Raw genomic sequence first — 144,131 nt, 5'->3', positions numbered from 1 at the left:
TATACCACTGACACCTGGTGTGCTCGGTGCAGAACTCGGCCCATAGAGCCATGGTGGAGAGCCAGAAGATGTTCGAGGACATGGTCCGCTCCATTGAGAGGATGAGGTCAGAGGTGACCAAGCTGATTGGTATCAACGAGAAGGCTGCTTTCAACCAGGCCGAGGCTTTGGTCGAGCGGCTGGAACTAGAGATCGACGAACTGAAGAAAAAGGAGACGGGCCTCAAGCAGCTGTACAGCACTGAGGACCACATCCACTTTTTGCAGGTGAGTAACAGCTCAGGAGCAACTGTTGGAAGAAGAACTTCATATCTGGGTCTGATTTGGGCCTAAATGCTGAAGTAATTAGTGTATGGGTGTGGTTTTTAATAAGACTGACTGACGCTCTTCTTCATAATAACGATGACAGTATAACGTCATGTAAAGTTCTTTGTATCATTTTGGGTGTGAGCATTTGAAGATGCATTGAAGAGGCATTAATAGCTTATTGCACAAAAGTAATCCCTTTATATGAATCAGTCTCTGAAGCCAGTTCCTAGTGTGTCAAATATATTAGTTCAACTTGCATTGATGTAGTCTTCATCGTCGTCACAATAGTTTTTTTTAATCTTCACCTCAGAACTTCCACTACCTCTGCACCCCCACCGATGACGGCTTCATACCCAGAGTGACGGTGAACCCTGACTTCTCCTTCGGGTCGGTCAGGAAAGCTGTAGCTGAGATCAAAGACCGCCTGGAGGAGTTTGGCAGACAGGAGCTGCTGAAGATCTCCAAGTCAGGTGTGAGCTAAGCAGCAGAATACACAATGCATGATGGGCCGGAATGAACCCACCATAAAACCTGCTAAATATGAATGTTTCTGTCTTACAGTGAATGAGGTCCCAGTGTATACCACGGAGAGTCGAACATTGGACAGAAGGAGCAGAGGTGAGTGCCGTCACGTCCTAGAGCAGTGTAAGACGGCAGGAAGTTAATTATTATTGAGGCAGACAGTGTGGTCGCCGTGAATGGGCGACTGTGGGTCAGTGGTTAGCAGGTCGTCTTTTAATCAGAGGGTTGGCGGTTCACGCGCCCTCGTCGATGTGTCCTTGAGCAAGACACTTAACCCTGAACTGTTCCCTGTAGCTGTGTCTACGCTGTATGAATGTAACATGATTGTAAGTCGCTTTGGATAAAAGCGTCAGCTAATTGACATGTAATGTAATGTCATACATCTTAGGAGGAAAACACAGAGTGAGTTTATTGTTAGAAGCAAATCCACAAAAGAATTAAAGGCATGTGTGTGGGTGTATGAGCGCTGACCTAACGCACTGCTTCTTCATGTGCAGGCAAAGAAATGGTGGACAATGCCCCCCCTTCTCTTCCAGAGCCAAAGAGCAGAGCAGATTTTGTGAAATGTAAGTATCGGGGTGTATTTAAACCGAAGACCATTTAACTCCAACACAATTTGGTTGCTAATTAATCATCCTGGATATGTATTGATTCTGCTCCACAGACTTCTGCCAGCTGAAAATGGACCCCAGCACAGCCTACAAGGAGCTGTACGTCTCTGAAAACAACAGAAAAGTCATCCGCACTAGGGACCTGCAGCCCTACGGGGACAACCTGGAGAGGTTCGACAGCTTTGCCCAGGTGCTGTGCCGAGAGGCCCTGTCCGGAGGCCGCTTCTACTGGGAGATCGAATGGAATGGGGAGTTCTCCATCGGGGTGACCTACAGGGGCATCAGCCGGAAAGGCAAAGGCTCGCTGAGTCTGCTGGGCTACAACGACAAATCCTGGAGCCTGCTCTGCTCCGACACGGGCTACTCCGCCTGGCACAACCGGGTGGACAAAGCCGTCAGTGGCCCCCACTCCCCCAGGATAGGCGTGTACCTGGACCACTCGGCGGGGGTGCTGGCATTTTACAGCATCGGCAACTCCATGAGCCTCCTGTACAGGTTTGAGACCACATTTGTTGAGCCCCTCTATCCGGGCTTCGGAGTTGGAACCTCAGTCAAGATCTGCAACGTCAAGTGAACCCCTTGATATTTGAGGTCTGAAAATCTGAAAGCATTTTTCACGTGTTTCATACATCAGTGCTTTTGGAATATATATATTTGCAATATTTTCAAACTATCCCAAACCACAGGTTATATCGTTCATATTTTTAAAGAAAGATTTCCTGTCCAACGTGTATACACTTTGTTTTTTAACACTACACACCACATCTTTGCGATGTGCTCTCAAATCACATGTTCATGTGTTTTCTAAGACATTATTGAAATACATATTTACTATTTAATCACACAAGTACAATATAGTGTTTTAGCATCTGAGCAGAACTGCTGGATAATATTATAACATGACAGTATCACATTTTACACATAGTTCATAAAGGGTGCGTCATATCTCAAGTGATGATGTCATTAAAGGTCGTAATGGACGTTCTTTGAGATAAGGATCATTTTATTATGATAGGTCGACATTGTCGGCCAATATCCTTTTCAATATCAAAGGTGCATCATTTATGCACCCTTGGTATTGATCAGTATGAGTAATACAATACCATTTGTTTAGGTGCATCAGGATTAGTATTATTATGGTTTCAACCCATGGAGAGGAATATTTCATAGTCATTTCATTGTCATGTTTTGATATTATCAGAGTTGTTGAGAGTTCTTACTGTTTTTATTCACTTGAACTAACCCTTATTTAATTTGTATCTACTGTTTACTTATGTAATGGACAACCAAAGGATAGTTGATCTCACAAAAAGACTTGTTTTGTAACAAAAGTGTTTATTGGCAGTTCTAAATAAAGAGCTAAATGAATTAATAAATGTTGGTGTTGAGATTATTTATCTATTCCTCTACAAGAATATGTAAAGACCAGAGTGTGTTATTTCTATATTGATAAATGAATGGTCTATCTATTGGATAACTAATATGGATTTAAATGAGAAGACAGGACTACTTTTCTTGTATGTTGTGTGCATTAACAAAGCTGTATTTGTCCTTTTTAAGGACTGATAGTGTGTGAACCATTACGTTATTAATGACCAAACCACCTGCTCTCAAACTAATTACAGCTCCTGAACATCGACATGAATGGCTCCCTCTGTTGCTTGATTAAAGGAACTGAACGGTCATAAAAAGTAAATGACTAGGACAGCATCTTGTTTCTTCATACATTGCATCTGGAAAGTATTCACAGCGCTTAACTTTTTCCACTTTGTTATATTACGTCCTTATTCCAAAACAGATTAAATTAATCTTGCACCTCAAAATTCTAGACACAATATCCTATAATGTCGTGAAATTTTTTTGGGGGAAAGTTTTGCAAATCTATTAAAAAAAACCTGTAAAAGAAATATATGACATGTACATAAGTATTTACAGCATTTGCCATTACACTAATTGAGCTCAGGTGCATCCTGTTTTCACCGATCATCCTTGAAGTGTTTCTACAACTTGATTAGAGTCAACATGTGGTGAATTCATTTGATTGGACATGAATTTTTTTTTTTAAAGGCCATGAAGTTGTCTGTAGACCACCGAGACAGGATTGTATCGAGGCATAGATCTGGGGAAGGCACAGACAAATATCTGCAACATTGAAGGTCCCAATGAGTAGTGGCCTCCATCTGTAAATGGAAGATGTTTGGAACCACCAGGATTCTTCCTAGAGTTGGCCGCCAGGATAAACTGAGTGATCGGGGGAGAAGGTTCTTAGTCAGGGTGGTGACCAGGAACCCGATTGTCACTGAAAGAGCTCCTTCGACCATGAGAAACTCAATTCTTCTGATGAAACAAAAAGGGACAACTGAATTTCCTTGACTGGCCCAGCAAGAGCAGACTTGAAACTGATCTGAAAATGTCTGTGCACCGACACTCCCCAGACAACTTGATGGAGGTCCTGCAAAGAATCGGAGAAACTGCCCAAATCTTGTAGCAACAAACTCAAGACTTGAGGCTGTAATTGCTGCCAAAGTTGCTTCAAAGTATTGAGAAAAGGCTGTGAATACTTATGTACATGTTATATTTATTAAGAGTTGCAAAAATGTCAACCTGTCATTTTGGGGTATTGTGTGAGTGTAGATTGAGGACAGCAATAATTTAATCAATTTTGGAATAAGGCTGTAACATAACATTTTAAGTGAAGCGCTGTGATACTTTCCAGATGTACTGTACAATCACCTGATTTCAGATTTTTACAGATATGCAAATCGGTTTTCCAGGTACATAGTAAAATCCGTTTGAGGTTCCTTATGAAAGCCATTTTTCCCAGAAGACATTTTAACTGGCTGAAAAAGAACAGTTAGTAAAACCAAGCGCACTGTCACTTGTCCAACTATGAGCAGGTAGTTCCCACAAGACCACACTCCTGAATAAGCCAAACAAATGTATTATTTACACCCGAGTGTTTCCTACTGTGTCAAAATGTCCTGAGAAAAAGGATCATTACACTGTGTATAGTCTATACAAGAACACATTTGTCAAATACATGCATGTATTCTAAAAGACAAGACAAGGAGTCCCAAAACAAGTTATTTTAAACAATAGATATACATCCGTTTATTGGTTCCCAGGATTCTTGCAGGAAGTTGAGCATACAACGCTCAAATGGAAAATAAAAGAAGCATGACAGTCCAAATTTCAGACATCATAACCAACGATGCCTCCTTTGCCAATGCACTCTCCAATGTAAAACCACATCAACACTTCAGTTGCCACCAGTCCATTCCTTACAGCATCCTGTGAGGAAACAAAATGTTTAATTAGATTTGCTGCAGAAATGTAAAACGTCATATTAGCTACCAATGAAAATATTGTCAATATTATTGTTTACTTTGAGAATTGCTTCATCATGTTTTGATTTTGTACAGCACAGACTCTCAATGACAAGAGAATATTTACTTTTGTCAGGTTCCAAGATTTAAAAATATTTACGTGTAGCATGTCTTAATTCTTTCACAAAATAACGATGTAGTTGTTAATGGGTCACCGAGTGCCGTTACATATACCTGCGAATAACATAATTACAAAAGGAAAGTAGAGTATATAAGTACACGCTAACCTCCGAATTGGAACCGATTTTCCAAGACTTTGGCGGTGTCTTGCTAATTACTTGGCCTCCAACAATAACAGTTTGGCATAAAATATTTTCTATGATAGCTTAATAGAGAAAGATGTTATCAGTTAGGTCTGTTAGTGTCAGAAACATTTTTTAAAAATCTAATTAAAACAATTTGAATGCTTTAAGCCTGCGAGGAATCAGATGATAACATTGTCATTTAAGTAAACATTGTATTAAACCTTTAAAATGAAGGACACGTACAATGATGTTGTTAAAGTTATATTCTGATCTTGTTAACGGTTCTCAGTCAAACCTTTATAGCAATTTATTATGTCTATTCCGACAACAACCTCGTGTGTCCGACAGAAATAAACCGCGCATGCTTGCATTAGGCTTTCTAATGGAATTGCATGTCACGATAGTTTTTGATAACATATACTTGCTATCAGGCACATGCACAGATAGAGCCCTAGTGGTGCTCAAGCACCAGCCCTTTTGCCCTGGATGAGAAAAGTGCCCTTTTTGCTGGAGCCACTTTTTTTCTTCATTAATAAGTATTTAAGAATAAAAATAGCCTCTGTCATCAAGTCCTCCCAAATGTGTTTGGATATCTGTCAGGGCATTTATTGGAGTTCTTGTGAGAATTTCGCCCCGACATGCTCATGCGCTCACGAGCCCCAGCCGCGCCCTCGCCGCGCCCCCGCCGCGCCCCTCCCTCCTCCACGCCCTCCTCGCGCCACCAAACGGGTGCACCTCCTTCTCCTCTGACCCGCAGCATCAGACACACAGGTCATGAGTCATGACGGTGTTTGTCCCCTGACGTTGTTTGGTGATAAATTAACCACAACTGAAAATATTACGTCACAACTGGTCCGTTTCCTAAAAAAAATAAACAAACACAAATTCCCGAAATCCGTGATTTCAAAGCCTAGTCCAGCTGTTTACTGATGTCATGTTTGAGAGAGAGATAGAAATAGATAGATAGAGAGAGAGAGATAAATAGATAGATAGAGAGAGAGAGATCTGTTTTATCAATGCCATTTAGACAATTTCAATAGTATGTTGAATTTATTAATTAATTTTATAAATGTCACAATAATTCACAGCTAGAACAGAGCAGCTAAACTATGCTAACAATAGCTCTCGGTGTCATGCTATCCATGTGCCACATTGTTTTATGTGGTATGTTTCTCTTTGTTTTGTCTGTTCCAGTTTTACAAAGATCAATCATGTATCAGTAATTGCAGAGGGTGAAAAGAGTAAACGCAAGAAAAAACAACACTTGTAATAGCTTCTTACTAACCAAGAGTGATGTTATGCTGGGAAATATCAGATTGAGGCCTTATAACGTTTTTACAGAAGTTTGATATTTCCCGGCATGACCGAACGGTCGAGGTTAGTACGTTGTTTATTATATGGCATTTTTGGCTCCTATTATTTTGTAAATGAAAATAAATTGTAATTGTTAATAGAAAACATGTCATTTTGTTCAACTCTCATGTCTTCTCACGACACAATGCGTTTCAAGTGTTACTAGCAACCAACTCCGTAACTTTGAAAAATCATTTTGGCGATGGGTGCCCTTTTTTTTGGTTTCAGCACCTGCCCCCCAAAATGTCTGTGCACGTGCCTGCTTGCTATATTGTGTACCGATCGCGAGGAGACACAGGTTCTCTTTCTACGCACACACAACAAGGTCTTCCTGTCAATAACACACGCACCTTCACTGTGGTTTGACCGACACCTCCTGACTGGAAACCCTTGATGATGTTTTTAGCCCCCTCGATGGCCTTGGGGATCTCGGCAGGGGAAGGTGGGACGAGTTCAACACGGGCATAGTACCAGAAGGTAGCTAGCCGAGGTTTTGAGAAGGTGACAGCAGCTATGGCAGAAGAAATACTGAAATTAGGGGTCAGGTGCAACTTTCCTACCAAGCTACGTTGCGGCTGCGGTTAGCTTTGAGCTACGGAGCTCATCGCATGTGGATTTGTAGCTGTAGCCACCTAGCTATCGTTATATGGCTTATTCTTAATGGGTGTAAACAATACAAGTCACGCGTATTAGTTGGCTGAAACAAAAATGTAGTTAGACAAAAGGAAAGCAACATTACATCTCACTTGATTGTCCCTATTAGCATTATCTAGCTAACCGTATACCCCCTTCATTCAATGGATGGCTGTCTCGGTGTCGCTGACAGCATCGGCCTAGCTCACGTCACGTCTTGTCCATAAAGATTAAACTACCCTGTGCCTACTATTCAGTCCGCATTGTTAAATACTTGCTAAGATTAATAACACAATAAATCAACTTACCGCTGAGCAGTGTTGGTACTTTAGCGACCAGTTGTTTCGCTGCCTGTGCCATGTTGAAGCGTTTGTCGTGTATCTGCGCCCCTGGTTTCTGCTAGCCGAATGAATGTCACCTCCAGACGAAGGACCCCTGACTTTAACCGACCGCACAAATGCCTGTACAGAAAAGGCCCGCTTCTCTATAATTATGGGTCGCATTTTAAATTCTGTTTGTGTGGCGCAAGTAACATTTGAACTTCTCCAGAATTTCAATATAATTAGATTCTCCTTTTCCTACCTTTTTTAAATAAATCACTTACATAATACAGCTCATTAGAGCTACGGTAAACAGCTACATGTTTCAAACATGATGTTTGCAACATTGCCACTAGACATTGCCACTAGAATGGGCAATGTTTTGATAGTTCACACACTTACAAAAATATATAATTGTTAATAAGAGACATTTAAATAGAGATACAAGTGTATGAGTGACAGACATTTTATTTAAATAGTTATCCCAGTTAAGGTGTTGGCTATTCACCAAAAAGATGTGAGATATGTATGAGAGTCGTTCTTGTCCATAGGCCTACGTACCTTTCAAGGCCACACAACTGTCAAATTATGAAATCAACAACTCACAGACTGTTATAAGAATGAAGAACTCAACATCACCAAATTATGTTATGGTCAAATAGACTATTAGGCTTCTAAACATTTGGTCAGATCAGTTAGATATACATCTTCAATTGTGGTTACATTTTGCTGAAACAATTGTTTTTGTGTTATGTATTCAGCTAGATTATATTTGGTTGGTCAATATTCAGAAACACAGATGTTGCACAACATAATAACGTAGTTTCTCCCCCCATGACTAGTATATTTGTAGTTAGCTTATATCTCAATAAAAAAAACGTATACTGTCAGTAAAACACACATACACAACCCTTTATTCTAATGACAACAATACAAGTAACCCTTTGATATAACATAGGGAGAGTATACCAAATTGTATTTTCATTTATCACCAGTTACTTTACATTACTGTACATAAATGATGGCTTTTTAAATTGACAAATCTCAACTGATTATATTTCCTCAAAGCAACTGGTTTCCATTCATATTTGAACAATAAGCAATATGATGGTCCTTTTAGACATGCATCATTTTGTATTTCATCTGATTGAGAATAAATGTGGCAATTGTTGGCTAAATGTTTTACATCACTGGATGTATAATACTGTACCATAATACATGTAAATATCATAAACAAATACACATTAGAACATTTCTTTAACAGACACAATTGCAGTTTGGCTTATTTTATGTTTCATCTTTTGATTACTTTGTAAAACCTGATTTAATTAAGGCAATCTTGACCAATATAAGAATAATAATAATACGTTTAACTTCAGTAGACATATAGGATAATAATAATAAACATTTTATTTATAAGGCGCCTTTCAAGGCACTCAAGGTTGCCGTACAACACATTAAAACAGTTACAGTTAAGACAACCGGAGAGCAGCGGCAGCTCAACGCGCCAGCGTTCACTCCTGGACGTGACGTAAAGGATGAAAGATTACAGCACAACATGAGGGTAGAGAGGCGAGAAGAACAGCCCGCAGACTTTGATCAACCACGCAGATGGTTGAATATCTTGAGAATGTCTTTGACGCTCACAAAATAGATATCTCATAATTATCTTCCTCCTGCTGAGATACAAACCAGAAGATGTATGTTAAATATTGTGGACACTAATGAATTGATAAACGTATCAACACAATAAGTGTAAATAAAAGTTGTTTACCTTACTGTCACTGATATCTTGAGTAGGTGTTTCAGTCTGCTTCAACCTGTTGTAGCCATTCTTCTCCATGACTAGTAAGGAAATAAATTGCCCTCGTTCCTTCACAAGCATAATCACATCTTCCAGGTACTTCTCCTCCACATTTTGTCCATTGACTTCCATCACCACATCACCCTCAAGCAATCCGGCACTCTGCCCTGAGCCCCCAAAAGCCACCTACAGGGGGCAGAAAAGCTCATTATACCACCACATTTAACCATCAATAATAATATCTTCTGCTCTCTTCTGGTTCTTTTTGCCTCAGTATCTAGATAATGTTGTATTTTATCCCTACCTGGCTGATGAAGCTCCCAGGACCCTGTGGGAAACAGCCCAGGTTAAAGCCAAATCCCAGGGGGCCTTTTTGGAGAGAACAGTGCCGGGGCTTGCACGAGCCGTCCACTTCCTTTTGTGGAGACTGCTCTGCTGCAGAGGCTGATAAGCTGCTCTCCTTTTCTCTCTCAACAGCACCATCTTCACTAAAGAGAAGAGGGGACAGACCCAACTGCAAAATAAAGCAAAGAAATGGTGAACACTGATCTTTATCAGGATTTTACTCAGCTATGGTCTCCAATCATTGTGAATGTATTCATCTTGGAAAAGACACGTATCCGGGAAGCCCACCTGGGTGTAAAACTCCAGCCCCTGGAGAGTGATGGTGGTGAGGGTGACCTGTTGTCCACTCAGCTTCACCCTGTTTACAATCTCCTCATGCATCAGTGACTCCACTGACTCTCCATTGACCTCCAGCAGCATCTCTCCATCCCGCATGCCCGCCTGCTCAGCTGGACTGCCATTGTCCATCTCACGCAGCACATGAACTATTATTAAATAAATACGCAGATATTTACTTGAACGACTTGAGTCGAGAAGGCCCGTGTTTGACTATTGCACCCCCTTTTTCCAGCCTCTTACATGTGCGTCCTGATGGCGCCTTCTCCAGCTGAAGGAGGAAGCCGTACCCCTCAGGCCCAGACACCAGGTGCAGCTTTTTGGCCCTGTAAGGCAGGTTATGTGGAACGGCCATGGTGGGCAGGATGGGCATCCTCTGTCGCGTGTAGTTTTTCTCACTCTCACTGCCGATCACTAAGATGGTGATGTGATCGCCACATTTTTTCATCTACAGCACAACGAAATTGACAAGTATTTAAGTCGACAAGGCTGATCATGAGGAGTTTGATCTTGTCACGGTAAACAGCAAAACAAAGTACGGCAAAACAGTTTTCAAAATGAGAAAAGGCTGACTTCATACCATCCTGCTGAGAGCAGAGTGTGTGAGGTCGGACACCGTTGCTCCGTTCATCCAAACCAGGCGATCTCCCTTACACACCCCGGCCTTATCAGCTGCACCTCCCAGGACCAGGCTCACAGAGAAGCGGCCTTTCTCACCTAGAGAGCACAAAAAGGAGGAGCAACTGAATAACACACGTCCTTCTGTCATTTATCTAATCCCGAATCTTGGGCTTGTCGTTTTACCTTCCACAGGCGTGAAGTTGATGCCCAGACCTGAGACGGGATCCCTGGTGATGTGGCAGAGTCTGGGTGGTTTGCAGCTCTCCCACTTGTGAGCTCTGCCCAGACTTCGGAGGTCTTGACCTCGGGACACAGCCTGCTCGTACTGCTCCCCACCCAACACTAATAAACATAACTGCTGTCCACTTAGCTTTATTTTCTTAGCCACCTGATTCATTCAAAAGAAGAAACAGCTCCAGTTAAAAGCAATCCAATCCTGTCACTTAGATAATAAAGGAAGCTCATCTTACCTCAGGGTGAGGGACATCATCAACATGGTAGTTGTTGACTTCCAGAAGCCTGTCTCCATCTTGAAGGCCGCTGCACCCCGCCACCCCTCCTGACACAATATTTCTGATTATGTGGCCCTGGCGTCCCTTCTCCACCCGCAGATGGAAGCCATAGGACTCCGCCTCCTCTTGTTTAAGAATGCACAGACGCGGGCTGAGTGTCCACACAGAGTCTGAGCCGAGAAGAGAAAAAGAAGTGTCGTCAGAGCAGAGTTACCTCACGGTCTGGTACACAGAAGATATTCAGAAATGTGTCTACCTGTGTCTTCTGTGGTGACCATCACTGGGTTGTCTATTCCCTCTTTTGGATTAAATGTAAATTTACTGCAAAATGAGAAGTTAAAGAAATTTGACTTTGAGTTTGTTGTGAACTAATGACTATTAAATGTGATCATTTGGTAGGTACAAGAAAAAAGATTTTCCTTTTGTTAATGACCCTCTAAACTTGACGTTTTAAGCAGAACATTTTTTTTAAATGCCCAATTTTCTTTTCTAAATTTTAAGGAAAGGTACCAGTCAATTTCATCAATTACAAATAGATTATACTAACTGTGCATATTAGTGGCACAACTTCAAACCTGTTATTATCACTACAATGACAGCATGTATATGTGAAAAGCAGGCAAAGTTCATGACCAGCTGTATAGTTAATATATGTTTTTCAGATTAAATATCCGACTCTGCTCTACGCTGTGCCTGATCATCTTAACATTGTTCTTTAGTAGCAGTATAGTGTCCACGTTTACATTTGAACCAACACTAAAATAATGAGGGTATCTCAAAATGTATAAACATTGGACAAACAATTAGATGACGAGAAGACTTACTCTGTCAAATCTGTGATTTCCACCAAACCTTGAAAAACAGATGGATAAAATAGCTTTAGCAACGTGACATTCAGGTTGTGAAATGAATTTGTCATATGTTTCTGTATTTACAATATTTACCAACAATATAGCTCATAACACACCCCAGATCAAATATTTAGCAAATTTAGCATCTGATTTCAGATATGATCATTAACTGTCAATCACATGATGGTATACGATTTTGAACTTACAACTCTGTGAACGTCTGCGAGGTTTCATCCACTAAACTGTGAGGCATCAGCTTCCCACTCTGATTAGCGTCTGAGCCTCAGATGACATGGCTGCTGACTTTAACTATCAGGGAAGGTGCCATAAAACCGTGGTTGACTTTATGTAACTATCTTTAGTCCTTGGCCTCCCCCAGAGGGGAGGGAGTCAAACAACATTCAAAACCTTAAAGTTGCAAATGTCAAACAAATATGTGATGGATAAATAATCAAAACTTGGCAAGACCTGCAGTCAGTCAGCATTTTGACATAAATGGATTATTAATGGTAGCAGGGTATTTTAGATACTTGAGCTCTCAAAAACAATGTTTTTGTCAGTTCATGTGGTTGAAAGACAAATAAAGGGATGTGACACTTGTATTGAATAATTTAGTCATTCATTTTCTAATATCCAGGTTGTGTGCCGCTTGTCTCTTCTCTGTCTAAGTGTAAAATTCACGTTTACACAGATAATATTGTATAATTCCGTTTTTCTGAATCTGTTCAATTAATCATAGATCAATTGTAACTCTCCTTTAATGCCCTGCAAGATGCAAGACGTGTTCAAACTAAATTGTTAATGAATGAGAATAAAACACAACTCATGCTATTCTCAAAATGCAAACATATATACATTACAATAACATTTATATTTCCACTCATCCAGTCATAGAATACAAATGTGTTAGTATTTGGCTGAATAATACATTTACATCAAAATATCATGTGTGTTGCCTCTGAACTTAATGATACATCATTTGTTGAACCAAAACAGAAGCTGGAGAGAGAGAGAGAAATTGTTGAGGCAACTTTGCTCCCAGATCCAGATTATGGGGATGTCAACATGCCTGCATCCTGAGGCCTGGTTCATTGCTGGCGGACATTATACCACTCACTGCAACCTGTATTGTGATGCTGGTCGGCCCTCCCTGCCTGAGAGAAGTAACACCAGTGGCCCTTGAATTTGCTCATGCTTTCTCATCTGCCCAAAGTGGCAGCGAGCAGGAGGACAGCTGACGCACTGAGCTGCCACTGTCCTCACGCTGTTTATCTATTTGGTTCATCATGTCAGTGACACTGAGTCCTTGTTGCGCTGACACAGTGTCCTATAAAAAAAAAACTGTTATGATAATGTCACACAATTAGTAACTCTTTGCTCCCAGAAGAATTCCATCTCTCAGGTCTAAGTGGAACAGTTTATACCACAGACATGACTCACTGTTTGCTTTTCCTGACCATAAACCTTTTAATGTACTAGAGCATAGTGGTCCTCTATATTAACACAAAGACAAGCTGCTGAAGCTTGATGAGATGTGCGTTTTGAGCTGTAAATTATGGTCACAATTGGAAATATCCTTTTTGGTCTTCATTCTTTTAAGCGCTGTCCGATCAATTTAATTTCAACAAGCCAAACTCTAGAAATCTGTAGAGTGTTCTATTTAAAATCTATATTTCATTCGACATATAGGCAATGGTTGTTTACACTGCAATCTCCCAACTCCTAAATGCAGCACGGTAGAATACCAAGATAACACAAGCATGAGAAGAACTAATAAGCAGGAGGAAATTTACGGACAGAAAGGACAACATGAGATAACTGGACAACAAAGATTAGAAAATGTCGAAAGGTTTTACGTATATTACCTGCACTTGATCTCATTTTGTGTCTCTTCCCCATCTGGTCAGCAGTCTCCCACACAGAGGAATGGAACAGAGCGACTGCTGTACGTTCAAACATGTATTTGGACCACAGAGAGACTCCTCCTTTTGTGGGACGCTTAGTGTTTAATCTGTGTGTGAAATTTTGAGCACACACATTTATACATACAGATCTGATTTGCATTGCTCTGTGGACTGCAAGTACAAGACACAAAACAGGGTTATTCCTTATACTGTTCTTTTATTGTTGCTCTGTGAAAGTTGGAGCTCTCTGTACATGTGGGCCATGTTCCCATCAGAATTACATCCAGGACTGGCCGTCGGTGTCAATGCTAAAAGCTTGGTGACAAGTCGCACAAACAGACAACAAGCCCATAAAAGTAACACAGGAGGGATTTATAGGTCGGTCAGTGGAGCGGAAGGAGCGGTGCTGATGAACATGGCGAGCATGACTAAGAACTGAGTGACTGGAAGTGCAAGGAAGAAGGCGGATGATGAGAAAATCAAAACATTATTCTAGGTCATATTTATTTCACCTCAAGGGTTCCAGGAAGCCGTGCAACACGTAGAGACACTGCATGGGAGATATTTTCAGTTTATTGTGATGCATTTTCAAGAGAAACAGTTGGCCCTCATACTTCTCTGGCTATACAAGAGATACAATGTTAAAGGGATGACTTCCAGTATATTTAATGTTCACATGAGCTCCAGATTCTAGATATGGCAATGAGTGATAAACGGCCTGTTTTAAACATGCAAATCTGAAAATGTACGCCAGACTTTAGTCGTTACTTTTAAGACCAATACGAGTTGTAAAGACTAACGATGACTCGTAGAGGTTTTTGAGGGGAGAGCATCCTGCAATTCAAGGTGAACTTGTACAGAGTCAAACTGACATTGCTACCTTTGAGCATGGCAAGCATTCCGATGCTGATAGGGGAGTACAGTACTCCCATGTCACAAAGTCAAAGGAGGTGAAGATAAGCTTGCCATCCCCTTGAGAGTGCACGGTCCTCAAGGTCCAACAGGTGGCACTGCAGCATCTCCTAAATAATCTCCTGCCAGAAAATGACATTGCTCTGTTTAATGATACCACCATGAAGGATGGGCATTCATTGATAGGGGACTTATAGTTGTCCCCTATTAAACTGCACCAAAGCATACAGTTCTGTTAATAATGTCACTAATTTTTTCACAGGAGAATGGATGCTTGTCAACAAATTAAAGGGTCAGTGTGTGTGAGAATATCACTACTTTTCATTAGTGTATAATCAACCAATATTAAGATTAATTGAGTTAGAATGAGCCCGTCATATCTACACGGGGAGTGGGTCCTCTTCACAGAGTCCTCCATGTTTCTACAGGAGCCTAGAAGGAACGAACCAAACATTGGCTTTAGAGAGAGCCTTTCACCCGAAGGCCACCGTAGGTTCTCTGACACGCTTGGAAAGGGAGGAGTGAGACAAGGGGTGTTTGTTGTGCAACCAGACCACGAGATGAGACTAAATCCCACACACTGCTGGTTTAAAAGTGTATATAAACCAATAATATCTCATTGAAGCCTCAGTCCACTAGATGGTCACAAATTCCAAATTATGTATGTATGCACTGAAAACAGTTTGACCGTTTGCATCACAATTACATTACATACATAAGTTCAATTACAAATGGAAAAAATTTATTTGTCGGAACTTGAACATATTTTAGTTTTTGTCAAGCCCTGAAACTTTCTTATGGAAAATAAGTTTGAACTCTCTATTATAGGTTTTGAATCGTGGCACTCAGTACAATGAGGACAGCTGACGAATACATACCAGTGCAAAGACAGCGACAGGTATAAACATTGAGCAGCTCACCATCCAGATCTTAAATCAAAATGATTTCATTGGTCCCTCCTCAGACTGGCATTAGTGACCAATGACAATTCTTCCTCTTGCTTGCAAGGTGCAAAGGCCCACTCACAGTCAATTAGTAACTTCCCCTCCACTGACGTTCAAAGGTTAGGCTCCTATATTCTAGTTTGTGAAAATTAATGTGCAAGCATTTGGCATGTGTGTGTTATTGTTCAACTCAGACAGACGAAATATTTACTAGTTTACAAGAGTGAAATGTATCCCCATGTGAAACGGAAAGAGGAAGAAAATGATTGAACTTGAACCTACTAAAATACAGACAGAAAGAGAGAAGAAATAACAGACACTGTATGTTTCTACAGTATGTTGGTGTTCTAACCCCTCCTTTCTTAAAATAGACCGGAGAGAACGAGAGAGAGGGGAGAGAAGGAAAGAGAGAAAAAAAGAGGAGACAAGCCAATCGGCTTCTAAGGGACTTTTCAACCCTGGTTTCCGGATCCATGTGTCAGTCCCGCTCAGTCATCCCTGATGGGCTCCTCCCAGCCACAGGAAGACACGGAGCTCCCATCTGTGCCGAAATCCTTGCCAAAGCACTGGAGTGTACTAACGGTCAGAAATCTGTAAAAGAGACAGTTACCTTTTTGTGACCATGACACGGTTTGCTGCACATATCGCAAGTCCGAGCATGGCTGCTCCTCTGTGGGCCTCAATTGACTCCAAGCTTAAATAAAGATGGGGACATGTTTGTTGGAGAGTCGGCTGCAGAACCACCAGCACTGGCCTTCATTCTGCATGGAGCCTGGGGCTAAGCTCGGCCTTAGCGAGCCTGTGTGACATCCTTGCAGTGAATCCAAAGGCCACTCTTTTATCGTGATACACATGGTTCTCTGTTAGTGCCGGAGTCTTGCGTTTCCTCGGCCTGTGAATCCATAGCAACAGCAGCGTGAATGGTCTATTCAGGACAGCCTGCACTGCACCCTCTGCCTCTGAGACTATAAGCAAACAAATTACATGGTTGATTTGGTCCAGGTGTTTTTAGAATCGGTCCCAGGTGGAAAAACAACAATTACATTTAAGAAGAAGACGAATAGGGAAACTGTTGTTTATGCTCCATGCAATCCTCTCTCGTCTGAGCAGTGCCTCAGTGTCTCCTTTGCTAATAGTTCTTATATCTTTAACACAAATATGACAATGCAGCTTTATGATGCAGGAATTCCTTTTTGAACAATTAAAAAAAATTATAACCTGGTGCCCCAACACTTCCCCTCTGCATATGATTGTGAAATGTTTGGTTCTGTTTTGTCCAGGGGGTAATTCTGGACAGCTCACACTCCAGATGTTGTTTGGTAGGACACTAACGCTATTGGGACAATACATTATCATCACACGACAGAAAATAGAAAAGGTCAACATCAACACAGGGAATTTCAACATCATCTCTAGCCCAATCAAATAACATTCAGTGTGTGTATTTGAACCTAACTTGATTTGTTGTCTGTTAATTGATCTGAAATGAAATTGTCTTGATGCACAGCCCGACAACGGGGCATTTGTATAAGCAGTTGTTGTGAAGGAGTTCTGGTGTTTATTTAATAATTTAAAATTGTTTGTTTCTCTCTTCATAAATCGAGAGCTTTTATACCTGAAATAAATGTTCATGTTATTTATCCTAAAGAAACTCTTTGAACAACGCAGAAACATGTGTCTGCACTGCTTATTTGCAACTGTTTATTTGGCTGGGGTCTCTTTACTAATGTTTTTAACGGATTTAATTAATTTTGCTGTTATCATTTTCTAGATATGCATGCAATGAAACATAAAAAAAATGTTTACTGAAATTGTGGTGGTTTTATTGCCTCTCTATTTATCATAGATACAAACCACAATAATCAGTTGACCAAGATGTGAAGGCAACCTTCTTTACGATGTGGTCTATTTTATATGTAGTATCTACATCACGGTGGCCTTGCAGGGAAAAGTAATGCATTCTTCAGGCATCATGATATGAGATTGACCAATTCCGCATACACCAATAGCCACTGGCTCAGCATAATGATATATGCAATGAGTTCATCTTGTTTGAGGATATAATTCTAAACATCAGACAAGCCATAAATATTTCCATGTTAAACAAAAAAATGATATCACCACTACAGTCACACAAAAGTAGTTTAATAAATATGACACAGTTTAATCAAAACTCTGGATACACTTCTTAAATTGACTACAAAACTTTGGAGGAAACTGTGCAACTTCTTAAGCAACAGACTTACTGCAAATCTACCTTTCTCCCAAGCTTTTTTAACAGTTTACTTTGGCATTTTTCCAAAGGCTTTGAAAACAGCAGTTATTAAGCCTCTACTAAAGAAATGTAACCTAGACGCTACTGTACTTAGCAACTACAGACCTATATCAAATCTACCCTTTATAAGTAAAATAATAGAAAAGGTCGTCTATCAGCAACTTAGCAACTTTTTAACCTCAAATGGTATCTTAGACAAATACCAATCCGGATTTCGACCCCATCACAGCACTGAAACTGCTCTGACTAAGGTTCTAAATGATATTCGCATAAACACTGATTCTGGCAAAATTTCTATCCTAGTGTTATTGGATCTTAGCGCTGCATTTGATACTGTCGACCATTCAATACTTCTAGACAGACTAAAAAACTGGGTTGGACTCTCTGGTACGGTCCTAGACTGGTTCAAGTCCTACCTACAAGACAGGGACTATTTTGTCTCCATTGGCAACTATGTATCTGAGCGGACTAACATGACGTGTGGAGTTCCACAAGGTTCAATCCTTGGGCCTCTTCTATTCAACCTCTACATGCTCCCCCTAGGCAGAATTTTGCAAAATAACAAAATCGCTTACCATAATTATGCGGACGACACTCAACTATACAGGACTGTCTCAGAAAATTAGAATATTGTGATGAAGTTCTTTATTTTCTGTAATGCAATTAAAAAAACAAAAATGTCATGCATTCTGGATTCATTACAAATCAACTGAAATATTGCAAGCCTTTTATTCTGATTTATTGCTGATTATGGCTTACAGCTTAAGAAAACTCAAATATCCTATCTCTAAATATTAGAATATCATGAAAAAGTATACTAGTAGGGTATTAAACAAATCACTTGAATTGTCTAATTAACTCGAAACACCTGCAAGGGTTTCCTGAGCCTTGACAAACACTCAGCTGTTATAAATCTTTTTTTTACTTGGTCTGAGGAAATATTAAAATTTTATGAGATAGGATTTTAGAGTTTTCTTAAGCTGTAAGCCATAATCAGCAATATTAAAAGAATAAAAGGCTTGCAATATTTCAGTTGATTTGTAATGAATCCAGAATGCATGACATTTTTGTTTTTTTAATTGCATTACAGAAAATAAAGAACTTTATCACAATATTCTAATTTTCTGAGACAGTCCTGTACATAGCTCTCTCACCAAGTGACTATGCTCCCATAGACTTACTGCGTCAGTGCACAGACCAAATCAATGATTGGATGTGCCAAAATTTCCTCCAACTAAATGAAAATAAAACCGAGATAATTGTGTTTGGTGCTAAAGAAGAAAGGCTGAAAGTTTGTGCTCATCTGGACTCCCTTTCTTTAAAGTCGAAAAATCAAGTCAAAAATGTAGGTGTTATAATTGATTCGGATCTGAATTTTAATACCCACATCAAATCAATAACAAAATCAGCCTATTACCATCTAAAAAATATAGCAAGAATTAGAGGATTTATGTCCAAACAAGATTTAGAAAAACTAATTCACGCCTTCATCTCCAGTAGGTTAGACTATTGTAATAGTCTTAATTCAGGTCTCTCCCAAAAAGCACTTGACAGCTACAACTTATTCAGAATGCCGCTGCCAGAGTCCTAACAAAGACTAAGAAAGTTGAACACATTACACCCATTCTCAGGTCTCTGCATTGGCTACCAGTACGTCAGAGAATCGACTTCAAAATACTGCTGCTCGTTTATAAATCTCTAAATGGTGTAGGTCCAAAATATATCTCTGACTTGCTTCCACCTTATGAACCCTCTAGGCCTCTTAGGTCATCTGGGGCGGTCTGCTAACTGTTCCCAGGGTTAAAACAAAACATGGTGAAGCAGCATTCAGTTATTATGCCACACACAGTTGGAACAAACTTCCGGAAGAGCTTAGATCTGCACCAACTCTTACTACTTTCAAAAACAGGCTAAAACGTTTATGTTCTCCATTGGCTTAAATTGAATCTTGTATTAATCCTGAAATAATAAGACAACGACAGAAGGAATGATTCTTTGCACTTAGATTTTTATCTTTATTTTTTCTTTTATTAATCTTCTTTTATGCTTTTATGCCTTTTTAAATTGTTTCTTTGATGCACTTTGTATTCCTCTTTTTTAATTTCTTATTCTTGATCTATTTTTTGTAAAGCACTTTGAATTGCATTCATGTATGAAATGTGCTATATAAATAAACTTGCCTTGCCTTGCCTTGCCTTGCATTCTTCAGGCATCATGATATGAGATTGACCAATTCCGCATACACATTTTCTTCAGTAGCCATAGTTGCTGGCTCAGCATAATGACATATCTGCTAAAAGGTCATCTTGTTTGAGGAACAGTTTCCCCTAACATTCAGTTTTACATTGAGCAATAAAGTCACATCCTCTGCCAACAGAAATTGTGGATGTAAAAAAGGGAAATGATCACTCGGGTGCATATCCCAACACATTTCATTTGTTTGCACTACACATACACACACATTTCATTTCATCTGCACATATACACACACTTTGCTTTTTGCACACTGTCTATATTTAATATTTTTGTATTTGATTTGATTTGTCATTGGTGTTGTGTGTTGTGTATGCATGTGTGTTGTATATGTACATATATATTTTGTTTTGTTTTGTATTTTACTTTTATTTTACTTTGTATCTTTCATCCCTGTTTCTTATATTTTGTGTTTTGTTTTTTATTCTTGTGTGTTTGGTTTATTGGTGCTGCTACTGTCACGACAAATTTCCCCTTGGGGATTAATAAAGTATATATCTATCTATCTATCTATATTGCATCATTCTGACCAAAATCTGCATTACAGACATTAGAGAAGATGTCATTATTCTGTGGAACTAATTTTTGAATGAACAGATTGTCTTGAGAAAATGACATGGCGCTCATTTTTTATTTATTTGTTTACATTACAAGTAACATTCCAGTGTAAGACAATGAAAGTTATCAAAGAGTAGCTACATCATCATAAATTGATTTGCTAGCAAAGTTTTAGAGGAATATTTTGTGTTGGACAACTATATTCAGTAAGAATCTTTCTGCGTATCTACCTGTGTCCCAAGAACAGTTAAAAAAAGTTCTACAGTGTATGTTGAAGTACATTACAATACACATACTGCGGAGACAAATTTATCTACAAAAGGTGTGTTGCCAATATGTGTGTCGAAACCATCAGCATTGATGAAAGTTAATTTCTTTACAGTAAATTATGGACCAGCAATGTCTAACATAAGACTAAATTGTAATTTAGGATCATATGATAATAGAGGGTGTGAGTCATACTGACGATAAGCATATGGAAACTAATTTAAATAAAATGATATTGTCATTGAGAACAAGATTAATGAACGCTTAGCTTGAGTTCAGTGTTCTGATTGGCTGAGAGGAACAAGTGTATCACACGTAGGACTGACGTTAATTTACAAAGACGAATGATGTGGCAAAAATCAAAGGGCGAATAGAAAGAAGTAGTTCCAGTTTGACATTTATTTGTGCATATATTTGTATGTATAGGTCTTATGTCACTGTTTGGTAATTCAAAGAGAATATTACATGAATTAAATATTTCCAAATGTACCAGTTAAATAGTGATCAGACACGCCGTGATGCACTTTTATAAAGTGTGACTGCGTATTCATCCACCTCATTGAGTGAACTTCCATTTCCGGGATGTTTTCGATGCAGACCAACCTCCACCGCCATTGCAGAGAGTCGGTGTAGTGGCAGTCCGTTGTTAGCCAGGGGAAGCCCGCAAGTAAACAGTTCAGGGACGAATTAAAAAGTGCCACCTTGCCGACAGCAGGTTTTACACAAGGCTTAAAATCAATTCATTTGGACTTTAGACGACAACCCCTCTGGCTGTCCGGCTAACAGCTGAGAGAAGAAGCTGTAATTTGTTAGCATTCGAAGAAACCGGAGCAGAGTGAGAGAGGAAGCGCCATGGCTCAGATCCTGCCTATACGCTTTCAGGAGCACCTGCAGGTACGTGGATGAATGAATGGTTGACTTGTTGGGTAGAGTTGTCTTTCAGTCTTAATCACTGCGTGGTTGTAAGTGGCTCAAGGGGCTTTTCAAACACAAGCTAAGGCTCGCTAACAAGCTGAGTTAGCTAGCTAACGCGAGCTATGCTAACTAGCTTGCCAGGGTGGATGACGTTTATCTTAGTTAGCATCTAGCCTTCTTGCTAACACTTTGACGAACCACCCTGGTTCGTGATATAGCGTTAAATGACGGAAGCCTGCCGCTGCAATGCACGAACACACTGTTTAAACGAAGGCTATCGAGTCTTAATCAGAACGGTTGTATTATCCCGGCCTGTTCTTATGAGTTAATGTCACGTATGTCTTTAACGTGAGTTAACTATCGGCAATGAACACATTCTCAGAAAGTGTCCCTTTTCTCAGAGTAACGTGAACGTCACACGTTGATATAATATTAGTGCAAACGGTCACTGCCAATGCTTATTTAAGGATAATTGTAAGAATAACGTACGTTCTACAATTAATGTGTTCATTACCGAATTACCTGCACTGACCGGTTTGAACCGTACGTGGTGCACGAACTGCATAGTAACGTGACGGCTGACTGTGAAGTTGAACACTAATTCCACTTTTACATTTAACCAAACTACTTGTTTAGCGTTTACACATTGAAGAGTATGCACCGTCCTGTAACTTTGAACGTGATTCTCCGACCACGGAAGGGTAATGACTGGCAGGTTGTAGATCTAGTCATGCGGGCTGTCGATAGCAATCTGACAAAGGTTAGCCATGTTAAACGACTTCGCCTAAGTGGGCCCGGGCTCACGTATTAACCAAGAAGGACTTCTGTCAGGCTTTATCTTCCCGTGATATGGAAGTGATTCAGCAGGTATCACATTGTGTAATATTATAAAACAGGTGGGTTCATGTGCAGGTCTATGCACTATATGGACTGCAGTTGCTATTTGTTTTAAATGGCCACACCTTTACTTTAACACTAATACAACTGCCAGTTGGTCAATTTGAGGAAGTAGAAAGTCAGGGCTCTTGAAGTATGACTTTCATGAAGTAATGGATACATTATAGTGACTTTTGGTGTTTCATTCAAGCCTCAGATGAGATGTATGATCTCGCCACCTATTGGCTTTAAGAATGTCATTTGTTTACTCAAACTTTATTGGTTTTCTAGCCTGTTCTGAAAACACACAAAGCGTTGGGCTCCACAGGCTTATGTGACCTATGATGACTGAGCTAAATGTAGATAATTTACCAGTTATCCAGGCTGTTTTGTTTGCTCTCATTTTCCTTAATTTCCAAGAGGTCCCATCTTAGTCAAACACTTAGTAATATCAACAATGTTTAGACACTGGTCACTGATGTGAGGTCAGGGTCAGTACTACTGGAGTAGATTGTGACTTTCAGTATCTTTTTTTAGTGGCTGCTCAGCAGACAGATGTTTGAACTAAGGCCTACTTCTATTATTATTTCTTACTGCTACTATGAAACTCATTTCTTGCATATCCTGTTAGGTTGGTCTCAAGGTTGGCTTCTTGTTCAAAGCAGGTGGATGCTGTCAGATTTGTTTTGTTTGCTTTTGATGAAAGGCAATTACATTTCCAGTGCTGCATTGCAGCCTGTGTTATTGCCATCTTAGTTTATGTGACGGCAGTTAATATGTAGGCCTATCACAAGAGATTATGGATGATGGAATGATTTCTTACTCGTTAAGTCTTCTTTGTGGAAGTGCCCAAAAAGAGCAATGCAGAAGTGGCGAATTACTGTGGGTACTATAATTGATATAATAGTAATTCATCAGCAAAGTAAAAGTCTGTTCGACACAAAATCTTTGTAATTAAATTATACAGATTGTAGCTTTTGAATTGAATATACTTCTTTTATTCAGGGAACCAGTATTTCTCACATTTAACTTAAAGTAGTTTCTTCTCATTCATACTTGTTGATATGTTTTAGTTTAGTTTTGTTTTTAAAAAGTGGTGCAACAACTTTTTGTATTTTATTCAGAATACATTTACACATCACACGTCATTTTATGTGACTAATTGATTCCCAAGTGCTCTCCAGCAACTATCACGAATGCATGGCCTGCATATGCTGTTGGATGCATGTATCACTTGAGCAGAATATTAAAAAGACGAATGGCCACTGTAGTCTACAATCTGTCAAGACAAATTGTCACAATTACCTCAGTATTTACAAATTGATCCCAATTGTTTCATCTTGTGTTTGCTCATTTATGATAAGTTTGTTCTGGGGAGTCCATTCATCTTGTTAATAAGTTTAGATGGTACAATAAGATTCCAGGTTCACCCTGGTAGCAGGAAGGAAGTTATCCTTGTTTGATGTCTTTTGAGGATTCTGTTATGTTGGGTCAATGAGAGGTGATATGAAGATTTTGTGCAGTTGGTTTGAAGTAAATCTCTCATTTGCACCAAGTCTCGTAAGACCTAGGCCTGTGCTCTCTTTCTCTCTCTCTGCCACCCGCTGAAAAATTTGCAATTGTGCGTCCTCTCTCATCCGGTCAACTTGCATAGCTTGCATTTTTATATGTCATCCATTTATATAGTGTAGTGCAGGCTCCAGTTTAATACATATAATTGCACAAGTGTCACGTAAAATACCTGAAACTTGGTGTTAACATTCTTCCTTGACAAAGGCTTCCCTTGCATATCATTTTTAGTAAGCAAGGTTTGTCAATCCATGCTTCCTTTCCTGGGCGAAAAAAGCCCTTTTTATGATTTGTGTAGGAAAAAGCCTCACCGTATACAATATTGTGTTAATTCAGTATTTCAAATGTCCATAATAACATGTTACTGTTAATTTACTTTCTTTGCTCATGTGGATGTTTTTTTTAGTAAACACAGTAATCTGTTATATTTACAAAACATGTCCGACTGCCCCCATGAACCTTATTGTTGAATGTCTAAAGTTAAGTTTATATTTTCTCTGGAACAACTGGCATTTGTTGTATCATACATAAAGTGTATATTTTGGTATATTTAATGCTATGATTTCATGGCGTCACTTTTCTCTTTTTGTTTCTTACCTCTAACACTTGAGAACTTTTTACTCGCACACTTCATCAACCTGGGATAGCCACATGAGCAGAGGATCACACAAACCCAGAGTTATTAAAACTTTAAAAAGAGGAAACAAAATCACGCACTTAATATACATTATTACCCTTACTTTTAATTGTAAACACCCATTAGTAGTCATTAGATTGTGGTGCCATGCTCTAAAGATATAGCCTTACAAGGGTACGGTTATATCCTTGGATGGTGCACTTTGAACTGACCAGCTGATATCTCGTGACCGGTGAGGATACAGAACTGCTGAACACTTGACATTCTGCAGCACTGACTAAATGTAAGATAAAGTGTGCAATTGTGAGAAAGGAAACTGCAGTCCCAAAACCACCTCAGCAGAACAGGACTGGAGTGGGGAGGGATAAGCTCCAGAAATGCACGCATTCCTTCCTGCCCCCTTTTGCTTTATCAGTAACAGTAAAGGCCTCGTGCGCCTCACCCCTGGGCTGGTCACATGTCTCCCACCAGTGTCACATGGTAGTGGAGGAGGCAGTATTGGCCAGGCCTGTTGTTTCAGTCCTGGTAGACAATGGCTCCCTGGTTTCCTGTTGTGGAGCGCTGCAATGAAGTGCTGCAAGCCTCAGCACATTACAGAGCACATCCTTCCCAGGCCTCCCTTGAACTTCACATGTGCAGGACACACAGGGGCTTTTATTCTGCTGAGCAAGACACTGCCTTTGAAGAAGCAGCGTGCAGGTTAGATCAACAAATGGGACTCTCCTGGTGTTTCCAATAGTTCAAATCTGTTGGCTGATTCCTTTAAAGCAGTGGTTCTCAAACTGGGTCGCCATGTCATTACAAGTAGGGCGCGAGGGGAAATGCTGATTTTTTATTTAGAACTTCACATATTACAAAGTACAGACATAAAGTTAAGTCATTGATAAATAAAGAGCGAAATGCCTGTACTTAAGTGGCAATGTTTACATTCTGGCGTTAACAGGTTACGCAGCGCGTGCATGACGGCCAAAATTGAGCTTTAATTGAGAGTGGCATCAGTGGCGTATCACGTTTTAAAAAGTTTAAAAAGAGGTGTAGTGGAAAGCTCATTGCTTTGTTTTGCAAAGGTTGCACATTATTGTTTTGATAGCAATTCAGCCTCCTCGGCGCACTGGTTAGCAGCCTCTTGTCTTCTGTCTGGGAGTGGACTGGCTGGACTCATTGCACAGGTTCATTGCACATTGCGGCATTATGTTTTTCAGACTGGCGTGTGTGTTTGATCAGCGTGTGTGTTTTAATTGTGTAGTGCCAGTCTTATCAGCACATTTCGTTCCCAGCATGTTGTGGGAATCGACAGCAGAATGTACAGTTCATTGAATTGGTCTCCTGAAATACCTCAGCCAGGTGAACTCGCGCAGCCACTCATCAAAGCTGAATTTCCTGCCTTTTTCGCCACCTCTTCTCAAAAACTGAGTCGGACTCATTCTCGGGATTTGTCTTCTCTATCATTAGGTTTCGGAAGAAAACTGATAGTCCCTGATAGTCCCCATTGTCCATTGTTTACAGGAGACACCGCTAAAATCTTTGGATTCGCCACAACCCCAAGACCCGCCTCTTTTCACACATTAGCCTATAACCGTGGTCATCCCCCCTCTCCACTCACACAGGCCAGCCTTCTTCTTCTGTTTTTTCTTTCTTCTTCTTCTTCTGGAGTTAATGTCGGTTAGCAAACCAGGCATTACCGCTAACTATAGTGGGCTGAAGTGTAGAACAAGTTTGTCAGCAACAAAAATATTTAATAACAACAACAAAAAATCTGCTCATTTACTGGTCGCGCATGCGCGAGTTGATGAAAAATGTACTCGCACTGTGTCTAATTTTAGGCGCAAAATACGACCATTTGGTCGCAGTCTGGAGCCCTGCAGGTTGCACTTTCTTGTTATTATCTTAAAGATATTCAGTCAAAATAGGTTGATTGCAGCCAAAATAAGCAATTTTTTGCCAAATATTAATAATTTTTTGCACAAATAGAGCTTGTATTTGTATTCTAATAAAGTGATTGAAAATATATTCATATATATTTTCTGATGGAGCAATCTGGTTTCATTGAAATTGATTGCAAGAATATTAGGAGTTATTTCAAGAAAAATTCAGCATGGACCATTTTGTTGGGGCGGTGGGGCACGAACATCTTTCTGCCAAAGTGGGGCGCGACAAAACGTTTGAGAACCACTGCTTTAAAGCTACCATCAGCTACATTTTTACTGAATTCATAAAGTTTTAACGCGCTTTCTTTCCAGAGAACGTGTGTCTTCTAAGCTGCATGACTGGCTATGGATCCTCTCAAATGAGCCAGTAAACATCCTCACTAGGGCTGCATGATGCATCGGTTATTTGCATTTGGCAAGATTAGCATAAACAAGTGTTGGGATTTTGGGACCCATACCAAATGTATGCCTGTTAATACACCAGTTGCAGGGAAGCTCTCATGGTTCCACATGCTGAAGAAAAATACAAACATGTTCAAGTTATTTAATGGCCAATAATTTTGGACACGTCCTGCAATAATGATGCGATTGAAGACACAGTTTTGAAAGTGATGAGAATGGAGTGAGGTATCGAGTTTGACTTGCGGTTATGTCGAGTGACGAAGGCTAATGCATAGTGTATAATAGAAACACACTCTTGCTGCCATTTATCTGGCTACCTGGCCTTGTCTCTGCAACATTATCGTTTAGGCCCTCATGTAAATTAATTTTTTCTCCCCTTGAATTTGCTTTGTTCTCTTTAAATTAACAAGCTTTTTGCTCCACGTGTTGATCAGTCACCAGATTAGTCTGTTGATCAGCATGATGGAGTAACAGGACATTCCTTCTCGCTCAGATTTCTGTCCAGTCTCCATTGTGCTCTCCTCTTGCTGAACTGTTGTTAATTAATTGCAGATGGATTTCTAGGCGTTAGGCTCGCATCTGCCCATGAATCCTCTGGCCCGATCCCCGGCTCCTTGTCTGCATGTCAAAGCGTCCTTGAGGGAGACCTTGAACCCCGAGTTGCTCCCTGGGTGGTTTACAGCAGCCCACTGCTCCTCATGCTTAGTAGATTAAAGGCAGAGGTTAAATTGTGTTTTATGTTTTAAAAGAAAGTGTAACAGCTGAGCCAAATGCAGCACCAAGGCTAGACTAAATGACTAAATTATTTGTATTGGTTGTCGGGCCACTGGTTTGACCTGCCTTAACCCACATTCCTGCTCATTGATGCCTCTGAAGCATTGGCACACAAGCAGTGTGTTACTATAAGGTTTCCATAGCAGACCAGTCTCACAGGCCAAACTATGCTGTGGTCCATCTTCCAGAATTGTTGAACCATCCGTCCAATTGTCGGTATTTATTCCAGGAGACATTGTGATTCGGCTGTGCTGTAGTTTCCCATGTCTGTTTTACAAATGCTTTTCATTGTGAATGAAAGCGCTTCCTGCCGATCCCAGAATAGAGTGAGAGAGTAAGTAAATCTGTCTAGAAAACTATCGTGTCATGATGGAGGATAGCCTCCTCTCCTGCTTAATACAGAGGCACTACCTCTGGTATTCTAGAGATTAGAGAGGCGATTTAAAGAGTCACTGTCTTCGGTCTCATGGCTACTAATTGTTTTCTAACAGTAAATTCATTCCAAGGAACATGGGATATTTTTGATAGTAATCTGAAAGCAAAGTGTTTGCTAGTTAGTAACGCATTTTCCCTCTGCGTGTGTTTCTCTTTGAGTGGTGTTGGTTTTTATGTTGGTTGAGTAAACGAGGCTTCTGTTCCAGACAATGGACGCTCCAATGACATTACTGTATGATGTCACCCTCCACAGTAATGAAGAAACATTACAACGGGTGAACGCTTGTTACAGACCACTTGTTAGTTCTTTCTCCATAACTGGTAGTAACACTTGTTCTGTGAGGTCATTAATCGCAGTGTCATTGAGAGGGAACGGGTTTACACACAAGTGAAAGAATGTGGGTGGGGCAGGCTGAGGGAGGGTGTGTCCTGTCACTGATAAAAGGTGTTCCCACTTCGTTGAGCATTTCCTGGAACTGTGGTTTCTGTTTGCTGATTAGGACTCAACTACAGCCAATTCTTGACAGGGGAGCCACGTTGTACAATTGGCAAACACTATTCCACCAAACACTGGTAAATTGTGGCAAATGAGCTTGGAGACTTATTTTCAGAGATCCGGTTTGTGTTCACAAAAATACTTTGGACATTTGAAATGTAAATTGTGTGGCCAAAAAATAATACTTGCAGAACACAATAATGCAAACTCAACATTTCTCTGTTCAGCTAAAAGGTATTTGTGTAATATTAGTAAAGAGTTGTCAGTTATTAATCAACATCGATAAACACCCATATACTGTGTACTTAATATTTTGATCTTATTAGAGTTTAGAAGTCTGCTTCTGTGACTCCTCAAAAACAACAATTCCCTGTTAAACACCAAACTTTACTTTTTGTTAAATGGGTTGTTAGAGGGATTTTTTTTTTGATGGTGGTGGTAAAATCAGATGTTTTTGTGGCAGCTAAATATTGTAAGGCAAATAAGTATTTGTAATTCATTGTATTTTGTTTATATTCATTCCTTTTGTTTGTAAATACTTCTTCAAGGTAATGTATTGTCTTAATGTGTAGAAATAATTGTATCTTGTCTGTTGGCAAATGGAAATTATGCCACAGCAAAGGTGCAAAAAAAGAATGAAAAAGACATTTGTAAAGCTGTGTCTCCAGAGCTGCTGTGACTCAAGTTTCATTAGGACTTTGTACTCTAGTGTAATTTGTACAACCATGGTGGGTTGCAAAAGTTGAGGAAATTGCAACAGCAAACATGTGTTTCTTTTTGTAGTTTCATTTCCTCCAGGTTTACTTAACAGCGTTGCCATTTGCAATGTTAGCAAGATGACAACGACACCCGTTTGTCATGAAAGCACCTTGTCTCTTGCTATGTTAAGTGTTAATCAAATCTGTTTGCAGTCGTTTAATTTTACAATCGTCACACTAATGCGTGGTTTGTACTCGTCCCAGAGTCTTGACTCTCCTGCCCAGAGCGCTTCTGGCGCTGCTCCTCTGTAGGTTGTGCTGCGTCAGGGTTTGTGAGGCAGCCAGGATGCACTGGTGCCAGCCTTGGCAGTAAACTGGGCTGCAGAGCTTGCTGGTGTTAGGCTATGCGCTGCAAAGCATTTCACCCATAGCCTCAGGCTTCTGCTTTATCACATTGTGTGTTCTGCATCAACACCAGGAAAGTCAGGGACACTGAAGCCACACTGCTGGACTGTGGTTTACTATGTTGGGTTTATTCAAGTTGGTGTTCATCCTTTTATCACAGGACGGGTTTTCTTGGAAAATAGTCTTCATGTAATGCTAGTTCTACTTGTAGCTTTGACTAACTGCTCCTGAGTTGCAGTACGCGCCTCAAAGTAAGACCATGTTTGGCTTCTGGTATTCAGACTGCTGTAAGACTACAGTTTGAGTAATATGGTGGTAGTTAAATCTTTAGCCCATGCTTTGAGAACTTGGCATTGGGTCAGCCCTCTACCCAGCCTGGCTCTCTGACCATTGTGTCCACACCACTGCTCCATATGTGCAAAGCTGCTGTTCAGTGTCAGGCTTGGTGACCTCACCAGCTGGCTGTGGTAGTGCGAGGCAGCTGACCAAAGCCTTCTTATTGGACACTGTTGTTGTCTGATCAGTAACAGGCAATTATCTTTTTTTTTTACTGTTAGAAATCACATTTGCTGTGAACAATGTTAACTCGTGAAATACTGCACTGGTTTAAAGTGAAATTAAAATACACTACAACTGCCCTTTGGCAAATGGCAGCCTGGAGATGAAAAGTTGACCTTCATATTTCCATTGCTTATCTTTTCAAATATTTTACGGTTTTGCAGGCTATATTTATTCAACCCAACATATCTCCCCATGTTCCCCTTTTCTCTTAGCTCCAAAACCTAGGGATCAATCCATCCAACATAGGCTTCAGCACCCTAACCATGGAGTCAGATAAGTACATCTGCATCCGTGAGAAGGTGGGTGATCAGTCTCAGGTGGTCATCATTGACATGGCAGACCCCAATACACCCATCCGCAGGCCCATCTCAGCTGACAGCGCCATCATGAATCCAGCCAGCAAAGTCATTGCACTTAAAGGTAAGGCAGTGTGTTGGCATTGCAGACCACATTTCTCTACAACTACATTATGTTCTTAATGTTGTATTTTAACTAACCCCTCGGTAACCCCCGTAAGGGGCCCGCAGCATTCAGTTCTGACATGTTTGTTTAATATAGCAACAATATCATTTAATAATTAAGATTCTTTAGAAAGTATTCTCATCTATTTATGTTCATAAACATCCAGCTACTTTAGTTTTCCACTGTGAATTAGTTTTTATTGGCCTACATGTATGTTTCTTCTAAACATTTGTTGTGTAAATATTTAAAGTAGCATATTTATATTCTTTTTGTCCAGCATCCATGATTGCTTTGACTTTTTTGTTTTTGTCTTTTCTATGTTTTTTTTTCTTTTTCTTTACTGCTTTCTTATGTGTTTGCAGACGGTGAGTTGAAATTTAACTACTTCATTGTGGAAGTAAAATCCTGTTTTCAAGACTGCATTTATAAAATTATCCCATTCAACATTGCCCTCTGCAGTAAACAAATTAAGCATATAGAATATATATTATAACAGCTGACACTACTTAATCAACGATTGTGTACAATTAGGCACTTTAAACTCAGGTTTTGGTACAATTTACTTAAAACCTGTTTGTTAATGGCTTTACGTTTTAATATTATATTTATCTGGTTAATTCTTTGGACCTTTTCTTTGTAAACAGGATTTAGCTTTCACAGCCTTATAGCTTGCTGGCATTTCATCTTTTCTATTACATTAGAAACTGTTTAATGTGGTAATACTGTGGGTACAACATATTTCATTTTAATTCATGTTTCTTATCGATTTTCATTTTAAATTCATGTCTTCTTCCATCTGTGAAGTGTTCCTTACCAACACCTGTTTCACTTGATTTCCAGCTTTGTTTAATATGGATTAGTTAATTTATTCTCTTGCCAAACTTGTGGTTCTCGAAATCGAGGGTTAACGATTAGGTTTCTTCAACTACCAGAGAGGATAGACTTAATGTGATAACCTTTGTGGGAAGTCTAATGGGCTTTGATTTAGTTTTGGTCTATCATAAATTGTCCCAGATGAAGAGTGCCCTGTTACAAGAAGAGATTATGGATAATAACCTGTGAGTCGCTTGACAGTATCAGAAATGTTGTGTCCATGTCCAGCTCGTAGCCTTGTCCACGCCCTATTATTAAAATAACATGTCAGGATCCAAACGGCGTGCGTCTTTGGAATTTTGGCTAAACTATCTGCCGGTGGTGCCAGTCTTATGCTAGTTGTGCATACCTGGTGGACATCAGTTAGGGTTCATGTTTACTAATGAGGTATTCACTGGTAGTAGTATGTTGTTGTCGTTGGACTGTTCCTGGGGTGTTGATGGTGAAAGAGCAGTGCAGGGTTGACTGTGAAACTGTCGCTCCTCCCTTTGAATTCATTTATTAGTCATATTTAGTTAAACAGCCTTTCTTTGCTGACTGTCTTCTCCACTGGTGATGTGGTACAATGTGCAGTTATAAACGTTGTGCTTAACTTTTATGGAGTTCTGGGTCATCACTGACAAACATGTGACATGCAGACATGAGCACAGCAATAATTTCATCTCTACATTATGCTGCCTTGTTAAATTTAAAGCAGTAAATGTATAAGACTGTGTTTTCTGTCTTAAGAATAGCACATTGGTTTAAAGTTACTTTCAACCTGATGATATTTTATACAAAGGTTATTGTTACTGATCACTTCAGTTTGCTGTAAATTATATGGTGATTAAGACAGCTGAGGAAATGCTTCCCACAAAATAATGTTAGAGTAGACTCTTCCTCACTCTGTCTACCCCCACTGTCTTCCCTGCTCGGTCTACTCTAACAATTATCTTCTTGGCGACCTTGTCACATGACACAGTATCAAGCGTAACCTTCATGTAAACCTTTCTGATGGACGGACACAATGCGTACACACACCTCCCAACAGCTGATCATAATTCAATTTAAAATCCCTTTTGCTTGCTCTTTGAAATGTGGCTGCTGCTCAAAGTGATCCATTCACCATCCATTCTGTACCATCATCCCAGGCTTGGACAAACTGATCTTGGCAGTTGTGCTAAGTTAACGCATTGGTCTTGCTTTTCCTTACTCTGTCGACGAGTATTGAATAATGAGCAAACGAGGACGTCACACTGCTTCTTAATAAAGCTTTAGCTCACTAAATGAATCTTAACTAATATATATCTAACTTCAATCAACCACAATCATTATGGGAAACCTTTCCTGCGACACTTGTCCAAAACTCTCCCCTCCTCGTTAATTGTGCCTGTATCTGTCACATTGCTCGGTCATATTCAACCGGTATATATTTGACTCGGATGCAGATGTGTTTGCCTTTTTTGTTTGTTGCTTCTACCCTCTGTCTGCTTCGGCTCTCTCGAAGGCTTTTCATGTGATGGGGTGGGCCACGTAGTCGGACATGACAATACATTTTTGAAACCTCTGAAAAGATATGCGCACCCATGTAAAATATTATGTTTATCAGTCTATATTCTTAATTTATAATAACTATTATGCTAAGAAAGAGGTATTCTGTCATTCACACTCCCATAGACCGCAGGAAAGGACTGACAATTTGTCTTAGTTTTGCTCACTTTATTGTTCGTTAAGTTAATGCACATTGAAAATAACTTCTTATTCTTAATTTGTTTGACCTATCATCCTCCATGCATCTGGCATTAAACAGCTCTACAGTTATGTTCTTACTGCACTGATAATATACCAGGAGTGTTTAGATAGAGGTACTTGCTTGAATTGCACTTAATTGACGCAATGACTACAAAATTGAATTCACTTGTTTTTCGATGGCAGTTGTTTCACTACATTTCAGATAACACTATTTCCGACTACAGCATGTATGGCATCCCCTTTCTATCAGTCATGGCATCGTTGCTTGATGACCTGTGTCATGACTACCAACATTTCAAATTTGAATCTCTTTTCTGTAAAAATCTGGTGTTTTCTCTGAATGTGGACACACTGGTGTCAGTGAATATAACATTCCTTTGGGATCGGTTCCTGCCCCCTTCCCCCCTCCCCCCAACCAGCCTCCAAAACCCTTCAGATCTTCAACATCGATATGAAGAGCAAGATGAAGGCGCACACCATGACGGACGACGTCTCCTTCTGGAAGTGGATCTCCCTTAACACAGTTGCACTTGTGACTGACAATGCCGTCTACCACTGGAGCATGGAAGGTGACTCACAGCCTGAGAAAGTTTTTGACCGCCACTCCAGTCTGGCAGGCTGCCAGATCATCAACTACCGCACCGACGCCAAGGAGAAATGGCTCCTGCTCATCGGCATCTCAGCCCAGGTAATTAAAGTCCTTTACCAAATACATTTAGTTACGGTTGAGACATGCCTTCTTCTAAGAGAATGTACATGAACCAGTATATTAATATATGTCAATAGACATATTAATGTGTGTTTTACTGTTTTCAGCAAAATCGTGTAGTTGGAGCCATGCAGCTGTACTCTGTTGACAGAAAGGTTTCTCAGCCCATTGAAGGCCATGCTGCCAGCTTTGCCCAGTTCAAGATGGAGGGGAATACAGAGGAGTCCACTTTGTTCTGCTTCGCTGTCAGAGGGCAGGCTGGAGGGAAGGTGATTGGCGTTAATAACATAATGGGGAAAACAGGATTTGCTACAAGAACGTCAAATGGCATTAAAATCTGAGTCCCTTTCCCACTTCTTCTTCCCTTTGACACAGTTGCATATCATTGAAGTGGGGACCCCGCCAACTGGCAACCAACCATTTCCAAAGAAGGCAGTGGATGTGTTCTTCCCTCCAGAAGCCCAGAACGACTTCCCTGTGGCCATGCAGGTATGCATCAAACTTCCAAAATTGACCACCTAAGTCAGACTAGAGCTGCCACTTTTTCAAAAAGTTAAGTTTGAATGAATCTTAACTAACATGTAATTTGTAGAGATGCTCCGATCAGCATTTTTGGGGGCGATCACCGAAATCATGATTTGCCGATTACAGAATGGCAGGGGAATGGTAATCTTTTATCTATAATCTAGCAGAGTTCGCTTTGTTTAAAAGGCTGCCGCTATCAACCAGCGGTAAGTCTGTTTCATGTCAACACTCCATAGTATAGAGATTATTTCATGTAGGCTTTTAATCATTCACTGGTTCATTGTTATTATCACATCATTTAGTCATTCCGCTATTTCAAATGGTTACCGTTGTTAACGGGTAAATGGAATGATCACCGTAACGCAGCACGGAGTCAAAGGGACAGATCCACCTTCATGTTACAGCCGTAATATCTTCATTCACCTATTTCATAACTTTCAGACAGATCACTTTGGGATTCATTCAGCACAATACCCCCCTATTTTATGTGCACAATTTGTAGAAAATAAACTAACTATGAATAAACTGTATTGAAGAAGAAAAAAAATACACAAGGCAGCGCTCACTCACAGCAAGTGATGGGAGACATGGCATCAAGTGCAGCGCTTTTGCTGGCTGTTCGTGGCTTTTTGGAAGTACTATGTCTACATTTGAAAAAATTCCAGACGGGAGAAGTAATTTTGCCACTGTCAAGCTCCGCTCTGCTGTTGAGTTCCCGTTTGCCGCGCATCCAGGTGAAAGTCGCGCAATTAATTTACGTCACGTGATCGGCTTTTTTGATCGCCGCTTTTGGCCGATTAAGCCATTTTTACCAATATCGGCAGATCATGATCGGCGGCCGATCAATCGGAGCATCACCAGTAATTTGCTTTAATTCATTTGACTGCAACATATTGAGCGTATGGCACCCCATCTTGCAACGGCAGGTGTTCTTTTTATAAAGTGAGCATCAAAAGATCCACACACTGCAACTTGAATATTAAAATATGCGTTAATCATGACGTTGCACAATTGTGTCAACCATTTCACCATTTTAGTTTACTGATCGGTCAACCGGGCATGCAATTGCTCAAGCTTATAGTGAAGTGTTTAGGAATGCCCTCTGCTGGAGCACACACCAAACTACTTACAACCGCCTGTTACACTTTATAGATAAGTCATTGCAGTTCAAATATTTATGTTTTCCCCACGGTTGCACTTAAGTTTAAATTTTAAATAAAAAGTGATGGCCCGTGCACAATAATAAAGTTTACATTGTGTCTTTAAAAATAATAAATAAATAAAAATCTGATGTATATATTTACATATACTATACATCTTTGTTTTTTGACAGATAAGCTCCAAGCAAGATGTGGTTTTCCTCATTACCAAATATGGCTACATTCACTTGTATGACTTGGAGACGGGCACCTGCATCTACATGAACCGCATCAGTGGAGAGACCATCTTTGTTACTGCTCCACATGAGGCCACCGCAGGCATCATCGGGGTCAACAGGAAGGGACAGGTACGGTCAACTCGTGTTCTGGCTCAGTGCTCGACGGAAATTAAATGTATCTTTCGAATGGCTGCTCAGTCCTTCTCATGTCAATGTAAAATTCTGCTGCTGCAAACAAATATTTGTATGAACCTCTAACACATTACTTGTATGTAGCTCTTATGTCATGAGCAAAGATGTTTACAACTTATCTGACACATGTTAATGAATGTAAACTACCACATCAGCATCAGTTGTTGCATGGGGAAATAACAGCAACTCTTTGTTTGTCTGTTATCAGGCAAGCGCAAACTTTGCCAGGAGGCATTATAAATAATCCAAGGTGTCGAGTTTCAGACAGAGACAGTGGAGAGGGTTATGTCCTAGTGCTTTTGTAAAGCTGAACCAGAGAGGAGAATTGGATCTAGCCATCTGATTAATAATGTTCCAGCCAGACCACAAACAAAATGAATAATTGAGTGACGGGAGGAAAGCTGATCGGAGTCGGTGACCGATCTCGCTGTACGTATTTGTGTGTATACGCATGACATGCGCACAAACACGTACACAGTGGCAGTGACGGGCCACTTTTGGTGTTTCCAATTGGTAACCTGATGCTAAGTAATGCATTACTACAATGCTTTTCCGATGGAGGAAACCCTGCTGTCACAGCGGTGAGAAATAAAACCTACTGCCATAACCCCACTTTGAGGTGAGGCTCTAAGATGTCATGGTTGGATCTGACTGAGATGGGTACCAATTTGAACATTATCTTCGTGATTTAAATCTTTCTTACGACTTGGTGTCGCTTCACTTGTATGTTTTTTTAATTCCAGTATTGTTGCTTACACACGGCCATAACTGATTCCCAGTAGCTGTCAGGAAGTTTCTAATTGGTAACTGTAGTCACAGGTCGGCACATGATGTCAAGAGGGAGGCACAGCCTGGTGCCCTGAATCCTCTGAGTGCTGGTCCTCATCCAATCACGACCTCCACCGTATCTCTTTGCAGTTTTACTCTTCTCTGTTTGTGTGTCACTTGATACAACAGTTTGTCATCTGATGCTTGGCGCTCTTGTTGTGAACCGTTTTTCTGGCACACTTGTCTTTCCTTTTTCCATCAGACTCTGATCATGTAAATGTTGCATTGTAAATGAAGTATTGGCCCACTTATCCAGGGGATTTGTTGTACCTGCAGTGTTTTCTTTATTATTCTTGACTTTAAGATTGGCCAGCACCCAATAGAGATGAAGAGGCCAATCTTAAAGTACTTGCTGAGTAGAACACAGAATCTCCTCCAAGGGATCTTTTATTTTCTCCTGTCTATTTTGTCCATGTTTTATTTCATCCAGACCACCTCCAATTAGCTGATCCACATTAGAGTGAGTGACTCTGCTTTAGTGGCTCGAAGAATTAGTCTAGTCACCCGTGTTAAAAGCTGGGGGCACTGACCTGCTGGTCTTGTTTGTAGAGGGGCCTACACTGGCTGACTTTCTCCTTTCACCCCCTACCCTTTCCTCCACCCTGCTCTTTTCATTCGACTCCTTTCTGTTTATGTTGCCAGACTTCTCACAAGCCATGCGTTACACTGACCCACTAATAATACATTTGCATTCAGCAGCCACAACCCAGGGCCAGGCAGCATTTAACTGGTGTTTAGCGCTATTGCCCACAATTGCATTCAGCTGAGGTTGCCCGCTAATTTCTGGTACAGGATGTGAATATGTAAAACATACTGAAAGGAAATGTGGTGTTCCCCATCCGATTTACACAAACGACTCTTTAAAAGAAGATCAAATCTTTTAGCCTGACCCTGTCTGGGCTCTCGTGAACTGTACTGCAACATTCTCTATTGTCCCTGTAACACAGGTGCTGTCAGTCTGTGTGGAAGAAGATAACATCATACCCTACATCACCAACGTGCTCCAGAACCCGGATCTGGCTCTGCGCTTAGCTGTTCGCAACAACCTCGCCGGTGGTGAAGAGCTCTTTGCACGCAAGTTCAACAACCTGTTTACTGCTGGCAACTTCTCCGAAGCCGCCAAGGTTGCTGCCAATGCACCAAAGGTACCCCCCCCCCCCTGTTAGCATAGGACCAATCAATGGCTGAATATGAAGGAATGTAGTGTCCACATGGTTGTATTTATTGCAGTGTTAAAGTGTTGGATTGTATTATAATGCAAATTCTAAAAATATCTACTGCCTTTGTTTTGTTACAACTGAATTTCACATTTCATCCCTGTTTTGCTGTTTATCAGTCATTGAGATCTCATCACCTTCAGTTGACCTTTCCCCCTCTCAGGGTATCCTGCGAACCCCAGATACCATCCGTCGCTTCCAGGGTGTTCCGACTCAGCCAGGCCAGACCTCCCCTCTGCTGCAGTACTTTGGCATCCTGTTGGACCAGGGCCAGCTCAACAAGTTTGAGTCCCTTGAGCTTTGCAGGCCTGTCCTCCAGCAGGGACGAAAGCAGCTTCTGGAGAAGTGGCTGAAGGAAGACAAGGTATTGCTGATCTCCATCGCTGCCAGCTCAGGAAGAGCCTCTTCCTTAGCTGAATGTTTGTTTATGTGACTACTATAATGGATCATGTGAGAACATCTGTTATGTCAGGAATTGTGAAGTTGCCCTTAGAAATGGTAGATTTGGGTGGTTCTAAACTGCTTCAATGGTAAACAACATAATCTGAGATGGGGGATATCATTTCATGGATATTTAATTTTTCGTATTTTGCATATATTTGGTCAATATATTAATGATTGAAATACACATACTTGCTATTAATTTGTTTAACCTAAGTATCCTCCCCTTTTCATTTGACAGTCGGTATATATTTTCATTTCAACGCTATAATTATCCTGAATTGCCTCCAATGCTGATGTTGGTTGTCCTACATTTCAGTTGGAGTGCTCGGAGGAACTGGGTGACCTGGTGAAGGCAGTGGATCCCACCTTGGCCCTCAGCGTCTACTTGAGGGCCAACGTCCCCAACAAAGTTATCCAGTGCTTTGCGGAGACTGGTCAGTTCCCCAAGATCGTCCTGTACGCCAAGAAGGTATGTCTGTCTGGCTGTGGGGACGTTTTATCTCTAAGTACATGACCAATAAAGGAGAAGTTGGACTGTGCAAAATGCCCTTTTAAATAGAAAGCTTTCCCTAATATGCAATTCAAAGATGTCGTTTTAAAGCATACTGTAAATGAAGATGTACGTCTCAATGAAGTGTATACATTGTTACTGTTCCAGGTGGGCTACACCCCAGACTGGATCTTTCTGCTCAGGAATGTAATGCGGATCAACCCAGAACAAGGCCTGCAGTTTGCCCAGATGCTGGTCCAGGATGAAGAGCCACTAGCTGACATAACACAGGTCAGAGGAAGAGATGAGGGATTTCCAGTGATCATCTGGTTTTGCTTATTAAGTAATTCCTAATTATAAAATAGTTTCTAATATCTAAGTTTCAATCCTTTCCTTAAAATTTGACAAAGTATTTGGCTGAGTCACATGACTCCCCAACATCTCTGAACCTCAGCTATTCTGTGGCATGAAGGAAATTCTCCTCTTTTACTTCCCACCACTGCTGACACATTGCTTTGCAAATGCCAACTGCTGACGCAGCTTTCTCTTTTTCCTCGAGCTGCTGTACTAAAACAAATCTTTTACAAATATTTGGAAGTGGGACTGTTCAGACATCTTTCTTTGCACCTCTCTTGTAAAATTGTTTCAGTGTTTCAGAACTTTAGTTGACTGGCAAGAGTGTGATGCTTATGTTGGACGAAGGTGTCGTGTACCGATGGTTACAGGGCAGAAGTACTTCATTTTGTACAAAAAAGTTCTGACTATCTTTTGCAGCTAAATAAACATGGTGTGTCTTCCTCTCTTGAGCGCTCTCATTTGTGTCTGTGCAGATCGTGGATGTATTCATGGAGTACAACCTGATCCAGCAGTGCACCTCATTCCTCCTAGACGCTCTGAAGAACAACAGACCCTCAGAAGGACCACTGCAGACACGCCTGCTGGAGATGAACCTCATGCATGCCCCGCAGGTGAACACGCCTACACAAACTTTACTTCAAGGAGTCCAGCTGGGGTGAATTTCTTTTCTTTTATTTTTGTTTCTTTCTTGCATTGTCATGTTTGCAGGTCGCTGATGCTATCCTGGGCAACCAAATGTTCACCAACTATGACCGTGCCCACATTGCCCAGCTGTGTGAGAAGGCTGGACTCCTGCAGAGAGCTCTGGAGCACTACACCGACCTGTATGACATCAAGCGTGCTGTGGTGCACACGCACCTGCTCAACCCAGAGGTAGGCTTATGTCACTGCGTGAAAAGAAATGAGAACTAGTTTCTCTTTTTCCGGTTGAATACAGACAATGGTTGATATTGTGTAACCATATGCTTAATTCAAACCTCCAGTGGCTGGTGAACTTCTTTGGTTCGCTGTCGGTGGAGGACTCTCTGGAGTGCCTCAGGGCCATGCTGTCGGCCAACATTCGCCAGAACCTGCAGATCTGTGTCCAGGTGGCTTCCAAGTACCACGAGCAGCTCACCACACAGTCTCTTACCGAGCTCTTCGAGTCCTTCAAGAGCTTTGAAGGTGAGATCCTAAACTTTCGTCGATTTGACACTTTCTTTCAGGAAACCCTTCTTGGTGATCTTTCTTGTCGTATGAAAAAAATAAAGTGTGCGTGTCAACTGCTCCGTTATACTTTTGGAACGGATGGGTGTTAATAGGATGAATCATTGTCGAATACTTTGCTAAACTATGTCACTGTTTATTATGTCTAAAAATTTTGAAGGATACATGCAAACTGTATTTGCTCTTACATTACTGTAATTATTTCCTGTGATGCTGCTCATAGAAAATCACTATTTAAGCCTTGCCTTTTTTTCTGCCAGTGCTGTCGCATTCCCAGACTTATGATTTGTGTAAACAAAGAAACAAGTTTTCAAGTTCATGGACACTGATGACATCAGAGACTCGCACTACTGAAAAATAGCCAATATAACCTTAAGTGCAGATGTTTTAAACATCAGGGCAATTCACAGAGCAAGACATCAGATGCAGCCATTCCCCAATGCCAAGTTACATATATCAGTCCCCCATTATCAGTTAGAACAGCAGACCCAGGACCATCAATACATTGTGCAGAATCATGGCCTGGAGGAGATTAAGTTCACCTCTGCTATAAGTGGAGTATTGAAGTATAAAGGTTCAATACGCTATTTAGGGAATAGCTACATTTTAAATATCAGTTATAGCTTTTAGGATGTATTACTGGATCCATAATGCTATAATTATATTGGTGATGTTGTATAAGCTTTAGCCTAATAAAAGTGACTGTCTCTCTCAGGTCTGTTCTATTTCCTGGGCTCAATTGTGAACTTCAGTCAGGACCCTGAAGTCCACTTCAAGTACATCCAAGCCGCCTGCAAGACGGGCCAGATCAAAGAGGTGGAAAGGATCTGTAGAGAGAGCAACTGCTACGACCCTGAGCGCGTCAAGAACTTCCTCAAGGTAAAGATGCAGGGACAGCTGGAGCGATCATAGGCGGACATTTTACATCTCTTTTCTTCCTTTACCTGGTCCATTCTTCTAATGTGGTCACACGCTCCCTTTTTGTTCCTGATCTGCTTTCTTGCTGTTTTTATTTTAAATGTTGATTGTTTTTTTAATACCATTTTAGTCTTCAGGCAGAATCTTCATTCCTCATCTCCAATAAACTAGTTTTTAAAGTGCGAGTCAGTCTTTACAATGCTGCATGCTATTAAAGAAAAAGCATCACATTTTGACCCCCTTCTATTGATTAGAAAGTAATTATTGTTACTGGCAGATCCCCAGTAGTGAATTATCGTTTGTGCTTTTCCTCTGTCGTCTTTGGAATGGCAGGACATGTATCAGGTAAAATCGATCCTTTTCCAAAGTACAGGATTGGGATTTGTACGGAGGTGTACATCTTTTTTAAGGAGGGTATATTTTAAAATGTTTTCAGTGGCTCTGATGAGTCACCATTTTACGCAATACAGTATTGTCATATCTGCAGTAAGATAAATCTATATTATATTCCTAAAATGACATGTAAATTATAATTCCAAGTGCGGTGTTAAAAGATGCGTCAAGATTTGTTGATTTGTGGCTTGAATACTGCTGTTGTATTGTCTTACTCAACCTGGTGTCTTTCTCTCCACTGACGAACAGGAAGCCAAACTCACCGACCAGCTGCCACTCATCATCGTCTGTGACCGCTTCGACTTTGTCCATGACCTGGTCCTCTACCTGTACCGCAACAACCTGCAGAAGTACATTGAGATCTATGTTCAGAAGGTAAGGGCTTCAAATGCATCATGACGATTATACTACATGATTGTATTTCAGAAATAAGATAATGAGACGTATCGTTTAATTTGTTTCGTCTTAGGTGAATCCTAGCCGTCTGCCTGTTGTGATTGGTGGTCTCTTAGACGTGGACTGCTCAGAGGATGTCATCAAGAGTCTGATCCTGGTCGTCAGGGGACAGTTCTCTACTGATGAACTAGTCGCTGAGGTGGAAAAGAGAAACAGGTGCTGCACTATTCTACTTTAATGTTTTTTAAACTTAACGAATACAAAAAAGTAATTTGGTTCTACCAGATGGGGGTTATGCCTTCTATTTAGAAAAATGTTAATCGGGAGGGAAAAGGTTGTGCCAGCCAGTAGTTGCATTTTTTTCTGAAATACCAGAAGGTTAAGAAGATGAAGCATATTTGAAATTCGGATGAGTTTACTATGATTGACAATTTAGCTTAGAAACAGAAGCTGTGCTGTGGTATAATTACTTTCTTTCACGACAACTTGTGTGATATTTATCAAAAATGTCTGATTATTCATTCTTCTCAGAAATGGACTGCTTTCTGTCGCAGTAATATCAAATTTAAACGTTTGGAATTTTATTGGCAATAAAACACTTTACTGATGGTTTTAAAGGAGAGTGAACCTTAGTTAAACTTATTTTGTATGAGAAGTAAATGTTGATTACAGTAATCTACAGATGAATCTTATTCAATTCAAAAAGTCTAACACGGACCGTGTCTAGCTAGTCCTCCGAGTAGGATTTCATGTGTGCTTCATTCCCGTCTGAGACATTGTGTGAGCACTCGAAAGGACGTGCTGACATCCGTCCTCCTTACAGACTGAAGCTGCTGCTGCCCTGGCTGGAGTCTCGTATCCACGAGGGCTGCGAGGAGCCCGCCACCCACAATGCTCTGGCCAAGATCTACATTGACAGCAACAACAACCCTGAGAGGTTCCTGAGGGAAAACCCATACTATGACAGCCGTGTGGTGGGAAAGTACTGTGAGAAGAGAGACCCCCACCTGGCCTGTGTGGCATACGAGAGAGGACAGTGTGACCAGGAGTTGATCGACGTGAGGATGAGCTTTTTCTACTTTCCTGCATCTCACTGGTGTATCTAAATGTTTCAGTTCACCTATTTTTTTTCGCTTTCAATGTGGCGGGAAGAATTGTAATTTATGGTCTTCTCATATCAGGTGTGCAATGAGAACTCCCTGTTCAAGAGCTTGTCTCGCTACCTAGTGCGCCGCAAGGACCCTGACCTGTGGGCCAGCGTGCTGCTGGAGAGCAACCCCTTCAGACGGCCACTCATTGACCAGGTAAAGTATACTCAAAACAAGTCTCATCCCATTTGATGCAGCTGCGTGATGTTCTCTAAGCCGCTGTGCCTTGGCCCACAGGTTGTCCAAACGGCACTGTCAGAAACCCAGGACCCAGAGGAGGTATCCGTCACAGTCAAGGCCTTCATGACCGCAGACTTGCCCAACGAGCTCATCGAGCTGCTGGAGAAGATTGTATTGGACAACTCGGTCTTCAGTGAACACAGGTGTTTACTTGAAACAGTATTGGATTTCTTGCCTTGTTATTTCAAAATCAAATGGCAAAACTAAAGTGTCTCTGTTCATTCCCCCCCCCCACAGAAATCTGCAGAACCTGCTGATCCTAACCGCAATCAAAGCCGACCGTACTCGTGTGATGGAGTACATCAGCAGGCTGGACAACTATGACGCTCCCGATATCGCGAACATCGCCATAAGCAACGAGCTCTTCGAGGAGGCCTTTGCCATCTTCAAGAAGTTTGACGTCAACACCTCTGCTGTGCAGGTCAGTCATTATCTCATAAATAGCTAAAGCAACGTCTTATTGACTAAAGAAGCAGTGATCATCAAAGTTCCTTTTTTAAAATTTTTAATCTAGGTGCTGATTGAACATATTGGCAACTTGGACCGGGCCTATGAGTTTGCAGAACGCTGCAATGAGCCGGCAGTGTGGAGCCAGCTGGCCAAAGCTCAGCTCCAGAAGGACTTGGTTAAAGAGGCCATCGACTCCTACATCAAAGCCGATGATCCCTCTGCTTACATGGAGGTGGTACAGGCTGCTGATAAGAGCGGTAAGGAGACTTGTTGAGCTTGCGTAAGAAAAGCGCAGCACCGCACTTGGTTGAAGATACATTTCATCGTGACCAAAGTGGCTACTCTGTTTCAGGCACAGCAAAGGGCTTTTTTTTTTTTAAACTGATCAATCACTCTGATCAGAAGTCCCCTTTGTTTGCAGTCGTCCAATATGAATCGGCCATGTTGTGGAGTTTTTATTTTGGTCCTCCAGGGGTATTTGCTGATAGTTTTATTTCAGCTAGTCGCTCAAGTTTTTCTCCTCCCAAGCATACCAACCCCCCTATAAGCGTTTTGTGGCGACCTCTCAAAGGCCGTATCCAGCCCATAGTGACCACCCTTCTCCCAAGCGGAGCTCAACTCTTATCTGTGCATGAGACCAGAGGGGAAGATGCGAGCGTTCAGCCCTCGTTACTTTTTGTATCTTCTAACTGAATCGCTGTGGTTTAAGTCCCTGATTGTACTTTCAGATGTCTGCTTTATTTGTCTGTTTTGAGTAAATGCTGATCAAAACCCAACATTTCCTCATGTAACAAATAATGGGAAAGAATTCAGACTAAATTACATTTATAACCAAAATATTGGTGCTCTTGTTAGCTGCTATTCAATAAGAACAAGCTTAATTAACTTAGATGTATCATTTAATATCACCGTCTGTGTATTTCAGGAAACTGGGAGGACTTGGTGAAATTCCTACAGATGGCTCGTAAGAAGGCCCGTGAGTCCTACGTGGAGACGGAGCTCATCTTTGCCTTGGCCAAAACCAATCGCCTGGCTGAACTGGAAGAGTTCATCAACGGACCCAACAATGCTCACATCCAACAGGTCAGCCTTGCTCTCATACAACTCTCTGTGAACACGCTGTCGGGCCAAAACATTAATTCTGTGGTCATTGTTTCTGGTATGTAGGTCGGTGACCGCTGCTATGATGAGAAAATGTATGATGCCGCCAAGCTGCTGTACAACAACGTCTCCAACTTCGGTCGTCTGGCTTCAACTCTGGTGCACCTCGGGGAGTACCAGGCTGCTGTGGACGGCGCCCGGAAGGCCAACAGCACTCGCACCTGGAAAGAGGTGTGCTTCGCCTGCGTGGATGGAAAGGAGTTCAGACTGGCACAGATGTGCGGCCTCCACATCGTGGTGCACGCCGATGAGCTGGAGGAGCTGATCAACTACTACCAAGTAAGCTGGGAACAAGGGGATTTTCTATTTTCTGGGTGTGTGTTTCAACACATCATGTTCATTTGCGACTACAATCCTACATGCATGCAATAACCCACTTCTACCACATTCCATTGTCCCTCCTCTCACCCAGGACCGCGCTTACTTTGAGGAGCTCATCACCATGCTGGAAGCCGCCCTGGGCCTGGAGCGTGCTCACATGGGGATGTTCACGGAGCTGGCCATTCTTTATTCCAAGTTCAAGCCCCAGAAGATGAGGGAGCATCTGGAGCTCTTCTGGTCCAGAGTTAACATCCCAAAGGTCCTGAGAGCAGCGGAGCAGGCTCACCTGTGGGCCGAGCTGGTCTTCCTGTACGACAAGTACGAGGAGTTTGACAACGCCATCATCACCATGATGAACCACCCATCAGACGCCTGGAAGGAGGGACAGTTCAAAGACATAATCACCAAGGTATCGTTCGATTTGTGGTCAAAATTAGAAATTTGTGTTTTTTATGCCTCTGTGTTGAGCTATTATTGCAAAACTATTGACATGGTTTAACTTGCACTGTTTTTGCTAATTATTGTGTCTGTTTTTTCACCGTAGGTAGCCAATGTGGAGCTGTACTACAAAGCCACCCAGTTCTATCTGGAGTTCAAGCCATTGTTACTGAATGATTTGCTCATAGTGCTTTCTCCCAGACTGGACCACTCCCGTGCCGTGAACTTCTTCAACAAGGTACACTTTAATCTCATTGTGACAAGAGATGATGGGGTGTGACAAACTTTCTGTTTCTTAGGATTGAGTGCTTTGCCATCAACCTATTTGTGTGCACAATTTGAATTTGCATATTCTGAGTGAATCTCTCTCAATTCTAAAATAAATCTGTGTGAGCCAAGAAGGAGACTGTAACGTTATGTCTATTAATACATTAAATGAACATAATCGCCATATTTCATCACGTTTTCCACCATTTTAGATTTGTCTGTCTTTGACTTGTTTCTTATTCTTTTGCAATGGTTTTATTGCACCTGAGAGGAGAAATAGTGCCACCTACTGTCTATTGCGATGACTCCTAATATTTGACAGACTAATTTGTCGATTTTTGTGAAATTCTGTTAAAATGAAGGATGTAAATTTGGCTCATGAGATGATGCTGAATGTACACGTGTGTCCACAGGTGAAGCAGCTGCCTCTGATCAAGCCCTACCTGCGGTCAGTACAGAGCCACAACAACAAATCAGTCAATGAAGCACTTAACAACCTCTTCATCACAGAGGAAGACTATCAGGTGAGTGAGAAGAGAGCCTTCCACTGTGCAGCGGTCTTTTGTTAAATTTTTTCATATCGGACATTTCCTTATTGTTTGACTTGACGGTCTCCCCTTTTCCCCTGTTAGGCACTGAGGACATCAATAGATGCCTACGACAACTTCGACAACATCTCACTGGCCCAGCGCTTGGAGAAGCACGAGCTGATTGAGTTCAGGAGAATCGCTGCGTACCTCTTTAAGGGCAACAACCGCTGGAAACAGAGTGTGGAGCTCTGCAAGAAGGACAAGCTCTATAAGGTGTTTATATCATTGACCTTTACTCTCACTGACTGTTTCTGATGCACTGTGTCCCTGAACCCGTCTGTGCTGTGCCCCCCCGCAGGATGCCATGCAGTATGCGTCGGAGTCCAAGGATATTGAGCTGGCAGAGGAGCTGCTGTCTTGGTTCCTCCAGGAGGACAAGAAGGAGTGTTTCGCCGCCTGCCTGTTCACCTGCTACGACCTGCTGCGGCCTGACGTGGTGCTGGAGACCGCCTGGAGGCACAACATCATGGACTTCTCCATGCCGTACTTCATTCAAGTCATGAGGGAGTACCTCAGCAAGGTGGGTCAGCTCTTTTCTGAACGGAGACACAAACTGGTTTTGATATAAACAAAGCTCGTATAGTGGAGCAAAGCGCCTGTCGTCCTGTCGGAGGATTCAGGGACGAGCGGAGCACATTTGAGTTTGTCCAGATTAATTCAGGTTCTCTTCTAGGGGCAGCGTGGCGGATAGCAGGCCAGTACTCTGAACCAGGTTTTAACTTTCCGTATTCTGATTATGTGCAAGATCATTCAAACTACAAAAATAAGTCAGTCATCTCTTCCTGTTTTGATCCTTTGCAACAATGTGCCTTTCAAACATGGAGAATTTCAGCTTCCGTTTTGTAAACTATCTGGTTTATTGCATATTGTCACATTTTTAATTCTTACCGTTGTTTTCCTTCGACCGTGGAAAGTATTAAATGACACTCAAAATGATTTCCAATAGTTGTCTGTTTACCAAAATTCTTATCCAGGGAAACTATTTTAATGTCGTTTTCCTATGCCGCAACTCTTCTCTTGCAGGTTGATGCGGTAAATGAACAGGTGAAAGCTAAATGCTCTGTATTTGATCTAAAAGGATTTAGCTCGGAAGACTGCAACCTCAAGTGTGCATTCATTTTAGCTACTCATTTTGACAATCAGTGATGAGTGTAAACTGTAGTTGTTGTGGAACTTTGTCTGTGTAGTCCCTAATAATGCTAAGTCTGAGGAAATGTAACTAGCCATCTGCTGCAACAATATAGGATTGGAGATTTCATATTTTGCATTTTGACTTCTGGCATTAACTTGCATGCATAATCGGTTAATCGAAAAATAAATTGGATGTTATTGTATATAATAAATTCAATGACGGCCATCTGAAGTACAGTGCCTCTGTCAGGAGAGATTAAACATCAACGTGTTAATCCAGTCAGAGGCTTCAATTACTTTATTAAACCCCTGCTATTTCTCATAAAAGTGCATTTCCTCACAAATACCGACACTGCACAATATATATATATGTTCCTTTTTTTGTAAGGGTTATTTAGATCCCGGGTATAGGATCGAAGCATGTCCGTCACGCCTCTTGCTGATACGTAGCAGCAGGCTGTTTTTATTTTTTGCCTGGCTTCATGTAGAAGGTCAGGGAGCACCTGGTCTGAGACTCGCTCTCCTCTCTCCTCCCAAACGGCCGCTCAGTGCTGCAGCCTCTTACTCACTGCCAGCGGTGTAACACAAAGAGCATGAGAACTGTGTTCTGAAGAGGCATGGAGAAACGGAATGATAAAAGCATAAACGTGACGTGAGAGTGCACTGCTGAGCCAGCCTTTACTTTTACCTCTGCAAATAACTGCATCCAGTTGCTCTCGCCCATCGTCCTGGTGTGTACGTTCTACATTCTGCTCATTGTTGCATCTGACTGGTTGCCTGATGTTTTTCTTCTTGCTGTCGCTTTATTTAGTCATGCACTTATTTAAAGAATTGGCCGCTTTTATTGTTACATCAGACAGGCCACCCAGATGGTTCTTCATCTTATTTATTATTACTATTTAAGACTTCGAATGCTAGAAGTCCAGCTTATATTTGGTGCAAACTGTAGACATCTTGGCATACTGTCAAAATCTCAGCATAGTGTCAAAAGCACTGGTTCAATCCCGTGAAATGGTCTTGGTCCTGACAGTTGGGTTTTGTGTTTGTTTTGCTGCTGCGTGAAATCTGCGTAGCGTGGCAGCCCACTTGTCAGAAAAGTCATCACAGATTAGTTAATTAATTTGTGTCACCGTTCAGGGGATTTTCAACTTGTTTAGTGATCAATTAATTGTTTTTTTTGCATTGCAGGTCGATAAACTAGAAAGTTCAGAGTCTGTAAGGAAAGAGGAGGAGCAGGCAACGGAGACGCAACCCATCGTCTATGGTAACGGTCCTCTCATTACACCCGTGTCTATTTCACTGACCAAAGGCAGCCGTCGTCCCTGCATACCTGTATCGGACTAAATTTAAAACCCTGAAAAGTATTAACTGCTTTTATAGCTGCTCTAGAACATAAAATAGGCGTTCATGTTACAGGCCTTTTTGAAAAAAGATCTGTTTGATCATTTTAATCTCAGTAATCTGAGTTTTGTAAATGAGGTTCTGGTATTTTACTATTTTCTTTTAATGCATTTCAAAGTAGTTTCTTTTAGTACCACAACTGGAGAGGATAGTTTTTTTTGTTTAAAGCAACAACAAAATACATCTATATGAAAACCAATGAGAATGCGCTGTTACCAAATCTTTAGAGTTTGACATCAGAACTGTGGCTCTTGTGAGAATAAAACAGGCCGGTTCCAGTGTTTGAAACCTTACCTAGTGGGTGCATTTCTTGCAGGCGCGCCCCAGTTGATGCTGACAGCGGGCCCCAGCGTACCTGTGGTCCCCCAGCAACCTTACGCCTACGGCTACCAGGCGCCTGCAGGATACAGTCAGCCAGCAGCCCAGCCAGGCTTTGGCTACGGCATGTGAAGACCCCACCCCCAGCCGGGAGCTACCATCCATCCATCCCCCTCAGTCCTTCACCAGACCATTAGTGTCTTTCTCTGCCCCCCCACCCGACCCCACCCCCACAGGGAGCAGGGAATAACAGACAACCCTTTTTCCCCTTTTCTTTCCCCCCTCTTTTTAAACTGTCATGAAGGACTCAGTTTTATTTCTGTTGTCAAAGAAAAATATTGAATCGCAAAGATTAATTCTCACATTCCATATTGACTAGATTATTTTTTCTTTTGTCTATTTTATTTGAATAGGAAATGGTTTATGTACAATGGGGGGGCTTGTGAGAAGAGCTAGTCCTCTTCTCAGTTAAAAAAGATATGTTGTGAAGCATCTGATTTGCACTCTGTAGTGAAAAGAAAATTAATGTAGAACCTCTTCCTTTTGATGTGTGTGAGCAGCTTCTTCTGTCGGACTGTAAAACGCATTTAATTATTGTATATTCAGACACAAAAAAATGCTACTATGTTCTTCTATATTTGAACATCAGACCGCCGCTTCCATGAGCACAATCCTGAAACGCTACACCTGTCATGTCCCCACACAGGAATCCAAAGGAGTGTTTTACATATGATTTGCAGGAAAGTTTGATTCTTCTCTGCAAAGCCTAGGCAGGACTCTCCAGACTAACTAGTATTCAGACGTTTCCATCTTTAAGTAATGCTCGGATGTGGGACTGTTCCACCTCGGGAGGGACTGCAGACCGGTTTGACTAACGTGCCCCTCTTGCTGCAGCGGTTTGGTTCTGCTGGATATCATTCACTGTGGTGGAGCGTAGAGGAGAGATTTGTCAAACGTACTTCTCCTCGGGTCCTGTAAGGAGGGTCATCTTTAACTTGTTTCAGTTGACCCGCTCCAACTCAGAACCCGCATCACAGGACTTGGTGGTAATTTGAAGTTTTTATCAAAGGCTTTCGTGTATACAGGAAATCAGTGATTAACTCGTTGAACTTATATTCTTATCTAAATTACCTTAGATTGATATTGTGCACTTAAGATACTTGATTGTGCATAATCAGGATCATAATGAATGAAACCGCGGTTTTGTTTTCCACTTAAAAATAAAGGCTTCTTGTTTGTCAAGAACAGTATGGTTGTGTCTTACTTATCCTCTGCAAGAGTCCCATTTACATTAGTGTATTGCTGCACATTAAAAAATCTGTAGTTATTTAATAAATAAGTGTTAAACAATTGTATCATTAAATCTGACAACTGGGTTTTGCAACTTTTTATTTTTTTACCAAAAAGGATTTTGCGCTAGTTTACATTTCTTTGTACATCACTGACAAAATGTTGCAAACCAGTCGTGGAGAACATTTTGATTTCTTATGCCTAGAATAACGTTCACCATTTCTTTTCTCATCTGTGGTAACTGTCCAAGCTCCTGATTCAGCTGCATGCAGCAAACTGGTGTGGAAATGGATTATAACATAATCCTCTAACTCTTAACCTGCGATGTCTCGCTGAATAGGCTCTGGTCAGTTCAACAGCAGCCTTGGCTCACTGTACGGTTGTAGTCCTAGCACCCTCTGGTGGTACAAACCAATGGGTGCTACAAGTAGCGCAGACCAACAACTAGTTGCAACCATTCATAAAAATAACATGGCACCTCAGAACAGCTGAACGTTTGATTTGTCATGGCTCTCCTGTCGATGCACACAAGACAACATGGATGCGATTGATTTTAGCTGGAGGCATTTTTTCCTACTTTTATGTGTAACAAACTTTTAGGATTGTCAACTAATGCAACATCTTAAGACCAGGAAAAATATGCAACATGCATATGTTTTTTTGAGAAGGGGTGGGCATTAACCACTCTACTGCAAAATGTCAGATGTTTGGCAGTGACCTATTGTATCCTGTGAAACCTTTACACTGTAACCATGACTATCATTTCAGAATTAATTTTTGGGTATTGGCATTTGTCTCTACTTTTATTACTAGATCATTTTAAGTCTGTGCTCATTCATAGAAGGCAAGTCTAGGTGGATTATCAACATTTAATTTAAACAACAATTATGGCATTGCTATTTTGCATACCAGCTCACAGCCATTGTTAACGTTATTAGTAACGCCTACTTTGTCAAGTCAGTGTCTGCAATGAAAACTATTTTATTGTGCTGGGATTCTGTTGACTGAGCATCGTGACTTCAGACACGGTGGAGGACTGAACATAAGCGGTGCTTGTTGTGTTAATGCTGATGTCACAAGTAGCAGTCAATTTATTCATATAAAGCCGTTGCTGGTATTTGAGTCGACAAATGTGATCAAGTGCCCAAAACAAAATCAAGTAGTTTTACATGTAATTGGGTCAATTGTTTCATAAAAATAGAAACTCATAGACCCAACTAGTAGAGTTTCAAGCCTCCGGTGACTTTGTCAATCAGATCCGCTGGGCCAGGTCCAATACCCAGCACAGTGCGTGAGCCGGGTGCGATTTGAGTCCGTCCTGCGTCCTGAATCAGGCTGACAGGAAGCCCTACTTCTTTGGCATGACCCAGCAGATCGATCAGGGTGTCCTCATCGGGGGCCTTCACCACCACCTTGGGCTGGCCGCAGTACTCCCACTGTTTGAGGAGCTCGGGGTTCCTGCGCTGAACCTGCTTGTAAGCGGACACGGCTGCATGAGCGCACTGGGCGGCGACCTTCCCTTTGCCCATCTTCAGGTCGTTTCGGACCACTAGTATCATCTTGAACTCGCCTCCTTCGCCCATCACGTTTGCTTCACCAGCGCCGTTCCCCATCGCTGCCATCAAGCTTTTGGATGTGGGGCCCAAGCGAGCCCGAAGGTGCCAACCAAGCAGAAGCCCACAGGCCAGTCCTGATAGTGCACCCAGGCCCAATGGGCCGTATGCCAAGTCCATATTCTTGAGCCTGCAAAAAGACATGCAAAATGAAGGTAGTTAATGTCCCAGCTACACCTATACACTTTAAAAGTCAGACTTTTGTTTTTTGTATTTGAAACATTGGAAGCAGCCATTAAAACTCCCACGAGGTCCATTCAACTGTTCTGGAGCTTTTGATCTGACTCTTTCCTCCCCAGTCTGTGCACTAAAAAGATGGTTCCTTCATGTTGGCTTACACATCGAGATTAAAAGTTAATCTTGAAAGTTTCAGAGCGGCTACTAATTTTGTTAATAAAAGTAATGTGTCCAAATGTATAGTAGCATAAAGTGCATGATGCCTGTAGTAAAACTTAATCAGTTAACGTTTTGTTCCCATAGTGTTTAGTAACTGACTAATAAGATCTGGCTACACATTTAGATTAAAAAAAAAAAAAACATCAGACTTAGGGTTCTACCAAATTGTTAGTTGATGCATTTTATAAACTAAGGACAACTTCGCGTGCTAACGATAGCTAGCTACCGTATTTAGTGGCGCTGTCCATGCTAACGTTAGCTTCCGGGCTAAGAAGCGACTCCGCGTCCTCTCCTAACACCTGAAGTATCAAACATATCACTGCCGAACAAATAGTTGATGTATTCCAGTCCCTCGTTGTGCCAACCAACACGAGGCATGGCAGATTCCACTAGTTACATGTCATACCTGCTGCTTTGCTCGGCGTGCCAACAGCAACATGAACGAAGCTTCAGCTCCTTGATTTATTGTCTCTTGGTGATGACGTCACAGCACCACGACTTCCCCAAAGTAGAACATCTGCTATTTTAAATTTAACTGTAACTTATATGTTTTGTCGTCACAAATTGTCAATGTTTTACTTTCATAAAGTGCCCCAAATATGTTGTATATAATACTGTTGATGTATATCTTAAATGATACCTTTTTTCCAGAAATAATTGGGTTTCATACCACAGCTCTCAAGTTTTGAAGACAGGCAAGAGTGACATTTCCATCAGCACCCCCCCGCAGAACGAAATTTTCGGATACTTTCGTCAGTCGCGCGCAATTCCAGGATGCTATATTTTCATTGGTTGCTGGATTAAATCTTACCCAGATACAGGTTTTTTTTCTGATTGGCTATTGTGTAGCCCATTTCTTTTTTTTGATTGGCTGATAAGTGGCCTCACAGCAGAATTCCAGGGGAGCGCTTGATTCCGCCACGGTGAGGGCAGCGCGGCTCATGTTTGCGCGCTGCGGAACATTAAAACATTAAATAGCCGAGTTTTTTTCAGCGTGAGAAATACGATGTGTTGAGGGAGTGCGTGACTTAAGACCGAAATGCGTGAGTCTCACGCTCAATGCGTGAGACTTGAGAGCCCTGCAATACTATAGTGGGCATACACCTCTCATAAAGCAAACTTCATTTAACAGGGCTCTCAAGTTTTGAAGACAGGCAAGCGTGACATTTCCATCAGCACCCGATGCTCACCTGTGCGCGCATCGCAGCTGAGCGTTGCGCGCGCCGGCATAAAAAAAAAAAATGTTCCCACCAATATGTATTAAATTATTCCCCAGAGTAAGAGTTATACTCTTCATTTCATAGCTTTCCTCTTGGTTGCACTGCTTCCAGCCCCAGGTTGAGATTTGGAGGGCTGGTCTTTATGTTAGATCTTTTATCCAATCATATTCAGCCATCGTGTGTTGCCAGGGGGCTAAAATCTGCCCTTAGGCCTTCAGAATCAACATTGCGGGCGCTGGTAGCTTAAAGTGAATGGGAATGAAAATGTTGTGTCAACCAATCAGCTTTAGAGTTGGCTCCTGAAGGCCAGCTAGCTGGCCCCGGCACAGGAGCCAGCTAGCAGGCGTAGTGCGTGCACGTCTTTTGATTGGATTACCAATATTGAGAGGCGGGGCCTATGGGCAGGTATATGCAGAACCTCAGAACTAGGAAACTGAATTTGATAAACGAATTAATTCGTGTACTACTAAGCAGTGGCGTCCCTAGGTTAAAAAACCCGGGGCTAAAGCCCCGGATATTTTTTTATTAGCCCCGAATGTTAATTTCAAAAAACAAAACAAAAAGATTTGGCACACAAGCGGTTAACACCTCCAGGTCGCACGTGACGTCTTCACCCAAAAGCAGCGGAGTCAGACTGGCAGCAGGCGCACGTAACAGCAAGCTGCTGTCTGAGAGTGTTTCTATGTCTACACATTTCGCTGCTTCACTCCTCTGGGCTAAACCCAGCGCCGCCGCTCCCATAACGCGCATCGCTCTGCCGTGATGCGCGCCGACACATCCGCACACACAGGTGAGCACACTCTCACTAGAAAAACTCACTAGCACCCCCCCCCCCCCCCCTGCACAATGAAAAGGTGAAGAAAAATAGGGAAATATTGAAAAAACTCATTAATTGTGTCATGTGTTTGGGTAAACAGGAACTTTCATCTTCATCATCACGGTGAAACTGCTTTGGGTGCGACAATGCGCTGTTTAGTGAACACACTGTAAAAAAAAAGTTGGACTTAAAGCTCAAAGTTTGTGGACCAGAAATGGATAGAAGAAGAATATTAATATAACTCTGTTGCACTCTTCCCCTGCAATTCTCTGAATAAAAATGTCAATTTCAAGGTGACGCAACGCCTGGTTATCATGCGTCTCTGTCTAACTGTAGAGTGTCTTGAGCCATGGCATCATAATGATAGTAATAAGAGGTGGATTAATTCGGGTGGGACTGTATAGGACCTCACTGAAGGCCCAGGCCCCAGGCCCACGGCACGCCACTGCAACTGCTTAATACTGTAAACAATTGTTGTAAAGAAAAGGCATTATACTGTTATTTTAATGTTTCTTCTGTCCAGAAAAACCTCACTACCCTCAAATAAACTGTAGATCAGAACATATGGTATTCCTGACCTTGAAGTTAGGCATCCACAAGTTGCACATTTGGAGAAAACTAATAGAAGAAAAGGGTTAAACTTAATTAGTTCTCTGAATGACACACACATTTCTGTAATTTATCAGATAAGAAGATGGTCTTTGGTCAATATAAGTGGAAAAGAAATCCAAAGCCATTTCATGTGTTTATAACGGGTGGTGCAGGGACAGGTAAGAGTCATTTAATTCGAGCGCTGCAATACGAAGCAACACGTTTACTATCCACATTGTGTGGTCACCTTGAACACATTTGTGTATTATTAACTGCTCCGACTGGCATTGCAGCATTCAATTGACATGCCTAAACTATTCAACTATTCACTAAGCATTGACACAGATACAAAATTACCATACACGCCTTTGGGTGAGGAAAAGATTAATAGTCTACGTGCCAAGTACAGTAATCTGCAAATCTTAATAATTGATGAAATATCCATGGTTGATCATAAACTGATGGCGTATATTCATGGTAGATCACAGTATATCAAAATATATGACGTCTGAATGATGATGGAGTAAGATTGTGCATCTGGTTGGCAATGGAGTTGGTAGAAAAAATTTTTTCTTTTCCTGCATTACAAGAGATCTATAACATTCTTTGATATCTTTTGTCATATATGGCAATCATTTAAAAATTCATTTATAAGTCATCCAACTATATTAAATTAAATAAAGGCCAATTATGCATTCATATGCATTCATGCTAATGTGATGTCATGCGCACGACTGAATGGTTGAAACATTATGAAAGCCAATCTCATTTGTTTTATTTGTTGTAATGTAATTCCTTTAAATAAATAAATACAAATACAGTTAGATGGATATAATCAGGTAAATGTGTTTTTTAAATAATTCAATAATTAAGAAAGGCACTGTGGCGGTTCTTCATAATGTCAGCAGGTGGTATGGTACAGTAATTTATATTCACAATCTGTTATTCAAATGAAGATCCGCATGAGGTTTAAAAATCCCTTTAACCGTTTCAGGGTTGTATTGGTAATATGTTGAAATTATATGAGCCTTATTTGTATGGTTCTCCCACACAGCTTCTTCCACTTGTTGCCTCTCTTGTCAGGACTGTGTAGATGTGAACAGACCAAGCTCTGTTAAAACCCTCTGACTCTCCTGTGTTGTTATGGTGTTATAATAAACATATTTATGATTTATTAACCCTCACATTATGCAAAAAATATGAGCAAATATAACAAAAATAACCAATTCATTGTATTGTGGCTTGTCAGATAATTCAGAAAGAATAACAATAAGATCAACTGATCTACGCACTATAATTACAAGTATGCAATAAATATATGTAATTAAAATGAAATGGTCAATATATTTTGTTTTTTTACCCACATCTGTCATTTTCTTATTTATAAAATCGGATCTCTACTCATCGTTGCATTAATGAACAAGGCAAGTGCCTTGCTGAAGGGCACCTCACTCCCAAACCTGTCCTGCTGGGTTCAACACTAACTTCTAGATCAATACTGCCATCTCCTGAGCAAAGCAGAGAAGATAGATAGATAGATATATACTTTATTAATCCCCAAGGGGAAATTTGTCGTTACAAGTAGCAGCACCAATAAACCAAACACACAAGAATAAAAACAAAAACAAAACACAAATATAAAAAACAGGGATGAAAGATATAGAAGTATACAAAGTAAACAAAACAAAATATATATGTACATCTACAACACACATGCATACACAACACACAACATCAATGACAAATCAAATTCAAAAATATTAAATATAGACAGTGTGCAAAATGCAGAGTGTGTATATGTGTGCAGTGCAAATGAAATGTGTGTGTATGTGTGTAGTGCAAACAAATGAAATGTGTGAAGTGCAGATCAACATAGTGTAAATATGAAGTTATTATTACAGTTCTTGCACTAGGATCTGGCAAGAGGTGATCTGTTATAGAGCCTCATAGCCGTTGGCAGGAATGTTCTCCTGTATCTGTCCTTGTGGCAGCGGAGCGTGAGGAGACGTCTGGAGAAAGTCCTCCTCTGTCCCTGTAGGAGGTGGTGGAGAGGGTGGTCCGGGTTGTCCAATACGGACAGCAGTTTCTTCAACGTCCTCCTCTCCACCACCTGTTCCAGGTGCTCCAGCTGGCAGCCGATGATGGAGCCAGCCTTCCTAACCAGTTTGTTAAGACGGCTGGTGTCACCGGCTCCGATGCTGCTCCCCCAGCAGACAATGGCAAAGTGCAGCACACTGGCGACAACCGACTGGTAGAATAACTCCAGCATCTTGCTGCACACGTTGAAGGATCGAAGCTTTCTCAGGAAAAAGAGTCGACTCGTCCCCTTCTTGTACACAGCGTTGATGTTGGCCTTCCAGTTCAGTCGGCTGTCGATGGAGACGCCCAGGTACTTGTACTCCTCCACCATGTCCACGTCCACTCCCAGGACACTCAGAGGTGGAGGAGCTGTCACCTTCCTCCTGAAGTCCACCACCATCTCTCTGGTCTTGGCCACGTTCAGCCGAAGACGTTCATCGGCCCACTTTACAAAGTCACTCACCACTGTCCTGTACTCCTCCTCCCGTCCATCCAGAACCACAAGAACCTACAAATACAAGCCGGTAGAAATGTAATATGACATGATACCGTTTGGGTTCACAATCTCCTGCTCCTCATCTTTTCAAAGAACACATCAGAATGTTTATTTTGGCAGCAACATCCCCAATAAATCTGAGACACATGGGCATGATGTCAGATACGGTATTTTATTTAATATGTCATGTGTACAAAATAAAACAAATACCTTATTGTCCCACATTTACAACACTGTGCTGTGGATAAGAGATGTGGGTGATCTCATCGAGCTTGTCTGCTCCTTATCAATTCAATTTGAATTCAAATTTGGAGATGAGCACAAAATAATATTCTTTACAATGTGTGAAATGCAGTGTTTAGAGCAGATTAAGTGCTTTATAGTTAAACACGATAAGCAGACAGAGATCCAGCTTAAAGATAGCATATGTTCTGACATGCTGCTGTAAACCGAGATGAATGCCGAGTGGCAGTTAGCTGAGGGGTGACACATGAGGGTTAATAAGTTAATAAGTGTTATGGACGACTGCGTGAATAGGAATATAGAGACTGAACAGATTGATGTGTAAATGTTTGCCTTTATTTCTCAGAAGTTTTCTTGGGGTTTAGAAGTTATTCCTTCAAAAATGTCTTGCTTTAAAGGACGCTGTGATTGAACTGAAAAAGTATAAGAGGTCCACATTTTTCCCAAAATCGTTCTGTCATAAATCGGGGTGTATTTATTTTAGGATAGTATTCTTTCACCTTTCTTTCAGAACAGTCGGCGACAATGATATACTGTTGTTGTGACATAATCACGATGCTATTGTTCTCATAATAAAAGGTGAAGCACTACCTTTTTCTGGATATTTCACAAGAATACAACTTTAATCTGTAAGTATTGTGACCCTTCAATGCTCCGCTGTAGTCCCCACTGCGGTGTCCTGCTTCTGTCTCTCGTTTGTCAATAACTTTCTTTGAAACTTGATGCTTCTCATACACAAAAATACGACATGATATCTTAGCAGTATAGCAGAAAATAGATGACCCGAGGCCGCCTCCAAAAGCTGTGCTTGACACAGATATCCTACATTTTTTGCATTTAATTGTAGAGTATAAAGTAATTTAAGTCCTATGTTGTGAAAGACGCAGGAAACCGTGGCCCCTTGAGACTTACTCTTACTGCATCTCCCCTAATACGGTCCCAAGAGTCATTCAAACACTCAGGCACAACTTCCACCAGGCAGTGGAGTTCGGAAGTACTTTTCTCACTCTGATAAACAAGGTGACGGCGAAACTAAAACATGGCAACATGAGGTCTTCTGTCTCTAGTTGTGACCTGGAGAATGTGATTTAATTTGGGACATAACTGAGCTCTCTTTGCCCAAATTCATTCACTCTGCGTGAAACCTACTGAGGACTGAGACCTGTTAGAAGTGCGCTCCAGGAAAGCGATGCACTTATTTATAGACCTTTAATTAGACTGGCTCTCTGGAGGTTCTACCAGCCAAATGAGGAAATCTCCCCCTCTTTCTGTGTCTCTCTTATGCCAGCCTGCTTACCCCTCCCCCGGCAACTCTGTATCAGTCCTCGATCCCTCACTGGCCCCCTCCATCACCACACCCTTCCCTCAAGTTATGATGCAGTTCATAGCCTACTTTTGCCCTACATTTGCCACTGGGACTCCATCACAGGTTTCATTGAGCCCAGATCTTACTGTGGATTAAACATCAGGAGAATGGTGAGTTACCCTCTCTGCATCAATGCATTGCTAAAACTCATCATGCTGCTACATTATATGTACCGATTTGCTGTTTTACACTTTCTCATAATCTCTCCAGTTCTGATATCTCTGTTTGAAATGTGGGAAATGGATTTGCAGATTATAAAATGGATCATCTTGAATGTGTGTGTATGTGTGTGTGTGTGTGTGTGTGCTCTGTGTTGAGTTTCTCCTTGTCCCTAGCACAAGAGTTACTCAACAGGTCTGAATTGTTTTGGTTGAAGTGATTGCGCAATCAAGGGCGGGAGCAGAGCTGTGTTGCTGTGTTGCTGTGAAACTGTTTACTACCGTAGGTTCTGATTGTGCATCATGCTTAGAGTTGTAATGAATAACCTCATTAATTGTTGTGTAGAATAAAGCACATACTGAGGTGCATATGAGCGATTTAGCACCAACTTCTCAGATAAGTGTTGCTTACAGGATATGACACAGTGACACACTTTGTTGAGGCCTTTTACGAGGAGAAAACTGTAGATAGATACTGAGCGTGAAGTATTGGCACCGTGCTTGCCTTCCGAGCTTTCTGCCAGAAGGTGTTTATTTGAACACAAACCATGATCCTTTCCCAACATAACCCAGTCAGTTTGTTGCCTAAACCGAAGTAGATTTCCTGCAGAGATCACTGAGGGCAAACTTCTCCCATGTGCTTTCCAGCTTGAATGTGTGTGTTCAAGGTTTAGAGTTTGTGATGAAAAGTGTTTGTTTGTGGTTCCCCAAGAAGGCCAAGAGCAGCTCTCCAGATGCCTTGCAGTCTAGTCGTCCGAGGAGGTTTTTCTCTTATTTTCTTCTGTGTGGCACTTCACAGCCTTATTGTTTAGTGGGTTTGTCCTCCAGGACCACACACTAAACCTAAACACCCTAGACCTACCAAGTGGGCTTTAACTGTTTCAAGTGTCAGGTCCTTCAGCAAGACACAATTATTGGACACAGACCAAATAGTGTCTGTCACCTGACAGCTCAGAGTGTTAATGCATGGAAACAGGAGCAAGAGGCCCAGACCGAGGGCACAGGATAGAGGGATTAAGCTTCCATAGAGAGAAGAGAGTGAGAGAGTGTGTGTGTGTGTGTGTGTGTGTGTTTGTGTGGGTGTATGTGTGAGACACTGACAACACCACCAGATGGTAAACTGCATACCTCCGTGTCAGAGTCCCCATCTCCCCTCTCACTGACAGATTCCTGAGTAGCTTGCGTCTCTGTAAGGAGACACATGCAGACATGTTCAAAGGTTCCTCCAATATTTACACATATTATCGTTCCTTCCACTGTGTAAGTCATTTGATCACCATAGGGGGGTGGATTTATGATACAGTGTACACATAGAAAAATGAACAACCACTTGCTCCCGGTGTCGACATCAATGCTTTTTTGTTACTAAACACTCATCAGGTGATGCACAGGCCTGCATAGGCTAGTGTGTGGGAGTGATACGGACATGTTGAAGTTGGGGGAGTGTTTGTGTTGTTGTTGTTGTGTGTGAGGGTCTGTGTTATTTTTGGGCTGAAGTTGTTGTCATGGTATGGCGTGTGTGTGACTCCGTGCTGAAGGCCCGTCTCTTCTTCCAGCAGAACTCCTTCCCTGTGAACGAGATGGCAGAGTACGAGGCCGAAGGGGAACTCCCTCGGAGGCGTCTTGGCGTCAAGGAACAGCAAAATGGAGATCGGACTGGTAAAGACAAAATGTGTCTAAAATACAGCTGAGGAATAGATCAAACCTGTGCTTAAAGATGATTATTCTATTAGTGCATCGGCACGAAAATGCCTCTGTAAAATATTTAAATTGTAATATTCTTTTGTTTGTACTTGCAATACCTGCGCTGTGCGGTTAGATTTGGATGTGTCTGTGGATGAGAGGAAACAGAGGGATGGGGAGGAGCGTGAAACCCTGGTGTTATGGAAGAAACCTCTGGTCACACTCCACTACTTCACCCTGGAGCTGCTCTTCACCTTAAAAGAGTGGCTATCGAGGTGAGACCCAAAAGCACTGACCCCTTTTTCTACAGAATTTCACCCGAGGTGTTCCTTCTATTTTCCAGATCATAAATAGATGCAGTTGGTCATTAAAAGTTTAATCCGGAATTGAGAGAGAGCGAGTCAAAACTTTATTAATGCGTGAACAGAAGACTATTTTGCGTGAATCTTTAAAAGAAGAAAGATAACGAGGTAATTATCTGACTTTTAGTGTCTCAGTGCAAATGTGACTGAAACACATTCAGGACGTGGCTTACAAGCTGTTTGGAGAACTTCAATATACATTTATTGTATGTGGGGGGCGAAAGCAGATAAAAGACAAAGATTCATTTCAAGCTGCAATGTCTGTGTTTGGTTAGACAACCTTATAAACCTAAATGCCAGTTCGACTAAGTATGACCATATAAATCTTAATTTTATTATACATTATTCATGCGTTGATGCCACTAGTGCCGGCAGCTGCTAAGAAGTGTTTTTTTAATGGTTGTATTTATAGAGGTGCTTGTGCTGCTTGTCAATCTCAAGTGGAAACAAAAAAGGTTATGGTGGTTGTGAAAGAAAAAATAGCGATCATACACTCGCCACAATCTCTACCCCGCGCACACAAAAGCACAAACACACACATAACAAGCAGACAGGAGGTGACCTTGGTTGTCTCCGTACTATCAACCCAGAAGGCCTTCTTCTCCCTCATAGTTTAGTCTTCACTCAGATGCCCGCACTAGGGATTTGTTTAATTATTTTTCACACATTTTAAACTTTACTGCTGTTAGAGTAGGCGAGGTCTTTCCACCTCGATCACTTATATCACCTCTCTCACAAAATCCACAGCATCAGTCAGACCAAACAAGATCAGAGTTTGCTTTGGTGACAAATTCCCCGCGCTGCACAACATGTCTTTACAAGCCTCACACTCTTTGTTGACACGGGGGGCCTCGAAGAAGGTCAGAGTGTACGCTCAGGGACACCTAAGTTGTTAAGTGTGTGAGGACAACATGTTTATTTTCTAAACTACAAGAGGATGTGGTGAGCCGCAATCACCGCGAGCAGTGTTCTGACTGAGAGAAGCTGCTGTTCACCAACACTCAAAACACATGGTGCTGTAACTGCTGCATCGTGCGGACATGCAAACCCGTTACGACCAGGTTTATCTTGAATGTCAATAAAAGGGGTTTGTAATTTCTAACATATGAACAAGGAGTCCTCAGGACTCCGCACTTGTTTTGCTCAAGATGTAAATGGTGACAATGGTTGTGAAAAGAACGGAGGAGGGTTGGTGTGTGCCACTCTTGGTGTGTGTGCCACTTTCATTTCACTGCACACCCTGTGTGTGTATGTGACAAATAAAACATCTTGAATCTTGAATCTTGAATCTTTTTTGTTATTGTTGTAATATTGTTGTAATATATTCAAATTACTACTTAGATTTAAACCCGTAAACATAATAGAAGTCTGATACAATTTGTGCTGCCAATGTCACAAGTGGTCTCTCGAGATCCACGTGGAGTCGGTGTTACCAGGTGTGAACTGACAGCAGACTCCTTAAAGCAGTGGTCCCCAAACTACGGCCCGCGGGCCGAATCCGGCCCGCCTCCACATTTGGACCAGCCCAGTGGTGTAGTCCAGGGTATACGCCGGTATACGGCGTATACCCACTTATTTTTAAGTCAGCATTGCGTATACCCACTTTTCAATCACCGCTGGTGCCTGGTGCGCATTATTTATAAAACAGGGCGTTTATCCATTGCTGTATGGCAGGGCTCTTCAAAAATTCTCGCACGGTAGAGCGATGCGCGCAGCACGGCATCGGAGCTCTGCCGTGCTGCGCGCAGACGGACGCACGCGGATGAGCCCCCCCGTCAACAACTCTCCTTTGCGCGAGTATACCCACTTCTTCAGGGACCACTACACCACTGGACCGGCCCCCTGAACAATGCCAGAGACCCGTTCCGATTATTATTTTTTTCACCTGGCCCGCTGCCGTTGAGAATGCAGTGAGACGCGGAGAAAATGTGAAGTGGTGCTCTTCGCAATAAAACATCTTTGATGGGACGTGTCGCATCTCGGCCAATCAGCGTTCAGATGTCGACAGCGTTTGGGAAGTTAGGTTAGCTTGAATGTTAGTCCGCTACATATGCTGCTGTCACGCTGCACGGTGTAGCGATACGAACAAAGTACCCGTACGTTAAACACGATGTGATTTAGCATATTTTTAGTATCGATACTTCATTAAAAGAGCGATCAGAGCGCACACGCTGCTCCGCTCCGTTAAATGCTGTCTGCACGCGCAGTGCTCACAACTAGTGGCGCGCGCCGCGCTCAGCCGTAATGCGCGCACACAGGTGAGCACACTCTCACCTCACACTAGCACTTTTTGTCATGTGAAATAGAGCCAAACTTTAGAACGCCTCTGCCTAGTTGCCATGTTTGCTGCAGTCTGAAGAAGAAACTAAAAAAGTTTGCGCATGCGCAACGCCACAGAGGACCGTTAGCAGAACCGTTAAAGAATTTGGCTGACGATCCCAAACAATCGGTTCACTGGGAACCGGTTCTAAAACAGAACCGGTTCTCGATTCCCATCCATAGATCCCAGCTGGTATGCTTCTATACCAGCTAGAGCCACTATCTACATGTGAGCCATTAGGGAAGAGAACCATTTTGGCCAGTGGTCCCCAAATTACGGCCCGCGGGCCGAATCCGGCCCGCCTCCACATTTGGACCGGCCCCCTGAACAATACCAGAGACGCGTTCCGATTTATTATTATTTTCACCTGGCCCGCTGCCATTGAGATTGCAATGAGACGCGGAGAAAATGTGAAGTGGTGCTCTTTGCAATAGAACATCTTTGATGGGACGTGTCGCGTCTCGGCCAATCAGCGTTCAGATGTCGACAGCGTTTGGGAAGTTAGGTTAGCTTGAATGTTAGTCCGCTACATCTGCTGCTGTCACGCTGCACGGTGTAGCGATACTAACAAAGTACTCGTACGTTAAAAACGATGTGATTTAGCATATTTTTAGTATCGATACTTCATTAAAAGAGCGCACGATCAGAGCGCACACGCTGCTCCGCTCCGTTAAATGCTGTCTGCACGCGCAGCGCTCACAGTGAATGGCGCGCGCATCGCTCAGCCGTGATGCGCGCTCACAGGTGAGCACACTCTCACCTCTCACCGTAGTTAGAAGTCCTTCATTTCCAAATGCTTCAATAAAGCACCATTATAGCACCATTATACAAACTGTTAGCAGAAATAGGAAACACAAGTACTTCAAAGTTGTAACCTAACGTGACTTTGGTAAAGTTACAATTACTTTAAATGTAGCTAACGTTAGCTAAGTACCTAGCATTATTCACTTTACACCACTCTGAGCTCTAGTAACATTACAATAATGTTGAAATGAGTGACACAGCAGGTACATTGCAAAATGTATTAAATAAGTGCATTATTTATTTATTTAGTATACATGAATACCGCACCTTGCTAACAGAGCGCTAAGATAACATACACCTCTCTCAATACACATAGTAAGGAAGGTTAGCATGAAAGTAATAACCAAAGGGTTACATAGATACTCTGTGTAAATTGATGTTATTCAGTGGTGGCGTAACAACTACGGTTTTGTACACATTTAAAACTGGAAAGTTCCAGCAAGGCCGAGGTCTCCCTTGTGGCATTGCAGTGGCAAGAAGCTGCCGAGCTGGGCAGGCGGGTCCACAATTAGTGAGAACACCCATTTGTCTCTCATTCATTTGATATACTAATGATTTCGCTCGTTTTGTAACAAAAATGGAGTCCCGTACATCCAAAGTTACATGAAACAGTAAGTTTGCATCTAATATACTGCACTTTTTCTCCATGATTCACACCGATGCGACACCACTTGCATGTTCAGAAACACACTGAACACAGATGGAAAAGAGTCTTGCTTTAATGTTTTTATTTTCCGCCAACATAAACACCTGCTACTTTGATCATGCAGTCAGGCTGGAGAAGATTTACACCAGAACAAACACAGATTGTGGTTTATGTGGCTGTACAGTGTAAAGTGTTCCTGATCTATTATTGATTTAGGGACTCTCAATTCATAACAGTTGTTTTTATATTTTTAGTTTAGCCTTCATACTTTGTTTGACGAGGGCCATTATTCCTCAACAGGGGAAACCAAATTCGTAACAACATCCACTTGCACACTTTTGAGACATTCCGTGATATTGATGAGGTGGAACTTATTACCGAGAGAAAAAAAGTGGTGTGATTTTAAATCATTTTATATTGAATTTATATACCAATTCACATTATTCTTTTAAATCAACCGAAGATGCCAGGCTGGTATTTCAACGACTGTTCACCGTTAGCTTGTGGCGAAAGCAAATGCGCATATCTCTGCTCTTCTTCTGAGTGTTAGTTTAAATACGAAATGTTCTCACTTTTTCATGTATACACTGAGATTTCACAAAATGTTTGGTCATAGGAATTTGGTTTAAAGTCACGGAAAAGTCATGAGTCAATCCATCAGTCAAAATGTGTATGAACCCTGTAGTCAGAGGAGTGCCACTAGTCACAGTGCCAGGCTTACCTCTGCTGCCGGTCAGATGTCAGCTGTCAGCTTAACTATTCCAATGGTTGATCTGTGGTTTACAAATGTCTCCCTTCAAAATAACTATAATAGTGGCACTCCTCTGACAGCTTGTGGCACCTACTGACACCTACATCTGAGCAGAGTGAACATATTTTCTTTAAATTTTTTAGGTATAACCACTTCACACAAAAAAACCACACAAATAAAGTGACTTGTTTCAGACTTGAATTTGTAATGATCTTTTCATTATTATAGCCGGTTGTTGCAAGTCACAGTAAAAGTAGTCATTTATTAAGAGTGTATCTTTTGTTATTTTTGTTTTAAAACTAGCAAAAATCATGATCAAATCAAATCAAATGAGAAACAACAAAGTGCAACGTGACTGCTCTCAGGATGTATGAAGAGGACTGGTGGCTCCAGGGACTCAACTCAAACCATTAAACCGGTTGAAGGCAGCTCAACTGTCGTAACAGCAATGGGTGCTCTCACAAAGTGTGGCTCCGCCACACAGTTTAACACAGGTGATAATACATGTGGGTATAGCTTGGTTACTTTTACCAGCAGTTTGGTTTATGACAATATAGCACAAGTGGGCAAAAGGTTTTTGATCTAAAGTTTTTCTTCACACTCTTCAACATTTGTGCGGTAAACATAATCCATGTTGTTCATAGTGACCCCAGTTGCCATAATTATAACAGTGCCCAATGTTTTTCTCAATATATATCCAGAAGTATATTAATTAAATGACTGAGGACAGCTTTTGTGTTGTTGCCAGCAGGTAGCGCTTTGCCCTATTGCCCAATGTGACCCATTACCTCAAAGTGTATTTCCCACCTGACTATTATTGATTATTATATTATCCTACTGGATATGCTGCTCCTGTTTGTGAAGCCTATACTTTTGGCATCTTGATTAGTTTTTAGCGGTTATCTCTCTCCCCCAAAGTTTAAATAAAACTGATGTCTTCCCTCGTTCAAATAATTCCCTCCCATTCACCGACACTGCCTCACTCGTGCTTCTAATGGTTCCTCATCTGCCCTCACACCTTGGCCTTCCTACTCACCATCTTCTCCCAGTCTTTTATACTGTTCAACTCTGCATGCTCACATTTTAACCCATAATCTTCCCCCTTAATGCTCTTCTTCCCCTTCACCCAGGCTCTGGCAGTAAAGACAGACAGTGTTTGGCCTGCTGATCCTGCTTATCCTCCTCCTCATTGCCTACTGTATTGAAGGAACACACCAGAAGGTGACCGAATACTGTAAATATTTTCCATAGTACAATGTTGAGGGTCACCACCTGAAATCAGACCTTCCAGCTTGTTAGGCTGACATGAATCAGAAAGTCTGGCGTTCTTTAATGGAGGGAATGATTCAATAATGTTTTCTGGTGCTGGTTGCTTGCCTTAGTGACGGACTGCAGGTTACAGCTCCACAGTTACCACCGTAAGACAACTGTAGCTGGAAGCTGAGCGGGTATATATTCATCGAAGGGTTGGTGATTTGATCCCTGATTCCTTGTGTCCATTAGCAAGGCACACGCAGCATCAGCACTACTAAGGTTGAGAAGTGATATTAAATGCAGCCTATTTACTATTTATTTAGGTCCTGCATAGTGACGGGGGGATCAAGTCTGATTATAGTGCGTCTGTCCCACACAGTTATTGGCACAGATAACTTATTGGCATTCACACCGCAGGAACCAAAGTGCATAATATGAGAGGATATTTGCATGGACATCTTCTCTAACAAGTGTGTGCCTGTGTGAGTGTGCCTACATCATTTTTGTTTAATTATTAACTTCCTGCAAAGCCCAGTTGAACCTGCTAATCTCTTGTCCACATGAATAACGACTGTAGCTGTGGCTGTAAACCACTAAAGACTGTGCTCCACCTCTGACGAACACCATTCCCCTTTCTTATTGTTTCACCGTTTCTACATTTCCTGACATGTATTTAGAAAACCATTGCCATAAAACGTTTCTTTCAATGTCATTAAAAGAGACTCTGAAGTTGTGTAATCACTTCACAAGAACTAGGCTACACAGTTACCATCACCCATGGCTGGAACTGCACTTCCCAGAAAATGAGTGGCGTTTTTGTTTTTCTGGGTTTCGTGGGAAATGGAGTCTTCGGTAAGAGCTTCCCCCAATTCCCACTACCTCTCAGTCCCCTCCCTTCTTCCCGTAATCTACACACTCCATGCTTCCTCTTGAAAAAGACCTGCCTTGGCTCAAGGAGGAGAGATATATGGAGGGAGAGTGGCGGATGTACGGGAGGAAGATGAGCAAAGAGAGGGAGAGAGGGAGAGAGGAAGAGAGGAAAAGAGAGAGAGAGAGGGGGAGATCTTGGCTTGCCTTACTTTACAGTTGTGTAAGAGCTGGCTGCCACCAACAATAATAATAATGCTGTTCTGCTGTCAGTGTGCTGAACACTCCTACCCTCCGGCTCTGTCCTCTCAACTCAACAACAACCTCTCTCTCTAAAGGTCTCTCTCTCGCTCTCTCTCCCTCCCTCTCTTTCTCTACCACTCACTTGCCCTCACCCACCCCTTTAAGTGCCCTCTGTTCTGTTTTGCACATTTTCACTCTCGTACCTTCTCTCACTCTCGCCCCCCCCCCCCCCCTTGTTTCCCCTCACACTGCGTGCACGTGTCTCTGTCCTGCAGTATGTGCGCTACATGGAGAAGAGGACGCTGTGGTGCGCCTACTGGGTCGGCCTGGGCATCCTCTCCTCGGTGGGTCTTGGCACCGGCCTGCACACCTTCCTTCTTTACCTGGTAAGAAAGCCTTGTGTGTTCCTCCGTGACAGGTCGCCTGACGCGTTCCCAGCGCAGTTCTTGACGTGCCCGTGCACGCTTGTGCCAGTGCCCGCGCTCAAACCCAGTGGATGGTGGCGCAGTGACGCAGGCTCCAAAGGCGTGTGTTTACGTCGTGGTTGTGTTGTTGCGAAGGCTTTAATAATAAGAGCGTCGCTGTGAGTTATGGGCTCGTGAGCGCGTGCGCGTTTCAGAAATGAGTAGGCGCCGTGGTAGTCGCGCTGTTTTGACAGGCAGTCTAGGAACAATCGCACTCACTGACCCCTCTGACTGAGTGCACATTAGGATACCCCCCCCCCCCCTCCCTGAGTTATTTCTCCCTGCTCTCCGATACTCCCCACTGCGTTGCTCACTCTCACTTTCTCTCTCCTCCTCTCACTCCTTCTCCTTTGTATTTCCCTCCTCTGCGTACAGTCTCCCCCCTTTCCTCCCCCCTTTCATTCCACCTTCCTCCTCTCTGTTTTTAACCAAACTCTCCTCTGCCTCTGCGTGTTGTTGCTCGGTTGGGGAGGTGTTGGGTCTCTGATCAGATCAGGGTCCCGACACATCTGCTTGTCTTCACTGCTCTCAGTCCATCTGTCATCGGGTCCACTCAGGGATGGATTAACGAACGGGCCTACCGGGCCCAGGCCCAGGGGCCCATGAGCTCAGGGGGCCCCTGAGCCAGAGCCTCCGCGCGTGACGTCGCTGTTATTAACATTGTACTTGACACGTCCAGGCCCAGGGGCCCGTGGTTTCTTAATCCGTCCATGGGTCCACTGGAGCACTTGTAGGCCTATGCCCAGTGGAGCTGGACTGGAAACTTTGAAGTGTGTGTCCTCTATTCTGATTTAGTTTTTTCAAAGCCCAAACTCTGGTGCTCCAAAATGTAATTTGAGAGTTGTTGAGCTACTCTCCCTTCGTGACCCAGCTCACTTTTTCCAAGAGGTTTTATTGTCGCACAGCGCCATCTAGTGAGCAGGCCTGCTACTGCCGGCGCTGGTGTCATTGGGTTCACGACAGAACTTGGTGCTTTCTGCTGGAGCTGCTTTTGTGCATTCCCGTCTGACTGGTATTAGATAGATGTATACTTTATTGATCCCGCAAGCGGGAAATTGGTTTTAAAAGGCTGGTACTGGAGCAGATGTTTTTAGATCTGAGCTATGATCCGAGGCGACGTGATGTGTTGGTGTGGAGATTCAACAAGTTGTTTTCACATTGTACCTTATTTGCTTATTTAAGTCGTAAGTGTTTCCCACCGAATGGACTCCTTATTGGGTGGAAATGCCTCTGAAACCGCATTCAACCTGTGAGAGTGCAAATTAAACGTTACAGGCTTGCAGACCTTAATCTGTTGATGGCAATCCAACTCGTCCACACTGGAATGAAAGATGAATAGATTTTTAAATAGTTTGTGGTCAGTGAGGATCATTCATATCTTTGAAGATGTTAAAGACATTGGCTGAGTTAGATTTAAAAATAAATAAAAATGTAGCCTATTATTGGCCTCATTTATAACTCCAACTATATTGGTTTTATATGAAGAACCCTGTGTGATCAAGTATCTAAATCCTCTCTTCTGAGCTAAAACCATAAGTAAGAAGCACAGAACTGACCTCAGAGAATTCTAATTACACATCATCTTTTTTGTTGACGCTTTCAGATTTTTCAGTGATGTTGTTCATTTCTGGGTTCTGGCAGATATTTTTTCATTTCTGACAGTAAACATAGTTTTTAGAACTTCTGTGGTCAGTTGAACAGTGGCAAGTACTAGCAGACTTGGGTCAGTGATTGGATTAGATGTTCCCACACGCAGCTTGACCTTTCTGGCACCTTATTCCTCCCTGTCCAGGACTTAATAATATGCTAGAAAGAAGAACTAAAGTGGGCCTCGATGTTTACCAGCTCTTGACTCTGAGTTACCCCCATGTCAACATTTAAAAACAGCACCACCGTAGTTACTCTGTAAGTGGTGTGCAAGTGCACCACTCGAGATATACTCCAGCTCCGGGGAGAAGTGCCACAATTAACTTTTATTTTGCAGCTGCTCGTCCAGTTTAATGAAACACTTGTATTGCATTTTCCTGATCGTGAGGAGCGCAGCTTAAATAATAAGCAAGTTAAACAATGACTTGACTGGCAGAAAATGAAGCGCAACCGTTTTCATAATCAGTTCATTGTTAAACGTCTTGCTCTAAACAGACTATCTTGTGGTTTGGGACTGATGTTCGAACAAAGCAAGATATCCGAGGAGGCCACCCTGGGCTCTTGTAATAGACATTTTTAAATTGTATTTAATTTTTTTGACATTTTACAGACCAAACGACCAATCGAGAAAATAATCTGTAACTGAATAAATGATGACAATCATTGTTAGTTGCAGTCATAGCTGATTATTTTGACTACCCTAATTATATCCTTTCGCTGCACCTGGTGTTTGTAAGTGAGCTGGTTCATTGCTATAACAGTCAGTAGAGGGTGCCAGTGGTTTTAAAAATATAAACCAGAAAATTCAGAGCAGACTTGAATTTAATTACTTCCACATGTAGTACATTCAATTAATACAAAGTATCAATATTTGTATTCACATAAAGACGACAGCTGAAGATTTATTTATTTTTTCCATGGCAAATGAAATTGAAGAGACTCTGCAATACATTAGATTATTGACGAGCATAGTGAATCATAAAACGACTAACACATACATTTCACTGTACTCCAGTATTTCTATTTAACGTTATATCTGAAGCTCTTTTTGCATAATTCCCATCGAACAACCATCAAGGTCTTCTGTCGTGCTTTATTCACATGGTATAACATGTGACTGTGTTGTCATGTGACTTCATCATCTGTCTTTTTCTGACTTTTTAAAGGTCATAACTTCTAGATTGAAGCAATTTATAAAAATGTCCTCCAGTTTCCATTTTTCTCTGCCCAACACCGTATGAATTTATGCAATTGGCTAATGCTACTCGCAAGTTTTTTTTTTTTTTACCATCTGAGAGACTGAAGTGACAATGTTTTACCTCTAACAGGTGTTTTGTTGGAGATAAATGACCGCACCTGTTAATATATTCACAACAGACATCCGTAGTGGCTGGCGGGAAGCGTGAACGTTGCATTGTGAGGGTACTGCAGAGCCACCAACAGAGGGGGGTAGCACAGCCAGGAACGTATAAACCATCCCAGTCAATGAAACCAGAGCAGAAGTGGCAGCTCTCCTTTTCCCTGACATGGGCAATGGCTGCCATGTGTCTCCTGTCTGTGTTTGAGTCCCGCTCAGACTGCGGGAGATCGTTGGACACGGGCAGGACTGGTTATTGGAGAAAAATAAATCCCTGCAACTCAGGCGTGAAGAAGTGGTGGTGGTGTGTGTGTGTGTGTGTGTGTGGGGGAGGGGTCACACTTCTTGGCACAACATCAAGTGTATTTCATCCAGCTGCTCCGAGGGAGGAGGTCATGGGTGGGTGCTTAGAATACAGACCATGAAAACAATAAAATCATGCAGGAGCAATGGAGCAATCTCATTTCTGATTTCTGGGTTGCGGAGGAGAGGATCAGTCCACACACTGAGAGTCTTGCACCTGCGCATGTATCTGTTATAATGATTGAAACAATCGCAGTGATGAGTGTCACTGGTTTGCATCCCAACTTAGGTTTTTAAGTCTTGGTTTTCTAGTGGCAACTAGAGCTACCGGCCTCCGAATCCTCTTTTCACTGAAAAGGGGTTAGCGATGAGTGTGACTCTTGAAAGCTCGGGAATGCTGTAAATATCTTAGAAGAGAGTCATCCACCATTAAATCACTTTCAGTAATGGCTGTCGCCATGAAGTCATTATGGGCAGCATGAAAGTAGTTGTGCTCAACGTTAAATCAACAGCAACAAAGAATTAAAGTCATTATAATAGAAGCTACTCACGTAGCTGTTTACATAACAGAAGCTCGGGGTCTAGTTCTCTGTCCGTCCTGCTTTGAGCTGAGTGAGAGGCGCCCATGCTGTGTCCCTCTGGGAGCATGCACTAGCCGCCACTGGCGTAAAAAACAACAGCAATCCTCTGGGATTACAAACCATGTTTGTAGCGTGTTTATAACTCAGGATTTACTGTGCCCTGTCTTTCAAAACACAAACCGCTGGCTTATCTAAATAGTGGAACACTCTATAGTTTTCTCTATTCAGTTTCTTTTAGGTTTGCGAAATTATAGGTTGCAGCGTAGCTTTGTGTACAATATACAGATTTCCCCCAGAAAACCCGCTCAAATTAAGTTATGGCTGTTGGCAATTACCAGGAGCACAGCTTCAATTAGCCCCAACTATCGCTGTCAGTGCTGAGCAGGTTGGCGAGTGCAGCCGCTTCCAAACGGCGTCCGTGCGTTGTTGTTCATATCACACTCGCACTCAAATGCTGCTGCTCAGGTTCTTAAAGTTCTGCCGCTCACACGCCGTCACGACATGCCCACACGTTCCCAGGCAACATGGCCAGGTATTGGACAAAGGGCTGTGTGTGTGTGTGTGTGTGTGTGGTACACTACCCCTCACCTGACCACGGCTTTTACAGTGACGAGCCTCGCCACAAACCCTTGGGGCACCTCCACGTTCCCATGAACAGAAAGCTGGCTGCTTTGTTTGACTTGTGACTCACACAGTCTGTTTGACCTGCACTAAATGTTCCACGACTCATAAGGGTCACCTGACAGGCGTTGATGAGAGAGCCGTTTATGACCGCAGAGGTGATAGTGCTCCAGGTCGGCTCTTCAGACAGTCTTGAATGTACTCTGATGGGTGTGGGTACACTGTATATATAAACATTATTGGTTCATAATTGTCTTGACTTTGTTGCACATCCCTTTGATGACAAACATGACTCAACATAGCAAGGCCACTCCTCTGTTCACCAAAGTGAGAATTGATACCTTGCATGCATGTTAGCCGGATCAAGAGTGACACATCAGGATCATGTTCAGTTTCTTTGAAAAGCTCCTGTGAGTCACCACTGGCAGTAACGGATCTCTTTCTCTTTAACTTCAACACCTCCTCAATTCTATCTGTAGCCATTCCTTTTTAACTACATCAAGATCGTGTTTCTGAACTTTATCGCTTGGATTTGATGCTCCCACTACTGAATGTAATATTACTTAGATGCCATAGAGATACATTGGTTGGGAATTTTACAAGAGCATCAACCAAAGAATTGTCATGTATTGTCAGGACAAAAACATTCAGTATTCATATGAGCCTTCATCCTGTTTTTAAAATCTTACATGCTCATACAATCAATTGACTCAAACCAAGACGAGGATCCAAAAACCTTGAAAGTGCTTTCATCCCAAAAACTGTTCTATGAATTGACATACCTCATGTGTCCATGATGAGACGTTGTACCCATGTTCAATTCTCCGGTTGTAAAAGGAAGAAGAGCAACAGCATTTGTATACAAACTGCATAAATGTGTGCAGAAGACAGTTTGTTGTACGTAGTTTTCTAATCTAATATACAACATACAATCCCAATCAATTGCTTTTGGAAATGTCGTTTGAATAATTTTTTTCGCTGCAGCAACAGAAAAATCTAAACAACCACCCGTTTTTAAGACACTATTTCATGTCTAAAAGACAGATTGTCTTCTTGGAAACTCCAGGTATGTATACATTGACACTTGTTTAATCACCTTAGTTTTTACATGGACAATCTGATGTTCATCTATGACTTTTAAGTAAATCCTCTTCTTCCTCATAAGGCTGGAGACATGGATCTTCTGGCCACATGTCTAATGGCTTACTCATCTTCACCAAACTCCCTCAAAGATGAATGCCAGAGAGATGTGTAAACGGGAGTGTGTGTATGTGTGTGTGTGTGTGTGTGGTGATTTTAATGGCATCTAAATTTTAACTGTCACATCTCAGCCATCCAAGGCATGCGTCTGTCTGTCTCTGTCTCGGAGGCCCCAGGAGCTGTTTATACCAAGTACAATAACCTTTTGATCTGAAAGACATTCTCACAGACACACACACACACACACACACACACACACACACACACACACACACACACACACACACACACACACACACAGCCCACAGGGAGAAAACCCCGGGACAAAGTGGGCTTGGTGTGCAGCCAGTCTGGAATGGCACCAACAACCTTGCCAGTACAAGCCAAACCTGACCAGACCAAACCAGCGTGATCCTGGAACACTGCAAATGTTAAGCTTATTGGAAGCAGAGTTTTGTTCTGAAATTCAACTACAAAGGTCACCCAAGACTTCTCTGTTCCCCGTCACACCCCCACGCACCCTCAGGTGGGTCTGTGTAGGAGTGGAGCCCAATGTTTTGTTCCCCTGCTGTAGTTAAAGGTGTCAAATGAAACTCAAAAAGAAGCAATATACTGGACACCCTTCGCTCTTTGATGTAATTCATTCAACTTAACATAAGTACGATTTTTAGATTTCAACAAAAGACAACGTTTTCCCATTGTAATATGTTGGAAATATATTATTTTAATATTCTATCTTATGAGAAAATGAAAATGAATATTTCTCCATGATGTGATCTATGTGTTAAGCTTATATTACATTGTCAATTTGGAACTATAGATAAAGTATAATGCAGGTTTATTTAAATGAAAATTGAGGTGTTGTTAAGACGCACAAAGGTTCATTCAGAAAAGTGTTCCCTGCCACCTGCACATTTGAACTTGTAGTTTCCTGTTCATATAAGGTTACCAGAAGAAAAGATTACCTGGCTGGCAGATCAAATTTGATCTGTAATTAAGCAAATGTGAACTCTTACTCAGTTAAGTCGTTGCATATGAACACATCATGGACATGTTTCAATTTAGTTTTCCATTTTACAGTGAGGTTATGGAATTCATCACTGTAGCTTCTGAACTTGGGCAATAAATATAAAGTCAGTTTAAAATAGTTTGGATCACAATTAGAGTGTTATCTTTCAAGTGTATAATCCATCGGTCAGTGGGGGCCAGAGTGTGTGTGTGTGTGTCTATGTGTGTGTGTATGTGCGTGTCTGTCTGCCAGTCAGGGGGAGTTTTTATCACTGGGACCAGCCCCTCAAACCTCCAGCATCTCACACTCAGATGTGAGTGTTTGTGTGTGTGTGTGTGTTTTGTTACCACCACACACTTCTAAACACCCCCATCCGTCCTCTCCATCACTGGCCTAAGTCTAGCGTTCTCTTACCTCCCTCAGAGGTCCTGACCAGGGATTCTTCATAACGAACGAACCTCTGATGTGTGTCCTGCTCTGCCTCCAGCACAGTCTCCCACTGTAAGAAGCGGTTAACAGGTTATGCTAGCCGGACCACGTCTAATTAGCCTTTTTAAAAAGTGTTTCTAATCTACAGCTTACACTTCTGACTGTTGTTTGGTCGTCATTGATGACGTTGCGTCCATTGGAAATGTTCTGGATGCTCCCATCCAACTTTTTCAGTCCCGATTTGCGACAAATACTCAACACAGGGCAGCTGGTCCTTGTGCTTTAATGCATTTTACATTCCAACGCCACTGTGGATTTGCGCTTGCTCCCTCGGACCAAAGAAGGTGTGAGACAGTCTGCGTCAGTATCTCATCCCAGCAGCAGCTAATGGCCAACCAGCTTTTCACTTCCTCCCTCAGTGGGCACACTGATGCTACTTTGCTCATGGTGTGGCCCTTAGAGGAAGCTCCGTCACACCATGTGCTTTAGTAACTGCCGTGCTCGTAGCCAATCCCAACCCCGGTCACTTGTCCATCATAGGTCACTTTCTTATGCTTTCTTGAGGAGCTACACAACGTGGCCATATCATTATTCAAACTAATGGTTCAAATCTAATAATCATTGTTACATTTTTCTGTGCTAGAATATTGCATCGTCTGTGCACACGTAAGTCGTTTTCCCGTCTCTATTGATTTTCAAATAAGCCTGTGTGTTGGTTCTAACTTTCTTTCTATTTCCTCTATCGTCAGACAAAATGTAACTCCGAGCTGATAAAAAAAAGGGAATAAAAGCATAAGAAGCTGAGAGGAAAAAAAAGTATCCACGTTGAAATACAAGGATGTCACTCAGGACGTAAATTGAATGACAGGATGACCAGAGAATTAGTGATGATAAGTTGTCAACACACACAGACAAGGGGGGGGGGGGGGGGGGGGGTCCTAAAGTTAAACAAAATGAGACAAGGTAGCTACCTGAATGCTGTGGGCTGGGGTGCAGATTAATTATGAATCATCTGAGATGAGAGGACTGGGCTTTTGTGGGAGGAGAGAAGCAGTGACACAGCATTAGAGAGAGAGAGAGAGAGAGAGCAGGTACTCTGAGTCACGCCATGCTCTCTGTTGGCAGGATGTCTGTGTGTGTTTGGTAAACACACATTACCTGAGATAGACTTGGAAGGTGTGAGCAGGATGAATAGTGTGTTTCTTGGCCACACAAACATTATGCTTAAGGAGTCGGTGTACATGAAGTGTGCGTTTGTGTGTGTGTGTGTCAGTCAGGGCGGTGTAATCCCACTTGAGAGTCATTTTGGAGTATGTGGGGCTGGGGAGTATCCAGTCTGACTGAGTCAGTGCTTGGAGTTCCTTGACTTCTCCTTCTGAGTCACTAAAGATTTCCCAAGAAGAAAGTGTGTGTGAACAAACATCCGACGTTGTCTCTTTAATTCCTGGCCGTGCTTCTTTTTTTGACTAATTGATGTATATGTGACTGTGCCTGCTTACTAATACTGATTGCATTATAAACTGATCCGTATCATCTAAAAGGAGTGCGTCTTTCCTCAAGAACACATTGCTGTTTCCTGTTGCCTCGCACGCCACTGTCGTGCCCTTCCTCGTCCCGTCCTGTCTCGTCCTGCTTTGTCCCATGTGGCTCCGGAAGTTCCAGCCCCACCCCGGGTTTGCCGGATTGCGTTGGTGCTACGTTGCGTAATGCCAAACGGGCCCCGTGCGTCACTGAGAGCACCCTTTCTTGCACACATACGCATGAGTGTTAACACGTAGAATAGACCGAGTACGCAGGACGCCCGCGGGAACCGATCCACTCGGCGGATCTCCTTTATTTCAAGGGATCCCACTCGTGTTACTCAAACGGTGGATAATCTCTGGCATTGTTCCCTGTTCAAAGTCACATGACCTCTTCCTCGTGACCGGGTCCTGTTCAGTATAAAACCTCATCAAACATTGTGCATAATGATGTGGACAACCTCATTGTCATAATGAGTTAGTGTAGAACGGCCGGCGACCATTCCAACAAGTAGTTCCTTGTTCCTCTCAGAACCGACTTTGATGAGTGAACTTATGCTACAGAAATAGCAGAAACGGTGGTACCCTGCTCTCTGTTCAGCCTGCCAGTGCTCCCACCTTCGCTTTGACCCAAATAGGAAATTGAATGACCCTTTAAAACAGGTGTGCTACCTGAATTCACCCATCAGATCATTCAGCCTTTTTATGATACATTATTTAAACTATGTCATCAGGCAGTCCTCATGTTTATAATCATGGAGGTTAGAGAAAGAAGACTTCCAAAGACCAATGCTCGTACTTTATTTCAAAATGCCAGAGGTCTGTTGAAGTGGAGTGGAGCTCTTGTTCATTTTGGTATTTCTGTCATTAAGTTTAATTGTGAGTGTGGCCTCAGGAGTCTCTGGACTCAGATGTATTGTGGATATTGGGATGACTTGTTTTCGGGTTTGAAACCTGCTCCTCTCTTCCTTCCTTTGATTTCTATGTTTTCTCACTGGAAGCTTAATTGAAGTGAGTAAATAAACGAGAGCCAGAAATGTAAACCGGGCCATATCAAAGACTGCGGGTCCTTACGTATGCTAATGTACGATTCGTACAACAGAAGTGGTCAAACATTAATAAACCCAGTCTGAAGTGAGTCTGTATTTAGAGCCTGCTTCTTTTTCCGCTGCTCTTTTCTTCATTTGTATGGCCCTCCTGGGCACGTTAGTGTACGTGCACATCACCTGGGAAAGGTGGGGAGAATCCTCTCCTGTGTTGATCAAGTCACACTTGTTCTTCATTCGTTGCTCTTGACACATTTCTTTGAGGGAATGAGTACAAATGGTGTGTGAGTACAAATGGTTTCTACTCCCCTGCTTTGGTTCCCATCCTTGATTATTTCCCCCCGGGGCCTCCACTCCTCATGCGTTGACACTTCTCCCGTAGCCTTTAAACTGCACGAGGCAGCGTAACGCTTCACCAACGTTGTATTTTCCTCCATTTCCTGATGGCCTATTTAACTCCTACAGAAAGAAAAGCAGAAGGCACATCCAATCTTTGTGCTAGATTAGTTTGAAAGTCAGAGAAAGAGTTCCAGCAGCAGCCTCGATAGCGGCCCTCATATAACTGTCCTCATGATATCAATCAGTATTTGACTCACATCTGTGACTTTCTCCCTTTGCTCAGGGGTCTTCCTCTGAATCAAAACTACTTCCAGCAGGTGGATTCACAACTCCCACTCATTGGATTCACAACTCCCACTCATTGTTCACTCTTTTCTCCTTTTCTTTTCATCTTCCTCTTTCTCCGCCTTTATCTTTGGTCTTTCTCTATCTCTCAAGGGACCACACATAGCATCGGTGACCTTGGCAGCCTATGAATGTGGCTCGGTGGATTTTCCTGAACCACCCTATCCGGACCAAATAATCTGCCCCCAGCAGAACGCACCAGCAGCGGGCTCTGATGCCGAGCGGGTGGGCGTGGAGGCCATGGGGGCGGAGCAGTCAGCTGCCATCCAGGGAAGCATCTCTCTCTGGACCATCATCTCCAAAGTCCGCCTCGAAGCTTGCATGTGGGTGAGTGCCTGATACACAGCGGCTGTGCATACTGCCGGTGGAACAGCTAACGAGAAGTGCGGGATCTGCACAGTGCTAAGCCTTCACACACATTTCTCATGGCTCAGGTTTGGTCCCAGCTTGGATTGACCTTGAAGATTGGCCACAGCTTGGACCAGTATTCTGAGTGTCTGCTTTGAAATATTGTTGCTGTCAGGTGAAAACCTCATATCTCCCAAATGTCAGTTAATCAGGCAGTAAGAAAAATATTTACATTGACCACCATGCATTTTTGTATTGATCCAGTGGGTTGTGAAAGGTGAAATTAAACTTGAAAGGGCACCATCAAACTATCCATGTCAAGGACTCCACATTAGGTGCTTAAACCAGACCCTTTTTATGCTATGGTGTGTAAGTAGTGAGAAATGTGTCATCTTGGTCACTCCTGTGTGTTCTCTCTCTCTGTTAACATCATTTTATTTTATATTTTACTTTGTATACTTCTTGTATACATCTATATCTTTCACTTGTATACATCTATATCTTTCATCCCTGTTTTTTTATATTTTATTTTTTATTTTTTATTCTCGTGTGTTTAGTTTATTGGTGCTGCTACTGCTACGACAAATTTCCCCTTGGGGATTAATAAAGTATTTATCTATCTATCTATCTATCTTAATACACATAATTATTTTAATCTTTTTAGAGCTCCCTTTATGTGAAAGACTCCTATTTGAAGAATCCCGTGTTGATTCCTCGTTCATTTGTAGTATCTCCACCTGTAAAAGCTTAAGCTATAAATTATCCAAATTTGCATCAAACTGTGCATGCAAATGTGTCCATTGATAACTCATTTGCTTGGAAACCCCCAGCTTCTCTCCATGAACCTTCCCTCATGCAATGTTTGTGGTTCCACAACTCTAACCAGTTTGGTGGCTGCTGAGAAAGATGAAATATGCTTTCATTATACCACCTTGTTTCAGAGACAGAACAGAAACATTGTTCCGCATTATGGTAGAAACATATACAAATAACATTGTGTGTTTCTCTTCTCGGAGCCTTCTCACTTGTTTGTAGTTACATTCAGACCCTGTGGTGGTTTATCAACGACTCACACGTGTCTCGGAGTTACCAAGAAACCGCTGACGATGGCTTGTGCTACTGTGTCACACGCATGCACGCACACACACACACACACACACACGCGCACACACACACACACACGCGCACACAAAAGCCCAAAACAGATATGTGCCTCAGTGATATGTAAATTACACTCCACTCTCGACCCCTCTGTAACTACAGTATCTTTTCATGTTACCGGCAGTTGACGTTTTTCATGAGAACTGCCAAACACTAAGAAAAGAGAACTTGGTCACTGACATGACTTTGATGATTCTTTATCTGTTCCCCCTGTTCTGCATAATGTGGAAGTGAGGGGGAAATACAGTTCCTCAGTTACCAGGAGCTGCACAGGAACCAGAAAGGCTTTTTACAACCGGCTCTCTTCTGTGAATGCCCCCCCGGCTTCCTTATTGTTTGTAAAACATCCTTACATACACAATTATAAATGCTAAATTGGAAATTGCACACATACAATTCTAATGAAGACATTTTAGGTCTCCATTTTGGAATTATTCCATCAAACACTAGAAAGAAAAGCGTGTGTGTGTGTGTGTGTGTGTGTGTGTATGCATGCCACCCAATTCCCTTGTAGTCACCATGGTATACCCGCCACACAGTCACCACCACACCCATGTAACCCGGCATGGCCTCGGCTTGTCAGCTCTATAGCTCAAGACACCTGTTGCACCCATAGTTTGGAAGTGCCCACACCAGCATTCCTCCTCCTCCTCCTCCTCCTACTCCTCCTACTCCTACTCCTCCTCCTCCTCCTCCCATTTTCTGGATAAACTGGTGATGGGACATTCCCCTCCCTACCACCTCTTCTTCTCCTCCTCTTTCCTTTCTCTTTGTCTCTTTGTCTGTTCCCTCTTGGAGCCTCTCTGTCCACTCCTGCAGCTCCGTTAAGTGCTGCACTTCAAACACCACCACAGTGCAGGTGGACGTCTTTCAGTGCCCCCTACACAAACACACACACACACACACACACACACACACACAAACGCATGCACGCTCATAAACAGAGGCAGAGCTATTGAATGGAGCAGCTGCCAGGGAGATTAGGGCACTTCTCCATTATAAAGAGAAACTGGCCGATTTCATCAAAGAAGGCAGTGTTAACAAGAGAACAGGGTGTCCAGATTAAAGATGCAGTCTGCCAGGATTTGGGATAGCACCGCCTTCTGAGAGTGATTGTTTGGGCTTGTTGTCGCTGCCATGGTTGCTAACTACCCACTAATCATTTTCTGGCTCAGCTATCCAGCTACATACAAGTAATGTGGCTGTGATTAGTTAGTTATGTTCTTCTGGGAGAGAGATTGAATCTGTGATTGTGTAAGTGTTCCACCTAAACAAATGAATTAAATGTGTTTTCCATTGCAGTGCATTATAGGATGTGAGGCATGTGTCGGGGCTTGAAATGGTCCATATGCCATCTGTAATTGTAGCGTACGCCGACTGTATCCTCAGCATCTTCTCTCCACCCCCTTGCACCCCGGCTCTCCCCCTGTGCCTGGAAACATTAAAGTAATGAGCTGTGAGCAACTCCAAAAACACAGCATTTCTTGGCGGCTGTTTTCATTGTGTTAATTAAGTCTGTAGCCCTCACCCCCTCACCCTCTCCTCATGTTTTGGCAGTATGAACTTGGTGAACCGACCAAGTGCTCAGGATTTATTTCCCTGAAATCACTTCCGCTTTCTTCCTGTTAAGCCCCTCTTAATCACACAGGCTCCACCGTTTTACAGCTACAAGCTCCTTTTGGCTGTCAAATATTGATATTATGGTTCCTTCAGACCCCCTGGGCTTGTTAACACTTCTTAAATTCTCCAGAAACGCTGCATTCCACATGTCCAAAGTAGACTTGAACAGAGCAGTTAGCGCTGCAGTGTGTTGATATGCTGTTTAAAAGTTGCATCTGGTTTTTCACCTTCCCTGGACCTGTGTTTTATGGATCCATGATCGCTTAATAATCTGTTGGATTTTCGTCCTCGTAAATCCTTTCCGTTTTATTCCCATTAGGTGCTTTGATTGCACAATCCCAGACGTCAAGCAGTGCAAGCTCCAATGCCGAGTGAATATTTATATCGTTGCTCTATTAACCCCACAGGAGCCATGGCAACGTGGTTGATGCATGCTATTAAGAGAAATATATATATATTTTTAACTACTTATAAAACTAAATATAATTGAAAGCAAAAACATCAACCACAGCATCTAAATGCCATTTAATACAAATGATGGCAATACAAACCTGCACACAACGTTCTTTAAGCTATGTTAAATTCAGATGTATTGGCACGTTGTGTTGCCAAAACAGTATATACAGAAGCACGTAACACCGGGCGTAGTGTGAACAGTGGACTTTGAAAGGCTGAGCAGCAGTAATTAACAATCTCCGTATGTGTTTGTGTTTCCGTTTTTCTGTTGGAGCAGGGTGCCGGTACGGCCATCGGAGAGCTTCCCCCCTACTTCATGGCCCGGGCCGCGCGGCTGTCTGGCACCGAGCCCGATGACGAGGACTACCAGAGGTTTGAGGATATTCTGGACCAGACCCAGTTTGCACAGGTGAAGCACTGATCCCTGCCTCTGTTATCTAATCCCCCCCCCTCCCCCTTTCCTCTCTTGTGCGCTTGCATTCATTTCTAGATCCTTCATGTTTGGTGTTGATTTTATTATTATTTTTTATATTAAAAAAAGTTGGCCAATGCAAATTCCCTGAAGTAAATCCTGGTGTGCCAGATTCCCACATTGTACCCTGTGTGTGTGTGCCACTGAACAAGCCCCACCTTCGTGTCTCAACGGCACGGTGGGAATAAAGATCTTTCACAATGTTATGACTAAGAGAACAGCAATGATGCACTTGAGTGAAATGTTTCTGTCGTTTCCGTTCGTTTTTAAATCCCCTGTAAAAAAAAAGGAACATTCTCATATCAAACATCCCTGCAAATGTTTCAACAATGCCTAACAGCTCTTTGTAAATATTTATTTTTCCACCCCACTTGTGACTATGAATGGATGAGGTATGAAGGGAAACATGTGTGTGGGTTTGGAAAGGCTCTTCATCAGACCTCTCTCTTCTGACAGTCTTCATCCTTTAGGAATGCTGCTCCTTCTCCAGCAGGGCGGTCAAACGGTCAGACAGGTCAAGTGCAGTAAAACAACTGATCCAGAAATGGTTTTGAACTTTACAGCGCTGCCGTTTACTCTTGTATTTGCAAATAAACTGGAGCAGACTTTATCAGGCCGTCAGGAAATAAATCAAGTTTTCTTTAATGAGGGTATCCCAGATATGGGATTATAGAGTGATTCAGAGGAGCGTTAATCTTGTTTCTGGTATTAATTTGAATGCATGCATACAGGATTGGCAACAGTAAATCCATAGTGTGTATGGACGTCATTCAGCCTCTGATAACACAGTAAGTGCCTCTGGTCACTCTGTGCAGACATTCCTTTATTTATCCCACTATATTAAGTCATTATTTATATGTAGCCCAAAAAATGTATTTCACGTTTTAGTTCCCCCATTATTTTCTCGTGATAGTAACACAAATTCAAACTTAACCGGGGACTTCTTGGTTCTTTCCTTTGTGTCTCTCCCCAATCAACCTGCAGAGGAACCTCCACAATAGATGTATAGTTACATCACTGCATTCATGTTGCCTTTGGCTGGATCCTCTCTTACTCCGTCCCTGCATTTTCTTTTATCTTAAAGTCGAACTGTGTAGACATTAGTATAAACAACAGGTTTCGCCTGATGTTCTTTTTCAAAGTATACACCAATATCTTTTGAAATACAAGCATGTGAATCCCTAAAAGCATTGGAAACTCCCAAATGTTACATTTAGGGGGTATGGGGGGGGGGGGTAGCACCTGCTGGAAGATCCATTGATACCGATGCAGTGGACAGCTGGGCAGGTTGTCCCCGACAGCGGTCCTGGTGGACGGACGACACGTTTGAGACTTGAGCCCTGACATCACCAGCTGGTATCGTGGCCATTTCCACCAAAACTGCCACAAAAGAGTAATGGCGGTGGAGGGGCGTGGCAAACGGGTGGCGTGTGGAGAGGGGGTTTTGCCTAAATGAGCATCTCAACATGTCACAGGAGTATTATGGTGGACCCAATAGCACAACTCAGGAGACCGAACTGGAAACAATGATCTTTTACTCCGAGTAATGGTAGGAACAAAACAGGCAGGAACAGATAGATACAATTTGTAACTCTGGAGGGCTTGGTCAGGAAGAACACAAAACAATCTGGCAGAGGACAAGTGCATGTGAGGGGACCTAAGTAGACAGGGACTAACGAGGGAATGGACAACAGGTGAGACGGGCATGAGGACCAGGTGAAGGTAATGAGGGATTGACGAGGGAGTGATCAGAGGCAGGTGAAGGGAGTTGGACTGACGAGATGGGAAGCAGGATCTGGAATGACATGAGAATTAGTGAAACAGGCAGACAGGATGAAAAGAACTAATAAAAGGAACGTGTGGAGCTAAACTGTTACACAGCATGGAAGAGCTTCTGTGTGTCTTCATCCAAACAAACAGACAAACAAACAGTGCAACGCAGGAGGAGCATCGCCTGGTTGTCTCGCATCCTTGCGAGTGCAGATTAGAAGTGACGCTGCATGCTGCTCTCACGACACATCCTTAGTCTCTCTCTCTCTGACATTGTTTCTTTATATGTCCCTCTCTTCCTCTACTCTTATTCTTTCTCACACAGTCTGTTAGTCTCCCACTGTGCATTGCTCTCTCTCGCTCTCTCTCTCTCCCTCCCTCTCTCTCTCTCTAATGATGCCTGGCAGCCGTGTGTGTATGTCATGTGTGCTCGTGTGATTGGACAGCATCTGGAGGCAGGTTGCGAGCACCAGCGAGGACCACATACGGAAAAAATGTTTCTCTCGCCTGGGCTTTTACCGTTCCTCGGATGCTCTCAGGGTTCCCTCTTTCGCTCGAGGAGATCCTGCAGTACTTCCATCCTTTACCCTTTTTGCATCTTTTAAGGTGGACACGGAATGCGTTTATCTGCTCTGGATTTGGGTCACAGGTTTTGATTGAAAGCTGAAAATCAATAGTTGTAGGCTAAAGTGGAAACAGACTCCACTGGGATTGGATTGGAGAACATTTGGTATCGGTGGATCGTTTTGTATCCGAGTGGAAGTGGTTAAATTTTGTCCTCAAAGATGTTACTCCCTAACCCTCTCCAAACAGACACACACTCACACTCGCGCACTGACACACACACACACACAAATGCACACACACTTCAGAGCGGGATTGAGATGCTCACTGTGTCCCCTCCGCTAAAGTCACAGAGGCTTGTAGGTGCCAGAGGTTTTGATTTAAACCTTGTGGTATTTCTCCCATCTTACACGTGCCAACTTCCTGCCACAAGTGCACGTGATGCACAGCACCAAAGTATTTTTTTCTTCTTTTCATTCATTCAACAGAGCTATTCAAAAATAATGAAGTCATGCCTTCTTCTAACGGCTCTAGACGCTGATGTCATGAACATCAGCTTTTTCCCCCTCCTCTTAAACCTTAAGCTCCACGCGAGAGTGCCTGATGCGCTGGAGAGGAATCCTCCGTATCGACACGGACCATCTCAGTGGATCCTGCAAGGATCGAGTCTCTGCTTGTAACTTGATAATGGACTGTTGTTTCCTGGCTTGTGTTCTTTTTTTCTCCATCCGGTACGGAAGGGGTTAACAGGCTGTGAATTCTTGATTGCCAACTCCCAGGATTGTATCTCCTGTAACTCAAATCAGGGCCATCTGCGCTGGGCGTATATGCCTGCCTCCCCCCTGGCCTACTGCACTCAAAGGCTCTCTGTGCTGTGGTTTGCCCGGCCCCGTCACGTGACTTCTCTGAAAATGCCCCCTCCCTCCTCCTCCCTCTTTATTTCCAGTAAACTGTTTGAAAGGAGGGGGGTGAGCCAGAGTAAAACCAGCTTCCCTTTAACCACAGCTTGTTAAAGAATTTGTCAACGTGGACTCAGGGGTGCATTTTGTGTGTGTGTGTGTGTGTGTGTATGTGTGTGTGTGTGTGCACTGGATAGATTTGAATGCAGAGCTTTTCTTTTTTTCTTGAAAGTGGACTTTCTATTGCATCAGGAGTCCTTAATCAGTCCACTTCCTGTGCCAGAGGGAGCAGGCGCGGGCTTGTCAGGAGTTAATGAGATGAACTTTAGCCATCTTCGTGTCGTGGGGTGGGGGGCTCACGGCCACTTCGGAGATGTGTGTCTTCTGTTTGAAAGACTTTCATTGAGAAAAAGAAGAAAAAATCACAGAACGAGGGAGAGAAAAAAATGTGCGTGGGTGTTGACTTGTTTATGGGCTATGCATAGATTTGTACTTGTCTGACAATTTACATTTCCACATGGAGCAGAGTGCCTTGTCGCTGCCTGCTTTTTGTCTCTGTTTGAACTCTGTACCCCGTCAGCACTCCAAGAATACTGAAAACAAAGTGTTTGCTTTGTCAACTTCTTCACTATAAGCCCATTTTTTTATAAAAGAGAACCCCCTCTTTTTTCAGCACATCCAAAATAAACAGATATCGCATTGTACAATAATGCCTTTCAGATGGTAAAACAAATGTCACGGTCATAGTGACATTTGGTTTAACATTTGAAAAATCCTGACACTAAAGAAACATTAGTTCTTTATATTTTTGGATTTGCTGTATCAATATTTGGACTGTCATGTTAAATGTGGAGGACGTGCTCCTGTATTCATAGTCTAAGAGTCATTTATTTGCCATGTTCAATTAATGATCCAGGTACCATAATCCCATAAACACCCTGATATTCTCTCATTTATTACATCAAATAAACAAAGGTATATTTTCTGTGATTAAATAAATAAAAAAGTGTGACAGCTTTATTATGTTTGACATAAAGCACAGATTGATGTACCATTTCATTTAACAGAGCACGTTTGTGTGGAGCACTTAGAGTTTGATTATTAAAATGAGGAAGTGGTCAGAAGTATATGGGGCTCAGTTCAAAGTGGGCTCTGCTCCCCACAGAGCTGTGCGCCATGTGGGGTGACTGTGCAGAGTGCGAGTACAGCGTCGGTGCCGTTGAGCCAAATCTGGAACCAAAAGCTCCACCGTTTTAATGACGCTGCACCCCTGACAACATCTTACCAAATGTAATTGCTGCTATGCCCAGCCCTGCAGGCCGGCGGTGACGGGGGTGGGGGGAAGAGGCGGGGGGGCAGGCAGCCCCTTGGCAAGCTGCCTTGCAAAGATGGTGATTTTCCATAAGCTGCCAACAACAGAGTCTGAATGTCTGAACCCCAGCCATCCGAGATAGATGCTTCTCCTGGTCGAGAAATGCAAAATAGAGAGAGTGAGTCCAAGTATATAGTTCAACTATATTAATCACAGTGTCACAAGTTCACACTCACACACACACACACACACACAAACATGTACGCACACCCCTTTACACCCTCCCCTCACCTCCTGAGGGACCCTTTGTTCACGCTGCAGTGATATTTTCATCCCGGCCCTCATTGCGTGAGTCAATAGCTTGACTCCGTCGCCTAATATAAACAATGCACGTGTCCTGATGTTAGGAAACGAATGCGATTCACAAGCCGTCTCCGTAGCACTAATTGGTTCTGCAGGGTTTCTGTCCGCACCGCAACACCGGCATGTCATCAGGTGCCCCGGGTCCAGACACAGTCCTCAGCGGTTCAGCTGTAAACCATCCATACACATTCCTTCTTTCCCTGTCTCCCACCAGCTGAGCAGCTCACACACACACACACACACACACTCACACACGCACACACGCACACACACACATACACACACACACACACACACACACACACATGCACGCACAGGGACAGGCTAGAATTAAAACTACAGGCAAGGAGAAAACTTCATGATTGGACGTCAGTGCAGGCAGAAATTCAAATGTTGAACCAATCAGATTGCGTGTCCCTTCGCTCCCCCCACCACCTTATTAGGTGACCTCCCATGTCTCTCATGTTTCCTGTCTGCTTATTGGCTCCTCATGAAAAAATGGCATCAGTACTGTACTGGTTTTGTTGACCATATTAGGTATGATTATGTATTGCCAGCCCCCGCCCATTGTTTAAATTAATACAATGTTTTAGAAACTGAGGCCTTACTCTTCAAAAGAAAACCCCATTTTTATTGTATATTCATATCCTAATAGGAGTTTTTTTAATTAAGTTTCTTTGTCAGTTGATTTTATATTATTTTAGGTGAGAACAAATTGCTTTCAGTGAGCAACTGTACTTCACGCACAGCAAACACTCATTAGGATATTTAAAATAATAGGCTTTTATTCAATAATGCCGTCGATGCATTTTTTTGAAACACTTTGCTACATTAAAAACATCAGAAAATATTATGTAAATGTATATAAATGTTTAAAGGTGAAAGTTCCCTTTAATACTAACTTATAAGTTCAAGTTCAACAGTCGATGTGGAAGTGTGTATTTTCTTCAAAATAGAGGACATCTTAGTTTGCAACAACAACCTTCAAACACCTCTTGTATTTGTATTAATTTACTGTGTGTGTTTCATTCACTTCTGTTCTGTTGACAAATATAAAATGAGTTTGAAGTTTAATCTGAAAGGGACAAACAAATGCTTTTAATGCCAAATATCTTCATACATCCATAATGCCAATGCAATCTATAACATACAAATGTGTTGCAGTAGAAGACAGATTCAATTAAACCTTTTGAATATCTTTTTTTTAGCATAATTATATGTAAAGATAAATTAAACATACATTTAAGGATTTATTCTACAAATATGTATTTGGATGTTAAAAAGATGCTTATAAAAAGCTATGTAAAATAATTGCTTCATCCAATATGTCAAATATAATTTATGAAAACAAAAAAAAACTTTAATCTCTTGTGAACTCACAGCCTTTTTTTTCAAAAGCTGTAATAAATCTATTACAATAACTTTGCAAATAAAGAATAAACTTGTTTTCATGAAAAAGTGCAACAACTTTGAGATAAATTCAGACAAATGTAGAAATAATAACGAATGAAAGCGGTTCTGCCTTTTTTGGCTGTAAAATCTATATATTTTATAGCCAAAAGATCAAATTACTAATTTATTAAGGCACACAATATAAAAAAGCTTGCATCGAATATAGAAAACAATAAAGTAAAATGTCCTCAGTATATTTGATTATTTTAAGACATTCAGAAGCAAAGAACTTCTCTTCAAAATGTTTTTATTTTAATTAAACAATAGCAAATCCAGCATTGTATCAAAGTAATAATTTTATAAATTACCTAGATATTGACTGTATCTTCCAAAGATATGAAGGGTCTTGCATGAGGGGTTTTCTTTGCATCCCCGCTGTGTTCCCAGAAGAGTTTAGTTCAAATCCCAGAGGCAGATTAAGGCTTCTCTTCCCAGAAAAGGTATATTGGGGAAAAATGTGTGTCATTGCTTTGAAAAGAGGCTTTTGTTGCCCGTCAGGGGGAAAAGGGCAAGGGCAGCCGCAAAGGCAAGAATTTGTGAGTCACTGGATGGACCAAAGTCTGTTCTCTTGTTCTCACATTCCCAGTGCCATTATCAATGGAATTAATAGCCAGCACTGGATGTGAGAGACACACACGCTACAACCAGTTCATCACTTTGATAGAATGAAGAAGCAGTTGAGCCTCGTCATTATTTCAGAGTGTGTGGCAGGTGAGTCTGAGTTTAAAGCTGTGAACTTGAAGATATTAATGTTGGCAGGACGGTCATGAATTTAGCACAGGACTTCATTTAATTGTGAAACCCACCTTTTTCATTCAAACATTTAAATAAATAGATATCACCTTAAACAAATTGTTTATTATTAGGTGAAATGTTTTTCCTGATAGATATACACAAGCAGCAACTTAAAACGCGAAGAGCTCCTCATTACTTGCACATTTATTTTGGGTGAATGTAGATGAAGTAGAATTAAAACTGTGTAAATAATTTTGAAAAGTGCATGTTTGGGTATCGGGTTTTAGAGTTTTTAATAATTTAAAATGAAGCAGGGAAACTTGAGAGGATTTAGAAACACAAATTCTAAAATATTGTGAGTTAAAATCACTCAATGCACATCGCATTAAAATATATGTATTTTCAAGTTCAAAGCAGTTTGCACAGCTTTACATATAATTTCTGAGGATCTAATTATTGTGTCTGTCAACTGTAATCTTGCTCAATAATAAATTAAAACTTTTTGGTGAAGGCACATTTACAGGATGTAGAAAAACCTCCAGTTGCAGCTCGCTCTCATTTAAAAACAAGCTGAGATAATAAAAAGAAATATACTTTTCACTAATTTTTCGTTTCATTTGGATACTAACATATTTTTAGATATAAAATGGAGAGAAAAAATTATGTCAGTAGACAACAATAATTTGTAAACAAGCTAAAACATCAACATTGAGAGACTGGAGAACTCCTAAAAGCAGATATTTGATTATAAGTTGTTATCTTAAATTCTGAAATGATCCTTAATGTTGTGTTTGTTTTAATGTGGCATTTGAATGAGCTTCAGAGCATTCATGAAAAAAGCTGACTACACACATTTATTTTACACCCTTCTGTGATATTCCCTCTTCCACAGAAATGCTTTGAAAAACCCAGGAAAAAAACCTCTTCACTCTAAATTGCTGTCAAACAAATGTTTCAGGAGCCCAATTTATTATTTGAATCCCTTTAAAAAGAATTGTGAATTATTTTTCATGTAAAATATAAATCCGTATTCATCATTTTAAATGGTTTTAATCTTTCGGACATAATCCAGTATTTATACAGTAAAGACAGTGTGGTATGTATCTGATAGAAGCTGCACAACATTAATTTGAATAATTAATTATTCTTATTTTGCAATTAGTCAATGTCAATCTCAGTCAAGCAGATTTGAGATGTCTCCTGTAAAACAGTAAAGTCTAAATGATGCACACGGCATGTGATCAGTATCACATAAACATCGGCACATTTCTAATGATAATTTAATGACACATTTTCCCCACTTTTGCTCTTTTTCAGGACTTTGCCACCCGAGCAAAAGTCGCAGTGCAGAAGCTCATCCAGAGGGTCGGCTTCTTTGGGATTTTAGCCTGTGCTTCTGTGAGTCCAATCACACACAAACACACACACACACACCTTTTTCTTCATATATAATATTAATTATCCTCTTTATGGCGTTTTAACACTTTAAAACATTTTGTAATGTTTGCAAATCTATTAAAGTATTTGACAAAAAAAATGACAATGAGTCGTATAAACAAGAAATAGATATGGAATGTGCATGTGACAGTTGGATAACCTCATGGGATTGTCAGGGACCGTCTGTAGGGTACCTGGAGAGTACAGATGGATAAACGTCAATACTGTGCTACATTGTTTCATGCACTTTCTCTACGTGGTTTGTTTCCTAGTTCCTGGGGTAAATTTACACAATATCCTCTTATCATCTCTATTGTTTCCCCCTCAGATTCCGAATCCCTTGTTTGACCTGGCAGGAATAACATGTGGACATTTCCTGGTGCCATTCTGGACTTTTTTGGGTGCAACACTTGTTGGAAAAGCAGTCATCAAAATGCACATTCAGGTGAGCTGCAGCTAAACTATATTAATCAGACTCGCCTACAGTAAATCCCTCTTTGCACAGCACTGGATAAGTTGTGTTTGAGAGCAGCTGCTGAGATTTGTTTCCTTTGATATTGTTTCCGAAGGTGAAGTGTGTTATATAATGGAATCACATGCACAGCATCTCCGTACTGTAGTCGGCTGCTAGCATGGAGGCCATTTTGTGCAGCCGAAAGAGGGGGAGTCAACCATTTTGTGATCGCAGCTGCTGCCCCCCCCCCCCACACACACACACACACACCCTCCCCCCCATTGTACAGTAGACCAGTCAGACTATGGCAGATTGAACATTTATAGGAAAGTAAAGGAGATACATCCTAACCAGAAACCTTGAATAAGAAAGTGCTGTGAGGAGACTTGGCATCCCAAACGGTTCTTCTAATCCTGGAAAATCCTCAATTTGTGTCCAGGAATTTGTAGTATGTCTGTGATTACCGTCGGAGGCTCGACTTTCTGTTTTCTTAGCAAACGTTCTGCTCACTGTGATTCAGAGAGGAAGGGTTAAAAGCATCTGGCCTCATTCCTTCATCGTAAGCTGAAAGCAGTCCTGCACCCAATTGAGAAGAAATGTGTGTGTGTGGGGGGGGGGGGGGGGATCCAACCTAGTAAGAGCAAGTTAAAGCTGATAAACATTGTCGGTGGGAGGTGATGGAGAAAGAAAGAGGGAGAGATTGGTGAGGGGGTTTGCATGCATGGAAGGCACAGTAGCAGATTTCACTCAGGGGTCCCAGGGTCCCCCGAATGACAGAGCTGTGTCCCTCCCTCGTTTACGGAAAGAAAGACTTCACTCTGCTCTCTGGCGTTTCTCGGCGTCCCAATCTCTCCTGTAGCTGCTTGTTTTAATCTTCTTCAAGCTCAGGTTTTGCTCCTGATGCAAAGTGTTCTGCAGAAAACAAGAAGTGTGAGAGGAAAGGGCAGGTGACGCTGTCCCTCATGGGCCAAGAGAGAACAAAAGGGGATTTTAGTGTGTGTGTGTGTGTGTGTGTGTGTGTGTGTGTGTGTGTGTGCGTGCTTGGGCGTAAAACACTCAATGCTTCAAAGCGTGTGTTTTTTTGGTGTGTGTTTTGTACCTGTGGTTCAGGTGTGTTCTCACTCGTCTCCAAGGAGAGGCTTCCTTTGTTCTGCTCTGCCTCCGCCTCTCAGGCTCATTTGGCTTAACGTCTGAACGTCCACTGTTGAATGGATGCAGCAGCGTCAGCGGCTTTTTTAGAGCTGCAGGTCACTTGCGGATGATGACGATGGGTGACGTCATGGAAAAAGTGGCGGGGCCCTTGAGATCGACGGAAGAGAGTGAGACGTAGCAGAAGACATGGATCGTCATGTCGCAAAAAGTTAAATGAGACAAATGTTTTCCACCCTCTGACTCTGACCTCTGGGGAACACGGCAGTTAACGCTGCAGGCACTTCTCTCCATGTTACTGTCAATCCATGAGTGTTCCTTTCTGTAAACAATTGAGAAATTATGTCATGCTTCTCTGTGTGTGTGTGTGTGTGTTAAAAATGATTGTGACTTTAATGTGTGTTGCTCTTCTGTTGCAATGTTGCCATGTTGCTCAGTGCCGTTTGAAGAGATGTGGGTGCATAAAATCAATATTAAGGTGTAAAATGTCTTCCTGACGTCGGGGTTTATAAATGTCCATGAGGAGATTTACTTACTGTCCAGTAACTTTGTGACGTCGACTCACTGATTCTGTCTAACCTTCAACCACACGAATAAACAGACTACTAATGGACATGTATGACCTCGATGGCATGTTACATAACCGGACAAAGAACACGCCAACAAAGCTGATCAAAGAGCGCTGTCACATGAAATTAGAGTCGTTATTGTTATCTCCAGGGTAACCATGTCAATGTGGTGTTGTGGGTTGTACTGACGTGGCTGTCACATTTATCCCTCTTCATAGGGGCATTTATCTTACTCAGTATATTTCCTGTCTACACTTTTCTTCATTTTTTTTTATGTCATGGAAGTTAAAACCTGCCTATTAGGCCAGTTTGTAGCATCTGCACTTTAAAACCTTTAATCAATATGTTCAGCACTCAATATCCAGTGTGGGTCCATAACTGAGATGGATCTGCATGTCAGAAAGTAGTGTTTTATTTTATTTGATTAGCACTAATCAAAGCATATTGAAAAATATACTGCTTATCATTAAATGAACTAGATCACATTTGACTTATTGTGGCCCAATTTAGATAAGACATTTTTTAACAGCAGAATATATATTTGAATGTGAAACTAACTGAAGCAACACATTACATAAAAATGTAGATGTCTCATCTCTGCTCATGTATCACTTTGTACACTTTTCCCTGTAATTCGGTGGTATATATTTCGTATCTTTGGAAACTTTGGGATCTAGACTAGGATTTAAAATACGGCTCTGTGGGTTTGAACAATCCTTTTCTGCAAAACATAAGTTTATAATGATGGACCCACAAAAAGCTCTGTTGGGTTCAGCCGGTCTCATGGCATGTTGAAGGAAACCGAGAAGTCACCGGATCAGACAACATGTTAGTGGTCAAAACGCATGTTTGTAACCTACAACAACTTGACAGGGCAGGTAAAGGATCTTTGAAAATCAGGTCATCTATTGGGTGTGTGTCCCTGCTGCCCCCCTGCAGGAGAACAAAGGGCTGATATGAGCCACAATGGATGCCAGTTGCCTCTCTGGCCCGATGACTAACCAGGAATCAGAGTGGACAGGAGCCGGCCTCCAGCCCCCGTCCGAAGCAATGACACATCTCCTTTGATTCCCCTACTCCTCCATCACACACACACACACACACACACACACACACACACACACACTCTCTCTCTCTTCTGGTGTGATATGCTGACCCAGTGTACTCTGTTGGTCATGTGTCATAGAGCCTAAGCCTTTCATGTATTGCCCTCCACCAAACCGCAATGGTGGAAGAAGAATTGGGCATAACGTGTGTGTAGGTGTGTGTGTGTGTGTGTGTGTGTGTGAGTAAGTGAGTGAGTGAGGGGGAGTTGAGGAATTAGTGATCAAACTATGATAGATAGATAGATAGATAGATATATACTTTATTAATCCCCAAGGGGAAATAGATGATGCACATAATGCCTTGTTCTGTGACCTCATGGTTCAGTAACTGACTCGCTCTCTCTGGGTGTTTCTTTGTCATACAGAAACTGTTTGTGATCGTCACCTTCAGCGGGCACATAGTGGAGCAGATGGTCTCCCTCATCGGGTGAGTAGGCCTACATTTGTGTGTGTGTGTGTGTGTGTGTTTGTTTGCTCACCAAAAGTACCCTTCGGGGTGTGCAGCTCTCACACATAAAAGAGCTAATGCCAAACTTGACACTTCAGGAACCTTTTTTAGGTGGTCATGTGACATTCAACATTACATTACATTACATGTCATTTAGCAGACGCTTTTATCCAAAGCGACTTACAATAAGTGCATTTCAACCTAGAGTATAAACTAAGAACAACAAGAATACAGGAAGTAACATTTCCTCAACATAGTCGAACTACAAAAGTACCATAATAAGAGCTATTTAAGTGCCACTGAAGTGCAAATCTGTGTTTTAATCCAGATATAGTCGGAAAAGGTGTGTTTTCAGTCTCCGGTGAAGATGTAGAGACTTCCTGCTGTCCTGATGTCAGTGGGGAGCTCGTTCCACCACTGAGGAGCCAGGACAGCAAACAGTCTGGATGGAGAGTGATTAGCTCGAGATGCAGGAGTCACAAGACGATTGGCTGTTGCCGAGCGGAGCGAACGTGCCGGGGTGTACGGTGTGACCATATCCCGGATGTAGACGGGGCCCGATCCGTTCTGAGCACGGTACGCCAGAACCAATGTTTTGAAGTGGATGCGGGCAGCCACCGGTAACCAGTGGAGAGAGCGGAGGAGTGGTGTGGGTGAATTTCGGGAGGCTGAAGACCAGTCAAGTAATTCCTATCCCTTTTGTGTGAGCTCGGCCTCCTCCTCAGAGGTGGCTTTGAAATAAACATGGTCATTTTTTATTTTGGGTTGGAAGATGTCTATCCTGTTTACAAATGCCTTGTGCAGCCTTTGAGTTTGTGTCACATTGTGTTCTCCGCTCGGCCTCCTCGCTCTGCTGAGGGACTTTTCCACTGGACGACTGTGGGAGTGAACTTGTTCTAGTTTCTTCACTCGACGGGATGAGCTCTCGTCTGTCATAGAAACCTCCCCTGTGCTTCTGCTCTCATCACTGATGTCGCCCTTTGAACCAATCGGTCGTTACCAATCCAACCTTTTATTCTTTCAGTAAAATTAGGACCCTCAGGAGTCAGACCAAGGTACAATATGTACTTGTGTTTATTTGCTTCAAACCTCTTGGGAGGAAAGAAAATATCGAGTTTGAGTTACAGATGGGAGTGATCTCACGAAGGAAACTTATTTGTGCCAGTATTTGTGCAAGCCAAGCTGGAAACAGCATCAGTGTTGTGTTGAATTTACAAACGGCACAAGGCTATGTTGTGAATCAAGCCATCAGACGGAGCAGGCTGCTTTTGAAGACAAAAAAATAAAATAAAAAGTTAAACAAAATGTAACAAGCCCACACACATACAGGGCTTCTTATAAATAATAAGATGCTGGGCGTGGGTGCTGAAGGGGGCTATGATCGATGTCCTTGTAGAAATGCAAGGGGTTGCAGCTGATCGCTTGAGACCTGCTGGTGGGAGTTAGTTTAACACACACACACACACACACACACATGCAGTCTTGATCTCTCTCTCTCTCGCTCACACACATACACACACACAAACACACACACACACACACACACACACACACACACACTGAAGTCAGACGATGAGATTGAATCAGCTCTCATCCTTGCCACATTTTCTTTTTGCAAATTTGCTTTGTTTCTAAAATTCTATTTTGTCCAGAAACGGCAACTTAAGGAGCTGCTGATGCTCTTTTCTCCATGTGTGTGTTTTATTACACGTATGTTCTGACTGAGGTCTGATCAACCAATCAGAACGCACTTGCTTTGCCAAAAGGCTTCTAGCCGTGTTGGGTTGTGAAAGTCGTGTCTCTCTTGTCAGTCACTGCTCATTGAGCTGCGGACTCAAGCGGCAGATGATTGGTTGTTGACAGCTTTCAGTCTGACTCACTGCCCGCCTCTTCTCTAAAGGAAGTGTCCCTCATTACAACTTGTCAACCGTCAGCTTCCTTCCTCATGGAGGCCTTTCCACCCTCAACTCTGATTCTGTGTGCCGCTCTCACTCTCACTCACACATCACCTTATGAATGGGTGACAGCCTTTTCATTTTAACCCGCTAGGTACAGACCAACCGCAGTGTCCCGTGTTAACTGTGCAGGTGCTTGAAAGTCAATTCACACGTTTACACCCGCAAAAATACCAGCACCTGCTGTGCATGCAAATGCATTAACCTTTTGTACAGGCACGCACGCATGCAGCCCCACACACACACACACACACACACACACACACACACGCACATACACGGACGTGCACGCACGCACCCACCCCCACAAACACACACACACACACACACACACACACAGGAAATAAAGGGAAATGTCCGTAGCTTCTGAGTGTTATACTGTACTTTCACATGATCACTCACTGAAAATGTACAAACACTGAACCGTTATCTTTTATAAAGTTGTTTCACATGATTTATTCATTTTAAGTCGGCAATAATATAATTAAAAAACTGATCGGCTCAATGACAAAACATACAATAATATCCTTCACTAAGTTCATCAGAACTTGAGTATTTATTTAAATGTTAATTAAATGTATTTATTTTAAAAGTTAGACTATGAGTATATTTCTTAATTGTAGTGAAAAAATTATTAAACAAATGTACAAGTGTACATAACCCTCTTTACTTTATCTACAGTTTGGTTATATATTCATTTGCTAAATATTCCTAGAATCATGATGATTTATATTTCATCACTCAATAGGGCAGGTCCACATATTTTAAAGTTTTTTGTCACTTTATAAATGTGGCAATAAGAGTTCTGTATCAAGATGTCGACATATTATGTCTTAATTAATTTAAGAAATTATCTTATTTGACCTTTTTTACGGATGCTTCTAAAGGTTTTCACTTTTTCATCGGTAATTCAAATCAGGAAAACTTTTTTCTCTGAATGACAAATGGAAAGCGTGTTACTGAAATTCAGCCTCACAAGAGAGCTTTGGATCTCGTCACGAGGCTTTAAAACTGTCAACACACATTTTTATCACATCTGTCCACAAAAAATCTTTTTTTTACAGGCTGGAAATAGAGAATATGCAAAATACCTTTTTAAGAACAAGTTCAACACAAGTGACTTAACATTTCCATTAAACATTTATGATGTCTGATGTTCTTTTTGAGAGTGAGACCCAAAAAATGTGTTGGGTGGAAAAATAAGTTCAGTTGACAGTTGTTCAATCTTGTTCTTCCATTTTCAATTTTTTTCTAATTTGGGGCAACAATGTGCGTCAGACATTTCAAACTTGATCTCTTACTTCTTGATTAGTATTGTGGAAACTGATCCATGTATCTCTGGCAGACAAGTTCCACTCTTGCTTTCCTGCTGTGCAAAGCATTTAGGGTTAAATCTACCACTCTGTCAGCAGTAGTAGGATAATAATAAAGATAATTTTGGCTTTGAAGTTCCACAAAGTCACAATAAAAGCCTCCTCGGATGCCTTTTGGGCTGATAACAAGAGCTGATAACCAGGTCTGATGGAGCTGTGTGTCTCATCAGACTTGTTAGGTTCCCTCTGTCCTGTGACTAATGTACAGATGTCTCCTCTTCAAGGTTGGCTGTGCGTGTACAGTCATTGTTAAAGTCCGGAAAAACAGTTGTACGCTCCAGAGGTTTCATGCAAGTGTTCATTCAGCAGATTTTTTGTCCATTAGTCATTAAAAAAACCTACACAGGTTTTCCATCTTGGTCAACAAGTCTTAAGAATTTGTAGATTTGATAGAAATAAATCAAGCGTGTACTTTGTTTTGTTAAATGGACTTCTCCAACAAAACGTTAACTTTTCAACTACATTCTAATGGTCATAAAACACTAGCGGCCCCCTCGCTGAACACTTCCCATCCTTATACACCAAAATCCTAATTTTCTACTCTTATTTGTGTAACTGAGCCTGGACACACTACAAAGAGTGAACAAGCCCCTGCTGCTGTGCTTCATATCATTTCAGATTGATCTTTTTCTGTGCCCAGTCCTCTCTATCCTCCTTTTTCTTATCTCAGCTGGGGCTTCATCAACCGGTGAGGTGGTGATATACCGCAGGAAGAGCTCAAAATCAACCATTGCATGCAGTAATGGAACAGTGAGCTTTCCTGTGTTTGATCTGTTGTGCGTTGCTTTGTTTCAGCTGAATCGCTAACTCTGATTAATGCCACTTTGTCAGCAGCCATGTGTCATACATGAAGAGGAATAGCTGTCTGCAGGAGTCTAGTGTGTTTACACCGTGCCAGTGGTGGGATTGGGATTAGTTTCTGTCGAAGTCTGGGAGAGAACAACGTGTGAGGTGATTATGTTTGTGAGAATGTGGAAAAGGGAGAAAATAAGAGAGGAGCAGAGACGACAACAGAGACGCAACTACAGTTTAATCCTATTATATCTCATCTTCGGGCTTTGCAGTTAAAATGACTGTTCTTAATAATCCATCATCTTGATTAAGTCAGCCTCTCTCTGTGTCCTGTATTGAGCTTGGCAAATCCCTCAGACTCATGTGTCAAGGGAGGCCTATCACTGTCGGGCTCTTGGGGAGGAGGCCATTGAGATGCAGAGAGGAAGAGACGAGACCTGAAAAGGTTATCCGGTAGAAACCGGCAGACGTCTCCATGAGAATGCATCCATTTACATCCCGGTCCATCTCTAAGCCGAAGGTCCATTACCAGCACAAAGGGCCCGCAGATGGCTGTTCCATCCACACAAGGCTGTCGGCATTCGAGGACCACAGCAGGCGGGCCCGCTCAGCGGGAGGCCAGGAGAGAGCCACAGGTCAGGGCAGGCCAGCCTGGGCTCACTAGATCACTCTGAATCTTGAATTGATTTTTTAGGATGTTGTTCTGCGAGTAACCGCTCAGTTGTTTCAGCTGTGCTGGTATACCTTAGCGAAGCACTCAGAGTGGAGTCAGCCTAACATACACTGTTTGTTCTGGTTTCTTTCTCTGCGTTGGTTCTGTGTATCAGGGATTTTTGTACAAAAAATACCAACTTTGAAAGATATCAATTGATTTGTGTAACTCAGACTGTCTAAGACTCATATTAGCATCAGACAGTATGAAAATGAGTGATTTGTAATGACATTTGTTTAAATTGCAATCCGGGCACCTGTAAACTACAACAATTAGTGAAACTTTTAAACAAAATCCATTATCATCTTCCGTTCCTGTTTCGTTACGAGCGTGGAGGTCTCAACAAATTCTTCTGGATGTTAACTGAACAACTTGAATAAAGTTGGGTTACTGGAGAAGTGGAATTGCTGAGAATCATGGAAGCTATTCTGGGTTTTCACAGTAGAGCAGTTATTTGTGTGCGTGTAAAAGTCCTGGAGTTAGGGGACTGTTACTGCTTGTTTCCACTGAAGTTCACCCATCGTGAACACACACCCTTAGCTCATATAGAAACTAGCTTTGTGTGGTTTCATGCTGAATGTGGGCTTGTCTGGCTTGAAGGTAACTGTGGCGTCGCCTTGTAAGAGTTGAAAGCAGGGAGGGATTTTTTTGAATGTTCCCTATATCACCACACAAGTCTCTGTGAAGCAAAAGGCACCTATTTGAGGCAAAGAACGTGCTTGATTAATCAATATTATCTATGCAATAAATATATGGGACAAATGTGAAGGGTACTGCGGCCTAAGCCACAGCTTATTGGTTTAAAGTATTTCACATGTGGTGATGTGTGTTGCCTGTCCTTTTGGAGAAGAATGTGAGTGAATGTGCTGAAAGAAATCCAAATGTCAATGTATTATTTTATTTTTTTACAATTCAAGCCTCGGTCACATGACTGATCCTATAAATAGCCCTTCTTGAGACATATGAGCAACGTCTTCTCGTTATCCCAATCTGCCAGAAAGGAGTGTTTTCGATCCTATCAGTCACCGGGTGCTTTGGTCACCTGAGAAGCGCCATGACAAAGATGGCATTGATCAGTCCTTCCACGGCCTGCCCTTCTCTCCTCAAACAGTCAGACACCTCACTTAGGATGACGGGATCAGAGGCAAACATGGCAAGACAGTGGGAGTGAGGGATGGAGCAGCAGGTCACGGCCGACTCTCCTTTTTTTATACAGCGTTGTTAAGTTTAATGCGAGGCCCAGCGGGGCGTCCATTTCCCCATCTCCCCCACTTCCAGTCGGATTACCTTGGCCCAACAGTAGAAATACAGAGGCAGTAGCAGTCAGAGAGAGGTTTGACTCCGAGCCATAAGGTCTTACCACAGCCATTTAGAATAATATTCAATTATGCTTCGGATTGTGTGCAGTCGGCCTGTGTTTGTGTGAGAGAAAGACACAAAGAGAGGGAGAGGTCAAATTTGTGGTCCAGCTCTGGTGTCATAGTATGTGCCTCTCGGGCACATTGTGTGTCCCAGGACTTCCTGCTCTATTCATCCCTGATTCATTTGTTTTGGGTCCCAGTCTCAGGCTCTCGCTTATCAGATCATTCCTGCACATGCTCGATGAAATTACTAAAGTATGTATTCATCAGGATGACAGCTGGCTTGTATGTTGTTTCAGGAAACAGTATGCCATTGATTAATTTTTAGAGCAGCTCATTCATCAGGGAGGACACAAGACGGACCTCGAGCCACGTCATCCACTGAAGTGTATTGTTTTTCCCACGAATGCGGTAATTTGGCTGTGATGTCATCAGTTGTCACGGATATGTGTGTCTTCGTCTGCGTTGTGTGAGAGAGGAGTCATCCCAGACAGGACCTGAGTCAGAGGCCCAGGACCCCTCTCCCTCCCCTCAAAACTGACATGTCCCCCATGAGCCTGATTCACAGCAGATTACTGGAGAGGGAGAGAGATAGTATGCAGGGTAAATATGCTCGCTATTGTCCATTTGTGGATCAGCCTGAAAACCACAGGCAGCCATACATCTTGATTATGAGGAGGTTTGGTTGTATTTGTTTTATCCCAGACACATAAATCATTTACTTATTATTTTATTTTGAGTCAAACTTCAAAGATTCACCAATGTGAACACGTTGTTTTACTTTGACTAGACTCAACTCAAATGCACGGCCGTACTGTATGTACAGCTGATCAGAAACCTCAACAGATAGCTATAATCACTTTTGACAATACCACAACTTTTTTCTTTTGTGATCTGCAAACTTTATTGCAAAAATTCAAAATGATTGAATTTACCTTGCAGCAAGGGCATAGTTTGGTCTAAGCATTAATAGGGACACTGCAAGTCTCCACCCACCATATACAAAAAACGTAGTTGATATTATGTTGAACAAGCAAACTTTATTAAAATATATTAACATTTGTTTAACTTGAAACTGATTTAAACATAATAACATTAATACAACCTTAGTTTAAGTACAACACAGTATTCTGCACCAAATAAATACTAATAATAACATTAAATAATTAAATAAAGTAATAAGAAAAGTTCTGCTAAAATGCCAATATACAGGAACAGTATATTATATATCTAAAACATATTTAAGCAGAAGGCTGGGTCATTCTTTCCAGAGTGGTCTTTTTGATGGTGTGTGCTTTGACACACTCAAAACAACCTTTTATATGGTAGGGCTATAATGCAGCCACAGATACTGACTATACCGCTTTGCCTGAAACCGTCACTTATTGTGCTGAAGTTGCTGCGCTCTGATGGGGTTCGCATCAGGCTGGCTCCCTCCTCATGTCCAGGACACTGCTACACTCACTTCACTCACTGTCGCTCAAACTGACTCTTCCCTAAAGAGCAAAGAAAACTTAGCCTAGTCTGCACATGCATGTTTTAACACAATAATAATTCACATAAAACAGGTAGACAATTTTAACTCTGTGAGCCATGATAATACACCTCAACACAGAATCAATTTAAGACCTCACCTGAAGCCCCGAGTTTCCTGAATGCATTTCAAAATAATGCCTTAATGAATAAATGTAGACCGTATACGAGTATGTATTTATTTTTGAAAGAAATTTAGAGGATTTAGGTAATAGGTTCAGGTATTATTGGACAGCCTTGTTATTTTTATTCAACATCACATAATTCACAATCCAAAAGTATTGACATGAAATCAGATTCCCAAAACGTTCTTCAATTTCATTGCTAATGCTTGGTAATTATTAACAATATGCCATGAGTAATACCTCACCTGAAGCCCCGATGGTCCAGCTGCTGCTTCCTCAACATGCACTACATCTGCTCTGGATTTCTGAGTTTCCTGAATGCATTTAAAAATGCTGCAGGTTTGCACTGTGTGGGGAGTTAGCCGACTAACGTTACTAGCTAACGTTAACTAACAACGACCTGGGCTTCTTGGTAGCTACTTAACCTCTGGGTGGTGAACAAACTTCGGCCTCTCTCTTTCCTTTTTTGCACAACAGGGTCAACAATATCTGCAAGTTACGATTCACGGAGTGTTTCTGCCACTTCAGCCAATTAAATGACAGCATCTTGTCTCACAGACTCGAAGGCGCATTGGAAAACGTGGAAATGTGTTTTTCACTCTTCTGGACGATGAACATAGTATAGATAATAATAATAAGAATGAGTTTGCAAATATATTGTGTTCAATAATTTCTTTCTAACAGGCAATTAAAATGAACAAAATATTGGTGAGGACAATTGTGTCTTTCTCAAAACTTTGGTTGTGACTATAGTCCCTATGGACCATATGCAAACCTACGCCCTTGCCCTTCTGCCTGTCTAAACGTTGAATACGTCCCTGCTGGTGTCTGGAGCAGTCTCTTCTAGAGAAGAAGTAGAAGGCACAGTTGTGAAGGACAGTTGTACTTCAAACAGTCTCAAGTTCTCCTTTATTTCAAGAGGCGTATTTCACCCCGTGACCTTGATTCTTTGGTGCGTTTAAAACCTTCACATTCATTTAGCGTGTTGTAATGCGTTCCTTTAACTCCTCTTGTCTGTTTCAGTTTTCTGACTTGCTGCAAAATGTCCCTTTGGGACTAACAACATGTAAATCTAAGTCAGAATGCAGTGGGTGTGGTTATCACCGGGTCATTATGTGTTCATTTAAAAAGAGGGCTAGACGTCCCATCGGAAACAATGTCGCGATAGATCCCACACAGCGGTCATTCCTGCAAGCATGACATCACAGGATGGATGGAGACTCTGAAGTATCAGCAAGGCCCCACACCTTCTTCTTCATCTGTTCTGTCACCTCCTCTTCTATTTCAGGCTGTCTGTTGCTGCCACTCTACAAGTAGCAGTATGACTTGTCTGGATATGTCTCCACTCACATCTGACTCATATTGAACAGCCCTTTCTCACCATTGAAAGGGTCAAGGCCTGGTTACACATTGACCCAGCAACCCCACACCCCATCACACCCAGACCAGGAGGGCCTGTATGGGCATGCTGAACCTGGGGGGCAGGGAGGGTTGAAGGTCTGTTTTATGTGGCTGTCTGGGAAGTGAGAGGAATAATAGACTTCTATAATTGGTGCCCCCTGATTTCCTGGCAGAACTGTGGGCACCAGAGAGGATAGCATGTGTCCGAGCAGTGCACATGTGTTTGTGTGTGTGTGTGTGTGTGTGTGTGCTGGCTGACACAGATGTCTGTGGAGCGGGGATGTGATAAACACACTGGGCAGGGGAGCTCCAACCAGGAGTGGGCTTCATGCTTAAGTGGTGAAGTCACTGGGAAAAAGTCCGGTTGAACTGGAGGAGGAACACACACACACACACACACACACATATTACCGTACAGCATTTGCACGTGAATCAAAATGTTTCTCACAATAAAGTCAAAGACACTCCTCCCATAATTCCATTATTTAATCATTCTGACACTTATTAAAATCGAATTGGAGCAGTAGTAATGTATCAAGCCATGAGCTGATAAAAAGGAATGAGTTGGAGCGTCAGTGTTTCGCACAGAGATGGTGTAGAAGTCAGAGTTTCAGTACCTCGGGTCAGAGTGTGCGTGTGCGTCTTGCGGCGTCTGTGCTGTTGTGTTAGGTGTGAACTGTGACCCGGTGGAACATTGAGTAACACGAGCTATTGCCTAAGCCAGTTGTTGTGATGGTGTTGTAACCAGTTGGACCTGGCCAGGGTTTGACTGTCATGTGAGCCCTTGTTCTCTATCATCCCCTCAGGACGTCAGGGCACGTGTGTGTGTATATGTGTGTACTTTGGGGATTTTATTAGCAACAAGAACAATAAATTGTGAACTTTATGAGTGTGTGTGTGTGTGTGTTTGTGTCTGTGTGTCTGTGTCTGTGTGTGTGTGTGTGTGTGTGTTGCAGTGTCATTGGAGGTGGCAGCCTTCAGAAGGGGCAGGCAGGTCATAGGTCGCCTCTGACTCATACCCTGTGGAATTTAGTTTTCACGAAAGGAACACAGGACACCTAAACACGCTCCACGCTGTGTGAACAGCAGCAGGAAGTGATAGTTCATTAAAAAATGAGAGGCTGACATGGCCCTCACAAATTGGCCCTTCTCAGTCATAAAATGGCTGCAGGAAGGTAAGAGATGTGGGGGCTTTTCATTCATATCTCCTCGTTTAGTTAAAGTGTATCTCCCGTCATGTATTTCCTGATTATTGAGGAAGATAGCATATTTTCTTGGTTAACAAGCCTGGTTTCTGGGATTGTCCTGTGCTGTTCTTTGCAGTTAAAGGATATTGCTTTTTTCTAATCCTCGAGGCAGTTTCTATCACTCATTAAACGATGATGTAGGGATGTGTAGCTTTTAGTCCCTAATTATTTTTGAAATATGGACATTTTGTGCAGGATGCTGTTTGTACCTTTTTGTCCAGCAGCCTTGCAGCAAGCATTGTACTCCAAAAGATATAAATAGTTTATGTGCTACTTTTTATGTCAGAAGAACGCAGATGACTGTTCTTAAGAACAAGGCTGTTTCTCACTTTCATATTCTATTCTCAGTTCTCTAGCATACAGAGCGGATGAGTGTTGATGAACACCTGTAGAGGAGGCAGGTCTCACAAATCTACCTTTTAATATTTGTTATTATTTTGTCTTTATTATTAAAAAATATTTTGATTCTGTCTAAATAACATAAATATTCATACTTTAAACTGTGTTTGTGTGTGTGGCGAAAGCAACAGATCTCCCTATTCTCCTTATAGACACACATATTATTTCTCTTTATTTATTCTCTAATCCAAAACTTTATTGTAAAGTCCACTAATGTGCAGCATTGTTGTTAGTGTTGTGACTGCACTAAGAGTGACTTAAAAAATAGAAAATGTATCAGTTGGATGGCGTTGTAGGACAGAGAGTGAACGCGTTTCTTTTTCTTTTTTTAAGAAAAAGAAAATGTGGGTCACATTGAATTTATTTTTGGATAAAATTGCATTCCGCCTCTCAACACAGTCGTTTGTATACTTTAATAGCACAGGCTTGAACAAAATAAAGTTTGTATGGATGGTCGGAAAATTTAAATGTTGTGTCTATTTTTATTTGAACTGCAGTCTTTTTCCTGCATTCATATGAAATGATGCAGTTTGAGCTGCTGAGCCCCTCTTCACACGTCACAGACAGTACACTCATTTAAATACCTCTGTTATAACTTCTCATTTGAGTTACTATATTAGATGATAAAAAACTGTCTTGGTAGATGCTGGCTGCTGTATTTCATAAAGTCCTACAATCAATTTGCTCTAAATATCTTCAACTCTAAATGTCACCAAATTTGATGTTGATTAAAAAAGTTTGGTTTTTCTTACATTTCCTACTGTGTGCTGAATATTAAACACATCTATGTTGTTGATATTACGCCACATGTATTTGCTGGGATATTTTTTGTAACACAGGCATGTCGAGCTGATGATTTTTGCAACAACTTCTGGAAGTAATTGCGTCAATTGGAAAACAACTGTCATAAAGTTTGATAGGATCCACACGTTCAGTCTTTTATGGTTGTAAAACCACCAACATTTTAAGACTTGTGATTACTCTAATTATCATCCCTTTTTAACTATTTCTTCTTTTTAGAAGAAGAGTCATATTTTATAAAACTGTTTGGATCAACTGTCCATTTATACAAACTTAAAAATGTGAAATACATTTAATAATGTTCATTATTTTAATTAATGTACAGCATTGATTCATTTGAAAATCCATATTCATATTCTTTCCTTTACTGCCTATAAATTATGCAAATAAACAGTTCAAATAGAAAAACTATACATTTAATGTAATTTTAGGCACATATATATCCGAATAAGCTAAATAAATACAATCAAAGGCCATGATCTATAATTTAGCATCACTCGTGTATTTTATCAATTTAATTTAGAATTAAATTATTACATCTGATATACATGTTCTGCATGCCTTCTTTATATAATATATATATAAAAACATTTTGAACCAAATATAATGATTACCATGAATTGAGATATGATTATCTTTTGTTCTAAATTAGTCTTTAGAGTTACAATATAAATGTGTCAGAGCTTGTAAAGATCAGAGAGATTTGCTAGGTAGTTTAGTTCAAACTGATTAAAGTCCTTGTTTCTGGAAGCCACAGTGTTTTAGAAACTCACCAATAAAGAAAGATACAAGCGTGGAGTTTTCTTTTAGTCTCGTTTTAAAGGACAGGATTTTAACAAACCGGTTTAAATGTTTGCTCAGTAGCTGCAGAGTAAATAATTCAGGCTTATTGTTTGCAAAATTACATTTTATCGCTGTTTTAAATTTCAGCTTTTTTTCTCCATTTGCCTCGACTCAACCAAGTCCGAAAAGACTTTTTTTAATTCCCAAACTTTTACTTATAATTAAGATCAACTTTCACTTCAAGTACTGAACATCATCATATTATTTATTACATATATTTAATGCATGCACAAGTTACACAAATCTCTAATTTAATTCCAGATAGAAGGAGTAGTATTTTATCTCAAGACTAAGAAAGTTAATATTCTGAACTTCTTTCACATAAAGGTGTTCAGGACTGGTACTCACTGGTGGTAAATCATGAACACACAATTCTTAAATCCAACACTTTTCACAACACCCTCAGCAGAAAGTGAAAATATATTCCCAAAAAGCAGAAGATCAGCAGATTTTTAATGGAAAGAGCAAGAGATTGTCCTGACTGAGGCATTAAAAACGTCTTTTCGACTACTTGCTTTGCCTCTCTTTGTTGGTGGATTTGCCCGGCTCGTGACTCAGTATTGCTCATCGTGTAGGAGATGATTCGCCCGCCATTTCTCAAAACCGTTTTGCTCACTCTTTGTCCTTGCTTGTTTACTTTTATCTTCTGAACTAATGTATTTCAATTCTCTGTTTACCCATACTTCTTGCGCAAACTCATATTCAGCTTTTCCTCCAGGAGATATATGTTTTAATTAGTTTAGTACGTTTCGATGTAGATGATAGGGGTTTCGTGACGTGGGGGATGGGAATAGGAGCGGCTTTGTTTGCCTCAAAAAACAACAAAACTGCTTGATTTTTGATACCGTGTCCTAACCATTTTCTATTGTGTAATTTAAAGCGTGATCCATCTGTTAGACTTCCTGTCTGCTTTGCCCATTCACTCGTAGGATATCTATTACCTCGAATGAAGTTAATCATTACTAAAAGGCTTCCTTGTTATAATCATTTCACAAATCAGTTTTTTCCTAAGCATAACATAGGTAGATGTGTGTTTGTGTGTGTGTGTGTGTGTGTGTGTGTGTGTGTGTGTGTGTAGGGACGGAAATGACTTGCCTCCCTCAGAGAAAGTTATCAGCCATAAACTCAACCGTATGTGACATGACTGCCCCCGCAAACCTGCTTTAAAATCTTTGATGATGCCTCCCCAACACGAACAAAAGGATCACTGCCGTAACACAAGGAACGTTTTGAAACAATAGCACACGGGATGTAATTGACTCTGTATAGCGACACTGGAGAATAATTGAAGATCTTTAGTATGTATTTCTTTAGTGATTAATCACTAACTCCAGCCTAGGGATGGGCCACTGATTCGCTATTCTAGGGCATTCTCTGCGTCTTTTTCTTTTTTCGTTGAGTGTGTGCGTGTGTTTGTGTGTGTCTGTGTGTGTGTGTGTGTGGGGGGGGGGGTTCAGTAGTATGCTAGTAGTTGGTGGCTAAATCTTGTAAAAGGGTTTCCTAATATGGGCTGTCTTACAAGGAGCGCCCTCCCCTCTGTGTCCCCCCCCCCCCCCCCCACCCAGATCTCTCAGCCAGTGATGACACAGCTCGGTACGACTCACTTCCTCATTAATTGGCTGAAACCAGTTCTTACAGGAACCGCCTGTGATAAATGTGAGAGTTCTGAGAAGTCATTCATTTCTCCTCGCTGCAGCGGCAGAGGAGGCACTGCAGGGGAGTTGAACGAGTTCACCGTTGTGTGGGTGTGTGTGAGAAGGAGGGAGGGAGGGAGAGAGAGGAAGCCAAGTATGTGTGTGCGTATTTGTGTGTGTGAGGGAGATAGAGAGAGAGAAGGAGAACAGAGCTGGAGAATGTGGGTGACTACTGCTGCCGCCGCTGCTGTACGGGGACCGGCCAACTTTATTATAAGCCTCGATATTTTTTTATTTTAATTTGACTTTTTAATTTTGTTTTCCAGCAGCACTGTTTCTTAAAGCCGTGGTACAGACTGTACTGTTATTCTCTCTGTGTGTTTATGTATTTGTGGGGATGAACGCTGAAGGGATCGCTCTCCTCGTCTTCCTCTCTTCTCAGAGAGAGGAAGCTGGGGAGAGCGATCCTGTACAGGACATAGGACAGCATGCCTCCCTTTGTTGCTGCCCTTGGGCTGGTGAGTAACAATGATGTGACGTGATTTGTGCCCCCCTCTTTCCCCACATGCCTCCCCCTCCCTCTCATTCTCTCTTCTCCCCCCCCCCCATCTCTTGCTCTGTTGGTTGAGGCAGATCTGTTCCACTGCTGGGTGCGGCACTGCAGAAGCCCTTCAGGGAGTACTTGGAGGCCCAGAAGGCCAAGCTGCACCATCTCGCTGGAGAGGGGATCCCAACTGTAAGTACAGGGGCCTCAGCGCCCAGCTCACAGCCTCTATTCATTCACGTGTGCGCGCCAAGACAAGAATGTAGCCCCTTACTTTTGCTTCTTTTACTCCTTCTTCCTCCACTTTTTTTCTGTTGCTTTCTCCCCTTTATCTACGCCTTCCTTTATAAATATTGACCTATTTTCTTCTCTCAAAAACAATTCTGTTTTCAACCTCTTCACCTGAACCACGTGCTTTCAGATTTTAAAAAATTTAATCAGTTTCATGTATATTTTTTGAAACTTAATTTCATGTTTATAGGAGAAATGTTGATGTTGAAGACTTTACTATAACCTGTAGTGATACAGTAGATTACAGAGGCTTGTTTAGGGCCAGAATGACAGAGTAGGTTAGCGCTGCACTGGGCGGGCTGGAGGGGAGGGAGGCGAGCAGGGGGAGGAGGAGGGGGAGGCGGAGAGGGAGGAGGAGGAGAAGGAGGAGGAGGAGGAGAGGGGCCAGTGTGGGGTCTGGCTCCGCTCGCTGTATTGAACTGTACTACTGTAGCACGGGGCGTGCTGACTCATGCTCTATCTTACCAATAGGCAGTGTGTGTGTAAGTGTGGTCACTCCCCAATGTGTCACACATACACACACTTGCACTCAATGCCCTGCCTGAACCCAGCACTGCCTGTAGACCGGGGCGGGGGCTCACGCTTCGCCAGCAACAATCCATCAAAAAACCCTGTCTAGAACAAAAAGAGCCAGTTGTAGCCAGAGCCTTTTTCTCTTTCAAAGCTTTTTTGGGTATCTCTTTTGTATGTTAGATATCTCCGTTTTCTTTCTTGTCCTTAGTGTTTCATTGAAAAAGATTGTTCTCCTTTTTATGCGCAAGAAATAAAGGTTGAACTTTGTGTTGCACAGGGACAGATGAAGGCATTTCGAGAACAATCTTCCTCTTTTCTTGTAATTTGAGCCTCCTGCAGTTACAGGAGAGAAGCGAGGCAATTTAACTTGGTGGAGGCAGGCTGGGGTCAGTGGGGGCGTTGGGAGGGAGGACGGTGGGGGCTGCCGCGTGTTTTATTACCCCTGATCTCTATCTGCACATGGAGCTGGATCCCCACCTAGCCTACAGCATAAGGAGCAGAGGGGAGAGCAGGGTGTGGGTGAATGGAGGGGGGGGGGGGGGGGAGCCCTTCAACTTACTGACCCGGCTCCTCTCTCTGTTCTTACTGTGGTTCCTGGCAGGAGGAGAGCTGGCTGCCGTGGCTCTTTGAGAAGGTTGTGGTCATCATGGTATGCTTCTTTGTCTGCTCCATTGTCAACTCCATGGCCCAGAGCTACGGCAAGCGCACGCAGCAGGACAAGCACTCGGAGGGCAAAGCCGAGTGAAGGCCAGATAGCGATCACAGCCAACCATCAACTTCAGAAGCTACCGACAAATCATTCTCATTTCAGCGCTCCCTCCTGGCCGGTAACCCGCCACTGTCTGAAGCAAATTGTTAGCCTCCAACTGGTTCCCCTCTTGTTATTGTAGCAACATGTTTATGTTGAACTTGGACTTCCATTCACTTGCTTTTGAAGGCTTTGCATTTGGTAGTGATTTCTGCAATTGTTCTCTGCAAGGTAGGTGCTTCATGGGACGCCACACGCGTGTGAGCTGTGTGAACGTTCATGTCGGTGCTCTCATCAGCTCCTGAGCACGTGAGAAGAAGCTGCTGGCCATGACTCCCCTCAGTGAGCGAGGCCTTACGCTGCGCTGTCTGTTCCACCAGAAGAGTCACTTTATTGGAATAAGTTAAGATTGTTACTTTTAATTGTGAAGTGAATTATTTGTTCAATAACCTAAATATGTATTCTCTATTTAAGCTTGTTAATTGTTAAGACTGTGTTTATCGCTGCACTGTAGAGTTTGTTGGTAGCATTGGCTGCGTGTAAGAAAAGACATGTACGTGACTTCTAAGTTGGTTGTTGTAGAGATGTTTTTGATATTTCAAACTGTTCGCAGTGCTTTAGGTGACCACTTCTTTTGTGTGTGCAGTGAAGCGCATCAAGGTACTTTTGGATGAGAAATGATAAATCGGTCATGAATCACCCTGCTGTTCCCTTTGTCTGCCCTTATTGTTCTGCTTCCAGGAAGAGAGCACATGAGTCAGCCCGGGGCTACTTTACCAGATGCAGCCATAGATTGAATCAGATCTACGGCTGTGGTCGCGTGTAGCTGTGTTTGAGACCGGGAGTGAGAGGGAGATAGTAGGTTGGATTTGTGTGACCGCCACATTTGTTGCTCTCCCTTTTATCTTTTATGGATTTAAGCAGATTGGCTCCACTAATAGATAGGACTGCCTGGAAGTCTTAGTATAGCAGACAGTAGCTGCTCATTTAACTTAGAGGCAGGCTGTGTCATGGTAAGTGTTTTTCTTTGTCTTCACTTGTCCATTTCATTTTTTAAATTTGATTTGTTATCCTCTTTTACCTCCGATGAGGACGGCAAGCTTATGTTTGACATTACATGAGCATCTATCAGCATTTCATATGATAGTGTTCTTTTTTCTTCTTTTTCTTTGCTCGGCAGATAGTCATCTGGCTCTCGGTATATGCGGTACATTCTTCTTTTTTTAATGTATAATAAATTGCCAGAGAAATGTGCTATTTTCTTCTCCCTCTGTACCGCTGCTGCGCTACGTTGGACTGAGCACAGTGGGCGCTAGAGTAAGCAGAGAGGGAGGGATTGAGAGAGAGAGAGAGGGAGAAAAAAAAGAACCCTTGAGCGCACAGTGAAAAGCGTCTGTGCCGTTACCTCAGCTGAACCTTCGAATGAACTCGTTGCACTGCCTCAGTCACAGAGCCAGGAGACGAATCACTCGAGTAGATTCAAAACAGAGGGGCACTGTTGAGCAGGCTGAACCCGGTGCTCTGCACCAGCTCTAGTCAGAGCATTCACATCTCCTCTTTTCTCCTGTCATGGTAAGTCGGATCAGGGATCCTTTTTTACATTTTTTTATTCTTCATTATTGTCATTTCTGTTCATGCGTACTTCTCAGTCATGTCCGTCGCTCTCTCGGACTGTCAGATAGCTTATCAGACTGGTGTTGGCTGTTAAGATTGCAAGGCGACAACAGTCTGTAGGCTGTCTGACATTTCGGGCTCTTTCATCTGACCAGCATCCTGTTTTGTCCTCCTTCTGTTATTGCCATCATCTCCGTTAGCATCAGTTCCCATTTTAGAGGTGTGTGTGCTGCGATGTCACTTCCTTATATCCCAACCACTTGTGAAACGTCAGTAACATTGGCCTATTGTTTATTCCCTCCATGCTGACGTATGTGGGTTTATATGTGGTTTTATGTGGGGAACTGTGTTTTCACATGTTTGCAAATGCAGATGTAGTGATGTCAATAGAGTACTTCTGTATATGCGTGTGTGTGTGTGTGAGTTGGCTTTGTCCTCTTGAATTTCCCGAGAATCCAGACACCTTATTGCAACACAACACATTGTGACACACAGTCCTAGGTATGGTACACGCAGTGCTCACCCAGCACTCTCTTTCCCTTTCACACTTCCCTTTTCACGGTTACTGAACTTTCTTCTGTTGCTCAATATGCACTTTTTTGCATTTTATTGGAACAACTCTTTTTTTCTCTCCTTCGGTCGTGTGGCAATTGGTAATTATACAAAGCTGAAAATTATTGCTTGACCAGCGGATACTTTTGCCACAAAGTTTTATTTTAGATTTTTTTTTCTTCTCAAACAGCAAAAGGGCAAACCTTGGATAACACTGGAATGGCTCACTGGCTTAGAGTGTTTTTCTTGGCAGTTTCAGGATGTCCTGTTCCATAAGGGAGCCACCTTTTGGCATGCCTGTCTGAATGTGTGTGTGCATGTTTGTCGAGAAATTCTGTTTATATTTTGAAGTGCAAGTCCCTCTTTTTCTATTATATCTGTACCACGGTTATTTTAAAGGTATGTATGTATGTAGTGTTTTCTCATGTACTTTCTCTATAAATAAAGTTTATTGAAAAGTGGATTGGTGTGCTGTTCATTATGTGATTAGTCTTGACCACACTGGGCCGGTGTTGACCCTCAGACCTCCAAAGAATCTCATGTCAGCTGAGAAAGGTGGTCAAGACGGAGTCCATCACAACTCCGGTTTCCCTCTCTACCGTTTCACATCCAAATGGTTATCTCATTACTGATTTGCTCTGCACACTGACATCATCTCCATTTCAGATTCCATGTTCGGCCATTACGGTGAGCTGTGAATATAGCTTCACTTGCTCTTGTGACACATTATAGTCTTATTTAAATGCAACACTATTACCATAAACTGGATGTTGTATTAGCATTAACTAATAATAATGTGACATTTTAATTATTTATTTGTATCAATTATTCCACAAGTTTAAAATATGCTTCTTATATTCAACATTTACTTTGAATTAAATGTGGGGAATGTGCCATGAAATAAATGGCGATCAAATTAAATGCATTCTGTTTTGTTGGTGTTGTGTCACATACATTTGCACAACTTCGCAGATGAATCCTTTAAATACATGTCATACTTTATACACTATATACAGTCCTTTAAATAGATTGGATGGTGATATGATTCAGGTCATTTTAAGCTCAGATCAGGTCTCTGTGGGTATGAGGTAAAAAGTGGTGTGTGTGGGGGGTTACTGTGATTTTGTGTTCTGGGGTCAGTGGTGTGACCTGTGCTAAGAAACACCTGTTGGAGGAAGTCCTGTTCCCAGAGCGGCCACGCCCCGAGCACCATGAAGACTACATTCTCCACCCACCTACCCCACCCCACCCGGCCCTGGGGCTCTGGCTGAAAACCCAACATGCAAATCCTGCTTGTCCAAACAGGCTAGGGGACTGGTGTTCAAATAATGACTCTTCTTTTGTCCTTCCTCTCGTTCTCTGTATGGTCCCTCCATATGCTGTACAAGTACTACAGTTTAAACTGGTGCCCCCCTCCCCCCCGACACACACACCGCCTCCTCCTCCACTGTCACTCGCACTCAAGTTTTTCCCCTCCCTGTCAGCAGGCTAACCACCGAGGGATGCTGATATATCACTGACTTCATCCACCACCCACAAGCCCACTCTGCATTTGGTTATCCACTTAGTTCCTTCCACACTCTGTCTCATTAAATTATGCTGACCAAGTGAATTTGTATTCCCCCTTTCCTTAAAAAAAATACTTACAATTAAAAATCACATTAAGCTCCTTAGTGTTTGGAAGTAGCAGTCAGATTTAATATGGGACCACAGTGGAGTGAGAAAGATCTTCTATCCAAAGGGAAGCTCCCTCTATCACACAGTGGGATGTGTAGTATCAAACTGCTGGAAAGTTAATCGTAGTTTGATTGCAAGAATAATTGAAAAGTCTTAACACAATAAGACTATAATGGAATGTAAATGTAAATGTCATCTTTATGTGTGTGGATATCTATTCATACACACGCTTATATACGTGCGCACACGCATCATAACTGGTTATTGTAAAGCCCCGGCTCCAAAATCCTTTGTTTCCTTTATTGTGGCTTTTGGCATGCCGAGATCAAACAAGCTTACCAGCTACTTCAGGCCCTTCACAATTCCCTCCATCTGTGAGGAGCGATATTACTGCTCTCATTTGAATTAGATCACAAGGGCGATTCAGAAAGATTAAGTGTCTCACTAAACTTCTTCAGCAGGCACTTGGCTCGCCTCGGTTGTTGCGTGATTTACACTGATTGAAGTATATCAGTAAAACCGTCACTATGTAACAAAGTACTATTTCTCAAGTTGAATTTGACACAACAAAATGCATCTCACTTGACTGTGTTGAACTAAATTATGCGTTGGTATTTTAACAGAGCATAGTTAGGCAGGAGCATCTGCTGCTCCTGCCCACTGCAGTGCCAGCATGGCAGACAGCCTAATGGCTGGTGCCAGGTGGCAATGCCAGGACGCTGTGCCGAAGCACACACACACACACACACACACACACACACACATACACACACATCTGTAGCTCTTGGGCCTTTCTCAAGGAGTTAAGATCCTAATCGTGTTTTGTATTTGTTGTATCACTTTCAAAAGGCAAATGAAGAAATCTAAAACAGCGAGACAAATCAATAGTTGTCCTTAAGCCTTTTTTTGTTTTAGGGAGTTACTTTCAGAGGAAAATATCCCAAACCCTTTTGTTGTCCCAAAACAAAAAGCACAATTTGGTTCTATGCAACCTTTCACAAATGAGCTTGATGTGGCTGCATGTCATATCGAGACAGAGGAGTCACAGACTTGCCTAATCTCCAATACCCTTTGTGTCCCAGGAGTTTTACCAACGAAACTGCACCATTAAAGTGTGTCGTAAAACACACACGGGGTGTGACTGCTTTAGAAGGACTATAGCAGCAGCAGCAAGCCTGAGAGTAGAGTGGGCGTAAAATTCTAGAAATGTACCTAACAGTTCAACGCACGCACACACACACAGACACACAGTCAGAAGCAACCCTTTGATGTGAGAGGACGTCACTGAGTAAAACCTTTGGAATGCTTGAAATCCAACGGTATGGACTTCACTCTGCAGCTGACTTTATCCTGAGGCGCTGAGTGCAGCTAAAGCACAGCTTTACATGTCAATGCAGGTTTCTGTCATGACACGATGCCATCTCACAGATATTACACAGAAATGTCTCACACTGTCTTGCAAGCATGCCAATACTGTGACTGCGTAGTGTGCAATTTCTGTCGAAGATGCAAATTAGGCAACACTTCAACTGGCATCCCGGATGTGTAAAGAGAACTGGATGCAGAGTAGAAGGCGACGCCTATCAACTCTGTGAGCAGGAACCAGTTTGACATTTTGGGAAATGTGCCTACTAATATTCTTTTCGAGAGTTAAATGATCCCCCGTCTCTGATCGGAGCATCCTTATTTGTTTAAGTCAGATACCAAAAGAGAAAAAACATGTATTTTTAGATGTAGCTTTTTTCTCTGATATCAGAAACATATGACATGACTGTTACCAACTGAAGCTCTCAGCCTTTATTGCAGTGCAATCACAGCTAATTTTAGTCTCCTCCACATACTCTGCATGAGGCCTGTTTACCTCATGCAGCGCGGTTGGTTGTATGCAGCGGGCCCATCAACGTGGTCCAAACAACCACAAAGAGCAAACAGAACCAGACACATCCACGCCAGACTACACAGCAAACACACTGTGCTCCCAGCTCATCTGCACGGCCTTCTCTGCAGTGAAATTCCACCCAAATGTAAGTTTGCTGCATTAACCTCACCTGGGCCACACTCCCACTTTTTTACGTTACATATTTGATGCTTCCAACGATTTTTTTCTGCATCTGTTTGATCTGCCATGTCTGTGTTTTACCTCCACGGAAACAACATCCTTTGAATACCAAAAAGGGGAATTTCTTGATGAGGAGACAGGACTGTGTGTGCAGACATATTCATCCCACACACTAACAGGCTTTTCTAGAAATAGAAAGAAAGAAAATTGTAAGGCCTCAATTATCAGGGCTTGACTTTATTTCTGAATCCAACATTGTTGTTGACAATCAGAAATGACTGCATACATTTCAGTGAGAAAACATCTTTAATATGACCTTTCCCTTTTTAAGCTCATTCTGTTATTCCAAACTCTAATGAACATAACAACATGTATATACATGAGCTGGGAGCTTCAGTTCCAGTTCTGCTTCCCAATGGACTCACTTTTCCTTCGTGGAGTTGCTTTAGACCAGTGGTCCCCAAACTACAGCCCGCGGGCCGAATTTGGCCCGCCTCCACATTTGGACCGGCCCCCTGAACAATACCAGAGACGCGTTCCGATTTATTATTTTTTTCACCTGGCCCGCTGCCGTTGAGATTGCAGTGAGACGCGGAGAAAATGTGAAGTGGTGCTCTTCGCAATAAAACATCTTTGATGGACGTGTCGCGTCTCGGCCAATCAGCGTTCAGATGTCCACAGCGTTTGGGAAGTTAGGTTAGCTTGAATGTTAGTCCGCTACATCTGCTGCTGTCACGCTGCACGGTGTAGCGATACTAACAAAGTACCCGTACGTTATAAACGATGTGATTTAGCATAATTTTAGTATCGATACTTCATTAAAAGAGCGCACGATCAGAGCGCACACACTGCTCCGCTCCGTGTGTGCGCCCCCCCCCGGCCCTCCAGCAGACAAGGGAAACGTTATGTGGCCCTCTCAGGAAAAAGTTTGGGGACCCCTGCTTTAGACCATGGGTCTCAAACTCGCGACAATATTTCATTGCTGCGAGTAGGCAAGAGAAGCCTATGTTCTGAAGAACCGTTATTAATAAAGATTGAGAAGATTGGATCAGTTGTGCTTTTGTTTGGAATACTTGATGAGGCCCAGCCTCACCCAGACTACATCTCCAGCGGCCCCCAAGTGAGTTAAATTTGAGACCCCTGGTTTAGACATTTAAACATAAAACATTTATGGTTAAAATGGCCAAAATCCAGCACAGCTAAAATGACGTGTGTACACATCAGTTATAGACACGTCAGTAATATTATATATATATATATATATACATATATATATATATTAATATGTATATTAATATATGTATATATATATATAGATATTATAGCTGAGCCCATGAGACTACTGGCCCTTTGAACAACACATACATAGAAGGGTTTACAGGGACTACTTAGATTAAATATCTGGCTTTAAAAACATACTGTCTATTCAATAGACACGATGTTTTTAAAGCCAGCTATTTAATCTAAGGTATGTGACAGAAATGATCACAATAGACTGTATTGTGATCATTTCTGTCAAATACATGCTGCTGTTTAGTTAAAGGAGAACACCTGCCATTTTAATAGTTTAATATTATTTACACGGCAAATGAGCATCATAAAAGACAAACAGATATGGGAGGCTTTCTGAAGGTATTGATACTTGTTGTCCACACAGAGAACATTCACTTTGCACAAGTCTTTGTGCCGCAGTAAACGTGTATCCATTCAAGAAAAAATAAAGAAAACACACACCAAGATGCTGACAGCTTTCACCCTCCATTTTATATTAATGACCTGTCATATTAACAACGTCCAAACAGGAGAAGACAACGTTGATATACAAAATGCTTTTGAATACCGACCCCAAGCTATCACACGGACCCACAACAGAGCCCCAGGACTTTCTAACAGGGTCTGTCCTTTTTTCAACATAAACAAAGCTAAACAAAACAGAGAACACACACAGAAAAACATATTTCCTTACCCAGTGCAGCTGGTTTTGATCACTGGGCAATCAAAGTAAAAAAACTATCTGATGGACTTGAGGCGGCGTTCAAAGTAACGCCGCCCTGCAGGGGTCCTGTCCCGAGCCTCTTGGGAGCGGGACCCCCCACAACAAAAGAAGCTGTGGTAAAGCTTGACCTTCTAGCTCTTAGACTGAGGACCTAGTGGGAATTTCAACTGTAATCATTGTCACCTTTACTAAATTATGGTGGAGATCAAATACGGTTTAACAATGATTCATTTCATTGATGTGCCTTGCTGCACCTCCAACAGGTTTTCCTGTTTCCCCCATTATCATTATGAGTAATCATACCCTTAGATTCGGGAAAACAACTGACCTAAAGAGGGGGATTGTTTCCCCCATATCTTTGTAAAAACCCTGCACATGACTTGTGTCAGGATTCAAGATTATTGTTGTTCTGTCACAGCAGGTGAGCTGCTGTTATTTGAGGGGAGTGTGTTGCTTTCTGTCTTGGATTAACTTCTTAAACTCCTTCATGTAAATAAAGTGTTTTTGGTTGGAGTTTTCTTTCTTCACTTGGATGTTTTACTGCGTAGAGTTTGACACTACAAGGGGGATCTGTTCACCCTCCCCTAAAACACACAAGTTTGATGATGCATAGTCATTTTGTCAGTACCTTAGATGGGACAAAAGTGCTGCGATAAAGTGTATCTATGCAGGCAGATATTAGGATGAATGGCTTTCACACCCTGAAGAGGATTGCCTCTTCCTTGCTGCCACCTACTGGTAAGACATGGGATCTGTAGACAGACCTAACAGGGATATGACTGGAAAGAACCCACCTCAGCTTGAGACTTCACTTCTTCTACTGTATAGTGTAGCCCAAAAACAGGTATTTTTCACGTTGAACATTGTGACTTGTCCTAGTCGGAAATGCATGGGTGTTACTAATAACCCATCAGTGTGACACTGAGCCAGCATGGCATGCATAATCGCAAGACCATGAAACTGAAGCAGCTAAATGGAACGCAGCCGTCACTAATTTATTATTTATATCTGTGCTTTTCTTAATGTGACATGTCAAGCTGTCCTATTGATCAATTCAGCTGCAAAACATATGTATGAATCAATGTGATCAGATATGAAGATTCTTGCTATTAACATTACTATATTTCATTGTAACGAAACAAATCAAAGTCAAAGTCAAAGTCAGTTTTATTTGTCAATTTTCCATATGTGCAAACATACAGAAGATCGAAATTGCGTTTCTCTTCTGTCCAACATAAAGTGAATTGTGCAACATATAGACAACATAGAGTGCAAAAATAGTAAAAAACTTGTGAACATATAGACAACATAAAGTGCATAGACAACATAAAGTGCAAAAATAGTAAGAAACATGTAAACATATAGACAACATAAATTGTGCTAGCAGCATTCAGACATGTGAGTCTGAGAGAGGACGGAGTGGGAGGATGGGAGAGAGTTCAGCTTCCTGACAGCCTGGTGGATGAAGCTGTTGGACAGCCTGGCGGTGTGAGCCCGGAGGCTCGCATCTCCTCCCAGAGTGCAGGTGGCTGAAGAGACCGTGTGAGGGGTGGCAGGGTCACTCACAATCGAGGTCGCTTTGCGGGTGAGGCGGGTGTTGTATATGTCCTGCAGGGATGGGAGGGGGGGGAGTGAGGCACCCATGATCCTTCCAGCTGCCTTCACTATGCGCTGCAGGGCGTTCCTGCTGTGGTCTGTGCAGCTTCCGCCCCACACAGTGATGCAGTTGGTCAGGATGCTCTCGATGGTGCCGCGGTAGAAGGTGCACATGATGGATGGGGGGCTCCCTGCTTTCCTCAGTTTCCGGAGGAAGTAGAGGCGCCTCTGTGCTTTCTTTGCCAGCGATGTAGTGTTGGCTGTCCACGAGAGGTCCTCACTGATTTCCACCCCAGGAATTTGGTGCTGCTGACCTGCTCAATGTCCGCACCGTTGATGGTCAGTGGTGGGTGATGGGTGTGGCCTTTCCGGAAGTCAACAACGATCTCTTTGGTCTTGCTGTTGTTGAGCAGGAGGTTGTTGGCTCCGCACCACGTGGTCAGAAGGTTGACCTCCTCCTGTAGAGGGTCTCGTCATCCTTGGTGATGAGACCTATCAATGTTGTGTCGCCTGCAAACTTGACCATGTGATTGGTGCTGTAGCTGGTTTTGCAGTCGTGAGTCAGCAAGGTGAAGAGCAGGGGACTGAGCACACAGCCCTGAGGGGCCCCTGTGCTGAGTGTGATGCTGCTCGAGGTGTTGTTGCCAACACGTACTGCTTGTGGCCTCTCACTCAGGAAGTCCAGCAGCCAGTTACACAGCGAGGTGTTGAGCCCCAGCTGGTCAAGTTTGCAGATTAGTTGTTGTGGGATGATTGTGTTGAATGCTGAGCTAAAGTCTATGAACAGCATTCTTACATAGGAGTCATTTTGTCCAGGTGGGTGAGGGCTGGGTGGAGAGCAGAGCAGATTGCATCCTCCGTGGACCGTTTGGCCCGGTATGCAAACTGGAAAGGGTCCAGAGTGGGGGGGAGAATGGATTTGATATGCGACATGACTAGTCGTTCAAAGCACTTAATGATTATGGGGGTCAGTGCCACTGGACGATAGTCGTTGAAGCAGGACGGAGTGGATTTCTTTGGCAGAGGTATGATGGTGGTTACCTTGAAGCATGATGGAACAACAGCTTGTCTCAAAGAAGTATTAAAGACATCCGTGAAGACGTCCTTAAGCTCCTCTGCGCAGTCCTTCAGCACACGACCAGGGATGTTGTCTGGACCTGTTGCCTTGTGGGTGTTGATGGACGAGAGTCCTCTTCACGCTGGCAGCAGACAGGCACAGAACCTGATCATGGGGAGGGGGCGGAGTCTTGTGTGGACGAGTGCTGTTCTGTGCTTCAAACCGGGCAAAGAAGCTGTTGAGGTTGTTTAGCAGAGAGATGTTGCTGTCGCAGTTCTGTGGCGTGGGTTTATAGTCTGTGATGGTCTGAATGCCCCGCCACAGGCTGCGTGTGTCTCTGCTGTCTTTAAAGTGCCGGGTTATCTTTTTTGTGTAGGAATTTTTGCTTTCCTGATGCCGTGGGACAGGTTGGCTCTCGCTGTTTTCAGGTCCGTTTCGTCCCCAGCTCTGAAGACCCTATTTCTAGTCCTCAGCAGCCGATGGACTTCCCCTGTTAGCCACGGCTTCTGGTTAGCCCGAGTGGTGATGGTCTTTACATGGGTCACATCATCAATGCACTTGCTAATGTAAGAAGTAACAGTGTCTGTGTACTCCCCAATGTCAGTGTGGTCGTTGTATGTGGCTGCCTGTTACAATACTTTGCTGCTCTAGTTCTTTCTATTTCCAGTGATCACTGGTCAAATATTTTTTTTAAACCCATCTAAGTATCCTCAGCTCCAAATAATAATAATAATAAAGTAGTTTTATTCCAGATTCAGCATTGCACAATTTTCCAAGTGTATGTATGTACAGTATGTGTGATGCTGAAACCAACATACATGTTGTCCCACAGGATTACTTTATGACATCACAAAGTTGCACTGTTTGAATAGAGAATTATTCACTCACACACCGCCTATGCGTTATAAGGAACTTGATGTAATGATGTTTCACATTTAAAGACAACAGCTACAATAATTAGTAGGACATTTTCAAATGCTCCAAACACAACTCACTCAATACTAAAATAAGAAAATAAAACATTAATTCATAATTGTTATGCTGTATTTGCATGTATTGAATACCATGTGTAAAAGCAAGATATATAATATGGTACATGCGGAAACTGAAATGGCACAGATGGTGCCTAATTTGCCCATTTTGGAGACCTCACCTAAACTGTCTTTACGAGGCTCTAATTGTGTTCTGCTTCACTTTGTACTCTTCAGATAGATACTGTGCTATGATTTTGAGGAAGAGTAAACCTTCCAGCTGCATAATTTCAAGGAGATACTCATAATAATAATAATAATAAGTGCTTTTTACAAGGCAAATCTGAAACGTGTACATGTGTGCGGAGTGCCATATTCATTTAATCTTAACGAGTAACATATAGGCTGATATTTACACATCTGTGAAGTATTCACTGCAGTGTTTCCTTTTTATTATAACCAAACTTATTTAAATAGCCCTTGTGGTAGGGGAGATACACTTTGTTTAGTATAGGTATGCAAACCTTCACAATTGTTGTGAAAAATGGCTTGGGGGTCAAAACTATATGCTCATGCCAGTGCTGGAGGAAGTGTTCAGATCCTTTAGTTAATTACCACACTGTTAAAAAATACTATGTTATAAGTCAAACTGCTGCATTGGAAATGTAACTTGAGTAAAAGTATGTAGCTGAACAGACAAATCTCCCCTGTGACTATATCATTAGATATCACTAATGTATTAATGTAAAAGCATGACTTTTTTTCTTGTAGTTGGTTGAGGTGGTGCTATTTTCAAACTCTTTTGTGTAGGACTACAACTTATGATGATCTTTTTATTATGGAATGATTTGCTGCTTATTTATTGATTGATTCTTTGGCTTAAAACAATTTGAAAATAGTGACAAATAGTAACGAATCGACTAATAGGTTCAGATGTACTTGCACACACTGTTGGGAATATTAAGAAAGAAAGAAAAAAACTATATTTAAAAACCTATTTGTATAATATGAATGCACACAAAAAATGTAATTTGTGAATTTCAGTTTTTTTAAATACTTCTGATGATTTTAAAATTACAATATTTCAGAAGGTGTCAGAAAATACTCAAGTTAAGTACCTTTCTTACTGAAGTACTTTAAGTGAGTAATCCTACTCAGTTGTATCCCACCACTGAGCAAAGTCTTGCAATGCTTCTTTTCTGAGTGAGGTTAAGGCCTCGGTCATTAGTTGTCACTTCTCCTCTAGTTAGTCTCCGAGCCCACCGGGCCGAGTAGTGCCGGTGGCCGACACTAGAGGCTCCTCCGCTGCCTGGCGCGCGCCTTGTTCCGTTAGCTAGAGGGTAGCCCAATGCTTTCCGCTGTAGCCGGTTGTTACGGGGATGGTTCTCCCATGAGGCGGGAGAGCGGGACTGCGTTTTCTGACTAAACACCAAGCGAAGTGCCGTGGTCATGGCCGGGGTTTTCGACATCGATTTGGATCAAGCGGACGAGAATGTGTCTGACGACGACCTCGAGGACGTGGTGAGTTAACGTGAACGTCGAGGCTAACGCCGCTGCTGTTAGCCGGTTAGCACGCCGAGGCCTGCGGGGCTAGCGCCACTGACCAGGCAGGTATCCGTTTATGGACATGTCGCCGTTCACCTCTTTCCCACGGAATTAAGCAGTGTCCCCATTACACGGTGGTTAGTCGAGATCTGGTTGCATTCCCCTGAATTTTAAATGTTGTCCGAGCACAGTTCAGTTTCATCCCGTCTCGGTTTAGTACAACCGCGTAATTAGAAGTGTTGACGCCGGACAAGTTGGTGTTTCACGGCATGTGTTCAGGAAACCACCGCTCGAGCGCACATGACGTTACCCGGTGAGGGCACGGACGCCACTACGGCAGCAATGTGTGGTCGGAGGGGGAAATGGATAACGACGCCAGAAACAACGCAAGCCGAACACAAACGGAACCATAAGTGACCCGTAACGTCGCGTTACATTTCACCGGGCGTCGCTAACTAATGATACACGTCCGACAATGGAGTCAGCGGTCTGACTGCTGCATTAGTCAGCTGTAGAGATGTGACGTTACGGGACAGTGTCGGACGATTCGTGGTTGTTGTTTATTTACACGCACACACACACGCGGGCTCTTCGCAAGTAAACGTTCAGGAGAAGCTGTGTGTCTACTTAACCAGCTAGTCAGTCGTAACGTTACCGGTTTACTTAAAGTGAACTGACGCTAGGCTCAATTATTGGGGAAGGAAATCATGAACACTGAAAGTAAAAAGCAATGTACCGTCCACAATATGATCTAGATGTCAGCTCGGGTCGGTGGGTTGATGCCCCGTGCCTCTTGTTTTCAGGGCCAGCTCAGTGAGTGCATGGACCAGTGCAGTGGCTTTGACTTGTAAGTACAACAGAACTATACCACCAGTTCACTGGGGCAACTCAGTCCTAACGTTATATGATTGTTTCTCACATTGATAAATAATATTGCTGTGTCTTTTAAATTGTAAATGCAATGTTACGTGATTGTTTTAAATGTGATTTTCTTTTACTTTTTTTGTTTTGCCAGTAACATGGATGACTGTGAGAAGTTTGAAATTTCAGAGAACAGCGTTAACAAGGGAACAGAGCCGATCAGGCCTGAATGCTTTGAGCTGCTCAAAGTTTTGGGGAAAGGTGGCTATGGAAAGGTAAGGCATCTCTTTGGAAAAAACTTGTGAATTATGATGTAACACTTGAAATGTGAAGGTTGGATACATATATTATTTACACACAAGTGCCAGGCTGTACAGTTGGTTGTTTTGAATTCTCAGTGGGCATTTTATGGGACCTTTTCACATTAGTTCCCTGAAAAGTTTGGAAAATACCACTTTGTCATTTGCATTTGTCTCTAATAATTTCCATGAATTTTCCCTCCATGACAAAGTGCTATGGTACCTGTAGGTCTTGAATTAAATTAATTTTATCAGCAGGAATGTTGAACTGATAGGAAGTATGGAAAAGAACGTGATATAATATCGATTGTTATCTGTGTGGTATTTAATAATGTCTTGAATCTACCTTGGTGAGGATACAAGGTGCAGAGACCCGTGTAAATGTTTATAAATTCTGCTGGATGTGATGTGACATTTTTTAACAGGTGTTCCAGGTTCGGAAGGTATCGGGTTCCACCTCCGGGAAGATATTCGCCATGAAAGTTTTGAAGAAGGTGAGTGAATGGGCCGGTTTAGTTCAGTGAGGATAATCTCACTCATTTTAGAGAGCAACTCAATTGCGTTCATTGTCTACCAATTAAAGGTGGGCCTATCTGCCCCCTATAGAGAGTACTGTAGTACTCCGTTAGAGGAATGGTCTCTGCATTATCTTATCCACATGGAAACAAAGACGAGTGGCGTACATCTCTGAAGAATGAGCACATTAGATACTCCCAGTCACCTGTATGTCGCTGGGCCTTCTCTGGTGGAGGCTGATTCCCATGGAGCCTCAGCTCGACCGCCTCTCTGCAGCCGACACAGAGCCAATGTCAGTTTTGGCTTGAGTAGCCAGCTCATATTCCCTGAAGCGTGAGGTTTTCTTCGGATAATGACTGTTTATTGGCTCCATGAGACTTGACTGTAGCTACCCACCTGCTGCGTGATAATCGCTCTGCTTCTGCAGCTGATGTCGAAGCTTTGAAACTAGCTAATGGGGTCAAAGTTGTTCTGAACAGCTTCACAGCCCGACTTGCTGCGTGCCGTTCTGTCCCCTGCCAGGCCATGATTGTGCGTAATGCAAAGGACACAGCTCACACCAAAGCAGAGAGGAACATTCTGGAGGAGGTGAAGCACCCTTTCATTGTGGACCTCATCTATGCCTTCCAGACTGGGGGAAAGTTGTACCTCATCCTGGAGTATCTGAGCGGTGAGCATCGCTAGGACCGAGTAAACACACATTACAGCACACACACACACACCCCATGCATACACCCACTTGAACATTTTACAAGCTTGACAAATGGAGTGTGCAACAGATATTGGATGGGCGTTTTTATTTTTTCCCCAAAAATGTGTGTCTCCTTTTCCACTGTGGATAATCATGACTTTACTTTATATGTGGTGAGTGCAGGTGGCGAGCTGTTTATGCAACTGGAAAGAGAGGGCATCTTCATGGAGGACACAGCCTGGTGAGTTAGCCGGTCTGTCACCAGGAAAGCCGTAACCATCTGAGATAACAACAGCTGGGAGCTGACTAATCTACAGCGTTTCTGTTGGTATCCTGAGAAACTAAATAGACAAGTCAAATCTAAATCTTATTGAATCTTTTCAACCCCTTTCCCACTCAGTGTGTTTGTCCCCATATTGTTTGCAATATAAACCCATTTCCAGATGGCAACAGTATGGGCATCTTAACAAACACCCATCGTTGCCCGTTGTCGCTACAAGGTCTTTTATTGCTGACGGATGTACAGGTCAGATACGGTCTCGGTGTGTCGGACTGATGCTGGCAAACTCGTTTCGGGGATTCTAAGTGGGAAGCGTTTCGTTTCGTAAAAACGGGCAGATATGTGCCACTGCCTCTGAGGTGGTCACTTTGGAACGGGAACAACATGCTTGTGGTATCTGATGACCTGTTTTATAAATAAAACATCCTGTAGATGAAAGCGTGAATTACATGAGCCAATAAGGGTGTGTAATATTCCCAGAATAACCTCAATGACATTGAGAATAATGAATAACACCTAAACTGCAGATCACTGACTGAGTGGGATATTCACATACCTAGATGATCAGAAACCGATTACCTTGATGTCATTGACGGTTTGCTCAAAGTGTGACCTGCGTCTATTGACAGTTTCTACCTGGCCGAGATTTCGATGGCGCTGGGTCACCTGCACCAGAAAGGCATCATCTACAGGGACCTGAAGCCTGAGAACATCATGCTCAACGACAACGGTACACAAACCTGAAGGGTCCCTCACAAGACAGGGAATATTATGGAGGGGAAAAAACAATTATTTCTACATGGTAGTTTTTTTCCTCGTGTTCTCACTTTGATCCCTTTTCCTTCTAGGACACGTGAAGCTGACCGACTTCGGTCTTTGCAAAGAGTCCATCCACGATGGAACGGTCACCCACACTTTCTGTGGCACTATAGAATACATGTATGTACATGCATGATCCCCGGCGCATGCACATTTCCCACTTCCTTCCCAGTCTGGTGTATCTGCTGTATCGTGGTTATTCCCTTCTCCTTCCTCAGGGCTCCGGAGATCCTGATGAGGAGTGGACACAACCGAGCAGTGGACTGGTGGAGTTTGGGAGCGCTTATGTATGACATGCTGACAGGAGCAGTAAGTGCACACTAATCAACCCCATAGTCTCATCGCTAAAGGAAGTACAACTAGTTGTTATTCCATGTCGGAAGCTACTGTTGCCAACTGTCGTTTGGGTCCTGCTACTTTTTCATAGCCCCCGTTTACCGGAGAAAACCGAAAAAAGACGATTGACAAAATCTTGAAATGCAAACTCAGCCTTCCGCCTTACCTCACGCAAGATGCCAGGGACCTCCTGAAAAAGGTGCGTGATGTTTGGCCTTCCTTCTGCTTCATGCTTTACTCAACTCTCATTCCTCACCTCTTGAACAAGAAGACTGAGTCTCCAAGCCTTTTCTCTTTCAGCTGCTGAAACGAAATGCTTCGTTGCGTCTCGGGGCCGCACCAGGAGATGCTGCCGAGATCCAGGTAAATCCATCCGCTGGAAGTTGCGTCGCTACAGTATGTATGCAGTGTGTTCATGTATTCATCGGGGTCTCAAAACAATATCTCTGAAAATGAGAGCGCCTGTTGGAAAACCTTGTGGTGGTCATAAAATAATAAAATCCCTGCTGCCGTCATTGTATTTCCAAGGCCCACCCATTCTTCCGTCATATAAATTGGGATGACCTCCTGGCTCGCAAAGTAGAGCCTCCATTCAAACCATACCTGGTAAGTTTGCATTTCTTTTCAAGCAGCCACATTGTCCGTGACCACTCCTCTGTCCCTGCTAGATGATTACTTGCCGTGCTATTTTTTTGTCAGCAATCGGCTGATGACGTCAGCCAGTTTGACTCCAAGTTCACCAGCCAGACTCCAGTGGACAGCCCTGACGACTCCACGCTCAGCGAGAGTGCCAATCAAGCTTTCCTGGTGGGTCAATGGTGCTGACCTCCCAGCAAACAGTGGGCCTTTTCTGTCTCGCTTTCTCGATTTTCCAGAATTGTTCACAACAAATTCTATCAAAGCAGATTTGGGATTGAGCGTCTAAAGCAAAGTGTACTCTTGCACTTTGCTATTTCTGTGTTGTCTGCAAGCAAACATACAAACAGAGGCCATGTCTGGACACAATGTGTTTTATTTCCTTGGTAGGTCTTTTAATGCATCCCATCTGGTGTGTTGGCTTTCCTGGAAGCTTCTCTCACTGTTCCACCACATTGCATGAGATGGTTTACTCAGGGTTTCATTGCTCATCATCAGCTGTGGGTTGTTTTTGGAAAGATGGTCTTTTGAAGAGGAGGACTCAGACCTCTCTGTGTTTTTGCCACCCCTCCCCCAGGGTTTCACATATGTAGCCCCATCTGTGCTGGAAAACGTCAAAGAGAAGTTCCCGTTCGAGCCAAAGGTTCGCTCACCACGGAAGTTCCCAGGAAGCCCCAGAACACCTGTGAGGTAACGGCAAGTCTTTTTTTGTCTCGTTGAAGTCAGTCTGTTGTTTACTGATTTTTTTTCCACCCAACATAGTTCAGACCTCCGTGTAATGTAACGGTGAAAATGTAAATCTCTGGACCTAAACAAAGCTCCTTTCCAACAGCACAATAGGAATGTGTTTGGTCAGTGGTGTTAATCTTGAGTTGAATTTGAGATAAAAAGAGAACACTTACTTGTCAGGCAGATGAAGAAAATTGCTATTCAGTCTGAATATACATTTGTCTGTAGGTTGGTATGTTTAATCACTGAACAGACGCATATGATTTGCTCCGTGACCTTCTAAAAATACGGACTGATGCCTCGCAGACAATAGTGTTTCACATATCCATTTATTATTTCCACAGTCCGGTGAAGTTTGTAGGAGGGGACTGCTGGCCCCGGGGACCCATGGCCACTGGCCGCACTGTGGAGCAATCTATGGAGGAGTCGTCGGTGGAGCAAATGGACATAAGCGGCAGTGGTTCTGAGGCCTCTGCGCCGCTCCCCATCAGGCACCCTTCAGGCATCAATGCGGGACCCTACAAAAAGCAGACCTACCCCATGAACTCCAAGCGGCCAGAGCATCTACGGATGAACCTATGACGCTCGGCTCGCCCTACGAACATTAGGACTCTTCTAATTCCTCGTCTTCTTCCTTTCTGTTTTTTTTGCTTTCAAAGAGACTTGTAGAATTATTTTTTGAATTGACTGACACTGTCAGTGCCGATCACCAGCTCTTCCAGCAGCGCCTTCCCGTCCCTCCTGACTCAGCTTGGCCACCTCGGGCTGAAGCGGATAATCAGCAGACAAGAGACTCGGGGGAAGTTGTGTGAGAGAGATGAAAGTTGACTTGCTTGTTGTTTGGTGTACTCTACTGGCTTTATGATATGATTTAATGGTGCTCTTTTATCCTCAAGTCTGGTGAATGTTAATTATAATGTTAGTGGCTCATTGCCTACGTCAGTGAGAGAATTTGGTTACGGGGCTTTTATTTCACCCTCAACATGGCCTTTTCTTTGTTGAGCAATCATCCTGTGAGAACTTGCAGGTTGCACGAGGTAGATTTACTGGACAACAATTCCACGATGAACACAGTGTTCCTTCATGTTTGAGGAAAACAATCAAATTGCCTTTGTCAATGGAGCGTGTGGTCGGGAGTCGGGGGAGCGCGAGTTACGGAAAAGCAGCTATAAAAAGACAGAAGTGAAACTTCAGCTGAAAGCATCACTTCCACCACAATTGATACAATTGGCTGACACTGCGTTACTTTGTCTGACTGGAGTGCGTTCTGCCAGAAGCCATGTCCAGTTTCTTTCTGTTGAATGTAAACTGACGATGCCTTTTTTCTTTTCTTTTCCGTAAATCTCCTGCGCTACTTAGCTCTACTGACCCCTGTAGCATTCACATTTTAGCTTGTCTATTCCTGCAGTCTCATTGCCCCAAAGGACACAGCCACACTGATGCCACTGCACTGCGTTGGTCAGTCGGTGTTCATGTCTTCCTGTATGCTTTTCGTGCATTCACAGCAGCCTGGCTCTGGTGGTCGGGGTGAAGCCCGGTTTGGGCTGAGCTGTAGGACTTGTTGCTGTGAAGCTGCTCTTTGAGCCTCCGGAGTGAAGCCATGCAAAGCTGCTCACGCTGAAGCTGACCACGCTGTCGGATGCAGAGTCCCTCAATGATAACTGAAAATGTAGCGGGTGAAAGTGAGCTTCAGAGTTTCTCGTTATCCAAACACTTTAGAGTTGAAGGAATTGACCAAACATCGGTCGCCGAAGTGTGTCGCTGGGTTGGACCGCAAGGTTCAAAGGTCAAACACGTTTTAGGTCATACTGTCATATTTACTCAAACTGACTGTTACCCACAATGATGCCCACAGAGACCGTTAATTCGTCCTGGTGTGTCGCTCCGTGTCCGTCTGAGCCAACTGGTTTTCTACTTCTACCGTTCCGGGATAACAATTGAGTTTAAGACCAGACGCTCCACTTTATACTCCGTTTTGTTAATTTGTTCCAATATTTATTTCAAGTGCCAATGTGTTTCCACTGTGTTGTTCACACTATGCAAACTATGTATTTATTATGTAGTATTATTTAGGTCAGGCAGCAGAGTGGGTTATTTGATTTGGTATTGTCAATTGAGATTTATTTTGCCATAACAATGATAATAAGCATGTAGTCTAATTTTTATTTCAACAGAACATGTCTTAGGCATTCTTGGATGCAACTTTTTTTAAATCCCAAACATTAAGGACGATTACCTAAATGACTTCCAGTATTTATTATCTCACTTGGTATCATATTGAAGGGGGACTGTCAGAAAACATTTTAATATCTTAGACTTGAACCTCAGTTTGTATTTTGCAGTGCTTAAAGAAAGGGCAGTGATGTTGTGGGGTGACTGGTGCTAAAACCAACGGTGTTCATTTCTTTGCTGTGCGGTCGGTCAGTTAGAGGTCAATACTTTTCGCCTGTTCAGGTGCAGTGAAGTCTCCTCTGCACTGAGTTGTTGGAGAACCATCTTAACAAGTTTACTTCAGGTGAGAAGCACCACCTGACTCGAGTGTGTTGAATAACAGTATTCCTGTTGCTGTTACCCCTGGATCTGCCCTTTCAGTTGGGGAATGTTAATATGCATCATGTATATGATGGTCAAAATAAAAGTCTCAAAGTAGCAGCAATGTGGCAACATCTGTTCATTTGAACTGTTCTCCGGAAGTCAGGATCTCCTCCTTCTAAACCTCGATAGTTTCAGATTGCCGCTCGAAGGTTTAGCTACTCAGCAAATAATTGATCCTGTTTGCTAGATAGAAAGAATCCCACACATTCAAATGGTAGAATTTTATTCAGATAGTTTATGCATCTAAATGGATAAAAATAACATTGAAATGATTTTGTCCATAATAAAATAGATATTTCTCCCAGTCTTTGGTATTTACAAAAACAATGCTGTCGCCTCCATAGAAAAATAATGTGTGAGAATTAGTCTCCCACGCTCAGTTGCATCTTTATCAGGCCATGGAAAGTAATGGGACCCAAAAGCCAAAGTGTTTATCATCACACGGTCCTACTTTAACCTGCCGTGGAGACATGCTGGCAAAGGTCAGGTCCGGGCCGGTTGATGTTAAGCTGTACTGGGCTTCCTCCAAGTCTTTGCAGTCCCGTTCAAGGTCAAAAATGCAGCTAAAGCAGAATTCAGAAAGCCCCCTTCAAACATTGATTATTACAAATAAGTCGCTTCCAAAAAAATGCAGAAATACAGGATAAGAAAGGGTTTTGTGTTGCATGTTTGTCCAAACGTGATGGAAGAGGAATATTTGAAATACTTTTTTATATATATATATATTCTCTAATGTTCCCATATTTACAAATAGCAGAAATTGAGGAAGTAAAACAATGTGCTGCCTAATCAGGAACGTTTATATCTAGAGTAAAGGTAAAAAAAGTCAAAACCAAAAAGGGGAAGAAGAAAAAATGTAAAAGAAAAATCACTTGTGGGCATGACAATCAACATTCTCTTGTCTGAGCGTGCAGGTACAAGTAGGGATGTGCTGGTAAATGCCTACTGTAGGTGCAGTGTGTGTCCTTACTGACCTCGGCCTGCAGGGAGCACAGCCCTTAGATGAGTCATTAAACAGTGTGTACAACATTACCGTCTGCGGGGTTTGAAAGCAACAGAAAATCACATTACATACAAGTTTATACCAATGCCCTGCACCCAAAAGCCCCTTATCGATCAATAAATCTGCAAGTGTGGAGATGTGGCTCCGTCCCGCCATTTGTAAACCTTCTCTGTGATCACGGTGCGGCAGAGAGGGCAGCTCTTCTCCCGGTTAAACCACAGGGCGATGCATTCGTCACAGAAGATGTGCTGCACAGCGGAAAAACAAGTCAGCACGTCCTGCACTGAGCATACAGGAGGAGATCTACGCAAGTGATGCACTACAGCTCATCTGATTCAGGAAAACAATGAGTCATATATTTAGATAAACATGGGTTATTATTACAGTAACTCAAACTAAATTGCAGAAGTAATACAAGTTATTTAAAAACATATTTCTTATTAGGTTGTCTCTTAATACTGCTTCCGCTCAACTTATTTATTAAGTTTTGATCTGACGAGCGACATTTCCTGAACTGCTGTATGCTGTGATTAAGTTTGATCTAAATCTATTGATGCCCACATGGCACAGCAAGCTGATCAGTACATGTCACATTCAAAATATAACTGATGATCACAAAGCCCCGCAGCACACACTTCTTTGGGTTTACCTGACAGATCAGAACCCGGGGCTCCCTGTACTCTCCCTGACAGATGGGACAGACGTCTCCAGCCTCGCTGCACTGACTCCTCGTGGCTGCTGAGCCAGTATGCTGAGAAACAAAGAACGCCTTGAAACAGCTGGTTACTGAACGTGACCATTTATCAAAGAGGTTTGTTTACCACTGACCTCGCCCTTTACCAATATCCTCACGGTTTTCAGGAAAGACGTCCATTGTCCGTACAACCCCAAAAGCTGAAAGAGAGAACAACAACAAATGTTGAATATAAATATACATTTTTAACAATAATACAAAGAAATATTACTGTTTAGTTTGACTAATCAGACCTTCAGTATGAGGTAAAGCAAAGCCAGCAGGACCCCCAGTGCGAGTCCAGGGGTACCGTCAACCTCCTGGTACGTGACCAGGTAGCGGAACCAAAGTGGGACAGGTGCCGTGGCCTGGTGGACCTGGCCCAGCTCCTCACTCAGCATCACCCACCGCCCCTGGAGACATTTAAACACACTAAGAGCTACTCAATCTGCACAGCATATACATAAGTTATTTATTGTCTTTTTTCTTCAACAATCCAAATGCGAAATCCCCCACTCTCACCTGGGTTCTGTATGTCACCAGTGAGGATGGCAGCAGCAGAATAAGGCACTTAATCCCCATAAAAATAAACTTTATTATGAAGTTGGTGATGCCGACAGCCCAGAGAACCTCCCAGAAACCCAGCGGCTCAATGGTTGGACTGAGGGAGATGAGGCTAGAAAGAGGGGGATAATCAGGTTAAATGGCACATTTTAGCGGTTCACTAAACTGCTGTACAGGTGATCAAATTCCTGCTGGATGACGGAGCTGCAGTAAAGTCACCCATAGTAGAAAGAAATGACCACAGGGCATTTCCGGCTGCCTACTCGCAACACACACACTTGTTGAGATTATAAGAACACGTCTTTAGTTACAGGAAATAGCCACCGTCACGATGTGGTGGCAAACTGATGGGAGGTGATGCATTAACTCATACCAATAGTGAAGGGTCTCTGGGAGAAAGGTGTAGTAAAGCAGGAGGGTGGAGGAGATCAGGAACAGTAGCAGCCATACACACTGCAGCTTTGAGTGACGGCCCTAGAGGAGAAACAAGCAAAGACATGGTTTAGGAAATCGAACAGTGATAAGGAATGTGTTCTCCTGTTCTCATCTTACCTGTAGAAAGACTTGAGTTTGAATGTTTTTATTCACATATAGAAAAGTTGTAAAGAGGCCAACCCCAATTGCTAGACCTGGTAAATGGAAAGAAAAGCATATCACAGTGCTGCATCTTGTGTTCACAGACGCAGCACTGGGGTTCGCTTCACTCCAACTCACCAAGAGCGTGTTGGATGACTAGTTTAAAACACACAATGACAAGGAAAGGAAGACTCTTTTGAAGCCAGCGGAAGAGACAGCGAAGCTCAGAAAAGGAGGTGCTGGGCTCCCCAGAGTCCAGATCGGGGTCGGGCGGGTCAAGGTCGGTCTCCGAATTCGAGTGGTGAGGCAGCCGGTTGTGTCCATGTGGCTGAGAATGGGAGTGGCTGTGGGAGTTGACTCGAGACCTTCTGGTTGATGCGCCACCACTGGACTCCCCGATCTTGCCGGTCATGCTCACCCGCACCTCATTGCTCTCTGGGTTGGCAGCAGCAGCACCAGCAGCACCAGGGGCCAGTGTCCTAGTAAGTTCTGGTTGCAGGATTGGGGTTACACCATTTCCTGTATGAGCGCCTCGCTCACATGCGTCAGGCTGCATCACAGCAGGAGACTCCCTCAGTTTCAGCGCTCTTCTGGAATCAATCCTTTGACAGAAAAGACACAACTTTTAAGTCACAAGTTGGACAATAGTTACTAATGGAAGTTGCACAGTTGTCAGTTAATCTCTGATACAGACAACCCCATGTTGTTATTGCAGGGCCTCGCATGTATCTTGTACAACACAGGTGTTGATGTCAATACTAAGGTAACCTTGTGATCATAATGTAAACTATTATGTTGAGTTACTTTAACATCTCTCCAGGGAGCAGTGTTACAATGGCTATATGGATCTTCTTTTACAGAAGTAATAACTTGTAGAGTGTCTAAACGCTGTCACGTGACACGTGAAGACAGCCATCGTGTGGTTTGAGTAACCGGGATCATGATATGGTGAACTAAGTTAAATAGTCAAGCAGTCAGTTTATGAATCATCCAGAACATCTCACCCAGGCTACGAGCGAACGCGTATTGACGTAAACTGAACTTTACGTCGGCCACGTCAGTAATTTCCAGGCAATAAACCCCAAAAGTATAGATAGGCGGACAAGACAACTGATCATCTCCTACACAGAGAACTGCAGCCGTTAGCTCGCGGCTAACAGATGCGTTTAATCAGGCCAGAAAAGCTTCAGCTCACCTGTCATTATCCACCCTGAGTTTCATGATAAGTTATTGGTCTCCATCTAACACAATGTCTACTTCGCCAAACTAAATATAAGCAAAAGTAAATTAAAAACAAAACTAAGCTGTTGTGTTTTAAGCTAAACCATAAGCAGGTCGTTCAGACATTTTAACGTCGTTTACGACAGCAGACGTCGCGAACTTCTTCTGTAGTCCTTTACGGCATACCGGATGTAAAATGCTGCAGTGGCCCCACCTACTGGAACATTGTAAAATTACACCCGTGAAATTATAACAATTAAGGGAAATTAACACGTTATATATTACATGTCATTTAGCACACGATTTAAACACACACATAGCATTCAATTTTGACTTTAATATGTACTAATACTGTTATACACATATTATACTCCTTTAATCGTTGTTATTATTATAACTTAATAATTGAATATAACAACTTATAGTCTGTGTCATATTTGTATTACTGTGTCATAATTATATCATTGTTTTTTAATGATTAATAGGCAGGTCAACTGCTTTAATCATCAGCGTCTCGTTCCTATTTAAATTATTGTCATATTTTTAATAATTTCTTCTATTGTCTTTTTATTGATGTGGAAAACCCCCTCTCTGTATGCATCGCCATTTTTATTGCATATATTATTGCATAGACATTCACCCGTGTGTGTGTGTGTGTGTATGCGCGTGCATGCGATAAGACAGGTTTCTTACAATGATGGTTTGCAGAAATGTGATGAATTATTGTTATAGATAATATAAATATAAATATCCGAAACGCGACCATTCAGAGTGACAGCTGTTCTGTTGGAGTACCTCACTGGTGAAAGTGTACTTATAAAGTTCTGATGCAGCGAGCACAATATGCAACCATTTGTGAAACGGGATGTCTACATCCATTTAAAGCTCACCTCGGGAGAGGAATTGAGACTCGTGCATGTGTGCCAACAGATCCACAATGATTGGCATTTTAAAAACAGGATCAGACAAATGTGCTTTATAAATGTGACTGTGAAAAAGACTGTGTATGCATATTTATTTACTTATTACCAGTGGTGTATAAACTACCCAAAAGCCATACTCACTCATGAGGTGAAAGGTGAAACGGGGGGTACAGGGGGGTGCAGGTTGTTTTATTTTTTGTCACCACACCACATCCACGTTGTTTGAAGCCTCAAAACTTTTAGAACCACAACTACAGTCATTTTATTGTTCTGACCACAAATCTAAATAATGAAAATAAGGTTTAAGAACAAAGGACTCACTCTGATAATGATAGTAATAACAAATATACATATTATATATAATATGGTTAAAGTCATTCATGAACCAACTTTTTTTTTTTGAACAGTCCTCATGGACTTTTCCCTGAATCTCTTCTGTCTCTACCTGTTTGTCGATACTCATATTATAACTTCTACATATATTATACCTATAAATATCATGATACCCGATACCAGAATTCAATACACCATACAAACAATATGGTACCATAATTACGAGACTGGTATATTTATCTATAATAGTAATAAATAAAACTGTATGGTTCTTTTTACCAACTTTTCAACACTTAACAAATGACAGTAATATGAGTATTCATACAGCCAGATATGAATGAAACTACATGGTTCCATCATAGCATTGATTATACACTATGAGGCCGTTAGTCTCGACCAGATGATCCACAGTTCATCAGGATGAGCAGCTGGAGAGTTACAGAACTTTACAGACTGAAACATTTCACTTCTAGCATCTTTTTATTTTTTAAGCCGAAGTCAGTCTCTAAAGCTGCGCCACTTCTCTCGCTGTGAGCTGCGCAGCGCAGTGTGCGCAGCTCGACACGGAGCAGCGCGTGCGCTGATCGCTCTCTTAATGAAGTATCGATACTAAAATATGCTAAATCACATCGTGTTTAACACATACTTTGTTAGCATCGCTACACCGTGCAGCGTGACAGGAATAGATGTAGCGGGCAATATCTGCCAACCTGAAACCCCAAACGATGTGACATCCTGATTGGCCGAGACGCGACACGTCCCATTGCGTTTTTATTGCAGCAACACTTCACTTCTCCGCGTCTCACTGCAATCTCAACGGCAGCGGTGACCCAAAAACAAACTCTTCGGATCTCCACGATTCACGTGGATGACCTATTTTGAGTTCAAAACGGTGAATTTCACCGAAAGGTGACAAGTTTGCAGGTATGCATACTTGAGTAAAAGTAAAGATACCGTACTGTGAAATGACTCCATTAAAAGTGAAAGTCACCTATTAGAATGCTGCTTGAGTAGAAGTCTTAAAGTATCCGATATATTCTGTACTTAAGTATCCAAAGTAAGTTTCTGATAATAAATATACTTAAGTATTGAAAGTAAAAGTACAAGTAAATGATGTTAATAAAAAAGCAAAGAGTCAGAATTGTGTTGAATTGATCCATCCAGGAGCAACAATGTTCAATATAATATATTGTACAAAAGTATCCTTTTGCATTTACTATGAACTTATCATCATAATGATAAGAAAAGCTATATGACACTATGAAGGAGTTGTAACGGTGCGTTTATAAGTGCTCATTCTGACCAGAGGATGTTGAGGGCAAATGCAAAATATTTTGTTAAGCAAAAAATATCAACTTGATGCATTAGGTCAGTGTTTTGAGAAAGGACAGAAAAGGACAGAAACATCTTCAAAATTGCGATAATTGAGTCTCGCTCTTCTTGGGGTCTTAGCGGGAGGGCACCCCTTGTGATTGGAGATTAGGACTGATAGTCCCAAAAATGTCCTCCTAAAGTCTAAAACGTCACAGGTTCAAGCAAAGATGGGAAGAATAATTCATGAGCAGTTAGGAAAAGACAACCGCGCTTCTGTCATGAAAAATGTAAAAGCTAAAATATCACAATAAAATATGTCATAAAAAGACATAGTACAGTGTGTTATGATGAGTTCAAGTGTTAGCTTGTAAAATGTAGTAGTGGTGAGTTTTTTGAAGGAGATATTTTCACAGCAACATGAGTTGATATTAAAGAGAGAACTATACACATAGTTTAACTTGCTAACACTAGCTCTAAGTAGCTTTTAATATATCAGCAACACTGCAAATGACTACATTTATTTGTATTAAATATAAATGCAATCTTTTATTTCTGAGTCATTTTAATCATGTGTTTTAATTCAAATAAACACGATAGAGTCTGTAAATAACCAAAGATATATCATCAACACTGATGCAGCTGATATATTATGATTACTATGAATGAATATTTATTCACACCTGCAGAGCTGCTGCTCCAGAATAAACTTGTACTGCCTACATGTTACATTTCTTTTCTTTTCAGAATATAACCGACATCTGTAATGTGAAAACATCACATTTCCACACAAGTGAAAGGACTAAAGTAGTGAGCAGAAGCCTGAGGAGCGTCCCTGTGAACGTCTTTATACTGACAGCAGGCCGTCCTCTGTGTTTTTTCCACACGAGGCTGGATTAGTACTGGACATGTTTTCTGTCAGTTATAGTTATGTTCATTACTTGTTGAAATCAGCAGTATAGAGCATGTATCATAAGAACGAGAAGAGAGGTCTCTTCTCGTTCTTATGATACATATTCTTAATAACAAGATAGATATGAGATAAATAGTGCTTTGTAAAAGTATCCGCTGTCTCTGATTGTGCACTAAGCCGATGCACTATATTCCACTATATAACAGGTTATTAATGGATTATTGATCATAAGGAGGAGGCACAGGTGAGTCTCTCTGCAGGCTCATCTGTCATGTTAAACGTGACTTGAGTTAGAACCATTAGTTATAAATAGATAACAGGTTATCAACAATGTGGTTCATGATTACCAGAATGTGATTCAGGCTACAGTAAAAATGAAGCATTTTAAATTAAGCTAACGAGTAGCCTGAAAGTGCAAGAATTATGTTCTCAGTCTCGTGCTTTTACATCTGAATTTATGAACAGGAAAAACATCTTTACAGTCACATGATTAAAATGATCAATTTAACATCTTAAAAATATATTTAGATTGACATCTATCCTCCAGGTATTGAATCATTCTGTAAAGCAGCGAAAAAAACAGTATGTTATGAAGATGAGTATATACTGTTTACAAGTAATTGTAACTGTAATTATCAAGTGGGAAGTTAAGGCATCAATAGTTTATAAAACATACTCTGAAACACACAAGAAACTGTCCTCATCCACAGTTTGTAGTAGTACCAATCAATCAATCAATGTAATTGATACATTTGCAAATTACATACAGTGTCATTCATTTGATATCACATAATCCATAGTTATTTATTTGTCTTGACCATCCAACGTGTAAACTCATTGTAATACGTAACTGCAATCGCTAGGAGCGCTATTACACCTAGTTCTCACAAATCCCCCATTACTCACTGTTTATAGTGAGTATACTAGATTCCTGTAAGACTCTCTGATTACATTACCCTTTGCTTGGTGTTACAGATGCTGAAAGTTATCACCTTACTGACTAGATCATGTCCTCCTAATGCCAGATTCATCACACATTCACAAACCTGATATTACAGCCGAAATATAGGAAATAAAACATTTTTAAAAAACGAATTAAAACATTTGCAAGATCACATCAAGTCGAATTCGATCACTCAAGTGCAAATCAATGTATTTCCTAGGTCGCCCCTTTACACTACCAGGAACCCAGCCGTGGCAGGATGAGCATTTCCAGGTCCATACTGATATATTTATGTCAGCGTCGAGGTAACATTCTGGATTTGGCTGATGTAAAACAACTGACTACTTTGAAAATTAATATAGATATATATGAATGCTAAAGGCTACAGACATATTAACCACTTGTCTCTTAGCTTCGACCTTTTGTTGTTGGTGAGTTGATGAAAACATCAGTTCATGTGTGTGTCTTCAAGCTGAAAGGATTTAGGCTTGGCGGTGCAAGGGCAAGATTTAATTATGTCACCTCACTGAAACCGTTACCGTCACTCATTGTCACTGTTACAGGTCTGAACCATGAGTGTAATTACAAGTAATAGTCCTGCATTCATGTTTCTATTTGAGTAAAGTATAGAATAAAGCCAAAAAAATGACCAATATGTATAGTTTTTTTTAACAGTATTAATTGTTCCTATTGTCGTTGGTTTAGATGTAGATATACTTCTACAAAAACCTCCTGGTTTAACCCTAACCCTAAGCCTGCATTTTATGTTTGAAGCTTCTCATACGTTTTTCTAATGTAATATCTAAATCCCAAAATGCCTGGAAATTATTATTGTCAAATAAATGGTGTGGTGTAAAATGGTAATATTTACAGTAATGGTAATGTTAATGTACTTCCTTAACCTGCTTTCCATCACTAGGATTGGTACAATATACTGTTGTATAATACACAACCATGAGTGCATTCTTCTTTGCATTTTTTAGTTGTTTTTTTGCATGTTGGTTGCTTTGAATATGTTATTCAATAGTGGCTTTTGAATTCCACATCTTTGTAATATTTGCGTCATTTTCTACCAATAAGAGCTTGTGAATAACATCTGGGAAAAAACAGTGGCTGGCAAATTACTTTTAAATTCATCTCAATACAATGCTTCCGAAGCTTAAAACTCTTCAATTAAAATTATCTTTCAATGCCAACAAGGAATCATCACATACAATCATAAAATATAACCAGTATCTCTTTTCACATAGAATGGGATCTGAGCCTCGATTTAAGGTTTTTAACTGTATACTTTGACCTGTTTCTGTTAAGGCAGGTTTTTTTTCCTCGAATGGCTGCCTTGGCATTGCCCCGACGCTGTATGGACCATGGTGGGTAAAGGAGGTTAATGCACTCCGGCTGTGAGAGCTGTTCCCCAGCTCTATCCCGCGCCCTGTGATTGTGTTATTACTCGATAGAATTGTCAGTGGAGTTGTTGCCGGTCAAGGCAACTGAGCCAAGTCTGTGGAGGGAGGTTAACTTGACACATAAATTGCTATCTTCCAAGATGAATGGAGCTCGCCAGTGAGCAGACGAGGAGAGCAGTGACCTGACGTTGCTTCTGACAGACTGCGTACTTCCCCCGTCATCTTTCTCCCTTCCTTTGTCTGCACGGTGCCAGTTGATGCTTCCTCTAATGTCTCACTGAAGCTGCCAAAAATTCAACAGTAGTGCTGTCCTGTCTTGTATACAATCGTTATGTTTGTGTGTGTGTGTGTGTGTGTGTGTGTGCGTGTGTGTGCAAACACATCAATGTAATTCACGGTTTTCAACTGGCTCTTCACTTGGGCTATTCTCATGGACATTTACTCTATTAAATAAAAATTCCGTATCTGAGTGCTTATTGATTTGTTTTC

The 144,131-nt window shown here is 42.1% G+C and overlaps 8 protein-coding genes and 1 long non-coding RNA gene across 10 annotated transcripts in view; 4 read left to right on the top strand and 5 right to left on the bottom strand.

The window, feature by feature from the left end:
- Window positions 1-2,817, top strand: part of ftr82 (finTRIM family, member 82) — a 5,090-nt gene extending 2,273 nt beyond the window's left edge. Inside the window, exons 3-7 of the mRNA XM_056411347.1 lie at window positions 33-266; window positions 619-778; window positions 870-926; window positions 1,328-1,396; window positions 1,495-2,817. Of these exons, the coding sequence (XP_056267322.1) occupies window positions 33-266; window positions 619-778; window positions 870-926; window positions 1,328-1,396; window positions 1,495-2,015 (1,041 nt within the window). The 3' untranslated portion in view covers window positions 2,016-2,817. The remainder of the gene's footprint in view (window positions 1-32; window positions 267-618; window positions 779-869; window positions 927-1,327; window positions 1,397-1,494) is intronic.
- A 1,707-nt stretch (window positions 2,818-4,524) lies between these two features.
- On the bottom strand, window positions 4,525-7,475 carry atp5l (ATP synthase, H+ transporting, mitochondrial F0 complex, subunit g). The gene is made up of 3 exons (XM_056411348.1): window positions 7,367-7,475; window positions 6,776-6,936; window positions 4,525-4,732 (listed from the first exon to the last, which is right to left on the bottom strand). Exons 1-3 carry the CDS (start codon window positions 7,416-7,418, stop codon window positions 4,634-4,636), a joined length of 312 nt encoding a protein of 103 aa, XP_056267323.1. The 5' UTR covers window positions 7,419-7,475; the 3' UTR covers window positions 4,525-4,633.
- A 788-nt stretch (window positions 7,476-8,263) lies between these two features.
- nherf4b (NHERF family PDZ scaffold protein 4b) lies at window positions 8,264-14,650 on the bottom strand. The gene is given in 14 exon segments (XM_056411370.1): window positions 8,264-9,057; window positions 9,153-9,368; window positions 9,487-9,696; window positions 9,816-10,012; window positions 10,107-10,311; window positions 10,444-10,580; window positions 10,668-10,872; window positions 10,955-11,166; window positions 11,253-11,317; window positions 11,821-11,848; window positions 13,713-13,797; window positions 13,800-13,845; window positions 13,847-13,922; window positions 14,632-14,650. Coding segments are annotated over 14 exon segments (1,737 nt in total). The 3' UTR covers window positions 8,264-9,021.
- Window positions 14,651-21,584: 6,934 nt separating this feature from the next.
- On the top strand, window positions 21,585-51,485 carry cltca (clathrin, heavy chain a (Hc)). The gene is made up of 30 exons (XM_056442211.1): window positions 21,585-21,854; window positions 30,869-31,076; window positions 34,142-34,410; window positions 34,539-34,700; window positions 34,807-34,920; window positions 36,290-36,463; window positions 38,302-38,499; window positions 38,735-38,935; window positions 39,332-39,484; window positions 39,674-39,796; window positions 40,336-40,473; window positions 40,571-40,735; window positions 40,846-41,026; window positions 41,784-41,947; window positions 42,629-42,754; window positions 42,849-42,991; window positions 43,599-43,833; window positions 43,957-44,079; window positions 44,161-44,306; window positions 44,401-44,584; window positions 44,678-44,870; window positions 45,539-45,696; window positions 45,781-46,053; window positions 46,187-46,504; window positions 46,640-46,771; window positions 47,214-47,324; window positions 47,433-47,603; window positions 47,689-47,910; window positions 49,710-49,785; window positions 50,239-51,485. The coding sequence occupies exons 1-30, from the start codon at window positions 21,813-21,815 to the stop codon at window positions 50,370-50,372; spliced, it is 5,037 nt and encodes a 1,678-aa protein (XP_056298186.1). The 5' UTR covers window positions 21,585-21,812; the 3' UTR covers window positions 50,373-51,485.
- Window positions 51,486-51,612: 127 nt separating this feature from the next.
- Window positions 51,613-54,232, bottom strand: ptrh2 (peptidyl-tRNA hydrolase 2). 2 transcript variants are annotated; one of them, XM_056442228.1, is made up of 2 exons: window positions 54,210-54,232; window positions 51,613-53,273 (listed from the first exon to the last, which is right to left on the bottom strand). In XM_056442228.1, the coding sequence occupies exon 2, from the start codon at window positions 53,261-53,263 to the stop codon at window positions 52,748-52,750; it is 516 nt and encodes a 171-aa protein (XP_056298203.1). In that variant the 5' UTR covers window positions 53,264-53,273; window positions 54,210-54,232; the 3' UTR covers window positions 51,613-52,747. The 2 variants fall into 2 exon arrangements, with proteins under 2 accessions (XP_056298203.1, XP_056298199.1); XM_056442224.1 differs by lacking the exon at window positions 54,210-54,232 and adding an exon at window positions 53,946-54,092.
- Window positions 54,233-62,074: 7,842 nt separating this feature from the next.
- On the top strand, window positions 62,075-115,514 carry LOC130191919 (vacuole membrane protein 1-like). The gene is given in 11 exon segments (XM_056411665.1): window positions 62,075-62,168; window positions 62,329-62,467; window positions 68,206-68,296; window positions 69,715-69,825; window positions 80,394-80,627; window positions 84,163-84,294; window positions 92,770-92,850; window positions 93,218-93,334; window positions 96,533-96,594; window positions 111,425-111,527; window positions 112,741-115,514. Coding segments are annotated over 11 exon segments (1,293 nt in total). The 5' UTR covers window positions 62,075-62,089; the 3' UTR covers window positions 112,885-115,514.
- On the bottom strand, window positions 85,891-89,445 carry LOC130191920 (uncharacterized). The gene is made up of 3 exons (XR_008831296.1): window positions 89,194-89,445; window positions 88,876-89,053; window positions 85,891-86,152 (listed from the first exon to the last, which is right to left on the bottom strand). It is a non-coding gene; the product is annotated as an uncharacterized LOC130191920 (long non-coding RNA).
- A 10,089-nt stretch (window positions 115,515-125,603) lies between the features above and the next one.
- Window positions 125,604-133,771, top strand: rps6kb1a (ribosomal protein S6 kinase b, polypeptide 1a). The gene is made up of 15 exons (XM_056407803.1): window positions 125,604-125,930; window positions 126,758-126,801; window positions 126,970-127,090; window positions 127,540-127,608; window positions 128,153-128,300; window positions 128,505-128,562; window positions 129,231-129,331; window positions 129,450-129,540; window positions 129,639-129,729; window positions 129,848-129,955; window positions 130,057-130,119; window positions 130,285-130,362; window positions 130,456-130,563; window positions 130,970-131,082; window positions 131,466-133,771. The coding sequence occupies exons 1-15, from the start codon at window positions 125,859-125,861 to the stop codon at window positions 131,701-131,703; spliced, it is 1,503 nt and encodes a 500-aa protein (XP_056263778.1). The 5' UTR covers window positions 125,604-125,858; the 3' UTR covers window positions 131,704-133,771.
- A 151-nt stretch (window positions 133,772-133,922) lies between these two features.
- On the bottom strand, window positions 133,923-137,952 carry rnft1 (ring finger protein, transmembrane 1). The gene is made up of 9 exons (XM_056407815.1): window positions 137,788-137,952; window positions 136,731-137,194; window positions 136,569-136,645; window positions 136,390-136,490; window positions 135,975-136,128; window positions 135,707-135,865; window positions 135,548-135,613; window positions 135,369-135,470; window positions 133,923-134,967 (listed from the first exon to the last, which is right to left on the bottom strand). The coding sequence occupies exons 1-9, from the start codon at window positions 137,811-137,813 to the stop codon at window positions 134,833-134,835; spliced, it is 1,284 nt and encodes a 427-aa protein (XP_056263790.1). The 5' UTR covers window positions 137,814-137,952; the 3' UTR covers window positions 133,923-134,832.
- Between the last annotated feature and the right edge of the window lie 6,179 nt (window positions 137,953-144,131).

This window comes from Pseudoliparis swirei, chromosome 3, assembly GCF_029220125.1.
Source record: "Pseudoliparis swirei isolate HS2019 ecotype Mariana Trench chromosome 3, NWPU_hadal_v1, whole genome shotgun sequence".
In the NCBI taxonomy this organism is placed as follows: Eukaryota; Metazoa; Chordata; class Actinopteri; order Perciformes; family Liparidae; genus Pseudoliparis; species Pseudoliparis swirei.
This window is presented reverse-complemented; position numbering and strand designations above follow the sequence as displayed.

Coding starts and splice junctions, on each gene's coding strand:
- atp5l (XM_056411348.1), bottom strand. CDS start 7,418: ATGGCACAGGCAGCGAAACAACTGGTCGCTAAAGTACCAACACTGCTC. Junction 6,937..7,366: donor AGTACCAACACTGCTCAGCG/GTAAGTTGATTT, acceptor CTTCTGCCATAG/CTGCTGTCACCTTCTCAAAA. Junction 4,733..6,775: donor TCGGTCAAACCACAGTGAAG/GTGCGTGTGTTA, acceptor GTTTCCTCACAG/GATGCTGTAAGGAATGGACT.
- cltca (XM_056442211.1), top strand. CDS start 21,813: ATGGCTCAGATCCTGCCTATACGCTTTCAGGAGCACCTGCAG. Junction 40,736..40,845: donor CGCACCTGCTCAACCCAGAG/GTAGGCTTATGT, acceptor TCAAACCTCCAG/TGGCTGGTGAACTTCTTTGG. Junction 47,604..47,688: donor AGAAGGACAAGCTCTATAAG/GTGTTTATATCA, acceptor GCCCCCCCGCAG/GATGCCATGCAGTATGCGTC.
- ptrh2 (XM_056442228.1), bottom strand. CDS start 53,263: ATGGACTTGGCATACGGCCCATTGGGCCTGGGTGCACTATCAGGACTG.
- rps6kb1a (XM_056407803.1), top strand. CDS start 125,859: ATGGCCGGGGTTTTCGACATCGATTTGGATCAAGCGGACGAGAATGTG. Junction 127,609..128,152: donor CCATGAAAGTTTTGAAGAAG/GTGAGTGAATGG, acceptor GTCCCCTGCCAG/GCCATGATTGTGCGTAATGC. Junction 129,332..129,449: donor CATCATGCTCAACGACAACG/GTACACAAACCT, acceptor TTTTCCTTCTAG/GACACGTGAAGCTGACCGAC.
- rnft1 (XM_056407815.1), bottom strand. CDS start 137,813: ATGAAACTCAGGGTGGATAATGACAG. Junction 137,195..137,787: donor CTCAGGGTGGATAATGACAG/GTGAGCTGAAGC, acceptor TTTCTGTCAAAG/GATTGATTCCAGAAGAGCGC. Junction 135,614..135,706: donor TGCTTTACCTCATACTGAAG/GTCTGATTAGTC, acceptor TCTCTCTTTCAG/CTTTTGGGGTTGTACGGACA.